The sequence below is a fragment of the Octopus sinensis genome, linkage group LG2 (genome assembly GCF_006345805.1).
Source record: "Octopus sinensis linkage group LG2, ASM634580v1, whole genome shotgun sequence".
In the NCBI taxonomy this organism is placed as follows: Eukaryota; Metazoa; Mollusca; class Cephalopoda; order Octopoda; family Octopodidae; genus Octopus; species Octopus sinensis.
The window spans coordinates 1,929,518-2,073,696 of NC_042998.1; the positions used below are offsets into that span (position 1 = coordinate 1,929,518).

The 144,179-nt window shown below is 36.3% G+C and overlaps 4 protein-coding genes across 7 annotated transcripts in view; 3 read left to right on the forward strand and 1 right to left on the reverse strand.

Moving 5' to 3' along the window:
• The first annotated feature begins 20,308 nt into the window (after positions 1-20,308).
• LOC115232370 (transcription factor E4F1) lies at positions 20,309-59,433 on the forward strand. 2 transcript variants are annotated; one of them, XM_029802222.2, is made up of 15 exons: positions 20,309-20,463; positions 25,903-26,151; positions 27,661-27,757; positions 30,973-31,234; positions 36,807-36,933; positions 38,102-38,180; positions 39,098-39,266; positions 41,304-41,450; positions 42,027-42,185; positions 42,964-43,058; positions 44,937-45,130; positions 51,482-51,699; positions 53,153-53,351; positions 54,979-55,121; positions 58,517-59,433. In XM_029802222.2, exons 1-15 carry the CDS (start codon positions 20,406-20,408, stop codon positions 59,240-59,242), a joined length of 2,922 nt encoding a protein of 973 aa, XP_029658082.1. In that variant the 5' UTR covers positions 20,309-20,405; the 3' UTR covers positions 59,243-59,433. The 2 variants fall into 2 exon arrangements, with proteins under 2 accessions (XP_029658082.1, XP_036367107.1); XM_036511214.1 differs by having other exon boundaries at positions 55,063-55,121.
• Positions 59,434-61,680: 2,247 nt separating this feature from the next.
• LOC115232670 (protein MMS22-like) lies at positions 61,681-70,372 on the reverse strand. Its single transcript, XM_029802689.2, has 3 exons — positions 69,238-70,372; positions 67,233-67,601; positions 61,681-64,350 (listed from the first exon to the last, which is right to left on the reverse strand). The coding sequence occupies exons 1-3, from the start codon at positions 70,330-70,332 to the stop codon at positions 62,050-62,052; spliced, it is 3,765 nt and encodes a 1,254-aa protein (XP_029658549.1). The 5' UTR covers positions 70,333-70,372; the 3' UTR covers positions 61,681-62,049.
• Positions 70,373-75,807: 5,435 nt separating this feature from the next.
• On the forward strand, positions 75,808-114,573 carry LOC115229015 (eukaryotic translation initiation factor 3 subunit J-A). 3 transcript variants are annotated; one of them, XR_003883290.2, is made up of 10 exons: positions 75,808-75,927; positions 76,129-76,202; positions 84,495-84,552; positions 87,556-87,644; positions 89,489-89,597; positions 111,864-111,964; positions 112,903-112,960; positions 113,236-113,309; positions 113,602-113,671; positions 113,935-114,573. XR_003883290.2 is itself a non-coding variant. In XM_029799446.2 (9 exons), exons 1-9 carry the CDS (start codon positions 75,909-75,911, stop codon positions 114,040-114,042), a joined length of 690 nt encoding a protein of 229 aa, XP_029655306.1. In that variant the 5' UTR covers positions 75,808-75,908; the 3' UTR covers positions 114,043-114,573. The 3 variants fall into 3 exon arrangements, 2 of the variants coding, with proteins under 2 accessions (XP_029655306.1, XP_036367120.1); XM_029799446.2 differs by lacking the exon at positions 113,602-113,671; XM_036511227.1 differs by lacking the exon at positions 113,935-114,573 and having other exon boundaries at positions 113,602-113,672.
• An 8,003-nt stretch (positions 114,574-122,576) lies between these two features.
• LOC115232433 (epoxide hydrolase 4) overlaps positions 122,577-144,179 on the forward strand; it is a 29,302-nt gene continuing 7,699 nt past the window's right edge. The window contains exons 1-2 of the mRNA XM_029802305.2: positions 122,577-122,956; positions 141,302-141,426. Coding sequence (XP_029658165.1) covers positions 122,741-122,956; positions 141,302-141,426 — 341 coding nt within the window. The 5' untranslated portion in view covers positions 122,577-122,740. The remainder of the gene's footprint in view (positions 122,957-141,301; positions 141,427-144,179) is intronic.

Genomic DNA, 144,179 nt, shown 5'->3' on the forward strand with positions numbered 1-144,179 from the left:
TGCACAGAGAGAAAGGTTGAGTTTTGTAATCCCAGAAATTTTATGACAAAATTTATCAATCTGAGAGGGAGAGAGAGAATTTAAAATTAGTCTTCAAAAAGTTATCAAGGTTGGCGGTACAATTTATTTCCAAAGATCTATCAGCTATAAATAAGAGCTTCCAAAAGACGAAAAACATTAAGAAGTTCTTTCTCTTCCTCTATTGTCTGGAGCTGTTTTTCTTGTTTTCTTCACATACACACAGACACACACACACAGACACACACACACACACACACACACACACACACACACACACACACACACACACACACATTAAGTAATATATTTCTGGTTGTGACATATGATTGGTCAGAAGGAACTTTACCTTTTGACGTACAGATTAAAATTTTTTTTTGTAACTAAACACTTTCAAACTTCAGACACTGGTAGAATGTGTCATATAAAACATCTTTTACTCTTAGCATTTTAGAGAAAAACTTATATTTACGAAGTTGTTTCGCGTTAAAGTTGTCCTGTTTCGATAATTTCAACCAATCAATGACGTGTATTCAACTGAATAAAATTACTACTGTTTTTTGTCAACAAGAACTTCCGGCGGTGTATATTTTTTTTGACACTGTTATTTATGACAACCCTAACCCTAACCCTAAAACCCTAACCCTAGCATCCTAACCCTAAAACCTTGAAACCAATACAAACGCACGAACGATGTCATAAATAACTGACAAACGAAAAATACAGCGCCGATAGTTGCTGTTGACAAACAACGACAGTAATTTTATTCGGCTGAATACACGTCATTGATTGGTTGAAATTACCGAAATACGAGAACTTTAATGTGAAATAACTTCGTAAATATAAGTTTTTCTAAAAAATGCTGAGAGTAAAAGATGTTTTATAAGACACATTCTACCAGTGTCCGGAGTTTGAAAGTGTTTAGTTACAAAAAATTATTTTTTAAATCTATACGTCAAAAGGTAAAGATCCCATTCATTTGTTTCAAAAAATAAACTTTCAATAAACATATTTAATTGCAAATAGATATTGATCTCTTTAAATGGTACAACCCATGAAGTAGTTATACGTTTTACTGATTCCTTTGAGTGTGTGACTGGTCACTAAATATTTATGATTCATTCAGGAATGTTTTTCTTTTCTTTATTTACTTCATTATTTACTTAAGCTTGCATCAACACGCAGAGCACATCAATACTTGGTTAGTATTTATAAGCTTAAGATTTGTTAACTATGATGAGCTGTAGTATGGCAGAAACACACTAAACGCTTGGCAGTATTTACTTTCATAGTTTCTATGTTCTCAGTTCAAAACCCATCGTACTCAACTTCGTCTTTTATTCCTGTTGAGTCGATAAAATAAGTACCAATCACGTACTCAATGGAAGAGAAGAATATTTCTCCATTATAACTTCATGGTTTGCACCAAAAAATATATATATATATTTATTTATTTGCTACTAAATATGTTTAGTACTAGCTGTTCCACCTTTGATGAATCGCAATGAACATCTAACTGTACAAAGTCATCAAAAACAGTAAGGTATATAAAAATAATATTCTTAAAAGGTCATATTTAAAATGGAAGTTGTTTAAACTTAAGTCAGCTTATGATCAAAGACATTTAAGTTATTGTTAAATGACGATCAAATAAATCAGGATTACACATTCGTATGTGTTTGACAGTAATATAGTATTTCTTTTCTGGGTCAACGAGTACTGAATTGTAAATATGTACTTTTACAGTTTTCAAAAACTACGTTTTTCTTGCTACTGTTTAGTCCAGATCACTTCTCCGGCTAAACATGATCAATAGTATTTCATGGTGATTGTCCCCTATTTTTGTTTATCAAGGGCTACATAATCCAATGCGGTCTTTCCTTACTAAGACGGAAGAGTGTTATTTGAAGAAGATCTGACCGTTATTTTTTCTACGTAGAAGCTCCTACGTTAACAAAAATGAAAGTTTTAAAATTTAACGATGAACATGGAATCAGAGCAGCATGAAAGATATTTTGGATCGGTGCCTGCTGAGAAGATGAGTTGCCAATGAAAGAAGACAGACCAAATGTTAATAAGAAATACAATCTTTGTTACGAACAAAGCACATTTGGAAGAAAAGCTCAGCAAATTAATATTGGATCATAAAATTATGGACATTGCGATATTACGAAAATGGTAATCTTAGAAGTAAGATTGGCAACCAATACTGAACTTTTAAAGGAAACGAATTAGATTAACTTTACAAACAAAAACTAAAACTATTGATCAAGAACTGGCTGAATTTCGACAAAATAAAAATGGCTTCAGTGCTGAAACGGACGAAATGTTTTGCAGTATTTGGTTTCGTCCTTCTTTCTCAGTTCAAATCCGACCGTGGTCACCTTCACAGTTTCTTCTTCCAAGGTTAGGGCATCACTCAATTAATGTAGACCATGCATCTGCATATATATATATATATATATATATATATATATATACTAGCAGAGATACCCGGCGTTGCCCGGTTACATTCACTTGGAGAATTTGACTTTTCTGTTATATCTTCTGTAATAAACTGGAATATCTATGCTTCGAATTTCATCAAAATTGCAGATGAGAGTTATTTCACTCTTTATACACCCTAAAAATTGTAATCGTGCCACATGTATCCCATAATACTGATTTTTATGCGCATATTCTAAAATTCCAGTCTTATTGAACTTGTTAAAAAGATTTTGCTCCTGAAAAATGAAGGTCATGGAGCTCTAAAATGTGAGAGTTAAGGCCCCTATTGGGGGTGGGCATCTTAATGTCAACCAGAGAAGTTGAATTGTTGAAAATCTTTTTAACTTGGGTCTTATATCTATTGTTTGAATTTCTTTGAAATAGGAAATATATGTTCACTGGGTTTGTAAAAGAGAGCAAAGCTACAGGAAACCAAAAGACGAATGATCACAATAAGCAGTCAGTTACCCTACCATAGTCGTTACCACTCCCAATGTAGGATTCCTCACCATCCAGGTGACAGGCACAGCCGTAAGATGCATTACGAATCTATAGCAATTGGAAGGGCGTGACCCAACTGAAATCAACATTAACAACTGTTTGACGTGAGGGCTAAGGAGAAATTAAAGTGTCACCTCTGGAGTTTGCAAATGACCACTATGCTGATACGTAACTGGACAGAATAAATTTAAAATCTATAAATGTCTTTGAATAACCAGTCACTCATCTGGGAAGGCCATGAAATCAATGTTACCATCTGGGGACTATGTATGACCAAGTGATAATAAAAAGACTGAAAAGAGGTCTGCAATCAAATAACTTTACTCAACACTTTGCAACTGAATCCGTGGAGGCAAAGATGCCTCTCATTTACTTGACAATTTATGCACCGCATTGCAGAAATCACAATGTAAGTGTATGTCAAAGTAAACTGTTACACTGTTGTACCATTGAATTAGAAATAATGCCCAACTTTTATGCTCGAGTAACCCTACAGCTTCCAAGAGCACAACTGTATTTGTTTTTGCTTAGATAAAATGACAAAATTGTTGGTGTTAAGTCCCCATGGAGGGGTCTTTCTAACTTTGTAAGAAGATGAAATTTTATAAATATTACTTCATTTGTGTCTAATATCTATGGTTAAAATTTTATCAACAGCAAAAATATATGAATTGTCATGGGGGTTATGGCCCTTATGCATAAAATATAATTTCCAAATTTCATAAAGATCCATTCAGTACCTTTGACCTAGTTTTGGATTATAAAAGAAATTACTAAAATTTGGGAGTTAAGGCTCCCATTAGGGTGTTATATATATATATATAGATAGATAGATAGATAGATAGATAGATAGATAGATAGATAGATAGATAGATAGATAGATAGATGGATAGATAGATAGATAGATAGATATATAGACAGACAGACAGACAGACAGACAGACAGATAGATAGATAGATAGATAGATAGATAGATAGATAGATAGATAGATAGATAGATAGATAGATAGAAACACACACACGCACACATACAAAGATAAATTGATAGATACAACTGAGTGGGCAAACAAAAATATGAGACACAGCCTGGTGCTTTTTTATGTTGATAAGCCTAGTACTTATTCTATTAGTTTGTTCTTGTGAAACCAGTAAGTTATGTGGATGTAAATAAATGAACAGCAGTTGTGAAGCAGTGATGAGGGCGAAACACAGAGACAAAGACACACACATACACTTACATATATACATACATATATATACGATTGATTTGTTACAGTTCCTGTCTACGAAATCCATATATATTGTTGTTGGCATCCTTTTTGTCTCGGGAGACAATGGAGTTGCGCATAAAATAATCTAGTCCGGCTTTTACAATTCATGTCCTAATACATCTCCTGCTGTGGTTGTGTTGTCCTATCCTGGACAAACACTCCCTCTGGCAGGTGCCGCAAATGTAGCGAAAACTTTGCTTGGCTGGTTGTAATGTCATAGTTTCTTGTTGACGTCTTTTCTTGTCTTTCCATTTCTCCTCTCCCTCTATGTCACTCCTTTGTGTTCCCTCTTTTGCGGTACGTCGCCAATCTCCACGGTTGCTGGCAACTGCTTCCCAGTTGGTAATATTGATGTTGCAGGCATTCATGTCCCTTTTGCAAACATCCTTGTATCGATAAGAACGGTCTTCCCACAGACCTAGTGCCCCTAGCAAGCTCTCCGTTGAGTATGTCCTTGGGGATTCTGCCATCTTCCATACGGCTAACATGTCCAAGCCATCTCATACGTCTTTGTGTGAGGAGTGCAAACATGCTTGGTATTCCTGCTTGCTTGAGGACATCTTTGTTGGGGACATGATTCTGCAATTTGATGCGAAGGATTTTCCGGAGGCAGCGCAGGTGAAAGATATTTAGGTGAAGCTCTTGGCGTGTGTATGGCGTTCAAGTCTCACTTCCATACAGTAGAGTGCTAAGTACACATACTTGGTAAATCTTCATTTTTGTGGTCTTGGTCAGCTTATTGTTGTCCCATGCGCGTTTGGTGAGTTGGGCCATCACAGCAGCTGCCTTGCCAATGCGTATATTGAGCTCAGCATCAAGGGATAAGTTGTAGGTGACGGTAGAGCCAAGATAGGTAAACTTCTCCACCTCCTGTACTCTGTGGTCTCCAATATGTATGTTTGGGATGTCCGATGTAGCCTGACCCATGATGTTGGTCTTCTTGCGGCTGATAACTAAGCCAAAGTTGCCAAATGCTTTCTCAAAACAGTCGATGAGCCTTCGTAGGGATTCTTCTGTGTGTGATACCAGAGCGGCATCATCATCAAATAGCATCTCCTTGATCAGGATGCTTCTGATTTTGATTTTGGCACGCAGATGCGAAAGATTGAACAGTTTCCCATATCATGAAACTCTTAATATAAATATCTGTATATTCGTATGGAATAATAACTCATGTGCTACATCTGAATTTTCTTGTCTGAATGTTTTAAGACAAATATCCGAAATTTTTATCGTATACCACATTTTATTAATACTTAGCTCATATACGGAGACAAAAATGTTGTACTATATACTGCAGGTTATCTCCATTAAAATTCTCGTATTATGTACATTATATATATATAATATATACACTGGCAAAAATAAATTTAAGACCGATGATAAAAGTTCTATTTCTTACAAAATATTCTGTTACTAGTCCTTTGCCGATCTTTATATTGACCAGTCTCCGAGTATATATTCCACGCTTGCACGCAAGCCGGTTTACTGCACTTTAGTTGCTTGCTGATGTTCGAAAAGGAAACTTTTTTGCTGTAAAATACGATTTTTGCTCTCGTGACTGGACTAAGGCTACATTGTTTTCCCATTATTAATAAATTGTATAATAACATTAAATTATAACTTTATATGGTGCATTTAGGCTTGTTGTGTGACCACCCATTTTGGCCAAAAAAATTGCATACATATTACATGGTATTAAACTAATTTTGCCGGTAAATTTGAAACGTTTATATTACGTTCTGAGTTCAAATTCCGCCGAGGTCGACTTTGCCTTTCATCCTTTCGGGGTCGATAAATTAAGTACCAGTTACGCACTGGGGTCGATGTAATCGACTTAATCCGTTTGTCTGTCCTTGTTTGTCCCCTCTATGTTTAGCCCCTTGTGGGCAGTAAAGAAATATATATTAATTTAGCATTAGAATTCTTCAAGTTGTATAAAAATTGTTTGCATCATTCGAAAGAGAAATAAATTTTGCATAAGATGTAAAAGATATAAATAATTTGTATGGTGTTAGTAACAAAATATTTTGTAAGAAATAAAACTTTTATCGTCGGTCTTAAATATATTTTTGCCAGTGTATATATCTCAGGTCATCCCATAAGTTCTGTCCGAATTTTGGATAAAGAATCCAAGTGATCAAATGTTATATTTAATTCAATGTACTTTCCCTGATTATCTATGACTTACTTCCATCGATTTACAAGCTTTTTAATCCCATCAATGTAAAACTCTTTTGGTTTCAAAGCGAAGAACTCTGAAATGTCAGGTTCGACCTCCTCCTGGCTTGCGAAAGTTGTGTCCCCCAAATAATTCTGTAAACTATGATACAAATGGTAGTCTGAAGGAACATGGTCGGGAGAATAAGGTGGATGAAGAAATTTTTCCCTATCGACCTCTTCGATCTTCTGTGATGTGATCTTTGCAGTGTGGGGTTGCGCATTGTCCTGATGAAACATCACTCGTTTTCGACTCACTAAAGAGGCTCTTTTTTCCTTCAAACCTTGGTTCAAACGCTCTAATTGCTGACAGTAGACTTGAGCATTGATTGTTGCATTAGGTGGTAACAATATAAAGTGAATTACACCTTTGCAATCGCACCAGATAGAGAGAAGAACCTTTTTCCCATGAAGTTCCCTTCTCGGTTGTGGTTGAGCATTTTCCCTTTTACCAAGCCACTGTTTACGACGTTTAACATTTCGATAGAAAATCCATTTTTCATCACAAGTCTATCGAAAAAGGATGGAATGAGTTTGCGAGAATGGAGAGAAGAGCAGATGCCAACTCGGGATTTGCGGTTGCTTTCGGACAATACATAAGGAACCTATTTTCCAAGTTTAGGAATCTTTCCACGTTGTTGAAGATGACGATGAACTGTTGTATGGTTTGAACTAAGCATTATTGCCAATTCTTCAACTGGTAATGACGGATTTTCTTCAAGTAATGCCTCAAGGAGCTTGTCAAACTCAACTGGACATCCTGTTCGATATTCATCTTCAATTTTGCAGACGATCTCCTGCAAGTTCTTTCATTCAAGCACTTTCCCATAAACTGAGTGTATGTTTCAAGTCACTTCGGCTGCAGAGTTACCTTTATTGTACTCATAAAGAATTATATGTGCCTTAAATGCTCCTTGGATACTTCCATGTTGAAAGGGTTTTAATCAAAGCAATTTTAGGATGTCCACGAAGTCTGGGTTTATGGAATAAAATCATAACATAAACAAATAAATATAAGAAATAATAATTTTCATTTTTTATTTTTGTTTAAATTAAATTTTTTTTAAAATACTTTACTTTTCTAAATTTGTTATTTTTTCCACAGATGATCGAATGATGGCTCTGTCTAAAGAAGAAAGAATCCCAGATCGAATGATGAATCTGTCTAAAGAAGAAAGAATCGAGTTAGTATTATTAGGTGGACGAGGGGGATGGTCTTATCGCAAAATGGCGGAAGAATTTAATCTTCGACACCCTTGTAGGCAACCTATTTATTTTACTGCCGTCAGGAAATTGATCAAGAAATTTAAAGATACAGGCAGTGTTTTGGATAAACCCCGTTCCGGGCGACCAAAGTCTTCAGATGAAACTAAAGAGGCTGTCGAGGCTAAAGTTTCTGCTAGCCCAAAGAAATCACTTCGTCGGACATCCACGGTGTTAGGTGTTCCAAAACCAACCATCCACAAAATGCTGGTTGAGGAAAAGTTTCATCGATACAACCTACAGATATTGCATTACTTAAATGAAGACGATCCTGATAGACGAATGTAGACGTGCGAATGGTTTTCAGATAAATTGGATGAAAATATCAATTTTACGAAAAACTTTGTGTTGTTCAGTGACAAAGCTACGTTTTATGTAAATGGTGAGGTCAACAGACAGAATCTTCTATACTGGTCTCGAGATAATCCACATTGGATGGATCTATCAAAACAGCAAGGCAGCAAAAAGGTGATGGTGTGGTGTGGTTTTTGGAAAGCTCATGTTCTAGGACCCTTCTTCATTGAACGTGTAACGGATGAGACTTATGCAAATATATTGAGAGACAAATTAATATCTTAAATTGAGTGCCTAGGCGAGGGCCTTCCGAATTGGTTTCAGCAGGATGGGGCCCCTACCCATTTTGCCACAACTGTTAGAAATTGGCTTAATGACACTTTTCCTCAATAGATTGGAAGAAGGGGTCATATGGAATGGTCCCCTCATTCACCAGACCTTTCTCCCCTTGATTTCTTTTTCTGGGGTATGTTGAAAGAGAAAGTTTACTCAATAAAGATTACAGATTTAAAACACATGAGAGAACGCATTACCAGTCAGTGTGCTGAAATTGATGGCAATGTAGACTTATTTAATCAAGTTCACCTGAATGTTGCAAGGCTCATCAAGTTATGCATTGAAAATGATGGAAATCACTTTGAAAATATTATTTATTAACATTATTAAATAAAATTGTTTTGTTTTAAAAGTATGTGTTAATCCCCATGTACGCAGACTTTGTGGACACCGTCTATTATTTTGTAAAACAATATTTAATTAGTTTAAACGTACACAAATGCATAAAAATAATTTTTAACTGAATTAGACATTTGTAAATACTATTAAATTTCATTCAAATCTTAAAAAAAAAAGGTAAAATTGGACAGAACTGACTGGATGACTTGCTATATATAATCTATGATATTCTAGTAGGTTTCAAGTTTATAACACCTTGATATCTCATGTTATCTCATTTTATATGCCTAAGACGTTTATTTTATATTCTGGTTTTTATATATTTCTATACATTATATTTGTATCTATAATTTATTTTAAGCCGAAACATAAGACGATCCTTGTACGAACCAAAGAACAAGAAAGTCATCAGGAACTTTTATCTTCCACCGATGTTTGTAATTGATGGTGACATGTGCGAGGATTTTGCGATTATCTCATATTTTTCAGAGAAATTGGAAGCCCCGAATGTAAGCCACCACTTTATGCATAATTCAATATTTATAGTTCTCTATTTCTAATAGAAATTCTGTCCTCAATATTTATAGATCTCTATTTCTAAATGTAATTCTCTTTCTTCTCGTTCAGTTTATAACTATAACACGCATTCTTGTCTGTCTCTTGACAAAGCTTTCTTTCTCCAGCGTTCACCACTTCACCTCGTTAGGGTTAAACAGCGCTTACCGAAGGTTTTCACTGTCCTGTTTTTGTTAGCAGCTTTGACGTTCCACGTATCTCAAATTTTATTTTAATTTGCTTTGGGGGAGCAATTGCTTTGACGAAGACGCATCTTGTTGCAATGTGGAGGAGGTAAAACTGCCAACAACTGAGGAAGGGTTGTTTTTTTTATGCTGCCTTCGCGCTATAGTTCTCTATATATATAATTAAAATTCTTTCTTTCCTCTCCTTCAGAAGCCAAGCCAAGCCTTTTATGATAGTGACAGCAATGGCATAGCGTCGACTGTGGGCGTGTGGCTGAGTACAGTTTGCCTCAATGCCGCCTAGGGCAAGCTCATGACACTCCTTAGACCCTAAGTAAGGCATGTGTAAAATTTGAACGAAATTGGTTGTGTAGTTCTCAAGTTTTAGGGAAACACACAGACAGACAGACACACATTCTCAGTTTTATATATATATATATATATATATATATATATATATATGCAGACCTGGGCAGGATTTGGGTGAGGAAAGATTAATTGATCCCTATGCGTACAAGTTTACCCTCTCTACGGTATTAATATTTACGCATAGAGAAGGCCACCGATTTGAGCCGACAGCTTGGCAGCAGCGTTGTCCAACTGTCAGAATACAAAGAACCGGAACAGATACAGCAAGGCAACTTACCCCACCTTTTAGCTGTTCCGCCAATTCACTGCCTTAAATTGGAACTTATTTATCGACCTCGAAAGAAATATTGACGTTGGTAGGATTGAAACTCGGGTTGCAGAGTGTCGTAACAAAATACGCAAGGTACTCTATCCAACATTCTAACAGTTCTACCAATTCGCTGCCAATTTTTTTTCTTTCAATGTTTAAGGAAATAAGTCAGTCTCGGGAAAACTGCAGACCGCGGGATTTTCTGAATGGCACACCAACGAAAAATTATTTTGAATTTTTTTAGTAATGCGGCCGCCTAATGATGAGCCACGACTCATGCGGCCCGCTTCTTGGAAAAAGTTGCCCATGCCAGAAACAAGTAATTGTCGATTCAATAGATCATGCCACCCTCTTTAAATTTAAGAGTTTATGCCATCATATGAAATTATTTAAATTTGAATTAGCAGTCAATAGAGGAATGTTTTGCTTGATTAGGAAAAATTCCTTTTCTATTAACCGCATTTCGTTCGAGATGCTAAATAAACTGTAGGTTAATACAGTAAAAAAGATTGCTCACACTATATATTTTGTGTTTTATTGACCGTCACATATCGATCAGTATATTTTCCGACTGTTCTTAGGTACCATATTTAAGCATATATACAGGATAGATGTGTTTGTAAGAACCAGTAAGAACCCTTGAAATCATAATAGCTAAAATAAATGCTCAAGTACTGAAATCCGATCTAAGAAAAATGTCTGTAGATTGAAATGTAATAATTGAAGTCCAACTGACCAACGCAAGCCAAAACGATGATGGCTGATGAATTACCAGAAAGTTTAGTCCAGTGTTTCTCAACCATTTTTTGCTTGTGGACAACTTTGATTCCTGCTTTACTCTGATTCCAGATCAGAAGGCTGCGTGTTCGAATCACGAGGGGGTTACCATTCGGTGTTTTAAAAAAATCATATCATATTTTTATAACTAAATGCTACTTAGAATTGTATTTAAAAATAATTAAAATATTCTGCGTAATGTAGAAATATAACTAATTTATTGCACATAGATTTTAACAGCAAAATTTTATGTAGACCCCGGTTGAGAATTACTGGTTTAGACAGTTTAAATCAAATCAGATGTCTTGGCACTGCACTATCCAAGACATCTGAATTCCGCAAATTGAATGAAACTGGACAGAAATTGGTATTATAAGTAAGTTGTAACTTATGGTATCAATTGTGCCAAAGCAACAATTCTAGCGTTGACAGGAGGCCTTAAATTTGGAGTAAATGTGTAATCTATAACATATGTGTTTGAATGGTACCTTATTTCATCGATATCTGAAGAATAAAAGGAAAAGCTGACCTAGATAGGATTTGAACTCAGAGGCAACTAAACATAGTAACATATTTTGAGCGATGTTCTATCATTTCTTCCAATTCATGACTAAATGTTGTTGCTGTAATTGATATTGTTATAGTTGTTACTGCTGTTAATATTGTTGTCGTTGTAGATCATTTCAGTCCAGCTGTATTATCGATTAGATTTATGGTCAAAACAATTCCACACGTAACCACTACATCATATTCTTTTTTTCAGATATACTGTCTCTAGGTTAACGATATTCTATGTACCTATTTATTCTCAGAACAGCATAATGTGATTCGAGGGAAATTTGATTGCTATTTCTAGCATATTTGAGTAACCTCATAGAACAGTCATGGGTAACCAGCAGTTCGTGAGACTTTCTGAATGGCACGCCAAAACGAAAAAAATTACTTGAATTTTTTTTTTATATATCAGAGCGACTCTTGATGACAAGCCGTGTCTCCTGCGACCCCCTTCTCTACCGTAGAAGCTTTCTCATTGGCTTGTTCCTGCACTGTATAGTTAATTGGTTGATTTTCATAATTAAGTTCAAATTTTACCAAGGCGCTGAAATAATCAACATATCCATCCTCCCTCCAATTCCTATATTAATCAGCGCTTACCATGTGACATTACTCAATGATTCATGAAAATATTGCTCGATAAATTGCTACGCTTCAGTTGCTAAGATAGCAATAATTTATTTTCTGTAACAATAAAATCCAATGACATTTTATTTTTTGCGTGTGAAAGGACATAGACAAATGAATAAAATAGTGTATTAACGGTCCATATTTTATCGACCACTAGTGGCATAAAAGATAAATTGGTCGAAACTGTTTTGATATAAGATATTAGAGGAGGGTGCAAATAAAACGACTTTGATTTTATTACTTTCTTCATAAAAAATGAAATGAATTCAATACATCGGAAAAACATTGTCTCTTTCGTTGAGGTGGTGAAATCACTTGCGTGTCTCAACGACTTTCAGCTTTGTCATCTATCATCTTGCTATGAACTGGATACATCATCACCGATGTTATCTTGGGTCATTGAGTGTTTTGAGTCATTCAGAGATAGTTGTTGAGGCGACTCAGTCGAGCTTAATTATGTCCCGGCTTGTGTCTAGGTAGCGCTTCAATGGCTCGCATTTCTTGATTTCCGGTTCTACTTCCTCCAACACGTAGAAACGCTCTACCCCCACCTCACCCCTCACCTTCTCTATCTGTCCTTAACAAACATCGGAATGGTTTCCGTTGAGCCAGATCTACTGACCATACGCTCTTGAGTCACTTGCCAGTAGTCCATCACTTTGAAGAAGTTTGTCGAAAACAATGTTGATCCCCACATCATCAAAGCCTTTAGCCGTATCTAGCATGCCACTCTCCCAATGAGCTCATCCTGTCTCTCATCTCTTGAGCCAGTAACTCCCTATCAAACACGGATTGTGTTGATAGGGCTGTGTGGACCGTGCGATGTGAGGTGGCGAGAATAGCTCTTTAGTACCACATCGCATGGCCGATACAATAGAGAGGAATTGAATGGTACAAATGAATGCCAGATGGAAAGAGAGACACAACCGCGTAAGAATGATTGAGAGAACATTTATTGATATGTTAACATGCGTGTCTGTGCGTGCGTCATGTATACAGAATAATAGACAGGCCGTCATGAGAACAAAATGTGTGTGTATAGGCATAGATGTATGCGCATGTTAAGTACATATAACGATGGTAATGAAGAAGAAACAGTGAAAAAGTCTATAGCCATCGAAGTGAGGAGTAAGTTCATTGAAATAAGAAAGATAAGAATACCAATTCGTAGTCAATACTACACGGTAGTTGAAATACTGTATCAGGAAGTCGCGGCCATGATGCTTAGCCGGTTACAGGTACATGATGTCGTGGCTGTGATGCAGCTGCCTGGGTCTCTTGTACAAGAATTCATACAGGTTGTATATTCGTTGTTGATCCGCAGTGAAGTAATTCACGAACAGTGAAATGCTAAAACCTGGGTGGATTGCCCTGCTGAGCTGTGTACGAAGAGAGATGATGGTGACGAAGACAGAGGTTGCCGTAATGCTGATGAACGAAGTTGGTAAGTCTCAACGTATGGTGGTGTTTGGCTGGCGCTGTCGCTGGAACTGACAGTGTCTTGTGGTCAGTGGCTTGACCTTAAGGACTTTCAAGGATTGTAGAAATTCAACTAAAATAGTTACAATCGTGAGTTGAAATTAGACTGTAGAATCCTAAAACAAACAAAAGATTAATCTTTGATTTAGGAACAAGACCACAGCTTTTGTGGGAAAAAGGGCTATAGTTGAGCAAATCAACCCCATTACTCTCCCAGTGCTTCAATCTATCGACCTCGCAACGCAAAATTGACCTCAGCGAGATTTGAACTCAGATCATAACAATCGTCGGTATTTCACATTCGTACAAGGCCAAAGGCATAAGACTTTCTGAAAATTGATTTGTAGCAGTGATTCGATATCTTACCGCTTGATATTTGGTCAGACACCACGAATGAACCACTTTAGTTTCATCTGATCAATCCATAAATCGACCAATCAGTGTGAGGCTGTGGCGTGATATGGTTTTCTCGATTATTTTAGAATAAAACCACTTGTCCCCAATAAAAACCGTTTTTGATGTTTTTCTAATCGCTGAATGTTGAAGGTAGTTAAGTATTTCTCGTACCTCCACTCCTGCCCGCTAAGCAGCCAACGAACCTTGCCACGGAGATTTGTGCAGTTGACTTCGTATATTTTTAGACTGACCGCATGTTGTTACACGGGTAGGTTTCTATCGCCAGCACCAAATATCGTTGTGTCCAGCAATAAATATTTCAATTAAATGTACGCAAGTTTGCTTCAGTCATTATTCATGCAACCAACGAAATATATCTTCATTGACCAGCTCAATATGGGTGACGGTGAGCAACGAGCAACAGATTCCTTTTTTTTTTATTTTATATAGTTATGCACTCTTTACTCTTTTACTCTTTTACTTGTTTCAGTCATTTGACTGCGGCCATGCTGGAGCACGGCCTTTAGTCGAGCAACTCGACCCCGGGACTTATTCTGTTGTAAGCCCAGTACTTATTCCATCGATCACTTTTGCTGAACCGCTAAGTAACGGGGACATAAACACACCAGCATCGGTTGTCAAGCAATGCTAGGGGGACAAACACAGACACACACACACACACACACGCATACATATATACATATATACGACAGGCTTCTTTCAGTTTCCGCCTACCAAATCCACTCACAAGGCTTTGGTCGGCCCGAGGCTATAGTAGAAGACACTTGCCCAAGATGCCACGCAGGGGGACTGAACCCAGAACCATGTGGCTGGTAAACAAGCTACTTACCACACAGCCACTCCTGCGCCATGCACTATGCATAAAAGTTCAATGGTTTTAAATTTTGGCACAAAGTCAGCAATTTCGGACGGGCGGACAAGTCGATCGATCCCAATAATCAAATGGTACTTATTTTATCGACTTCGAAACAATGAAAGGCGAAGTCGACCTCGACAGAATTTTAATTCAGAACGTGAAAATGGATGAAATGACGCAATACATATTCTCCCGGCGAGCGAGCGATTGTGCCAGCTTGCCGCCTTTTTATAAGAGGAAATTAAGATACTGCTATGCACATGCTTTACCTATGAACAATAGTGATGTATGCGGCGTGAAATACACTCTGTCATGGAATATCATGAAAAGTAAATTTTTAAAAATTGAAAAAACAGTCGTTGGCTGGATACGTATTTCATATCCAACCAACGACTCTACTCTGATGCGTCTTGATACTCGTATGATTAGGGAGTTCCACCTCAGACTGTTTGGCCATATTGCTCAAATTTTCGAGATAGATCCTGAAGATCTGCCTGGGTTGACGGCTCTTATTAGTCGATTGGTCACGGGAGACGAGGAGGTGTCTCATGGAGATGAGGACTGACTAGGACACTACTCGACGGGTCGTCCGGGAGGACCGGGGATATACCGAACAACAAATAGTGAATGCAGCAACCTGCTGCAACGGTACCTGCCCCCACATCTGACCTGAAAAAACAGCAAATCGTTGAAAAGAATGACGCTTTACAAAATTAACTAAACCTGTATTTCTATGGTGCCTTTCAACGACTGTACAAGTTCTAGTTTGTTATCAAAAAAGATTTGGTCCTGAGTCTGAATCCATTTTGGGGCTTTGAACCAGCATGATATTGGTGAACTATCTCTCTCTATATAAACGGCAGTTTGTCTGTCTGTGTGTCTGTCAGGTTGTACCCTCACCCTGACTACGGCTTTCAACCGATTCTGATGAAACTTGACACACACATAGCCCAATGTCATAATTCAAAACTAACGCAGCGAAAATTTTGAAAAGTTCCCCCAGTTCTGAAAAATAATCGATAAATTCGACATGGGGTTGAGAACCTAAGCTTTTTATATGCAACACATTTTGTGTTGTAGTTTTCGCAACTTGCAATCGATTTTCACCAAACTCATGGTGAAGCTTAATGTTACCCTAAGAAACTTAATTCTGACGTTAGTTTTCCATGCAATACCTTACCATCATAAAAAATCGATAAAATCATGCCATTTTGGGATATCGCGTTCAAATTCAAGATGACATATTTTCGACAATATCTTTCACAAATTGGCAGGAATTTTTTTTTTAATTCACAGCGAGTATCATGTCTGCTCCAAGGAGCTATATGACCCTTTTTATTCCAATAAGATACTTTATTACTGGAAAAAATCGGTTAATTAAATCATATGTGGCACACATAGCAAACCGATTTGTGTATTAAACACAAACCACAGACTGTCTAGGTGACGCAACTAGACCTTTTTAACTCACTTTGCACCACTGTCGACACTCCTGCTAGCCTCCGGGACGCTGTCTTCCACGACCTACAATACCATTTACGCGACCTAAAATGGCTGGCAGGCAGAGCTATTCTCGCACCCAAAAATACAACCGTCAACTCCATCAATATCCAGCTACTTGAAGCTATTCCTGGTGATGTCCACATCTACAAATCTATTGATAGGACAGCAGACCCCGCCGAGCTTGCCGATTATCCTGTTGAATTCCTGAATTCACTTGAACCGCCAGGCCTGCCACCACACATCCTGAAGTTAAAAGTCGGTGCGCCCATTATGCTCATCAGGAATTTGGTTCCACCTAAACAGTGCAACGGCACACATCTGGTTGTGAAACATTTGGCACCACATTTAATAACGGCCACAATACTTACCGGTTGTGGGAAGGGAGAGGACGTCTTCATTCCACGCATGCACCTTCAACCGCGGGCGCTGACCTATCAATCCACTTCAGGCGTTCTCAGTTTCCTGTTAAACTCTGCTTCGCAATGTCCATCAATAAATCCCAAGGCCAAACGCTACAAGTCGCTGGGTTACATTTGGGCGAACAGTGCTTCGCCCACGGTCAACTCTACGTGGGCTGTTCACGCGTTGGGAGGCGTAATGATGTTTTCATGTTTTCGCCCAAAGGGACAGCTAGGAACATCGTATACACAGAAGTATTCGAGTGAAGAGAAGACATTGCAACCTACACATGCGCCTTCGTTCCCTAGAGGGAAAGGACTAGATTGGGATTAGTCGTTGCCTACTAGGGGCTCTTACATACCCGGGCAACGCCGGGCTATGCTGCTAGTGTTTATATAAAAATAAAAACAAAATCCTATTTAGAACCAAGTTATTCTAAATTCACACCAAAATATGCCATAACGCATTCCACTGCATTATTTGGGTGTTAAATGACAGTTAGTTATTTTTTTTTTTCACGCAAAGAAGGTTATTCTTCCATTTCAAAAAGTAAAAGAATACAGATTTCTAATATAAGCACAATACCTCGTTGAAGTTGTTGTTGTTGTTGTTTTGCTGGGGTTTTTTTGTGAGGAGTGGCTATAGTCTAGTCCAGGAGTGGGCAACCTTTTCGAGAGTGTGTGCCAAAATTGGCAAAATCTCTCACACGAAATTCTTCCACGTGCCAGCCAAATTTTTTTGAGAACATATTAGGCTACTTGATATCTCTTAAGAAAGTGTATGTTAAGAACTTTTTATTTTATAAATGATAAAAAAGAAACCATCACAGAGTAGTAAAACACAGAATATAATGATGGAAAATGTATTTATTCACCTTCAAGGTTACATCTAAACAACAATGAACCTTCGACACTTTCAAAAGAAAACATCAGATAAAATATCAGTTCGGCAGAAAACTTGCAGACAACCTTTGCTACTTTCAAAAGAAAACATCGGTCAGATGAAGTATCAGCTTGGCAGAAAACTTGCTGACTCCTTTCGATATACATGTGTATACAATATTCACAGTGGGACTTCTGCTGCTGTATCACTGATGATAGCCATTTTATATCGGGTTTATAGTTCGTAACTTTCAGAGATATGCATGCACTACTAGTTTCATCCGTCAGGTTACATCTGTAACCTACACTCTATCAGTGAAATTTGTCTCCCCTTCATTATATATACGTATATTCGAACGTAGCAGATAACAGCTATTTTGGACCCCATTGTGTCCACTATTCTGATTGGCTGGTATTGGCGCAATTTGTCTCTTACTCTGTCGCGCTTAACAAATCAGTAGCCCTAAATAGAATCTGGTGAGACAATCTGTTCTCGATTCCGTTTAACCCTACAGCTCCTTATAAAACTCACCTTCTCCTCGTCTCGATGTCTTTGGTTCCAGACCTTTTAAGGTCTAGCCACTGACCACACGCACATACAGCCAGTTCCAGCGACAACACCTGTCCAACAGCATTACAACAACCTCCGTCTTCGTCGCTACAACCTTCTTCTTAACGACCTCAACATCATTTCTACGTACACAGCTCAACAAGCAACTCGCACAGGTTACAATACTGCAGTGTTTGTGAATTATTTCACCATGGATCAACAGCGAATATACAACCTGCGAGAACTCCTGTACTAAGTAACCCAGGCAGTAGCATTACAGCGATACTTCGTACGACATGTACTGCAACTCCGGCTCCGCATCATGGCCGCAACTTCTTTATACAGTATTTCAACTACCGTCTACAATTGATTACGAACTGGTACTCTCATCCCTTGTGTCTATGAACATTCGTCTAACTTCTCATTATAGACTTTTTCACTATAACTTCATTGCTATCCTTATATGTACTTAACATACACGCATACATCCATGCCTATACATACACACCGGAGGCTGAAGCCAAAACATTGGTCGGGTCTGGGAGGAGATCATTGTTCCTTCTCGAGCTATGCCTGGCTCATAAGGGCCGGTTTCCCGGTTTCCTTGGCGTATAGGTTCCCCACCTGGACGGGACGCCGGTCCGTCGCTGGTGAGCTGCAAGATGCAGGAGGAAAGAGTGAGAGATTGTTGTGGCGAAGGAGTCAGCAGAAGCTCGCCATTATCTTCTGCCGGAGCCGCATGGAGCTTAGGTGTTTCGCTCAAAAACACACACATCACCCGGTCTCAGATACGAAACCACGATCCCTCGACCGCGAATCCGCTGCTCTAAACACTAGGCCATGTGCCTCCACAAGGAGAAGATCATTAAATAAAGGTAGGCCTAATTTGTAATGCAAAGTATGTCTGAGCAATAAAAGTCGTTATATACTATTGAGAGAAAGTCTTTAAATGGAGGGCTACTAGAGAGGTTTCACACGCCAGAAACAAGTTATTGGCGTGCCATATTCGGCACGCGTGCCAGGGGTTGCCCACTCCTGGTCTAGTCTATTAAACCGACCTCAGTAGCTGGCTAGTATTTCATTTTATTGATCTCGCCAGGCAAAGTTAACTCCGGTGATATTTGAATTCAGATTGCCACAAACGATGCTTCAACAAACCTAAAAAGCTCACTTGCACACGAAACCACACATTTATGGAGAAAAGAAGTTGGACTTCTGATACTGATTTTTCTTTTTCCTTTACTGTACACACAAATTCAATGTTTTACGTGAGGAAATTAAGATACTGCGGTGCACATGCTTTACCTAAGAGCAATAGTGATGAATGCCAAGTGAAATACACTCCATCATGTAATATGAAGAAAATTAAATTCAAGGAAAGCAAAAAAAGCATACCGTTGAAAAATACCCTTTGCACAATTAACCCGCATTTCTAGTGAGCCTTTCAACGACTCTACAAGTTTTAACTTATCAAAAAGGGGGGGGGGGTCTCAATACAATCTTTATATATAAAAGTGAGGTTGTGTGTCTGTCTCCTACGATTTAGATTCCTAACTACTCCCACATTTTGCGGTGCAGTGTAACCAAAACCGGGTATCTTATAGTCGTGACACATATCGAGCCCTTCTGGGTATTAGCGCGCGTCTATGATGAGTCTACGATTAAAAAAAAAATTACCATCATCTTTTTCCATTTTAATGCATTTTTTCGCTATTATATAAGGGAAGTAACTCTCTAAAAATGCTTATATAGTTATTTCCCTTACAAACCCGAGCAACGCCGGGCGATACTGCTGGTGAAATATAGATAAGTAAATTTTTATTTAGATTTTCTCCATTTACTTTATGATTAAAATGTATTGCAATATGCATTTTATAAGGCTCTTTTATGTTTCGTTTTTAGTCCTCCGTTGCATAATCATTGTTTAGCTTTTAACTTTATAATTGTATTAATTATAATTTATTGATATATAATTTTTTAAAAATTAATATATATTTTTAATGCATAATTAACGTATACAACGTTAAATGCTTTTGCTAAATATTTTTCTCGCTACAAAACTATTACCAGTATCTATGAAGTATATCACGACTAAAAAAAAAAAAGTCTTTTCTCACAATTGCTCGCAGTGATGCACAATTGAATTCGTTAATTTCCGAAAACAAGCGGAATTTGCCGATCGACTCCTTTGTCGATTGTCGCAAAAACGCCATGACTGAAAGTTGCGACAAAGCTCGGATTTCCTCTACGGCACCTTCACCTCTCAATCGTAAGTCCTGCGAATGCTTTCGGAGCGAAATCCCAGCCGAAGCTTTGCAAATTTCATCCAATATATTCTCTTCTGCCATTAAAATAAATACCAATATTAAATCTTGTAATTTTTCAGTGCAAAAACCTCTCTGCTAATCATTTGTGTATATTTCTTCTTCTACACAAATTGCATTCCTTATATACACATATACACATATATACACTCACTCACACATATACACGCGTGTTTTCTATAGAAACCGATGCATAATTAAACTAATTTCTGTTAATTTCTTCCCATAAATCCTTCTTTTCGTTCTCAGTAAATCTCGATCGCATTTTCCTGCCTTTTTAACCGTTTCTGTGTCCAGCAAACATTTAATCTTTTCTACTTTTACTCTCCATTTATTATTATTATTGTTTAGCTTTCAACTGTTTATCTTTCTTATATATTTGTATACTTGCAATATTCCTTTCCGTTCAGGGCAGTCCCGATGCCGCCCGTCTCGAACCTCTCCACACTAAATCCATCTTCGTCGTAATTCCAGTGTTTCACTTTCCTTTAGGTTCCGAGTTCGAATCTTGCTCAACCAACTTTATCTTTCGTTCGCCTGGAATTGACGAAATATATCTAGAACTGTACTTATATATACACAACCCCTCTGCCATAAATATATAGAAATCATTGTTTTTATTATTAAAAGCTATGATCTGCCTCTATTCGCAGGTTTTGAGGGGGGAAACCTACTTAAAATGGTTTTTATTAATTGTTTCCTTTCACCAAAATGATGTCGAAGACACACAAAGAGTCATTAATAAATCAACTGTGTCTTAAAACTTTTTTCATAATTACTAAAACGATCGTTTAGCTTTAAATGATTCCTATTTACCTATTTACTACCGAGTTTCTTCGGATGGAGAATTGCAATATCATAGAAAGAAGCTTGAGTTTTGCATCTTTTCACGAGCAATAAAATCGCTCACTCCAAGGTTTTAGCATCTTTAGAAAATTAACAAGGAAATGTAAATTTAAAACATTTGTACTGTTCCTTGTTACTTTTATTATATTGAGGCCAAATGCCTCGCATTACAAGATTTCAGCGATGTTCAAACTATTTTTCCGTGTTCGATGTTCGTTTGTATTTCGCCAGTCCACTCGAACCGGATTTAGAGAAGGTGGTTGTTTAGACCTGGACCAACCGTCGTCAAGATGACTTGTAGTAAAGGGTGCCCCAATTGTGACCATCCTGTCTTATATTTAAGCAATATATCTAATACTACGTCATTTTTTTAGGCGGTAGGGTGGGATTTGAGGGCGATTTGGCTGCTATTTACACTAAGGGCTGCTCATGTAGAAGAAAATATTAACTATTTGTAGTTAAAATATGAATTCAAATTCTGAAGTTATTGATTTTGTGTAAGGGACCCTTTAACGTATGTCACCGGTGTCATTCAGTGGGGATTTACCTTGCCAGTGGCAGGCAAAGCTTATCCACAGTCCGAGCACCTCATAGACTTTATATTTTGAGCCGAATCAGCGTGTGCCTTTATGCATGCACACATGTATGCGTATATGTACGCATCAGTAAAGTTAAACAAGTATGCCACCAAGCACCTGCTTTGCCCTTGTAGCAACTGATGATGATAGCAGCGCTACGCCACTCATATGGACATGCCTACCTGATTGAGCATGCGAGTGACTAGCATGTGTCCTAGTTTACCACACAAGATGTATTACAGAACGGATATGGAAAAAATATGATTAAAAAACGGTTACTGGGATTTCAAATGAGATGTAAAATTACATAGCTAAAAAATAGGTAACCCAACTTTCTCAGTGAATTAAATGTTAAGAAATCTGTACTTAATATTGTCTGCTCCACATATAATTTTCAGGCCATAGTAGCAGAAGATACATGCAATAGTAGAAAGAAATCTGATTTGCATAAGGTTTCTATGTAAACAGAGTGATTCATTTCTAATATATTGCTGTGATTTAGTTTATTAATGAAGAGGGAAGTAGAAAGTGTAGGGTTTACTAATGTTCTGTGATGAATGAATCAGAAGTATGTGGTGTTCTGATTGGCAAAACATTGTGTCAGAGCAATTATGAAATAAGAAGATAGAGAAAGCAACTCTCACAAACTGTGCAAACTATATACAGAGGGGGATGCTGTTGAAAAGGTGACAAGTTCAATAAGAAATTTAGTCTTCAGATAGGTGTCCACCAAGGTTTGTTTTTTTAGCCTTCTTTTGTGTATCATAGAACCCAATTCTCATAGCCAAATCAGAAGAAATATTAGCAGGAAGGTCCAACCATGGAAAAGCCTAGAAACAAGATGTCTAAAAGTAAACCTTGGACAGTAGAGTTATTTAGCACATAATTCTACGACCACCTGGGAAATAGCCATATTTTACATGCTGACAGGGTATAAGTAAGAATTCTATACTGTGTAAACCAATCTGTGTACATAAGATGCAGTGGGATCACAGACTGACATGTGGAGAAGGATTTCGTAGGTAGATGGAAACGGTTAGCAATAAGAGTACACAGGAAATAAATTCTTTCAAATGTTTGGAAGACTCCTTTGAAATTGTTAACAGGTTCTGTTACTTAGGTAACCCAGCCAAGATTTTTTTTCTCCAAATGAAGGGAAGATTGTATGATGCTTGTGTATTAAGTATGGTATGACATGGCAGTAAAACTTGGGAATTACATATAGAGGATGTATGAAGACTGGAAAGAAATGAAGTGAGCATGCTCCACTGGATTTGTAATGTTAGTGGGGCTGAATAACAGAAAACAAATGAGCTGAGAGAAGAACTTGGTATCAGAGGATTTAGCTTTGTATGTGAAGAAGACAGTGCTGGACCAGGTGAAGGATGATATTTGGGTAAAGTAGTACCAAGTGATCCAAGTAGGAGAAATCTGTTAGAGACATGGGATTGAAAGTAAAGACTGGTTTCCAGGTTAAACCTTAGTCGTTGATCAGGGACCACATATGGCAAAAGACTGCAAATCTGTGTACCCTTTGCAAAGATAAGTCTATTTTCAAATAAGCATTATTTCTGAATAACAACAGCAAAAGAGCATCCACCTGAACACTTGAGGTAATGGTCAAATCTCCTTAATATTACACTGTGCTGTTTTGAACAAGAAAGGATGCACTGTATAATATACTCATAAATACATAGTGCTCAAAAGAACTGGATGGCTATGACTGGAACACTTTTGATCAAAGAGCTACGAAGTCAGTGCTGACTTGGAGTTAAATAACAAATAACTGGCTTGTTTCAGAAACTCTTTTTTACATGATTGTTTTTTTGTGGGAAATGAAGCCTGCTTTCTTTAATGTCAGATTATTTCTTTTTAAAGCATATAGATGTTACTTCCTATAGCTCTTGTTACATGGATTTACTCCGGGTTGGTGTCAAGCTTAACATTTGACAATTATTATGTTTAGACTATAGTTGAAGAAAATTTTGTTACAATGTGGAATCAAACTGAGTTACAAACTATTAGGAGCTTACTTTTGTTCCATGCTACAACGATTACAACAATTTATGATAACGTAATTATGTAATTCCATTGTATATGGTTCTTGCCTCACATAATAATCTACAAAATAATTTTCATACATTCTTTATACTATTTCTCAAATCAGCCAAATTATAATTCCAGCATAATTTGGTATCTCTTCTCTGTTCCTCTCTCACAAAGAGATTCCAGATTATGTCTCCTTTTCACTTTAGTGTCTCTGGTTAGGCCAAATCTAACATGCAGTCAATTATTTCCACTCAGTCTATGTCCACTCTAAGCTCTTCAACAAATTTTCTGCTGTGTCACTAGCCCTTTTGATACCAAATTGTCTGGGGCTGTCTCTAGCCTACAACATGGAATCAAACTGTGTTGCAAATTATTAGGAGCCATCCTTTTCTTTTAAAGTGACCTTAATTAAAACCTATCAAAATTTCATGTTAATTTATGTTCCAAGTACCAACTTAATAACAACAAAAGTTATTTTACTAAATTCTTCATTATTTTCAAAGATAAAACAAAGGCAGCATATTTTTTAAAAATATGGTAAGAGAAGGGTTACATTGATGCTATTCAAATAGTCTTAAATATTATAGAATTTAGATGGGAAATTATATGTATTTGAGGAATAATGAATTTGTGGATTTCTTTCCCCTTAGTCACACACATCACTCACTGTAGGAATCAAATGTAAAATACTCAACATACATAACAAAAATTTCCTTGTAGAAAAGATTATATAGGAATAGAAAAGGAACATGCAATCGAGTCTTCTATGTAAAATGTTGTGGTTTTATAATTACATCATCTGATTTACTCAAAATTGTTTCTAAAAAATCTTAATATGACATCAATACAAGTAAACTCAGTTTAAGATTTATAGTTGAACATACCTTTTCCAAGACCATAACTGGAATAAAAGGACTCTTATTGGGTGGGGAGTGGAATTATTGTCAAGAGCTTGTTTGTTGTGTGCTTATATTTACTCAAAAGTTGTCTCCATAAGCAATTCCTATATAAAATTCTTCTTTGCTGTGGTAGAATACATTTAGGATATAATGTATAACTGTATAAATTACACAGCTTTTGAAAATGATCAAATCAAACTACATAGGTAGCCTATACCCTAAAAACTTATAGTACCTTAAGTAGAAGAAATTAAAAACTGAAACTAGAGGAAACGTATCTATCAATGTAGTATTTTGAAGTGATTGAGGAAAATACCATTTTAGTATTAAATCAGTGTGGCCTAAAACTGTTGCATAAAATCCCTGCTTATATAATTATAATGATTAGGAACATGGTCAGTTTTGTTGCTAAATGGGTCTAGTTACTTGAATTCACCTCAGTACAAGTCAATTCCTTCCCATAACATTTCAATCATTGGGGGCACCTGGGTTTTTTTTTACCAATCCTTTTCACTCTTCTTGGTCCTGGACTTTCTTAATACATTTAACTAATTCTGTTTAGATTTAAATCTTGTAACTTCTATTTAAGTGTTTCATTGTGTTTGGCAACCCTAGTGGTACCCACTAAGATTATCGTTCTCAAGATAAGGGTTCTGTTGGACTTCAAGGAGTTTATTCATCTTGGACAAATTTTGTTTTTTAATCCTACTTGGTACCTACTCACCTTTCCTATGAGCCAGCCCAGCTGAGTGTCAGTTTCATCAATCACTTGACTACAAGTACGTAGTCCTAGATTACATTGTTGCTAGTATCAGGTTTCCATCAACCTTTTGACAGATTTGGTCCAGAGTAGCATCTTTATCATTGTTCTTATGATAACGGTATGTACAATAGAAAAACATTATTTGTTTTGCGTATTTTTACAAGATCATGTGAAAATTTTCATTTTATTTAGACCTAGATTACAATTTATATTCAAGATTCTAAAAATGTATTATTTTACTGTTTTCAGTTGACTTAGCCAGTGACAGTGAAGATGTCCATTACTGTAAGAGATGTAAGCAGGAGTTTACAAGTCTCCATTTCTACCTTGAACACAAGATTCAGCATGACAATTTTAAGGTGATATATGCAAGATCTACGTATGACCGTCGTGTGATCGTTCCAAAACTAGTCCCAAAAGAAAGCAAGGTCAGTAATCAACCATCTACGAACCAAAACATTGATGGTAAAGAAAATCAACAGAAACTTCCCAGAAGAGGTAAGACACAGCTTATGGCCTATAAACTCTCTCTTATCCCTTTGAAAGATTGATTGGGTGCCTTTTGGCAAATGTATTGATTGTTTTTAAAGCTGGATATATTTCTTAGTGCAAACCCTTCAACTGTGGTATCAGCACATCAGCTAATTATTACTCAGCTAGGTGAGAGCACAAATGTATGTGGTCTGTCCAGAAACATAATGTACCTGCTTTGGTAGAAGTAGTAGGACTTTCGGCCATATGATCAGTAGTCCAGTTCTGTAGTCTTGCAGCCATTTTGCCGCACTGACAGTTATGTCTCGTTTTGTTGAATATCATTGAACTGACATCGTCTGGAAATTCTCTCTTTACTTATTTCATTTTAAACAAGCCAACATGAGGGCCTTCATATAAATTCTTAATTTGCTAGAAATAACAGCCAAATCTTTCTTGAATTATACACCCTCTGTTTTAAAGAGAGAAAGTGACATTATCTAATATTGCCCTAGATACCTTAAATAAGCCCTGGAGGGTCACTACTTTAATGCCTTTCATCATGAATCTGCCCAATGAAAGTTGACTTCAGTCTAAACAACAACAGCATTTCAGACATACTCTATGCGGTTCTAATCACATTATGTTATGTGAATTACCAGTTTCATAATGACTTGTAAAAACTAGTATTATACATGGTAGAAATAACTCAGAGAAAGAAAAGGATAGCAGTAATGCATACTCATAACATCATCATCCTTTAACGTCTGTTTTCCATGCTGGCATAGGTCAGACAGTTTGACCAGAGCTGGGAAGCTGCACCAGGTCCCACCAGTCTGATTTGGCTTGGTTTCTATGGCTGGATGCCCTTCCTAAAGCCAGCCACTTTACAGTGTGTGCTGAGTGCTTTTAATATGCCACCGGCAGAAGCACTTTTACATGGCATTGGCATGAATGCTTATTACGTGACACCGGCTTGAATGCTTATTGCATAGCACTGGCACAGGCCTTTTGCAGGCTGATCCTCTTCACCAGGAGATGCAGCCTCAACACTTCCACTGTGGAGGACATGTCTTATCATCAACATCATCATCATATAATGTCTGTTTTTCATGTATCTCTTGTTGTCCATCTGTTATACTTTCATTTTCCTACTGTTTTGGAGCAACGGGAGGGGGGGAGATCTTGTCTTGTGAGTATTTGGTGACTTCACTAGTGCTAATGCCATGAAAAACGCACCCAATACACTCTAAAGTCGTTCGTGTTTGGAAGGGTATCCAGCTGTAGAAACTATGCGAAAACAGACATTGGAGTTTGGCAAAGTCCTCTGGCTTGTTGGTTCATGTCAAATCATCCGACCCATGCCAGCATGGAAAAAGGGACGTTAAATGATTATATATATATATATATATATATATAACACTTGCTGTCAATTTGTTAAACAATCTTGCATTCTGAAATTTCTATTGATGTTAATATATGTTCTCTGAACTAAGGCTTTTCTTTTTCTGTCAATATTCTAATAATTCATTGTAGGTGGTCGAGGACGACAAAAGGTCCCAGATGTTGATGAAAAGTTAATAACAGAGAAAACTACATATACGTGTGACAAGTGTGATAAAACATTTCATAGGTATGTGTTATAATTTTTATGGTGTGAAAGTTTTTATCTTGCAATGTCAGCAAAAATTTAGTTTGTATTATACTACTTTAAAATAACTTTTTTTTCATTTTAACACCCATTATATAATTTTATATATTAGTACTTCTTTTGCTATTTAATGATTATTTAATATGTGTTATTTTCTACTGTAAGAGAATAATTAAACAACAGGTGTGGGTTTAAAATAACTAATGCCTCTCTATCATTGACCAGTTGATTGATATATATATATATATATATATATATATATATATATATATATATATATATATATATACACACATGCACACATTTATCTTCTCAGCCCATTTTCCCGGGATGGAATAGAGTCTTATCAGAAGTAACTGTCATTATACTTTCCAGCTGGGTTCCCAAGCATGACCACCTGAGATAAGGAATATTATACAACCATCTCTTTCTTGATCTCCTGCCATTTGGTTCAGCTTGAAGAAACCATCTTGCAATTCTTTCTTCCAATGTACATGCATATGTGTGTGTGTGTGTGTGTGTGTGTGTGTGTGTGTGTGTGTGTGTGTGTGTGTGTATCATCATCATCATCATTTAACATGTGTTTTCCATGCTGGCTTTTGTTGGACGGTTTGATGACAGAAGCTGCTCAGGCTGCAATTGTTTTGGTATGGTTTCTACTGCTTGATGCCTTTCTTAACACCAACCACTTTTCAATTTGTGCTGGGTACTTCTTATTTGGCACTGGCTTGGGTGCTGTTCAAAAAAGAAGAATTAAAACCTTCCATCCAGATTCCATGTTCTAATTACTATTCTTTTATTTGTTTCAGTCGTTTGACTGTGGCCATGCGAGAGCACCGCCTTTAGTCAAACAAATCTTTGTAAACCTGGTACTTATTCTATCGGTCTCTTTTGCCAAACCGCTAAGTTACAGTGATGCAAACACATCAACATTGGTTGTCAAGTGATGGTGGTGCGACAAACACAGACACAAAGACACACAAACATATATATATATCATAAAATCACCCACTACACTCTCGGAGTGGTTGGCGTTAGGAAGGGCATCCAGCTGTGGAAACACTGCCAGATCTGACTGGCCTGGTGCAGCCTTCGGGCTCCCCAGACCCCAGTTGAACCGTCCAACCCATGCTAGCATGGAAAGCGGACGTTAAATGATGATGATAAAACAGGCTTCTTTCAGTTTCCATCTACCAGATTTACTCACAAGGCTTTGGTCAGCCCGAGGGTATAGTAGAAGGTGCCATACAGTGGGACTCAACCCGGAACCACGTGGTTGGGAAGCAAGCTACTTACCACACAGCCACACCTGCACCTACCTTAATAACGACAAGATTATTTTTCTAAAGTCCTCATTATTTTCAAAATTAGCTGAAACCAAGACAGCATATCTCAATAGAAATTTGGTAATAAAGCAGTTAACACTGTCCTTCTGTAATTACTAATAAACACTAAAATAATAAGTTTGCTTCAGTATACAAATAGTATACTTTGTTACTGATACCTGCCACTGAACTGTGACCATGCTGGGACACTGTGTTTCAGGGGTTTAATTGACCTTATTCATATCACTACACTATGTGTATCAATCCTTATATATCAAATAACTAAGTCCACTGTAAGGGATGTAAATTAGCAGTCTCAATACCACAAGGTATTTTTGCAGTGCATCACTTTAACTCATTGCGCATCAATTTGCCAAAATGCATGTATACACATATGTACATCTATCCTTGCACATACACACAGATTATCATAGTTTTAAAAGAAAAGGAAAGGACGGTTAAAATATTAATGTAACAAAATGCATTATTGGAAAGGATTAAACAAACAGCATTTTTTACAGCATGGGTGGTGGTGGTGGTGGTAGCAGTTAGTAGTAGTGGTCAGTGAGAGTCATGATAGTAGTGGTTATGGTATATATATATATGATCGTTGCCAGAGCGGCTAACTGGCTTCCGTGCCGGTGGCACGTAAAAGGCACCATTCGAGCGAGATCGTTCCCAGCATCGCCTTACTGGCACCTGTGCCGGTGGCATGCGTAAAAAGATTCGAGTGAGGCCGTTGCCAGTACCGCCTGACTGGCCCCTGTGCTGGTGGCACGTAAAAAGCACCCACTACACTCTCAGAGTGGTTGGCATTAGGAAGGGCATCCAGCTGTAGAAACTCTGCCAGATCAGACTGGATCCTGGTGCAGCCATCTGGTTCGCCAGTCCTCAGCCAAATCGTCCAACCCATGCTAGCATGGAAAACGGACGCTAAACGATGATGATGTATGTATGTATAGGTCTTTATTCAAGAAAAGACTTTCTTCAGTAAAAATTTTTTTTTCTTTTGTAGGGCTATTTTACCCAAGTGGGCACCAGTTTTGCCTATTATTGATTGATGATTCTAGATTTTATTCATTTGTTTATGTACTAATGTCCTTGGTTGGTTTGTTTTACCATTTTAGTACATTTTATTTCCAAAAGTCCAATCGTCTCTATGGGGACTTCATTCTTTCCAATATTGGGGATATAATTAATAGTTTAAAGAAAGCAGAGAATATACATAGAATAATCATTTTTTAATCATAGTACAGTCAATTAATAAGTGCTTATTTTTTCGCCTATGTCACGTTTCGGCCAATTTTTATTGTGCATATTTGCACCTTTAAAGTGCATTATGGTCTTATAAAACAATGGCCTCCCCCAGGCATATTAGCTGCTATTTTTTGCTTCTTTTGACAGAATTCTCTTGTTCATTTATTTTACACCCATTTTTCTTTGTTGGCATAGGGTTAATTGAATACTTGTTTGAGTATTTTATGCCTGGACCACATGCAAGTATGGAAAAGTGAACATTAACATGATGATGATGCTCTTTTTGTCAAATAAGGGATTTTTTTTTATCCTATTAGACTTTAGAAAGGCAGGACTATTGGATGTAATGTTTTCCATTGCCAGGAATGTAAACACTTGATTTTTTAGGTTATGGCAAAGCAGTAACTTCACACACATACTCAAACACACATGCACACAGTTTCTGTTTCCCAATTCCACTGACAAGGCATTGGTCAAACTAAGTCTATAGTAGAAGACACTTGCCCTAGGTACCGTGTTGTTAGACTGAACCTGAACTCACATGATTGTGAAGCAAACTTTGTATTCTGTGAGTATGTATGAGTTGTCATCAAATTTTGTGTGTTTATCTTACAGAGAAGCTGCTCTACGTCGTCATGTCAAATACGACCACACAAACAGTGATGATAACGAAGAGGAGGAAGAAGAGGTGGCGGAAGTGGAGGATGGAGAAAAAGACAAGCAAACTGAAAAAGAAGACGTAGAAAACAAGGATGAGAATCCAGAGAAAGTTGCTGTTGAAGATGTTGAACTCGATTATAAATCTGCAGAAATACCTGCTGAGGGTAAACCAACTCGACCATACACCTGCCAAATTTGCCAACGCAGCTTCAAAAAGGTAAACAATAAATTTATAATATATAATATAAAAAAAAAATAAATGCGCCCTTTTAAAGCCTAGCCAGGCTCATGGGCCCAGTTTCTGTGGCGTATGTGTTCTCCAGCTGGATGGGACGCCAGTCCATCGCAGCGTTACTCATTTTTGCCAGCTGAGTGGACTGGAGCAAAGTGAAATGAAGTGTTTTGCTCAAGAACACAATGCATCACCCGGTCCAGGAATCAAAACCACAATCTTATGATCATGATGCTGACACCCTAACCACAAAGCCATGCACCTCCACAATATATAATATAGCTTACTATTATATTGTTGTGCCTAGTTTCCAAGTTCATTCTCTTGGTGTGGCTGTGTGGTTAATAAGCTTGCTTCCCAATAATGTGTTTTTGAGTTTAGTCCTATTTATTGCACAATACCTTATGCAAATCTTCTACTTTAGCTCTGGACCGACCAATGCCTTATGAGTTGATCTGACAGATGGAAACTCAAAGAAGCCTGTTGTGTGTGTGTTAGGAAGGGCATCCTGCTGTCAAAATCCTGCCAAAACAGTCACAGAAGTCTGATGCAAGCTTCTTCCTGGTCAGTTCCTGTCAAACCGTTCCATCCATGCCAGCATGGAAGGCAGATGTTAAATGATGATGATGATATATATTCTTTTATTCTTTTACGCATTTCAGTCATTTAACTGTGGCCATGCTGGAGCACAGCCTTAAAAGGTTTTAGTCGAAGAAATCAATCCTAGGGCTTATTCTATTAACAACCTCTTTTACCAAACCACTAAGTTACAGGGAGAGAAACACACCACTATCAGTTTTTCAAGTGATGATGGGAGTACAAACACACACACACACACACATATATATATATATACATATACACACAGACATGATAGGCTTCTTTCAGTTTCTGTCTACCAAATCCACTCACAAGGCTTTGGTCAGCCCAAGGCTATAGTAGAAAACACTTGCATAAGGTACCACAGAGTGAGGCTGAACCTAGAACCATGTGGTTGGGAAGCAAGCTTCTTACCACATAGCCACGCCTGTGTCTATATATATTATTATTATTATTGTTCAACCGTGGTCGAGACAATGGAATTTACTATGTTACGCCAGACTTCACGGTCCATCATAGCATTACGGAGGTCCTGTTGCTGGATGCCTGTATCCCTGGAGATTACATCAGGGTAGGAGAGTGTGTGCCCTCTGGTGTTGCGAGTAGATGGCTTCCAGAGGAGAAGAGTAGAAATTACTTCTTTTTCAGCTCTGCAACAATGTCCAGCAAACTGGACTCTCCTACCTTTCACAAGAGATGACACAGGTGGTAATTTCCCATATATTTGCATTTTGGTTGGATGGCGCTTCCACGAGAGATTTTGAGCTCTCATAAGGAGGCGAGTGTAGGTTCCATCCAATCGCCTCTCAAGCTTCTTTGATAACGTCCAGGTTTCTGAGCCATATAGTAGAATTGGTTCGACTGTGGCTTTGAATATTTCAAGTTTGAAGTCTCTACTTAGATTTGATGACCAGATCTTATGCATGTCATTACAGGCTGACCAGGCCATACCCTTTCTAGTTAGAAAATCTTTTTCAGATGATGATATGCATGACCCAAGATATTTGCAATCAGCAGAAACCATATTTAAGGGCGCATTGTTGAGAGTGTGGATGATGCAATCACTGTTGGACAGGCACTTGTTTATGCATTCAGTTTTGGCCTCATTGAGGTAAAGACCTACACAATTTGAGGCTTGTTCAAGAGATTGTAAAAGAGACTGGGCATTGGAGAGAGAATCACTGATAAGAGCGATGTCGTCAGCAAAGTCAGTGTCTGTCAAGTACTCAGCTGGGTGTCTGGAACTTCTTCTTGGTTTTATTTCAAAGCCCTTGCCAGAGATGGTATCAACTGACATACGTAGCACATAATCAACAACAATGATATATAGTGAAGGCGGTGAGTTGGCAGAAACGTTAGCATACCAGCGAAATGCTTAGTGGTATTTCATCTATTGTTATGTTCTGAGTTCAAATTCCGCCAAGGTCGACTTTGCCTTTCATCCTTTTAGGGTCAGTTAAATTAAGTATCAGTTACGCACTGGGTCGATGTAATCCACTTAATCCCTTTATCTGTCCTGTTTGTCCCCTCTATGTTTAGCTCCCCCTGTGGGCAATAAAGAAATATATATATGTGTGTGTGTGTGTGTATATATATATATATATATATATATATATATATTGATAAAACGGTAAGATAACAAAAGAAAGAAAGAGACCTCAATATTATGTAAATAGAGGAAATTTATCTATACAATATGTTACATTACTCGGTAGTCAAATAAAACTCTGAGTTTCAGATGCCGAAGTGGAAATCCACAACACCATCTCTTCAGTTATCTGGCTATTAGATAACCGAAGAGATGGTGTTGTGGATTTCCACTTCGGCATCTGAAACTCAGAGTTTTATCTTGACTACCGAGTAATGTAACATATTGTATAGATATATATATATATATATATAGAGTAGGCAAATGGTCTAATGGCTGAGGTGCTTCACTCTGGACCACAAGATCATGGTTTTGATCCCTGGACTGGGCAGTGCATTTTCTTCTTGAGCAAAACCCTTCATTTCATGTTGTTCTGTGAACACTTTGACATCTAACTTGTAGCATGTCATGCAATGTTAATTTTATGAAGGGAACAAGCTAATGCTTAGCTTGAACATTTGCTCACAATAAACAAATTATTTGTTGCATGTTGTTCAGTAAGAAGTTGCAGAACCCTTATCTGTTATTTGTGACAGGAAAGTCCTTAATGTGTGTGTGTGTGTCCCCTTGTCTTAATATCATGATGATTTTAAATGAGTATCAGTGTCATACAAGCAATGTTGTTAGTTTCCTGTCTTCCATAAAAAAACATGTCAGGCCTAGAGAAAACATGTGAGGTTTTGGTGACATTGAGGGCAGAAATCTGCCTCAAAAGCTCTACTTACCCCATGCAAGCATAGGAAAGTGGATGTTAAAACGATCACAGTGGTAGTGGCTGCTGTTACCATCAATAAATCAACTTGCTGTTTTGTTAAAGAAAAAGCATTTAGTATGATGGAATGTTCTGCTATTGAATTTATATTATATGACAAACATTTAGTTGTTTTACTTGTAATTCAAACTCAAGCTTGTGTAGTGTTACACACTCAATAATAGCTGCGAGTCCGTTTAAGTATATTTTGTGAAGGAAAGATTGTCATCGTTATTATCATCATTGCTTTAGTTCCCACTTTTTCATGCTGATATGGATTAAATGAAACTTATGGAGACAATTTTTCTATCTTCAGATGCTCACTTGTTTCCAAGTAAGGTACAATTTCTTCTCGTCCTTCAAACAGCTCAATGGCTTGGCATGTTTTTTTTTTTTATGGTAGACTATAAACAAAGACACCTTTGTAAAAACAGTGACATTGTTTTTATACCATGCATAAACATCAAGACAAAGAGAAGACACAAACACACACACACTTTCTTGAAGTTATTGAGATCATGTCGGTATCATGTAGGCAACTGACAATGGAAGTTCTCGAGTTATGTTCAATATGTTTTCTTTCGGATGTTAAATGTCTCTACTTATTGTGACTGCCCTGTTGAATTTATTTTGCTCACTAAATACAGATCTTGGGTTATTTGGCTCCTTGGTTTATGGTATTCAGACTAGATGTAATTTTTTTATAGGAATATACTGTTATATAGATAGTTATAATTTGTGGTTGGAAGCTATTATTCAGCTTTTATGAACTATACACATGTATGAAGGGTTTCCTACAGTTTCTGTCTCCTGATCCCATTCACAAAACATTGGCCAGCTTTAGGCAATAGTAGAAGACAGCACCACCTAGTGGGAACAGACCTGGAACCCCATGGTTGCAGAGTGAGCTGCTTAAGCCCTCAGTCATGCCTGTATCTTGAAATGATGCAGTTGTGAATGATATATTCCTTTTATTTTAATCTTAAAATCTAAGACTTTTATAGGATAATCAAATTGAGGTTTTTCCGACACTTTCCATATCCAGCTGGTATCAAAACATATGAGAATGCATGGTTTCTACCTCCACATTTATTCTTTTGAAGAATGTGCCACAAGTCTGGGAGGTTGCAAAGAGGCCATGGGCACTGCCCCTTCCTGCAGACTGAGTGAGTGGGGGGAGGGGAACCATCGAGTTGCAGGAATGGCTGTGTGGTAAGAAGTTTGCTTTCTGGTGACATGGTTCTAGGTTAGAAGTTGAGGTCAGTGCAGTGAGTGATGAAGAAGAGCTGAAATGCAGCTTGATAGGAAATACTGGTATTGACATGGGGTCAAGAGTTCAAAGAGACAGAGATAGGAGTGGCTCCATTTTTTCTTTCTTTTCTTTTTTTTTTGTGCAGTGGAGATCATAAGACAAAATGATTTATGAAAAGCAAATAAATATTTCTTCAGTTGAAAGTTTTTTCAGAAGCTTCATGTTATTTAGATTTAATGTCAAAAACATTAAGACTAACCCAATATATCCTATATTATTTGCACTACTCTCACCAGCCGTCACCCATTTGTATGAATAGTTATATTTTGCCATGGCTGGACATATTTTCCTGAATGCATAATAGTGGCACTCATTCACAACTATTACGCAATCTTAAGGCAAGGAACACTAACACACACACACACACACATATAATATAGACATGTGTGTCATCATCATCATCATCATCATATGTCCGTTGTTCATGCTGGCATGGGTTGGACGATTTGACCAGAGCTGGCAAGCTGGGGAACTGCACCAGACTCCAGCCTGATTTGGCATGGTTTCTACGGTTAGATACCCTTCCTAATGCCAACCACTTTACAGAGCGTGCTGGGCGCTTTTACTTTCGTGTGTGTGTGTGTGTATAGATAGATAGATTCAATCTAAACTGTCCGACAAACTCTGAGTAGCAGTTTATTGTGATATTTTTGTTGCTTTAATAACAATAAAGTGTGTGTATATATATATATAATATATTAATAAATAAAACATATGCATATATATATATACATATATGTACGTACCTACCTCTACATGTATATATACACGCATATATGAGTACAGGACACCAAAAAAACGTTGTCCTGTACTCATATATGCGTGTATATATACATGTAGAGGTAGGTATGTACATATATGTATATATATATGCATATGTTTTATTTATTAATATATTATATGACGGAACGCACACATCCCTTTCTAAGTAAGATTGTTCTTGATATACATACATACATACATACATACACACACACATACACATACGATGGGCTTCTTGCTTTTATCTACCAAATCCACTCACAAGGCTTTGAGCCTAAGGCTATAGTAGAAAACACTTGTGCAAGGTACCACACAGTGCAACTGAACCCAGAACCCCATGTTTGGGAAGCAAACTTTTTGACTTTCTCAACCACATAGCTCTGCCTACACCTGTACATATTTCAAAATATTCTATTAAAACGTGGATGACTTTTAACTTCTTTTTTTTTTATCAAATAATAATGGTGATACTTTATATTTTCAGATTATTGTTTTGAGAACACACATGTTAACACATTCTGACAAGAGAGAGCATCATTGCTTTTTTGAAGGTTGCACTTATGCTTTCAAGACCAAAGGATCCCTTATACGTCATATGAGGAGACATACAGGTCATTATGCAACAGTTAATTTTTCCTTTCCTCTAGCTACATCTATGACTAAAATAATTGGGTCTTTGACGATTGAAACCATCACAAACCTGCATGGCTATGTGGTGAAGACGAAAGTTCGCTTTACAAGACCCTGTGGTTCCGGATTGGATTCCACTGTGCAGCACCTTGAGAAGATGCATAGCATTGTGGACGAGTATCTTCTGCTACAGCCTCATGTCAATCAAAAGCCTTGTTAGTAGATTTGGCAGACAGAAACTGAAGAAGCCCATCATGTGTGTGTGTTCGCTTTGACATTGCATGATGGTTGTAAATGAGTCTCACTGTCAACAAGCAGTGTTGTTCATTTCCAGTCTTCCATGAAAAATATGCCTGGCCATGAGAAAATATGACTTCACTTGGAAACAGGTGAGGTTCAGAAACAGGATGGGCGTCCCACCATAGAAAATCTGCCTCAATAAATTCTGTCTGACCCATTGAAGTATGGGAAAGTGGATGTTAACTGATGACAATGATGGTATAATTTTATATTATATTGAGGCACAGGCATAGCTGTGTGGTTAAGATATTCACTTTTGAAACCATGTGGCTTTTGGGTCATTCCCACTGCCATAGCACCTTGGGCAAGTGTCTTCTGTTATAGTCCGAAACCAGCCAATGTCTTGTGAGGGAATCTGTGAGACAGAAACTGAGAGAAGACTGCCGTGTGTGTGTGTGCACATGTTTATATGTCTGTGAATGTTTGCCAAAATGAATACTGAACTCCGGCTACAAGTGATGACATCACAGTTTGTGGTTGGGCTGCAACTGATGATGTTTGTTGACATTTCCTATCAATATTTCATCCGTTAGCTCTGAACTTTTGAATTCCTTCAGAGCAAAAGTGTCCCTCAAGAAATTGGGCAAGAAGAGCATCCAGCCATGAAAACCCTATCTCAACTTTCCTCCCATCTACACCAAGCTAACAAGGAAAAGCAAAACGTTTGAATGAATGATTACATTAAATCTTGAAATTTACAGGGAAAATGAGTTGAAGATTTGGCATAATTCAAGGAATGAGGGTGACAAAAGGATTGGGAACAAATTAAGTTATTTATGCAAGAAATTATTGTTACCAAGAATTAATCACTCACAGTGCCATTCAAACTTAATATTTATTTTTTTTCAGGAGAACGGCCTTACACTTGTAATATGTGCAAGCGAAGCTTTACTGAATCTGGTGCTCTCAGCAGGCATCTGAAATCAAGGTCTGACTTGTTTTTATCTATATGTCATTACTATAAGAGAAATTAACAGTCATTCTTAAACAGTTACAGTGGTGAATATTGGCAGAATGGCTGGGGCATTAAACAAAATGCTTTGTGTATTTGTCCCTGCACTGACATTCTAAGTTCAAATCTTGTGTAGGTCAGCTTAATATTCCACAGATAATTTGTACCTTTAATGTAATCATCACAATGTATACATCTCAGGGTAGATAACAAAGCTGGCTCTTTAAATTACAGGTACAATCCATATGTTATAAACACGATTGTCTCATATAGGAATACCTCATTAAGGAATTGTAATAAATTGCTGGTATTTCTATGCCCATGTCATGAGATGTTTAAAGTATCAGGAAATTTCCAGTGATGTATGAAATCTGTTTTTTGTACAAAGAAAAAAGAGCATAAAAGAAGCATTTGTGGAAGAGATTTTTAGTCACATTGTATGACAATGTATATAGTAATTTTTCTTTTTGTGTACAATTACAAATATTTTCTGGCATGCAAGTCAAATTTTTCAGACCAAAACTTATAGCCAAAAATAGATAAGTTGACTTAGCAGACCAAAAATTCCATTTATATTGCACCAAAATTTGGAAAGATAGTGACGATGTTTGACTGTTTATACTACATGTTTATGTTATATACTACATCAACTTGTATGCTGAAAGAATATGGTATTATGAGAGATTCTGTTTGGCATTGTCAGATTTCTACCGTTTAGTTAGAGTAATATTTTTAAATGTTAAGAGGAAAAATAAATTTTAATATTTTTTATCAAATTAACTGCCACGTTACATTGGCAAATAAACTTTACTACATGTTGCTACATGTTCCTCATTCAGAGATTTAGAACTAATAATTTTATTAATGTTTTTTTTTTATTAAATTTCAAACAGAACTCCATGTACAGCTAAGAGGGATTCTGATTTACCATGTTATGGTCAACGCTGGAACTTTATTGCAAATTTTCCATCTACAATGGGAAAAATTCAAAATACAAATGAAAATACAAATTTACAAACTCCTGATATAACTAATTCTGAGGAAGAAGCTTTTGTTGAACAGGTCTGTATGGCTCAAATATTTATGGCTCTAATTTTGTATTGCAGTCAAAATTTCGATTGTAATAAATGTCAATAATTTTTAATCGTTAATTCTGTTCTGGTGTTTATACATTTATTTCCATATCAACGTTAGATTGAATTTATCTTCTATCAAAGCAGTGATGTGCCTTTTGCTATTACTTCCTCTACATAGCTTCTATTATATGCAATACTAATACATATGACACATTGCTCCTGTATAATTCATCATCACATTGTCACTTTTTTTATCTATTTTACCATTTTCCAGGTCTAACAAAACAAATGCTAACATGACATTCATTTTGTTGGACATTCTATGCAATATGTTGTCATTCATATCAAGCTTACCTCATCTTGTTTGTAAAGCTCAGCATCCTGAGTTCTGACCCCAGCACTATTTACAATCTTTCTTTTCCATAAGTTCCTTCTACTGTCTGTATATTGGCACTTAACATATTAACTGATACTTTTAATATCCTGTCATTTTCTCTGTTCACTTCTGTGAGGTCTCACAGGGCAGATTATTAGTGAAGTCTCCTCTCACAACCCCTTTCTTAGATTAAGAAAATATTTGATGGAGATATCGATATCCTTCAAATATTTCCCTTAACATAAGATTGCTATAAATTGTTTTGTATAAAACCCTAGGCTGCCCTGATTGGGCAACCTATGATCAAAGGCATTCCATCCATTCTTTTTTAAGCCATCTAATTTGAGGAAGATCTGTTTGCTATCACTATCAGGTCAAGCAACTGCATAGAGGCTCCCTCATTGACTTGATTTTACTTTTATTAATTCAAATTGATGAGGCATTGTGATAAAAGCGTAAAGGTAAACCAACCTATTTCCTTCATGGGAATATACACTATAGGCGCAAGAGTGGCTGTGTGATAAATAGATTGCTAACCAACCACATGGTTCCGGGTTCAGTCCCACTGCGTGGCATCTTGGGCAAGTGTCTTCTGCTATAGCCCCGGGCCGACCAATGCCTTGTGAGTGGATTTGGTAGATGGAAACTGAAAGAAGCCTGTCGTATATATGTATATATATATATGTGTGTGTGTGTGTTTGTGTGTCTGTGTTTGTCCCCCTAGCATTGCTTGACAACCGATGCTGGTGTGTTTACGTCCCCGCCACTTAGCGGTTCGGCAAAAGAGACCGATAGAATAAGTACTGGGCTTACAAAGAATAAGTCCCGGGGTCGATTTACTCGACTAAAAGGCGGTGCTCCAGCATGGCCACAGTCAAATGACTGAAACAAGTAAAAGAGTAAAGAGAGTAAAGAGTATTGTTCTTCTTGAATGATGGAGCTTGTATGTACATGTTTGTTTCAGAGCTGCTGAAAATGCAGCTTCTCAGCTTGTTCAAAAGAATCATCATCATCATCATCATCGTTTAACGTCCACTTTCCCTGCTAGCATGGGTTGGATGATTTGACTGAGGGCTGGCGAACCAGATGGCTGCACCAGGCTCCAATCTTGATCTGGCAGAGTTTCTACAGCTGGATGCCCTTCCTAACGCCAACCACTCCAAGAGTGTAGTGGGTGCTTTTTACGTGCCACCGGCATGGGGGCCAGTCTGGCAGTACTAGCAACGACCTCGCTCGAATGTTTTTACACGTGCCAGTAAGGTGACGCTGGTAATGATCATGCTCGAATGGTGCCTTTTTATGTGCCACTGGTACGGAAGCCGGTTAGCCACTCTGTCAGCGATCACACTCATATGGTGCACTTTGCACCCTGCTTGCACAGATGCCAGTCATCGAATAACATTTTTAAAATTTAGTTGAAGTAACTGAATATGTAGTTCACTACTTTATTTCTGTTTTCTTGTCAATTTGTTAACAATGCAAAAGAAAAGATATACTAGTTATGTTTTGGATATTATGATCATTTGTTTTTTTATTATTATTATTTGGATGGCAAGTGAGATAAGAAATGTAAATGAGGATTTTCACATCTATTAATGCTATGATTGTCCTAATTGGAATATTATTTTGCAATTTTTGACCCATTAGTCTCAGACTGATACTGTATTGCCTATGGATGATTCTGTCTGTGAAGCTGGTGACTCAGAAACTACCACAGAAACATCTCAAGATAATGATAAATTATCTCCAGTAATGGTAGAAAAGATTGATCTTCTTAAAACAACTCAGTGTTGGGTAAGTTTGTTGAATTTTTTTGTAAATTTTTTCTAAGTTTTTCTAAGTTCCCTCTTTGAGGTAACTTAAAACATTATCACTGAATTTGAAAATTAACTACATATTTCCTCCTAGATAGGGAAGGGATTTTTTTTTTTTATAAACCTTTTTAAATACCATGTGGTTATACATATATATATATATATATATATATATATATATATATATAGAGAGAGAGAGAGAGAGGCACTGTTTTGGTTGTATGCTTAAGAAGTTTACTTCCCAGTCACATGGTTTCAGGTTCAGTCCTACTGTGTGGGACCTTGGGCAACTGTCTTCTGCTATAGCTGATTAAAGCTTTACGAATGGATTTGGTAGACAGAGTCTGGAAGAAGTCCTCCATCTCTCTCTCAGGGTGGTTGGCGTTAGCCATAAAAACTCCACCAAATTTGAAGAGCCTAAAAACGCTATGGCCATTGTCTCTTCTTGATACTAATTTATAAAATAAAAATTTACATAGAAACTCTGAGAATTAGTAATCTCCAATGAAGTTAGTACCAATTTGTATTTTACTTCATGCTTCTTTTTTTTCTGAAGGTATGTTGTGAAGATTTCTCCTGTGTTAATTCACTTCGGGTACATTTACGGACTCATCTTGCAGACATGCCATTCCGATGTGGTCTTTGTCATTTTGTTGCTGAGAAGCGCCAAGAACTGGGTCGACACATGCTTTCCCAGCATAAAATTGAACTGAAGGTTTTTTTGTTTTTTTCTTTGTTTTCTTATTCTTAATGAAACTCAACAATTTTTACATAGAATTCCTATTTTTTAATTTAGATTTATGATTGTATCAGCTTTAAATACTTTACAGAATAATTAATCCGATATATCCAGGTAAATTGTTTGACTAAGTATAACAAGTTACTACCACAGACTTTATTATAGTCATTATATTACAGTAACCTCCCAATTAAGTACATGCCTGCTTAAGTACGTACTCATTGAAGTACACATCCCAGATAAGTACATGCAAAGTCTTTAAGAACCTCAGGTTCAAGTTTATCAATGATTTATTCTACGGCAATGCTTCTCCTTTCCTTTGCTTGACACAAAGAAAACTGACAGGAAAGATGACAAACAGGATCTGAAGCCATGTGCATGCATGAGCCTTTCTCTGATTAGCTGCATGCACACTTTCCTGCAACTGATTTGCTACTGCTGTTGCTATGGACACACAAGCAGTTAGGTTCAAGTTGTGTACTTAAAAAGGGAGGACGCTACACTCTGCTTGTTGTGACACTAGAGACAGTAATTTTATTGTTTGCATCTCCATAGCAAGAAATGTTTCTATTAGAAAGTGAATCCAGGATAGAAACATGGCAACACAAAAGCAGAACTAGAGTTTAATTGCAAAATTTATTTTTCTTTGTCTGGAAAGTCAATTATTTTGTTTCTGTAGTGTAGGCTTTTAATTTTACCCTTTTATTTTCGTTTATGCTATTTTTTTCATCAGTAAATAAATGTATATTCATAGGGTCCAGAAGAATCTCTAACGTCTTGTTCAGCTATTCTTGATAATGAGGGTCCTGTACAAGAAAAGGAAGAGTCTAGCATAAGTGTAATATGTCGGTAAGTCTCTTACATTAAAGTTTTGAATGAGTTTTTCCATTCTTAGCATCCTTATTCTCTTCATTTCTATAATTCTTATCATTGCAGTTGAAGGATGGAGTTTGCTTTTTTTTTTTTTTTGTTATATTTTTGTTACTGTGAATACTACTTTTTGCTCGTTTAGAAAAGTGAGGATAAAAGTTGGATTAATTAGGACAAGTAAGAAACAGTTTTTCTAAATGATATAACATAACGTCATTAACTTATTATATTGATGAATTTCATTTTAAATAATTATAATTCATTATTAATTATTTTGATTTCTTGTTTTGTGCATGTGGATGATAATTGTTCCAACTTCCATAAAGCACATATTTATAAATCTTTGAGAATACATTTGAAATCTAAATTCATTTCTATAAGATTTGTAAGAAGCTTACTCCCCAATCACATGGTTCCAGGTTCAGTTTCACTGCATGGCACCTTGGGCAATTGTCTTCTACTATAGTTTGGGGCCAACCAAAGCCTTGTGAGTGGATTTAGTAGATGGAAACTGAAGGAAGCCTGTTGCATATATATGTATATATATCTATGTGTGTCTTTGTTTGTCTCCCTCCCATCACTGCTTGACAACCGGTGTTGATGTGTTTATGTCCCCATAACTTAGTGGTTCAGCAAAAGAGACTAATAGAATAAATACTTGGCTTACAAAGAATAAGTCCTGGGGTCAATTTGTTCATCCAAAACCCTTCAAGGCAGTGCTCCAGCATGGCCTCAGTCAAATGACTGAAACTAGTAAAAGAATCTCCTCACGTTTGCTTTCCATGCTGGCATGGATTGGATGGTTCCACAGGATCCAACAGGCTGGAGGACCACATCTGTCTTGATATGTTTTTTACAGCTGGCTCCTCTTGCTAATGCCAATCACTTTACAGAGTATACCAGGTGCTTTTATTCTTGGCACTAAGAACCCCTTCAACTGAGAAGGAAAATAGAAGGGAAGGTGGCTTTAAACAAGGTACTGAAAGGTTGAAGTATGATGGAACAGTTTTAATGTTGTGGAGAAGATTCAGTTGCACCACATTTTGTATGGGTGGAGTAGTACCGGCAGAGAGATAAATATAGGGGTAACAAAATGCCAGAGCCTCACCCTCAATGTAACATATCCGAGAAGAGTGCATGGAGACGGAAAGATCAAGGAAGATGGGTAAAGACTGCAAGGGTGTGTATAAGGGAAGAGTGAGTACGTGTCCGGTTAAGTACACACTCATTAAAGTACACATCCTAGATAAGTACATGCAAAATCTTCAAGAACCTCAGGTTCAAGTTTATTAATGATTTATTCTACTGTAATGCTGTTACGAATAGAAATAGGGGGGGGGGGTCAGTGATAACAATGAGGGATGAATATCAATAGAAAATGACCCTGCGGCAAGTGAGTAATACTTGCAATATAAAATGAGGTTGATTAATTGGTATAACTTTGATTGTGTAGTTGGCAGTGCAGTACCATAATTTTATAACCGTTGCATATTGTATATGATTCTTAATATTAACCCTTTCGTTACCAAACCGGCTCCAGGTACAAATGTCTTGTTTTCAAAAGTTTTGAACTAAAATCTTCCACCAAACCTTTGTCACAATTTATGTTCCTAACACTAGCTGAATGATAACCAAGTTATTTTACTAAACCCTTTGTTATATTTAAAGTAATTGAAAGAAGCACAGAGCATCTCAACAGAAATACAGTAACGAAAGGGTTAAGGAATGTTTTTCCTGTGTAAACAAGTTGTCATATATTGATATGCTTGTGTTTTATTCGACATATACAACATAGCTTTTTTTCTTAAATGGTTCTTTTATTTAATAATTCAATCTAAATATTATTTACTATTCTAGAAATGCGCGAATAGCTGTCAACCAACTGCTGAAGCTGAAAAAGGAATTAGAGCCAAATGCTGCAGATGAGGAGGAGGCAAAGGTATTTGCACCTGCCGAAATTCAAGGTGGTCGACCAGTATATAAATGTCATGTCTGTATGCGTTCATTCCGTGGAAGTGCATATTTGCGATTTCATCTTAGAAGCCACACAGGTACAGTTTTTATTCCAGAGGCTTCTTAGCCACTTTTCTCTATAAAGCAGATTTATAAGTAAATTACTTAGGACTATTTGAAGCATTGAGAAATTTGAAATTAAGTCTTTTTAAGAAGGTGGTGTAGTGGTTCGTTATTGTGACCATCCGTCATTTTGTTTGTTGTTTTCCATCTAATAGGTACCTGATATATTAATAGCTATTATTTATAGCCTCGTTTGCAATTAAGCAGACACTTAAAAAGACTTATTTTCAAATTTGAAAGTACTCATCATCATCATCATCATCATTGTTTAACGTCCGCTTTCCATGCTAGCATGGGTTGGACGATTTGACTGATGACTGCTGAACCAGATGGCTGCACCAGGCTCCAATCTTGATCTGGCAGAGTTTCTACAACTGGATGCCCTTCCTAACACCAACCACTCCAAGAGTGTAGTGGGTGCTTTTACATGCCACCAGCACGGGGCCAGTCTGGCAGTACTGGCAACGACCACACTCGCATATTTAGTTCACGTACCAGTAAGGTGACGCTGGTGACGATCACGCTCAAATGGTGCTTTTTACGTGCCCACCGTTACTGAAGCCAGACAACTGCTCTGGCAGTGATCCCGCTCGGATGGAGCTATTAGTGCTCCACTGGCATGGGTGCTAGTCATCGAATTTGGTTCAATTTTGATTTTAATTTACTTTAATACATTCCTGAACTTTTCATAACTCCATTTGGCAGACATCCATAAATGTATAAAAGATAATGCAGTAAGTTATTGATCGTATGCAGCATACAACCCATTAAGTGTGTATAGGATTCATGAAAAAATTTAACACTGTTGGCAACTTAAATGGAAATGTGGAAGATGAAGTGAATAAGCTAAATAAGAAAAAAAGATTTGGCATCGTAGATGTTATTGAAGTAGACTGTATATTCTTAGTAAAACATGTAAAGGTATTTAGCAAATATAGGTTTTTATACTTCAACTTTGACATCCTGACACTGGCCAGTGAGTGCGATACAGAAAAAATGGAAACTTCCAGAGAAAATTGTGTAGATCTGAAAAATTCAGTGAAAATGTTTAGAAAGGCTATTTGACCAGATAAAAATCTTATGTCAAATCTTAATATGTTTATATATATATACATGTATGTATGTAATATAATTTTTCTGAATCTTCAGATTTTAATATGCTAGACCACTAGTTTTAAATTGATCATCATCATCATCATCATCGTTTAGCGTCCGTTTTCCATGCTAGCATGGGTTGGACGGTTCTACTGGGGTCTGAAGCCAGAAGCCTTCATCAGGCCCAGTCAAATCTGGCAGTGTTTCTACGGCTGGATGCCCTTCCTAACGCCAACCACTCCGTGAGTGTAGTGGGTGCTTTTTATGTGCCACCCGCACTGGTGCCAGACAGAGCTGGCAAATGGCCACGAACGGATGGTGCTTTTTATGTGCCACCGGCACGAGGGCCAGGCGAGGCTGGCAATGGACGCGAAACGGGGCGGTGCTGGCAACGGTCACGAAACGGAAAGTAACACATCTGCAATTTCCATTGATCGATTTCGATTCTGATCCTCACTTGCCTCAACGGGTCTTCACAAGTAGAGTTTCGACATGCCACCGGCACTGGTAACACATTCGCAATTTCCATTGATCGATTTCGATTCTGATCCTCACTTGCCTCAACACGTCTTCACAAGTAGAGTTTTGTGTCCCAAGAAGGGAAGGTATGCATACGTAGGCTGGCTCCATCCCATGTAGAAGGCCACGGGTTATGGACTCACTTGTCCTGCCGGGTCTTCTCGCGCACAGCACACTTCCAGAGGTCTCGGTCTCTAGTCATTTCCTCAGTGAGACCTAAAGTTCGAAGGTCGTGCTTCACCACCTCGTCCCAGGTTTTCCTGGGTCTGCCTCTTCCACAGGTTCCCTCAACCGCTAGGGTGTGGCACTTTTTCACACAACTATCTTCATCCATTCTCGCCACATGACCATACCAGTGCAAACGTCTCTCTTGCACACCACAACTGATGCTTCTTAGGTCCAGCTTTTCTCTCAAGGTACTTACACTCAGCCGAGTGTGAGTACCGACATTACACATCCATCGGAGCATACTGGCTTCATTTCTTGCGAGCTTACGCATATCCTCAGCAGTCACGGCCCATGTTTCACTGCCATGTAGCATGGCTGTTCGTACACACGCATCATACAGTCTGCCTTTCACTCTGTGCGAGAGGCCTTTTGTCACCAGCAGAGGTAAGAGCTCTCTGAACTTTGCCCAAGCTATTCTTACTCTAGCAGTTACACTTTCAGCACACCCGCCCCCGCTGCTGACTTGGTCACCTAGGTAACGGAAACTATCAACTATTTCTAGTTTTTCTCCCTGGAAAGTGACGGAAGTTGGTCTCAGAGCATTTTCAGTGTTTATTGTTCCTGAGCATCTGCCACATACAAAAACCATCTTCCTAGTTAGCCTTCCTTTGACATTGCTGCATCTCTTATGTGTCCATAGCTTACACTTGGTGCATCTTATAGAGTTTCTACCTACACCTTTTCTACAGATCGAGCAGGGCCATCTACCTGAAGGTGTTTGTGATTTGTCTACCTTCCTACTGATTACGACTTTGGTTTTAGCTAGATTGACTCTGAGGCCCTTCGATTCTAATCCTTGTTTCCACACCTGAAACTTCTCCTCCAGTTCTGATAGCGACTCAGCAATTAGAGCAAGGTCATCAGCATAGAGGAGCTCCCAAGGGCATCCTGTCTTGAATTCCTCCGTTATTGCCTGGAGGACTATGATAAATAGGAGGGGGCTGAGTACTGAGCCTTGGTGGACCCCTACCTCTACCCGGAATTCTTCACTGTACTCATTTCCAACCCTCACCCTACTAGCAGCGTCCCTATACATGGCCCGCACAGCTCTCACTAACCATTCATCTATCCCTAGTTTCCTCATTGCCCACCAGATAAGGGATCGGGGGACCCTGTCGAAGGCTTTCTCCATGTCAACAAAAGCCAGGTACAGGGGCTTATCTTTGGCTAGGTATTTCTCTTGCAGCTGCCTTACCAGGAATATAGCATCAGTAGTACTTTCCCCTGGCACAAACCCAAACTGCATCTCATCTAAACTAACTCTCTCTCTAATTAGTTGGGCTATGACCCTCTCCGTAACCTTCATCACCTGATCCAACAGCTTGATACCTCTGTAGTTATTTGTATCTAGGGCATCACCTTTACCTTTGTAGCAGTTGACTATTATACTGCTACACCAGTCATTGGGTATGACCCCTTTGTGTATCACCTGATTAACTATACGGGTGACTAGGCTATAGCCAACACTACCAGACATTTTGAGCATCTCTGCAGTGATTCCTGATGGGCCTGGGGCTTTTCCTGTCTTCATGCTTCTAATTGCCTTAGCTACCACGGAACTATCAACTCGGATAGCTGGTCCCTCTGTTGGGTCAACATTCGGCAGACTCTCTTTATCCCATTCATTTTCTTCATTCAGCAACCTTTCATAGTGGCATCTCCAAACTTCTCTCTTTGCATCCTCATTTAGCGCAAGTGAACCATCTTCCATGCGAACACACTTCTCTCCTACCACATCACAATTCTCTCTCACACACTGTCTTGCAACGCGAAACACCTCCAGTCTTTCATCCTCACGGCGCAGAACATTGGCAAATTTTTTCTTATCTGCTTCCCCTCTGGCTAAATAAACCTGTCTCCTAGCTTCTCTTTTGGCAGTCTGATACATTTCCCTGCTACCCCCATTTTTCCAGACCTTCCAAGCCTGTCTCTTTTCTCTAATAGCCCTGTCTACAATATTGTTCCACCACCACGTTATTCTAGGTCGAGAGGGGACTTTGCACCAGCCACAGATCTGGTCAGTGGCTCTCAGCAGGTTGTCCCTTAGAAACGTCCAGCTGTCTTCTACCCCCTGTGATGCTCTATCCCCTTCTACTTCGTCAGAGGCTTCAAGTAATATGTCCCTAAATCTCTGTCCATTTGCAGGATCTTTAAGCTTCCAGATCCTTCTTCTCCATATTTGTCGTCTTCTGGTTGTCCTCCTAGTCCTGATCCTAAAGTCACTAACTACCAGTCTATGTTGTGGGGTACATTCTTCACCTGGGAAGGTTTTGGCATTTATAAGCAGCCATCTCTCCCTTTGCCTTGCAAGGATGTAGTCAATTTGGCTGGTATGTTGGCCCGATCGGTAAGTGACTAGGTGGCTGGTAGGTTTCCTGAAGTTAGTGTTGCAAATCATAAGATTATTTACATCGCAGAACTCCAGCAGCCTGGTTCCCTCCTCGTTGCGGGAGCCATAGCCATAGCCTCCATGTACGCCATGGAAGCCCCCAGCATGTCGTCCAACGTGACCATTGAAGTCACCAGCCACAAAGATAAGGTCTCTGTCATTTATCAACGAGGTAGTCTGCAGTAGAGTGTCATAGAATCGGTCTTTCTGTCCATTGGGTAGCCCCGACTGAGGAGCATAGGCTGATATAATGGTTGCTAAACTATGATGAAGCACTAATCTAATCTTAAGTATTCTGTCACATACTCTGATTACCTCAATTACTTTATCTACCCATTTCTCAGTGATAAGTATACCCACGCCACCAACCCCGTCAGTGTTCCCTGCCCAGAAAATCTTGTACCTGCATTCCTTGCCTGTGAGGAACCTAGCTGATCCTCCTCTCCACCTTATTTCTTGCATGCAACATATATCCACACATCTCCGTTCAAGCATCTCGACTATCTCACCAGACCTACCTTTCAGAGTGCCAACGTTGAGGGTGCCAACCCTGAGGGTGTGGGAGGCATGGGCTCTAGAGACCCTGGGACGGTGGACAGTAGCTTCATGTACCTGAAAAGAAAGCTCGCATTTGGCAGAATTCATGTGCAAGTAATGAAGTGGTAAAGTAGCCTTCAGTACAACCTGCATAACACTAGCCTTTCATATTTTGCACTGTATGAACATTACCTTACATAGGTCGAGACTAGGGGTAGGGAGGGGTAGGGATGGTGAGAGCATTTGCAGTCTTCATGGGAAGCAACCCCGGAATGGCAAAGAATAGGAACTTCCGGCATGTGTGGTGGGGGTGGGAGGGCGGGTGCACCGTAGCTGAGTAAAGAGGTTCTGTTAATCGTATGAGCTAGCAAATGGGTTTGTATGAACTGGGAGACAAGACTAAATGAAAAATAGAGTGGCTATGAGGGAGACAAGACTAAACGAAATAGCTGAAAGAATGAGAAACAATACAATGAGATGGAAATTGAAGAATAGTGAAAGAATAAAGATAAGTGCAAGATAGAAGGTAGTCGTAGCGAGGTTGGACGATTCACTTAACTTTTAGCCATTCATGATCTGTGCGTATTCTTCTTTAGATATTTTGAAGTGAGTGGGGTTAACGATAAATGCGATCGCTCTTTTATATATGGCGATGATGGTTTTGGGAAGGGGGGGGGGGCATAGAGAACCATGGTGATGATGGTTATGGGAAGGGGGGACATAGAGAGAGAGAGATAGGGTTAGTTAGAGAGAGAGGTCAAGGGACACGTGACAATAAGCGGTGTGAGGGAATTTGACTGGGGACGGCATTGTCGATAAATCAAAATGTTGATATTAATCAAATTAATATTCTATTTTTCACCCTTATTATTTTAAATTTATATAACTTTTACCTTGTTATTTTAATCCTGTCAGACCTCGGTTTCAACATTTTCTTAGCAAATAAAATAATTTGCTAGGCGAAATTTCTCATCAGTGACCATGCCATAACACTAACATATAATTAAGAGACGAATAACACGTGTCTCATCATTATATATTATAATTTTTCAAATTCACTGCGCAAGTGCAGTTTCAGTCAGCAGTAAATGAATAAATGCCGAACTAATCTTTACGTAAACTATAGAGTAGTGAGTTTTTTTAGAAACTTCACTACCAGTGGCCCAGCATGTATAAAAAGTCAACAGACAACCAGCAAACTGCAGCCTACTTTCCAAATGGCATCCCTAACAAAAAGATATCTTAGGTGTTCACCTGATGAGCTATGTCTCATGCCAGCCTTCTTCTCAAAAAAAAAACATTAACTGTGTCTGATTTAGATGGATATTTACACATCTTCCATTTGTATGGATGTAGAGGCATCAATGCCTACACACATGATGCAGACACAAGATTAACCTTTCATTTGTTAAAATAAATTGAAAGATAATTCAAATTCATATGTATGATTGCACTTGTCTAAAATCTCTGCTAATTTCTGAAGTCCTTTCTTTATGCTGTTTGATTTGTATTCGTTCAGGTGAGAGACCTTTATGTTGTTTGATTTGTCTTCCTTCAGGTGAGAGACCTTTCAAGTGTAACGAATGTGGCAAAGCGTTCACTACGAAAGACATGTTAAACAAACACGTTAGCACTCACTCTGAGGAACGTAACTTTAAATGTGGAGAATGTGGCAAGTTATTCAAGCGAATTTCCCATGTACAAGAACATCTCAAAATCCACAGCACGATGCGTCCTTATACATGTTCTGTGTGTGATAAATCTTTCAAAACATCTGTAAGTATATTTTCTCCTTTTTTTTTTTAGTACTTGATAAACACATAAAAGGATTTGAATGAACAGATGCAATGCAAATAAATGAATTTTTCAAAAGCTAAACTTTACATAAAACATTCTTATAAAAAGTTATTAGTAATATTAAAATGCTTATGTATTGGAAAAAGCTTTCATGAGTTAAAAGCAGAATATGTGTAGTTATATATATGAAGAAAATTTTAATATTTTTATTAAAATTTAGGAAACAGTTCATTGTTATAATTAGTATAAAATCTTGTCAAAAATAGCTGTAAAATTATATGATTGTCTGATTGGAAAAATTTGCACTAGAAGCTATATTGTTTGTGATTTATTCAATATTGCTAGGTTACATTGAAACTATGCTCTAGGGAAATAAACAGTATTAATTTCTGAAAGGCATCGGATCATTTAGCCCTAGGTCAGCCCTCATTGAAGGGACCTCGATCAAGAGCTCTTCGGTCACAACCATTCTTCCATTTTTATTTTCAGATATAATATATACATTATGTAAGGTATATTTCACTTTTATAGGACATTAGTGTGCTCTGAGAGGGATTCAGTTGTTATTTCTACCTCATAAGGGGCTCCATCAGTGGGTCATATGTATTGGATTTGCAAGTTGCATGGTAAACTTAATTTGATTCCCAGTTTAAATCTGCCACTTGGCTCATAGATGCCTTGAGCAGAATTCACTCAGTTGTAAGGATTCAGATTAGGTATCTGACCAAGCTCTTTGCACCAGTCTTGGAGGTCCTGCGAAGGGTCACAGAAGCTGCTCATTTTCATTTGGCTGGACCTTAGAGAAAGGAGTAATGGATTCATAGAAACTGTTGAGGGCCTCTTTCCCTTTTTTCTTCTTTTCTCTTTTACTTGTTTCAGTCATTTGACTGTGGCCATGCTGGAGCACCACCTTTAGTCGAGCAAATTGACTACTAAGTTACGGGAACGTAAACACACCATCATCGGTTGTCAAGAGCTGTTGTGGGGACAAACACACACACATATGCATATATGTGACAGGCTTCTTTCAGTTTCCATCTACCAAATCCACTCGCAAGGCTTTGGTTGGCCCGAGGCTATAGTAGAAGACACTTGCCCAAAGTGCCATGCAATGGGACTGAACCTGGAACCGTGTGGTTGGTAAGTGAGCTACTTACCACACAGCCACTCCTGCGCCTGACTAAATACTTAGTAATTAGATCCTTTTTACATTCTGAATTCAATTCCCACTGAAGCCATTACCTTTCATCCTTCTGATTTTGATCCAAGTACTGGGATCGATCACATCAACTACATCCCTTCTTCCAAATTTATTATTTTGTGGCCAAACTCAGAAATAAATATTTTCTAATTTAATGTTACTTGTTGCCATCAATTTGATACTAGATACAATTTTTATTCCTACTTTAATATTATTTCTATATTTCAACAGAATGCATTGAAAGTACATCTTCGAATCCATACTGATGTTCTTCCTTATGAGTGTCAGTTCTGTCAGCGCCACTTCCGTGAGAAAGGCTCTTTACAAAGACATGTGCGAATGCACACTGGGGAACGTCCATTTCAGTGTAAATTCTGCAATCGAAGTTTTGCTGAGCATGGTACTCTGAACCGACATCTCAAAGCCAAAGGTAAATTTTCTACCATCTCATCCTTATAGATTACACTGTGTAACAAAAAAATTTTTTGGTCTTGGCCAGTGAGTGTTTTTTGCAATTTTCTTCTATCTAGAAATCAAAGGAAATGGCTATTATTCCCTTCAAACTATGCTTTTGTGACCTTGACATCAATGTTTTGAAACTGGCCTATTTTCCATTACATTTCAAACAGATTCAGCGCTGAGTTGCTGAAGCAGAAATATCATTATAGCAAACATTCTGCTCAATAACCACAGATTTGCTTGTCAGTTGCTTGACCTTAAGCACTTGAGCATGTGCCTTAGTGGCTGACAATACATGCTTCTCTGATCATGAGTAAGAGTAGTGGAGGAGCATCATAGCCATGTGTTGAGAGGAATTCTTTAGTGTTTGAATAAATGTATCAAAACCAAAGTTTCAAAGAAATATTAGCTATTTTTCATACTTTCCAGGTGTAAGCAAATAGGAAAAAGCAGTTGCTACCAAAGGATGAAATACATGTTACAGTGTTATTATTATTATTATTAACAACATTATGAAGGTAGCAAGCTGGTGCAATTGTTAGCATTCCAGGTGAAATGCTTAGCAGTATTTTAACTGCTATTATGTTGTGAGTTCAAATTCCGCCGAGGTCGACTTTGCCTTTCATCCTTTCGGGGTTGATAAATTAAGTACCAGTTACGCACTGGGGTTGATGTAATCAACTTAACCCCTTTGTCTGTCCTTGTTTGTCCCCTTTGTGTGTAGCCCCTTGTGAGTAGTAAAGAAATAGGTATTTTAACTGCCGCTATGTTCTGAGTTCAAATTCCACCTAGGTCAACTTAGCCTTTCATCCTTTCGGGGTCAGTTAAATAAGTACCAGTTACGCACTGGGGTTGATGTAATCAACTTAATCCCTTCCCCCAAATTTGAGGCCTTGTGCTTCCAGTAGAAAGAATTATTATGTTAATAAATACTGTCTCTGGATTTACATGTCCAACATTTCAGACAATGTCATCTAATTTCACCTGAGACTCACCTGACTGAAGTTAAATTTTGTAGTTCAAAAACAGTTTTTTTTCTTCAGATTCTGAAGTATGCAGAAATCACTGCAAGTGAGAAGTACTGAGCATCTTATCCGATTAATACATATTTATTAATGGAATTAAATTAGCCCTTTAGCATTTCCAGCTCAAGTATTCTGCCTATTTTATGTTCAGATCAACCAGACCCAGCCTCTTGCACATCTCCTATGATGTCATTCAAAAAAAATATTATTGCAGCATTGGAATTTTAAAGCTGTGAGACGATGTATGTCAAATTCAAAACAATGTGAATGAATACACATTATATTTGACATTTGAATGCTAAAGTGTTAAACTATTACTGACATCATAAGAATTTTTATAAACTTTCAAGCAAACCTGAATTCTTTTTGGAATAATAGTTCTTGGAACACATAACATACAGCTATAAAGTTACCATTTAAACATTGAGCTGGAAAACTCTTTTAGATAGAAAAAGTTGAAGGCTACTTTCAAATTTTCTATCCAGAAGGATTTTATAATCCAATAACTTTCAATAAATCTAATTTTTATTTGTAACTAATTCAGCATTTAACTCTTAATTTTTTAACTCACAGTTCCTTGTATTCGGTTAGCCAAATACAAAGATGTTACGGATGGTACTTATCCAACAGTATTAGCAGAATTTTCATCTGTTGTAGCTGATACTCAGCAGTATATTGTATCCGAGAGGGAAGAAAAGAACGATTCTGAACTGGAGGTAAGGTTTGCAAGGGATGCATTTCATTGTTCTATTGTGAAACCTTGAATTTATACCCAACATCATCTCATAATCATCATTTTAACATCCACTTTTCCATGCTTGTATGGGTCAAACAGTCTACCGAGGCAGATTATTTTTACAGCTGGATGCCCTTCTTGTTACCATCCTGTTTAGAAGGTAATATTTTACCGTGGCCAGACATGTCCTTGCAGAATATTGGAAATGAATGTCTCTACCTGTATGACAGTGACAAGCATTTTACAACTATCACACAATGTCAAGACAAGGAGACACAAGCATGCATGCACACAGGCGCACGGGGACACACACACATCTCTTTTAGTTTCCATGTACCAAATCCACTAACAAGGTTTTGGCTGGCCAAGGGCTATAGTAGAACTTATTTGCCCACCATGTGGTTGGGAAGCACACTTGTTACCATACGGCCATGCTGGTGCCTCAGTATTATAAATACATACACAACAATGGATATGAAGTTAAAGTACTGGACTATTGACCACATGGTTAATAAGTTTAGATCTTTTTGTATACTTTTCTGCTTGTTTCAGTTCACTTGACTGGACAAAATCAGGCCCTAATCCTGCTTCAGCTCAGTAAAGTTTTCAACTGCATCTGGCATGCTAATCTCCTCTCAAAACTTCCCACTTATATACCCCAGCTATCTCTCATGTGATGGACTAATTTCATTTTGTCCAGTCGTAGCCAGGGCTGATAGAATTCTTTCTGATCTCCACAAATACTTGAATGTTCGCAGCATTTGATTCCCCCTCCTTCTTTCTTCCTTTTACACATCAGTTACCTACTTGGTGTCACCTCCAACAGCACCCACTCTCACACCTGACATTACCTTGTATCCTTCACTGAATCTGCAAACAGATACCTTATGAGAGTAGGCTGACCAAAATACTCTAATGGAGGGTGACTAAATGTGATTTATTTTTCAACATAGTCCCCCTCGTGGTCCATCAATACTGCAGTGCTAGGATCCCATTCGTGAAGATGCTTTCATCCTGTTGGTCAAAAAAGTTATCAACATCAGATATGTCATCATCACTGTGATGCTGGTTTCCAGCTAAGAGTTTGTTTCGTATTGGGAAACAGCTGATAGTCAGATGGAGTCAAATCAAGAGAATAAGGAGGGTGGTCAACCAGATCGAAGCCACAGTCATGTACAGCAGCCATTGAAACCAAGGACTTGTGTGCTGAAGCATTGTCATGATGAACAAGGCCTCTTTTATCGGTTTTCCTGGGCATAGTAGTCTCCATTGATAGAATGGTCCTTTTTGAAGGTAGCTTTCACTGGATGGAATGTCACTTAGGGTCAAAGTGATGAAGCCAACACTCATCCTGGGTGAGGAAATGTTCAAGGAAACCAACTGGATGTGCCTCAAACAATGTCAGATTTCCTCATGATGTGATCAGCTTGGTGCACTTTTGACTTGGTGTCAGAAGCTGTGGCACCTGCCGAGCAGAAACATTCATTATTTCAAGTTCATTGTGCAGAATATTCTCAACTCTTATGGAATATGCTAGTGGTATTGGCTATTTGATTTATAGTCAATCGCCTGTCATCCTTCACCATGTGGTGAATATGATCAATGTTTTTCTCAGTGGTGACAGTTGCAGGATGCTCAGACCTTTTGTCATCTTCAAGGGTCTCCGTTCCCCTCCTAAATTCAGCTGCCCACTTTTGCACTGTTGATAACATTGAAGCATCATCCCTTAATGTAGCAACCATGCCAGCATGAATGTCCTTGGGGCTAAACCGTTTTTCTGCAGGTATTAGATAACAGCACAATGCTAAATTTTGTTCATTTTCAAAAGAAGTCGCTACTAATTACCTTTGAAGTCTTTTTTTGAACAGTCAAGATGTCAGTTTACCTGAATCACTCCTCCATACTCTGCCTATTTTTTCAGCTCACCCTCATAAAAACATCTTCCAATAGAGATTGTGTGCCAATTTTGTTTTCTTCAACAGCAAAAGAACACATTCTGAATGCCAAGCCTCACTGAGGGGGTCTCCCTTGGCAAATGCATGTCCTTAACATAGCAAAGAATGTGCTGCAAAAGACTAACCATTTCAGTCCAAAACCAAAAATTACTTCATCTCTTAACAACTACTAACCTCCTACAAAACACAGGTGAAATCCTTATTGGGTCCTGCTCTTGCATGCAGTACAGTCCTGCTAAAACACAGATATTCTATACTTCATCCAGACTGGCATGATGTCACACAGGGACACATTCCAGACCTTCATTCACAGCTGTTCTGTCTTCTCTCTCTTTCTTTTATAGCACTCCTACAAAGGCCCCTATTCCTTTGACCCAGCTGGTCTCGTATGACCTTCACTTTAGCTCTTTCACCTCATTTGTCCCGTCTCCTTTCATTGCCTATTTTATGTCCCACCCTCAGTCCCTCTCTCCCACCACATTAACTCTAAACAATTCCCACCTTGCACTTCTCTTTCCTGCAACCAACAACTTGCAAAAGTTTAAAGAACATCATCAATGGCATCAGCCTGACCAGTTTTTGAAAACCTACTCAGCTCCTTCTTTTTAACCTGACAAACATATAAAAAAATGTACATAAAATTCGTCTTGTGACAGTCAAAAGAAAGAATTATTTTATGTATTAACACTTGCATGTATGATTGCCTTTATGTCCATAAAATTTCAAGAGCCAGGTATCTGCAAGATAGGAAGTAGGGACTATTTGGTAGGCATTTAATGTGGCAAGGCTTATATTTTACATTCAGATTCATTTGAGAGAAGTGATATTGACACATCAATCATATGAAAGTGAAAAGATTTATCTTCATCATCATCATTTAGCGTCCGCTTTCCATGCTAGCATGTGTTGGACGGTTCAACTGGGGTCTGTGAAGCCAGAAGGCTGCATCAGGCCCAGTCTGATCTGGCAGTGTTTCTATGGCTGGATGCCCTTCCAAACGCCAACCACTCCGTGAGTGTAGTGGGTGCTTTTTACGTGCCACCCGCACAGGTGCCAGACGGAGCTGGCAAACAGCTACGAACGGATGGTGCTTTTACGTGCCACCGGCACAGGGGCCAGGCGAGGCTGGCAACGGCCACGAACGGATGGTGCTTTTATGTGCCACCGGCACAGGGGCCAGGTGAGGCTGGCAACGGCCACGAACGGATGGTGCTACGTGCCACCGGCACGGGGACCAGGCAAGGCTGGCAACGGACACGAACGGATGGTGCTTTTACAATTAGATCAAAAGTATGAAGAGGAGAAAGACTGCTTAAAATAAATGCTGTTCTGCCTGAATTATTAACAGGATAAATTATTTGAAGCAAAACAAAATGTAATTTGAAACTGTATTGACTTCTTTGTTTTTCTTTTTTTCTAGACTGCTGAATATGTAGTGCTGCATACAAATTTATCATCAGATGAAATTATTCAGAATGTAGAAATCAGTGCCAATGCGCATGATGTGCAGCACTCAATGTTGGAAGCCACAGGGTCTGAGGAAACTGCATCGTACATAGTAGTGAGCACAGGTTCGCAAGAAAACAACCTGGACATGCTTGACATCCAAGCTGTGGAGAGTTTAATTCTGCCTGCTGAAGAGCAGGTTGTCCAGCAGTCGGACATTGAAGTGAGTGTTGTTAACGAGGAGAACGAACAGATTGTTGAGACGAACGGTGACTGCAGTGGAGAGCATCACGTCAGCGATATTGTCAATAACAACGATAGCATTGTAGATAACAATGAGAACATTGATCAGAGCAATGACATTAATACGGTTGAGGATTTACAAACGGTAACACTAGTTCAACAGGCCATTCCTACTGAGAACAATGAAATCCATGCTATTGCAGTGGCCCCACAAGAGGAAAACACTGTATGTGTTTCAACATCAGACACCATTCACCAGGCTGTTATAACGGTTGACATGGTAGATTCCTGTGGTCAGGAACAAACTCTAGACATATCTACTGATATGATGGCTACTTGCAGCCACGAACAATCCCTCGACATAGCTGCCGATATGATGGATCCTTGTAACCAGGAACAATCTCTTGACATATCTTCTATCCAAGAAGTGAGTGCCATGGATGTGGATGAAAGCTGACATTAAAAATATTATTGTGTGTATATGTGACTGTTAATGCTGGAAGATTCGTCTGACTTCCTGCAGAACTGTTATGAGATCTTTCTATTCACTTGTATGAAAGAAAGAAAGAAAAGCAAAAAGAAGTCTGGGCAAATATATTTTTATCAGGAAAAAAACTAAATATGAAGAGTATATTCTTCCCGTGTCATCAAAAAATCTTGACAGTATTAAAAATGATACAAAAGGAATGATACTCCAGTAAAAATGGGAAACTTAAATGGTTAACTCATAATATGAAACCAAACAATAAAAGAATCTTTTATAAAATATCTTTGATTTTTCTTGAATTTCTACAAAATTGATCATCATTTTAACAGCCATTTCTCCATGCCTGCATTGACCAGTTTATTGAGGCAGATTTTTTATGATGGATGCCCTTCCTGTTGCCAACCCTTACTCGTTTCTAAGCAAGGTAATATTTTTCTGTAGTCAGACATGTTTTCCCTCAATATTGGAAATGAATGTCATTCATTTACATGACATGTCAAGATGAGAAAAAAAAAACATGGGTACACATACACACGGTGGGCTTCTTTCAGTTTCTTATTTCTTTATTGCCCACAAGGCAATATTGCTAAACATAGAGGGGACAAACAAGGACAGACAAACGGATTAAGTCAATTACATTGACTCCAGTGTGTAACTGGTACTTAATTTATCGGCCCTGAAAGGATGAAAGGCAAAGTCAACCTCAGCAGAATTTGAACTCAGAAAGTAACAGCAGACGAAATACCGCTAAGCATTTCGCCCGGCATGCTAACGTTTCTGCCTACCAAATCCACTCACAGCTGGATGCCCTTCCTAACACCAACCCCTCAGTAGAGTGGATTTAGTGCTTTTTACATACAGCTGAATGCCTTTCCAAATGCCAACCACTTCACAGTGTGGATGGCATACTTTTTAAGTGGCACCTGCACTGACCGGATCGCCAAGTACCTTGCAAGACAAAAAACAATCTTTTGAGAGGGGAGGGGATCTTGTGTCAGATGAAAGGTTATAGTGAGGCAGAAACAGGTGTCTTGCTATAGAAGAGGTACAAGGTTACCCAGCCGGAGAGAAAGAGATGAGGAATGATGACAGAAAAAGACGTGCTTCCACAAAGGAGAAACATGATTACCCAAACTGAGGGAAGTGCTGGAGAAGGAGAGAGAGAGAGAGTGTGGGAAAGTTCTGGGCATACTCCCAAGGGACAGGAATCCGAATGGAAACGGGACATTTGAGTAAAGGAAGAGAGATATAGATGGTGGCAAGTGCCAAGACACACCCTTGAGGTTTGAACGTCATAATATATAAGTGGCAAGGTATTGCTAAGGAAGTGCGATTAGAGAGTGCAGAGGGTCCAGTGGCGAAAACTTGGGTGTATATAGAGTGGTGGGGGTGGGTTACTGGATAGCAATCATACAGAGAAACAGTTCCAGGAATTGAACCCATGACTTTATGATCAAGAGCTTAACCACTAGGCCATCTTTTTCTACTGGTCACTTTGCTGAACCACTAAGTTACAGAGATGCAAAGACACCAACACTGGTCATTGGGGAACAAAGACAAAGAAACATAGATATATATACATATATATATGATGGGCTTCTTTCAGTTTCTATCTACAAAGTCCACTCAGAAGGCTTTGGTCAGCCTGAGGCTATAGTAGAAGACACTTTATTTGGTGCCTGGAGGGGGGCTGGACCCTGAGAACCATGTGGTTAGGAAGCAAGCTTCTTACCACACATCCATGCCTGTATGTATGTGTTGTCTCCTACCACTGCTTGACAACCAGAGTTGGTTTGTTTACATCCCCAGTTCAACCAAAGAGACCGGTAGAATAACTACCTAACTTAAATATAAATACTAGGGTCAACTTGTTCGACCAAGAGTTTCAAGGCGGAGTTTTCTACAGCCAGATGCCCCTCATTAACAACCCTCACTTTCTGTGTGAGGTAATATTTTCCCACTCCACTGAACAACAATGATCCCAGATTTGTTTACATGGAAGACTGGAAACAAAGGATGCCATCAGTGAGCCATTGTTTACAACCAGCAAAATACATGAAAAGGGAAATTACAAACTCAAACACACACAGACATATACACACACAATGGGCTTCTTTCTGTTACCATGTACCTCTCTCTCTTTTACTCTTTTACCAAATCCACTCAAAAAGCTGTGGACTGACCCTAAAATTGTGGTTGGGAAGTCGACTTTTTAATCACACAGCCATCCCTGTGCCTCAAATATAAACCAGCTGTGAAGATAAGCATCAAATGTCTGAAACTGAATGGAAGTGGGAAAATCAAAATTTCAAAATAATTTAAGATATATCAGATTATTTTGTTAGTTATGAAAAACAAAAGGACAAGAAAAATCAATATCAGACTTTTATTTCATTGATTAGTTTGAAAAGCATTCAGAAACACACACACATACATACACACATATATTAAAGTGTCTCTTCAAGTTACTACTTGAGCATTTCTTGCAAAGTTATCTCTTATCACTGTCATAACATTAACATTCAATCATTAAATTATCTCTAGCTTCAGTTGTCAGCTTCATATGTACACCAGCATGATTGGGAGGAAACCTCTACATGGTTGCTTGATCTGCCAAAAATAGCAGCAACATTTTGTCTCTGTCTTAAAAAAGGAAGGACAATAGTGTCTGCAATACACTACCCAAATTTAAAGAAAATTTTCCACAAAATCAAAATGTTACCAGCACAATTTGAATATATATATTTTTTATAAAACTACAAATATAGAAGGTGTTTTTATAAAGACACCGTTTCTTGTGTCTTGTCTGTTTTATTTAAGTACGTTAACCAATGTTGACGAAGGTGATTATCAGTGCCTGTACCTCGCTTCAGTTCAAGTTTTTCCAGAAGTAATAACAAAACTGGTCTATTTTCTTGTAAAAGGTCCGGATAAAATAAGAACAACTTATTCCAGAGTTGACTGAGACTAGCAGGAAAATTGGCAAAATAGTCAGTCAAAAACTGATTAAGTATTTCTAATAATTCTTTACAAGGTACTTCTGTTGAATACTGGTAACACGCTTTCAGGAGAAGGTTTAACACCTGTGTTGTACTTTGTCTAAGTTGAGGAGTTTTTGTGAGTAAATAGCATTCCAGAAGTGGTCGAAGCAGTAACAGTGTGTCTTTAGCGACATCTTCCGTCGATTCTGTCATATCAATAACTTCTCCAATAAACTGAACACCAATAGTTGTAGATTCAGGAAGTTTTAAGCCCTCGGCTTTCAGGACATTTTCCTGTAAAGTTGCCCAAATAAAATTTCGAAAGTTTCTCATGTTACAAATGCTATTTGTAACCAGTCTATCTGTAAGTAAATGTACCAAAGGATGAGGTTTTAGTTGAAATGTGAAATTAGTTTGTTCTCCACCACTACGTTTCAATGGAAACCTTGGCAAATATTGCAGAACTATGTCTTTAAGTCTTCGTTGGACATATGGGGCATATCGGCTGCTGATTTTACTCAAACCCGAAACAAATAAATGAAGCGTGTCATGTACAACTGACTTTATGATTGGGTTGAGAGGCTTGGAAGGGTTAAATAAAGAATGGGGGAAGAGCAAGCAATCAATGACCTGCTGCAAAGAAGGAACATTAAACAACAAAGGGGCACAGAACTTTACAAGGTTCCCTATTGTAGAATATATATGCTTTACAACCGACATATTCGAGGGATTATCAAGAAGTGGTTGTATACTAATACTGATATCTTCAAAAAATAGCTTAATATCCTCTTTCAATTTCATTTTGTCTTCCCAGCTGACAGTAATTTCATGAGCCTTTGCAAACATTTTGAAAAGTTCTATCAAAACTTCACATTCACTTGTAAGATCTGTCTTATTTACTACAGAACAGATTCTTTTAATGATAGGCAAATCTAACACATATTTGGTCACAACTTCAAGTTGTCTTGAGGGAACAGGTCCTAACAATAAACAACATCTAAGCCAGCTATGGATTAGTTTAATCTGGAGTGAGCCTTTAAGAAACTGATCTTCACTAGTTTCTAGATTTTCAGTGACAGATGGTTCTGCCAAAACATGTCCAAGGAAACGGCAAGTAACCGACACATTGATAGATATATCACAAACAAATTTGGAGAAGACTGAGGAAAAACTGGGACTCCAGTCAGGGAGTGTAAGTGAAAGGCAGAGGAACTGAGCTGCAAGGTCAGCAATTTCGGGCAGTGCTTTCGGAGATTTGGCTTCACTCTCAACAAATGGGAAAGCAGTTACCCACATACTTTGTGCCATCTGTTCATGGTGGTCGTTTGGTATGAATATATCTCCTTCAGTTTCTTGTTGGGTTTTGACCAAGGAAAGCAGCTTTGACAGAACTGCACTAAACAAAACAACCATGCTACATATTTCAAAATTATGGCAAACTGTTAAAATGAGATTGATGTCTTTTGAAATGAGTTTATATTCAGATAAAGTGAATTCAGGACTAGAATCAATTAAGTCTTGTAAACAATCTATATAAACTTTAAGGACATCCCACAGATCTCTTCGCTTGTGCACATCGATGGAATCTGATGCAAATTTACTACTTATGTAATTCAGCAATGGTATTATTCTGTCAATTGCAGCACTACAGTCATGATTCCAGTGCATGAAAATGGACATTCCTGCATAAATTCCCTTTATTATAACACATTGGCGCTTGGTATCAGCTAATCGAAAGTCAATCATGTTGTAAAAATCGAACAGAGATCGCAGTAGCTGCTCATCGTGTGTGCATAATGTTAAGCTGAGAAACAGCTTGGTGAAATGTGTAAGACCAGGTTCTGTCAGTTCTTGCATTCCTCGTTGATGGAACTTTGATAAGAGTCGTCCTTTAAAATTCCGCCAGGCTGAATTGTTCCCATCATTAACAAATGCTTTGAGTTGTTGACATGTTAGGTAAAGAAATAGGTGGAAACTATTTCCTTTAGAAAGAGTAGCTAAATCAAAGTCTTTATTATTTAGCTCCAAGCATTCTTCAAATAATTCACGAGCAGTTTTAACTTTGATGACCATGCCAGATAATCCAGATGTATTAACCTGTAAGAAGTAAAAATGTGATCTTACAAAGACATTGTACAAGTATAGATACAAAACATAAATGTTGATATGGTCAAATACAAATTCTTAGTCTAAGGTAAAATGGAATTAATCAGATAGATCATCATCATCATCATCTGCATCATCGTTTAACGTCTGCTTTCCATGCGAGCATAGGTTGGACGATTTTGACTGAGGGCTGGCGAACCAGATGGCTGCACCAGGCTCCAATCTTGATCTGGCAGAGTTTCTACAGCTGGATGCCCTTCCTAACGCCAACCACTCCGAGAGTGTAGTGGGTACTTTTTACGTGCCACCGGCATGTAAAGATCTATTAAGAAAGCATCAACTTTATAACTGGTCAAAATCTTTGATGACAAACATTTATAGACAAAGTTGTTTTTTTTTCTATATATATATAATTACTATTTAGTAAGAAGGGCAGCACCATTGTGCACACATTTTGGTACTAGTCTACAGAAGAAATTTATAAGTACTCAAAAGGATCATTGGTTAAAATAAATGTAGTGTAATAATAAATAATTACATTTATTATACATTCAGTGTGCAACATCAGGTTTTTGCTGTTAGAGGGAACAAAGTGCCCATAATTTCACATAGTGGCAAGATCAATGCAGGGTAGTGGAAGAAAGATTTATAGATGAAGAGGAAAATCCTAAGGGATGCATAACTGGAGTAGAAGGAATAAGGAAAGTGTTTGATGCAGAAGTTTTCAAGGGAAACAAGAGATAAAAAAAAAAGTGGAGGAAGAGGCTGAACAAGAAAGTCCACTTAGCTTGTAACTTTTAAGCAGAGGTTGGCAAAGTGGTCAGTATTGACCCCTGGGGTGGTGGGGTATCTATGTATCTGTTCAAGGGGTTGATAAACACCTGAAACAATTTTGAGCATTATTGCCCTTCATGAATTTTGTTAAATCTCTTAAAATATTTCTCATTAAATGATTAAAAAAAATGGAAGAATTATTCTCTTTCAATCAAGAAATTTTTATTAATTATACTTTCTAATTTATTCTAGAAATTTACATGATGGGCTGATAAGTGATCAACAATTCTATGAAGGGATCAAAGATATAAAATATTTGTTGACCCTGGATTGAAGGAACAGAAGCCATTATAGTAGGGGGAGTACCATCCTGATGAATGAATCACCAACTGGATGGGACTCATTTAAAACAGGGTGTGGTATAATATATTCAGCAGCATTTCTATGTAAAGTACGTCAGCAGTTTTTTTATTGTTTTGCAGTGTTGAAGAGGGTTAGCAACTTATGAAAACTGAAGTAATTTCTGTCTCTGAAGAGGAAGCCTGGTTTTCGTGATATCATATATGTAATGTTGCCATGCGAGAGGTGCAACCCCTGCTCTTGCCGGTTCTTGTTAAGCTGTCTGAATCATGCCAGCATGGAAAACTGATGCTGAATGATGCTGATGATGTACATATGTAAGATTGCCACAAGAGATTATCAGAGATTGTGAGGCTAGCATGTGCAGGGACTTCATGAGTTGTTCATGGATACTAAGATAGTACGAAATAAACTGATTCATCATCATCATCATTTAACGTCCGCTTTCCATGCTGGCATGGGTTGGACGATTCAACTGGGGTCTGGGAAGCCAGGGGCTGCACCAGGCTCCAGTCTGATCCGGCAGAGTTTCTACAGCTGGATGCCCTTCCTAACGCCAACCACTCCGTGAGTGTAGTGGGTGCTTTTTACGTGCCACCGGCACAGGTGCCAGACGAGGCTGGCAAACAGCCATGATCGGATGGTGCTTTTTACATGCCACCGGCATGGGGACCATGATATTCATGATAAAATCTATATGCAGTGTTGAGAGTCCCATGTTCTCAGTAAAGGAGGTCTTTGTAGTTCCTGCAGCATGATGATGTCCAAGTTGAATGTAGCTGGAGTATGAGTAGCAAAAGATTAAGACACCGGGAAGAGTAGTAACATTAAGTCTGTATGTATTTGCAAGTGTTCTCTCTTCACAAATCTATGGCTTGTGCCTCTGATAGCAATCATTGTTATTATCTGTAGTAAGGCAGAAAGCTAGCAAAATCATTATCAATCCAGACAAAGTGCTTTGTGACATTTCTTCCACCTTTACATTCTGTGTTCTAATTCCAGTGAGATCAACTTTGCTCTTCATCCTTTCGAGGTCAATAAAATGAGTACCAGTTGAGTACTGAGGTCAATGTAATCTACCAGTCTCCTACCCCCAAAATTTCAGGCTTTCTGCCTACAACAGAAAGGATTATTATTATTATTATTATTATTATTAAAGCAGCAAGCTGGCGGTGTTGTTAGCACACTGGATGAAATGCTTAGCAGTATTTCACCCACTGCTACATTCTGAGTTCAAATTCCGCCGAGGGTGACTTTGCCTTTCATCCTTTCGGGGTTGATAAATTAAGTGCCAGTGAAACACTGGGGGGAATCGATGAAAATGACTTATCCCCTCCCCCAAAATTTCAGGCCTTGTGCCTGTAGTAGAAAAGATTATCATCATTATCATCAGTAGTAGTAGTAGTAGTAGTATGAAAAAAATCCCAGTAAAATTGAGTACTGGAGTTGATCTAATAGATGTGCCCCTTCCCTCAAAATAGAAAGAATAATTAGAAGGTGATGAGCTGGCAGAATTATTAGCATACCTCTCAAAATGCTTGACAGCATTTCTTCCAGTTTTACTTTCAGAGTTCAAATACTGCCAAGATCGACTTGGCCTTTTATCCTTTCAGGTTCAATAAAATAAGGTAATAAAGTACCAATCAAGTACTGGGGTTGATCTAATTGACTGACCCTTTCCCCTTCAAACTGCTGGCCTTGTGCCCAAATTAGAAAGAATTATTATTATAGTACTTTACCTTAAAGGTGTTGTTTAGTTTACGAAAAAAGTAATTCCAAAGAACATTTAGAAATGTCAAATCTGCTTTCCACAATCGACAGATTTGTACGGAGCATAACATATAACATTGGAGCTCTTCCTCAGAAACTTGACCAGCGAGTAAACCTTTCATTTGGCTGACAATTTCCTCATAATTGCTTTCAACATATCTCTGTCCAGTATCAAGTTTACCAAAATTGTTGAGTTTATAGAGTGGTGCCAAATGGAAAATCATCCAGATGCAGAACCCAGGAATGTTTTTCAGCTCGTTTTTAGAGTAAAAGTTGGGAATAGTTCCTGCAGTTTTATCACCAGTTGCACTTGAAATCAATTTATGTCCATTTATAACCTAGAAAATATAAAGAAAATGAATTTAAAGTAAAATCAGTCAAAGTTCTTTACACTTCTTAAATACAATATACATGTAGAGATGGAAAAACAAGGAACATTGTGTGCAATAAATCTATTCATTAATTGTCCTTATATGATATACAAATTACATTCACAATACTGCTGTTAAATAAGCTTAATCCTTTATTGATTAAGGGATAAATATGTGGTTAAGAAGTTTATTTTCCAACCACATGGTTTTGGGTGCAAGTCCCACGACACCTTGAGCAAACATCTACTATAACCTCAGACTGACCAAAGCTTCATGAGTAGATTTAATAGATGGAAACTGAAAGAAGCCCATTGTGTGTGTGTGTGTGTGTGTGCATAAATGTATGTATGTATATGTCTATGTATGTCTGTATCACCTTGCTTTGATACTGCATGACAGCTGTAAATGAGAGCCACTATCAATCATTTTGCCTGATATTGGGAAAAAATTAGCTTACTTAGAAAAAGTAAGGGTTGGTAACAAGGACATTCAACTGTAGAAAATTGACCTCAACAAACTCTGTCCAATCTCTTCAAGTATGGAAAAGTGGACATTAAAATAATGATGACTAATGATTTACACAAGAGTTCAGAGATATTGCTTCTGTTGTCATAGTTAATCTTCAAATCAAGGATGTCATTTTCCAGCAGGTTTATATGACAGAGCATTCTCTTGTTACACACCAGTATATTAGAACACTATTCCGAATCAAATTGTATTCAGATTGTGTAGCTTCTTTTTAACTCCGGTACAAGATTTATTGGCATGATGTAGTCAAACATTTTTTCAAAAAAATAAATAAAAGCACAAGCAGAGCAGAATATTTTATTGTGACTGATTCTCAGACTGGTTTGAAGAATAAGTCCATTATTCACCATACTTTGATATGATTTATAAATTTTCCTATCACCACGATGCTCTCTCTCTCTCTCTCTCTCTAGTTTCCCACTTACCCCAGGCTTTTCATAATCATGATCACAGTCAATCTCAGATACTCACACAAGCCTCAAATTTACTAAAAAATATTAAACATTCCTTCACTGATGCCAGCGAGTAGATTATTGTCATGCTGAGGCCCCACCCTCAAGATAAGTAAAAAAATAAAACGTAGTACATATATTTGTTAGAAAGAGATGATTTTTTCCATCCTTGTCCAGTACAGTGATAAATGTCTCTCTTTTTCTTGGCAGTACAAGTCGTATGATATTTCTAAGTATTTGAGATGACGTTACATGTTATCCGTTGTTCTTTAGGGGGTAGTATCTTTTATAGAAATAACATAAAAGCAGAATCCAAAGCTAGAAATACGATGGATATAGACTATAAAAATGCAAGGATTCGGTTTCAAATTTTGGTACAAGGCCAATAATTTCGGTGGAGGGGGTAAATCGATTACATCGATCCCAGTGTTCGACTGGTACTTATTTTATCGACCCCGAAAGCATAAAAGGCAAAGTGGACCTCAGCGGAATTTGAACTTAGATCGTAAAACCAGACGAAATACTGCTAAGCATTTTGTCCGGCACCGTAACGATTCTGCCACCTTAAATTCATATATTGTTATATATCACATGAAATAGTTGAAATTTAAAAAATACATTACCTCGTATAATGAGTACCAAAACGCTCGTCCACCTCGAGATCTTTGCCGATGTTTGAGCACCTGAATTAACATCGTCCACATCTCTTTGACACAGGTACACGTAAACGGGGATACTTTGGTGTAGTCAGAAAATGCAAGATTAGAAAAACGCTGGCAAGCAATTGCCGACAAGTCCCATAAGATAAAATTCACAATTCTTTGAAATGCATCTGGTTCGATTTCATCCGTAGGTACCAAATGAGACCCACAATGTAACATTTCTGATGTGATTTCAAAATTGTGATCAGGACACAAATCAACAATACGGAAGACTAGTTCCATGGTGGACCAATATATATCCAGATGCATATGCAAAGTGTGATAAAATCCTGAACCACCTTTGCTTCCATGGCGACAGGTACTGTTTTGGAGGAAGTGCCTTGGTAATTCGGAGATGGGTCCAATGTGTTGCAACGATAACTGAATGTTATGAAATAATTGTTGAAGAAAAACATGGTTATTAGTTTCCTCGGGAATGTTACAATCACTCGACGGGTCATTTCTCAGACTCGAAGGAACATATTTCTGTAAATAATAATTGATGTAATCCAAAAAAGTTTTAATTTGCTCTCGTTGACTTAACAGTTCTCTACTTTGGTGGGAATTGACTTCTCCCATTCTGAGAGTGTCTCTCTCGGCGTTGTTGACAACATGATTGATTGACTGTCTAAACAATAAAAACAAACGTTCAGGGTGGAAATCTAATGCGGTTCTAACGGAATATTTAAAACCAAACAACCAGATCCAGTTAGAACATGTGTTTCTGTCAACAGGTGGGTTCACCTCGTTCATACAAACGTCATCGTCGTCGTCTAAAAACCCAACAGGTTTCTGCTGAGTTTGCAGCTGTGGAGATGTTGAAGCACTGACCTGGGTGTGTTGGAAGAAATCTTTCAGGGTACCTTTGCTAAGATAACTCTCAGGATGAAAATCGTCCAGACAGTTCGGGTTGACTTCGCCATTACAAACAAACATAACAAGCGGACGAATAGGTAAGGTGGTGATGGTGGTTGTAGAAACCCGATGAGTTCCGAATGAACCATTGCTCTGAGGCATGGCGCGCCTTTCACAACAAATCCAAATTTCCCGCTTTCTTTTAGTACCGGAGAGTTATTTCCCCTTTCGGTCGAACTGGAAAAAATATTTCCTTCCATTCTCGCACTTTAACATTTTCTCCTCTCTTCCCTCATTAAATCTATGTGCATCTATCATTTTTTATGTTTTTATTCGTTTCAGTCATTAGATTGCAGCCATGCTGGGACACCGTCTCGAAGAATTTGTGGTCGAATAAATCGACCCCAGTACTAATGCCTAGTATTTATACTATCGGTTTTTTTTTGCCGAACCGCTAAGTTACGGCTGCGTAAACACAACAATACCCGTTGTCAAATGGTGGCGGGGGACAAACACAAAGACACACACACCACACATACATATATATACATATATATATATATATATATATATATATATATATATATATATATATATATATATACATACATACACGACGAGCTTTATTCAGTTTCCGTCTACCAATTCCACTCACAAGGCTTTGGTTGCCCCCAGGCTATAGTACAAGAGACTTGCCAAAGGTGCCTTGCAATGGGATTGAACCTGGAACCATGTGGTTGGGATGCAAGCCTCTTACAACACAGTCACGCCTATAAATATATATTTCGTTTCACTTAGCTCGCTAACGCTCCAATTAAATGGATTTTCATCACAAATTTCCTTCGCCAATATAAAAAAAATATATATTTAATTCCAAACTAACATGTAAATTGTATATTTAGGGTTTTTTTCTGTGTGAATTTATGATATATGAACAGATTAAGACACTACTTAAATACAGGGGTCCCGATGCATCTATGTAACGATATGTTTTTACAGTGCACACTCGTTAGGGTTAGGGTTACGTAGAGGCGTCGGGACCTTTGTATTTAAGTAGTATCCAGATTAAAATCAATTACTCTTTTAGGATGAATGTTGCAGTTGAGCTGACATGCTTAAAGAAATTAAAAGCAAGACGCAAGACATTTAGTCGAACTAACCCCAGCTTATACCTGCTTAACCCAACAGAAATTGTGCCAAAAGATTTTATATACATGTGTATTTATTTATTTAACATATCAAAACGTTCCCAGAAAGTAAGGCTTGCGAACGTTGCAGGAATAGATATCACAGCAAGTTATACACTTTACTCTTCGTCTGTTCTTGAAAGTTATAGGCGGTGCTCCAGCATGACTTCAGTCCTACGACTGAAACCATTAAAGGAAAAGCTAACTATATAAATTGTTCTTGCTACTTACAAAAGTCGCTTGCGTAGAGTAGATTTACAATTAGGTGCACAGAATATAAAAAGCTAAACATCTGCAGCTCAAGAATTGATATTTAAACTAGTGAACTTCCCACCGGCACTGAGTATGTCAACAACTTGACCAAATGCAACTCTCTGTTGGTACTTAATTCCTAGGAATATATAGTTCTGTACAGCACCCAAAAACAGTTTCTGAAATTTTAATCGATTGCTTCTTTTCATCCGAATTTCCTCCATCTTCTATTCCCGGGTGAGTCGTGGGGGTAGAGTCCTCAGACATTTCTTCTATTATGTCCTATCAGAAGCACCTGTCATTAGACTTTGCAGCTGGATTCCATGTTTTAACACTGTACGTCTACACGAAATGTACGTTGCTTTCCCTAACTCTCTGGCATTTAAACCAACCATATCTAGACAAAATATCCCTGTTTTATGTTCAGATCAGTCAGATCCAGCCTCTCACACCTATCCAACAATGCCATTCTAAAAATATAGTCACTCATTGAAATCTCAAATAATGCATAGTTAATTCAAAATAGTGTGAATAAGCATTTCATTTGACAGAGTAATTTGAATGCCAAAGGGTTGAAGACCATATTCGATCCCATACTACAGCTATACTTTCCCAAAATGCCAATTAATTGTTATTATTAGTTATCCCCTGAAGGCGGTGACCTGGCGGAATCGTTAGCACGCCGGACAAAATGCTTAACCGCATTTCGTCCGCCTTTACGTTCTAACTTCAAATTCTGCCAAGGTCAACTTTGCCTTTCATCTTTTCGGGGTCGATAAAATAAGTATCCATTGAGCACTGGGGTCGATGTAATCGACTAAACCCTCTCCCAAACTTCAGGTCCTGTGTCTACTGTAGAAAAGATTATTAGTTATCGTCCCCCACCACCACCTTTTTTTTTTTTTAAACTTCTAAGCACGGATGCTTTGTCTATTCTTTGTATTGGTAATCTTAGTTAAGCGAAGTTTTACATCTCACTATATTACACATGTGAGCCTCTACCATATTTGTGTAGAAAACAGGTCATCCCCACCACCCCTTAAAGAATTTTCCCTCGGCCATATTGCAATGCATCTTTCCTTAATCATGTCTGTTTTCTTTTCGTCTAATTTTTACATTCTGCAATGTATTTTTCCATTCCATTTGCTCTCAGATTTACAAAGAACGGACCAATTGAAGCACTTGGTGCTAGAGTGATTTTTTTTTTTTTTTTTTCGAAAATAGATATTTAACGGCATACCTGAAGAATGCTCCTCCCCCCCCCACCATTCCTACCACGACTTTGTTTTCTCATAACTTTCAGAGAAATAGATATTTCTTTTAATGAAATTTTTCGGGGTCGATTCGTTCGACTTAAATTCTCCAAACAGTACCCCAGCACAACCGCAGTCTAATGACTTGAAACAAGTAAAAAAAAAAAAAAAATTATTATCTTTTAGATGGGTTAGATCAGGGGTTCTCAACCTTTTTTTTTTCTTTTTATCTAATGGGTCCCCTTTGATTGCTCTTTTATTCTGTTGGACCCCCGTTGCCGTTCTATGTTTAAAAACTAGTTTTATAGAATATTATTATTTTTTTCCACACATTAATTTGTGTAGGTTCAACTATATAAATATTAGAGAAAAATCTAACTGTTTCTTGCAATACATACCAATACCTATGTCAACTGGAAAATTTTTTCAGGGACCCTTAAAATACTATTGTGAATCCTCAATTTACTATTTTGTTGTGTGGACCCTCGGGGGCCATATGAACCCCAGTTGAGAACCACCGGTGTAGATTATATCGGAATTTGATGTGAAGAAGTTGGTGGCCACGCGCACACACCATATATATCTGTATGTATGTATACAAAATGAAACTTGAAATTAAAAAAAATATTATGTCTGTGCGCCCACCAATTTCGCCCCTCCCCATTAAATTTCGATTTAAGGTATCTGTAAAAAATTTCATTAAAAAAAATTCATTCTGAAAATTATGAGAAAACAAAGTCGGGGGGAGGGTTACACACTCGTATAAGGTGTGCTGCACTTAACAGCACTTCAACACACATTCTAAAACCACACATTTATGAGGTTTGACATACGATATTTATCTTTTATTTTCTCTTGATACTTACCAACACTTAATTCGAGACAATCTCAAATATGTAAGCAATGTATGTCAAATTTTAATTAAAATCAAGGCAATTGATTTCCTTGAAAAGCAAAAGGAATATAGTGTTCTGATCTTTACTCAATTCGCTAACCATTTACTTTTATAGGAATTATACAAGATCATTTTTGAGCGAATGAGGTATTGTAAGCCTAATGAAACCATATATACACCATTTTCCATAAATATTTGTACATTTTCCAGACATGGATCTTTTCTTTTCCCCGCTGAATTTTTGTTCAGGGTTTGTTTGTCACAGAAATAACAGCCGAAGCAAATCTTCCTCAATTCGCATTGCATGTTGTCTCATGTACATTATATCAGAGGTTAAAAGTCAAGATAATTTAGACTGGAACGCTTTTGATCATAGGTTTTGCTCGATCAGTTCTGTCCTGGGGCTAAACAAATACTTGCCTATTGTTTTGCGATATTTCTAAACCAACTTCGGTTTTGTATCCTAATTGAAAGTAATACACATATATATCTTTTATGATGAATTTGTTAGATCACAGACCCGCCCGAACAAAATATCAAGGCATCTGTTATACACAGTAGCCTACTAGAAATAAAACCATGTCTACTGTTGTCTGGTGAGGAAATTTGCGCGAGCAAAGATCATTTTTGACCCACCAAACGTAGTCTCGTTATAACCGTTCTAGGAAAGAACAAACAAGTCTTTATGAGATCGCTCAAATTGCTAGAAATAGCAGCACAATCTTCGAATCACATCACAATGTCTCGGGGAAAATAAAAGATTACAATGGATAATGAAGTCCAAGGCGCAGGTAAAGAATATGCGAAACCCTAACCACCAGGTGTGCGTATTCTTTACCTTCACCGAAGTCCTGAATATAGTATCTGAAAATAAAATGGGACAGTTGCATTGAAGACTTTTGACTCTATATCTGATCTCGAACTAAAAGACCTTTTTATCTAAATGATATCTCAAGCATATTGCTAAGTTACTAGAAGGGGTATTTTTCCCTCCCATTTCTCTGTTCTGTAAAAAAAATCTGAAAATTTCTAATTTTTTCGATTGTTACTCCCACCTCAGTTTGGTAGCCACCTTTTCCCTTTCCTCATGAGGAAAGGCAAATGGTAAGCGAACAAATGAGTGCCAAATACACAGAATTTAAACTTTTCCAAATATTCGCTAGCAAGATTCTACTTTTGATTTTGTAAAAATTGGTTGTTGGCATTACTTTAAGAAAGACTTAATGTAAAAAAATAAAACGAAAATAACTTAAAATCTGAGAAAGTAGTAATGGTCTGTGGTGGTAAAACGAAAAAAGTTCCTGTGTTGTAAAGGAGTGGTAAGCTGACCTTTCGAAGAAACATCAGAATTTACCTTTCACGATACAAGAACTTAATGAATTTATAAACGCTCAAATAATTAAATACGTTTGTAAATTAGGTATAAAAAACTATTTTGAGTTGACAAATTATCTTTAACGATTATTAGAGTAGAATGTATGGCGACATCCTGCTGTTAAGAGTGGGCGAAATGGGACAGACACACTTAAACGAATTTATACCATATAGTTTGTAATTTGAAAGGTTCGTTATAAAGAGAGGCAAGTGTAAAAGAAGTGAATATCATAAATAAATAAAGGATGAAATAACGTGTTGAAATTAGAGCGAATGGCTTCTGGTCCGACGTTGAGTCACGTAGGCAGAGACATTGGGACCAGTTTCGAGCACTGCTTATGTCACTTGGCGCCAAACTTTTTTGCGGGATGCGTCACGTTGCAACGAGAATTCAAAACCGTAAACCATAGCAACAGAAAATTATAAAATTATTTTAAAAGGTATAATAAATTTATGAGGTGAATAAATGTGACAGTAAGTTTCTTAATAATACAATATAAGAAAAAAATTAATTTGTTTTAGAAAAATATTAACTGACATACGCATATAAAACACATGCGTATAATCTCCAAGTAGGGACTTATTTTTGAAAAGAAACTAACGAAGGCTCTATCATCCTTTTTTTGTTCAATAAAAATTGTAAAAATATTTAATAGAAAACCTAAACATTATATTTATGTGTTGAGAGTGTGTTCTTTTTTAATTAGAAAACCGCCGCATGTTGGCGATTTCTGCTGAGCTGCGAGAGTATAATCAGTAGCGGCAACGTTTTGCAAGATGTCGGACGCAGACTGGGGTAAGTCGGACCCGAAGCTTTCGGTCAAAACCCGGGCATTCCGAGGGTTTAGAGCCCTCATTATGCTCATATCATCTCATTACTTTTCACCTCCGTCTCTCTATACTCCACAAAACCGCTTGTTATTGTCGTTTAATCTCGAATTTCTTTGTCTGCCTCCCATCGTGGGGCACTTCAATATTGTTGGTTCTCTTTTGACAGAAAAGGAAGATTTTGATTTCCAACACGTTGTCAGCGACAAATGGGAAGGAGAAGACGAAGACGACGACGTCAAAGTGAGTTCCCAAAACTTATTCCTAAAAAACCATTTCAATCAAAAGAAAAGAAAAAAAATCAAAAAAACCTTTTTTTTCTTTTTTTTTCTTTTTTTTTCAAAATGGCTGACATTAAGTTTTTGTTTTAATTTTCGATTTTAATTAAGTTTTTAATTGGAATTTCCTTCTCATCCCCACTTATAATCATCGTTTGCTTCGAGACGATTCCCCTCCACATTCACTATTAAAACATCCAAGATGTTTATATAAGAATCGAAGATGCCTCGTGGACGTTTTCAGTCGCCGTAAAAAATCTCCCCAATTCGTCGATTCTCGCTTTTATTTTGGCATCAAAAACTGATTCCAGAAGGAGTTTTTCTAAAATTCCTTCGAAAGGCCTCTTGAATTAAGATATCTAACAGCCTAAACCAGATTTGAAAGGCAACACATTTAAACAGCTGTGAGATGTTAAACTTTATTCGAGTCGGGAAAAGGTAAGAATCGGGGTCGGAGAGAAGAAGACATGTGAGTTCTTCTCTGGCTTTTAATCAGTTTTCTCCAACTCGTTTCAGACCAGAACGATCATCGATCCACTATCCTTGTCCAGATTAACCTCTCACTTAACATATTTAACGAACTATATATATATATTATATCCCCCAAACAGCACTTTTTCATATTTTATGGATGGTTATATCCGTATAATGAGGTTGTAATCCTGTTGCTGGTCGCAGGATGGAATAAACTTTGCCATCAACACGTTTACCTGCTTCGAGCACGATTGCCAAAACAACCGATTCTACACCATATTGTGGACTTTGTATATCATATATATATATATATATCGCTACAGTTCGATATCTAATTATGACGATCTTTGCTTTTAGGTGGGTGACTTGATTAAATTGAATACATTAAATAGTAGATAGAAACCTATTAACGCTTCTTTTGTTTCGCGGCAGCTGTTCTAATAATACAATTGTACGATTTATTTTCTCATTAATCTAATTAATGCCGGTTTTAGTTGTCACGTGTAAAACTTTCAAGCTGAAATATGTTTAAAAAAAACGGTCTTATTGGAAAATTTGGTAACTATTTTGTACCTTACTGTTTCTTTTCTTTGTCATAACTCGCTTTAAAATAAAACAATTACCAGCTAATTAACTGTATTCCTTCATTGATTGAATCTTCTAGAGTGGTGTGTCCCGTTCGAACAATCTAGCTTCGTTGATGTAAAATTCTTCTGCTTTCTACGACTTAAGAAACCGAGATACTCTGTTGATTTAGTGATTTAAACAATGGTTATAGATTTCAGGAAGTTAAATAGTACAACTAAATCGCCAAAATATAGAGCCTTCATTCTCCGATGTCTCTCTCGATTGTGTGTGTGAAATCTTCAGATATTTCGTTCTTAGCCTCAAACGTAAGAACTGGAAGTCGTCACCATCTGTCATACCACTTATTTTGTGCATTACTTTTTAACCGGCATTTAATGTATTTATTTATATATATATATATATATAATTTGTAAATCATTTGCTCTGTACAGAATGGGTTCGATGTGACGGTCACAGAATGTTGCGCATATTTTGTAGTCTTTTTTTTTTATGATCTGCAAACGTTGGTAGTTGCGACCATGCTGTACGTCTGTCTCGGTTCTTTATATCTCACAGATTACACCAAGTATTTTCGTCAGATATTTAAAACGTAGTATAACCTTTTTTATAAAAAAAATTGTTCCATAATTTTAAAGTATTTGATTTTGTAATAAATCCGGGATGTGAATCTATACGACTCTGATACAAAATATAATTTTACTCTTTTTACATGAGATAGTCGTTACATGTCTGTAAGAAGCTTGAAATGAGTTCCATATTCTTGTCTTACCATTCGTTCCCATCATCTGGGATATTCACGTTGGTGATATTTATCTAATTAAATTCATCATCTCTAAATCTCTCTACTTTGGTAACATTACCTTTTCTGCTAATTTCTACAGGGTGACCGATGAGGGAGCCTATGTGGTTGCTTTGTCTGCTAGAAATAGCGGCAAAATTTTCCTCATAACCTGCCATCTTAAAAGGCAACTGTCAGATAATAGCAGTCCTGGTTAATACTATGACTTTAATAGCTGTGATGGTCATGACTGGAATGTCCTTTGATCATCGTTTGCTTGATGCAAAAAGAAGTAAGTTTAGATTTTTAGGAGATTAATTTGAAACTACCTGAAATAGTATGTGTATATATATACTGGACATAATAAACTACAAAGTATTACTATCCACTCTACCACATTTGAAACATACCTGTTATATAACACTTTATCGTGATTTGAATGTATGTGAAGGTAGTTAGAATGCTCAAACGTATTTCTGCCAATATGCTGAGCACTGATATTGATCATAATTATTGATCAATGAGCGTAGAAGCAAGGTAAATGCAGTAAAAATGGGGGGGGGCTCAAAAACTGAACCTCCTTATAATACTCCTGGGAGTACATCATAGTATGAAATTCATTGTCATTGCTCTGATTTGGTCGCCAATGCCATGTATTCAGTTCAAAATGCAGTGAAACTAGGGGGGTTAGTTGCGGCCCTTTAAAAAATAGACCCCTTGGGACATTCTTTGGGATTAGGGGAGTTGCTGGTTTGAGTTTCGCTGTCCTTGCACCAATGGTCTAGGAGGAATTAGCAAACATAAAAATGTAACAGAAACATCACTCAAATTTATAATAGGATATATATTTAGCTTTCCAACCACATGGTTCTGTGTTCAATCTCACTATCTGATTCCCAAACCAAGCCTTGTGAATGGATTTGGTAGATGGAAACTGAAAGAAGCCCATTGTGTGTGTGCATATTAGTCTCCATGCTTAGACATCCCGTGATAGTTAGAAATGAATGTGTCTGTCATGCAATTGGTATCCTTCATTCCCAATCTTCTGAGAAAGACTTGTCTGGTCATATTACCTTATGTGGAGACAGGTGAAGGTTGGAAACAGGACAGGCATCCAGCTGTCAAAATTCTGTCTGACACATGCAAGCATGGGAAAATGGACATTAAAATGAATATATGTATAATGTATATATATATATATATATATATTACGGAGATGTACTCGCATAGCAAGTAATTTGATCTGAGATCGTGTGCTGAAACGAAAACAATTGCAGCGTGGAAGGTGTTTATAAGCCATTTATGAAACACACAAAAGCCGTTCGATTCACTTCAACATTTAGGTTTAATTTGTCAAAATATTTTCGTCGCTAAAATCCGCGACCTGTTCACTGACAAGAATCCGTGCTGCATCTATATATATATATACAGTGTGTAAAATGGAAAGTTTTATGGTTTTGAGAAATGCAAAATATTTGAATTGCAATATCTTATTGTTCACATTCCGGCAGCTTTGACCATTCAGACTCTTCTGTCAAATGTAATGCTTATTAATTCACATTGTTTTGAATTAATCATGCATTATCTTGTAGCTTCAGGTGTTTGATGTGAGTGTTTATTTTTAGAATGACATAAAGGGTAGGTGTGAACAATCAGATTTGGCCAGTTTGAACACAAAGCATGTAGACTATTTTGGCTGGTTTAAATGCTAAAGGGTTAGGGAGCAAAATTAGAAATATTGAATTTCTAAATATCTCAGAGAGACATGAGTAGTGGTGGAGCGATATAGCGGTTGTATACTTTCGACATAACGTGACAGTCCTGCAAAGGGAATTACACCACCGCTATTTAGCCCTAGGAAGCATCGACACTTCCTGTGTCCTTATATATATTTACGAAGGGGAGACAAGCACCCTCAACAGCTAGGCCTGCATCTAGAGACATGCATGTTTCTGGGTCTTGCCCGTCATCAGTCTAGAGTAGCTGAAGATACCTGTCTAGACTTCGTAAATACATATATTTTCTCATTGTGTTCAACGTTTTTTTGGTGTCCTGTACCCATATATGCATGTATATATACATGTAGAGGTAGGTACGTACATGTTTTATTTATTATATATATATATTTTTTTTTTTTTCAGTGATGTTTATTCACTGATCACCAAAATTAGAATATATATATATATATGTGTGTGTGTGTATATATATATATATATATATATATATCAATGGAATTTGTATCCTTGTGGTCCCAGTGCCAGTGGTACATAAGAAAACCATCCGAGCGTGGCCGTTCGCCAGCCTCGTCTGGCACCTGTGTCGGTGGCACATAAAAACACCATCCGAGCGTGGCCGTCTGCCAGCCTCGCCTGGCACCTGTGTCGGTGGCACATAAAATCACCCACTACACTCTCGGAGTGGTTGGCGTTAGGAAGGGCATCCAGCTGTAGAAACACTGCCAGATCTGACTGGTCTGGTGCAGCCTTCGAGCTTGCCAGACCCCAGTTGAACCGTCCAACGCATGCTAGCATGGAAAGCAGACGTTAAACGATGATGATGATGATGATATACGAAGTCTAGACAGGTATCTTCAGCTAGCAGGCCTCTGCTACTCTAGACTGATGACGGGCAAGACCCAGAAACATGCATGTCTCTAGATGCAGGCCTAGCTGTTGAGGGTGCTTGTCTCCCCTTCGTAAATATATAAGGACACAGGAAATGTGTCAAGGCCAACAGGAAGCGTCGATGCTTCCTAGGGCTAAATAGTGGTTAGAGAACAGTTGATTGAATATTATTCATGTAAACAAGTGAGAGAGCTGGAATGTTTACTTCTTGTTAGGCCCATTTTAATTCTGATAATCATGATCAGAAGCAACCTAAGACTAACATCATCATCATCGTTTAACGTCTGCTTTCCATGCTAGCATGGGTTGGACGATTTTGACTGAGGGATGGCTGCACCAGGCTCCAATCTTGATCTGGCAGAGTTTCTACAGCTGGATGCCCTTCCTAACGCCAACCACTCCGAGAGTATGACAATGTGTCCTTTTAAGACAGTAAATTGAGAGAAATTTTGATTAGTTAAATTGTTTCATCGAGAATAAAAATTTGAAAAGGTTATTTCTAGTTAGGACAAAATCTGCACGTTTCGTATGTGATATACCAACTGACTGCAGTATTCCTTTAATTTCAATCGTGTCTAAAATAAGGTCAGCCAAAAGAGACCTGTGATGACATTCCATAAAAGTGTTGCAGGCAATACATTACTTTTTATTTTTTAAACAAATTCTTTTGTGTGTTTACATTATAATTGCCTTTTGAGAAAAAATAGGAAATATTTAAAATTAAAATAAATTTCATTTTTGAATTCATTAACTAAAATGAAACTTATGATAAAAAAGAACTTACATGTAAGCTAGTAGTAGTATGGTAAGTGTTACTGATGAAAGGTAACTTTTAAAGGTAAAATGTTTTTGAAGGCAACTCTAAATTGTTTTTAAGATAGCATAAAGCTAATTTTGAAGTCTATTTGGAGGCCGTGAGTTAAACGTTACTGACTGTTGTAACATATGGCAGTACGAGATTAGCCTTAAAATCAAAAGAGTGTTTTTAAAGCCAGATAATGAAAAATATTCATAGCTTAAGTTGAACTATATTTCATTCAGCATTGTGTTTATTTATAGGCTATAAAATCAAATAATCATTTTGAAGATAAATATCTCATATGATAGAACTGAATTAGTCTTAAAATCAAATGAATGCTTTTAACAACAATATAAAATGTTGCTAGCTTTTATACTTCTAGCAATTATTTCATGAAGAAAGTGTGAAGCATGATCTCCAAATGTTGGGCTTCACAGAGGCAATGGCAAGTGGCTGAGCCCTTTGGTGATACGCTATGCTTTAGAAAACCCGTCAAGCCAAGTGAAACCATAGTCATGGCCAATGCCAGTGGCACATAAAAAGCACCCTTCAAATGTTGGACTTCACAAATGGGATTAAGTGACTGAGACCTTTGGCAATACGCCATGCTTGAGAAGATTTGTCAATCCAATTGAAATCAAAGTTGTGGCACATAAAAAGCACCCACTACACTCTTGGAGTGGTTGGCATTAGGAAATGTAGAAACCATGCCAAATCAGATAGGAACCTGGTGCAGCTCCAGCTTACCAGTTTCAGTCAAAGCGTCTCACAAATGCCAGTATGAAAAGCTGACGCGAAAGGATGGTGATATTCACATTCTGTATATTAACCATTTTGGAATTACAAAGTAATTTACCTGTAAGAAAGATGTTTTTAATGCAAAAATATTTGATATCTGTTAGGATTTAAGAAGGTAAGACTTGCCAAAGACTGCAGTTAGTAAATAAAATATGATGGGTGAAACATGTATAAAATGGAGTGACTGAATGATTTACAAGAGATGGATATCATCATCATCATCGTTTAACGTCTGTTTTCCGCACTAGCACGGGTTGGACGGTTCGACCGGGGTCTGGGAAGCCAGGGGCTGCACCAGGCTCCAGTCTGATCTGGCAGTGTTTCTACAGCTGGATGCCCTTCCTAACGCCAACCACTCCGCGAGTGTAGTGGGTGCTTTTTACGTGCCACCTGCACAGGTGCCAGGGGAGTCTGGCATCGGCCATGATTGGTTGGTGCTTTTAACGTGCCGGCGGCGCTGGCATCGGCCACGTTTGGATGGTGCTTTTTATGTGCCACGGGCACAGGTATCACAACTACTATTTCCATTGATATTTATTTTGATGTTCATGTACTTGACTCAACAGGTTTCAAGCACAGCGGGATGTTCTGGAATCCAAGGTACTTTGAAAGGGCAGGGGCTACGCGGAACTGGTGCAGGAAGCAGCCCGGGTCTTTGCAGTCACAGCATATCTCCAGAGATCTCGGTCCTTCGCCATTGCCTCAGTGAGGCCCAACGCTCTGAGGTCATGCTTCCTGGGTCTACCTCTCCCCCTGATACCTTCAGCTGTTTGGGAGTGGCACTTCTTCACACATCTCTCCTCATCCATCCGTAGTACATGACCATACCATTGCAAGCGGCGCTCTTGCACACCACATCTGATGCTTCTTATGTCCAGCATTTCTCTCAGGGTGCTTACCCTCTGTCATGCGCGCACACTGACAGTACACATCCAGCGGATCATGCTAGCTTCATTCCTTTCAAGTCTACGCATGTCCTCTGCAGTCACAACCCATGAAGCACGGCAGTTCGCACACATGCGTCATACAATCTACCTTTCACTTTGAGTGAGAGACCCTTTGTCGCCAGTAGGGGTAGGAGCTGTCTGAACTTTGCCCAGGCTATTCGTATTCTAGTGGTGACACTCTGAGCATCCACCTCCACTACTAACTTGGTCACCCAGGTAGCGGAAACTATCAACTACTTCTAGTTTCTTCCCCTGGAGTGTGATGGAATCTGTTTTCTGAGTGTCTGTGGTGTCTATTGTCCCTGTGCATCTGCCGCACATGAAAGCTATCTTATCAGTTAATTTCCCTTTGATGTTGCTGCACCTCTTATGCGTCCATAGCTTACACTGGGTGCATCTTATGGAGTTTCTACCTACACCTTTCCTACAGATCGAGCAGGGCCACCTGCCCGAGGCGGGGTGTGCTGAGTTCGCCTTTCTGCTTACTATAACTTTGGTCTTTGCTACATTTACTCTAAGGCCCTTTGATTCTAACCCTTGCTTCCACACCCGAAATTTCTTTTCTAGTTCCGGTAGTGATTCTGCTATGAGAGCCAGGTCATCAGCATAGAGGAGCTCCCAGGGGCAACCTGTTTTGAATTCCTCTGTTATTGCCTGGAGGACTATGATGAATAAAAGGGGACTGAGGGCTGAGCCTTGGTGTACACCTACTTCTACCTGGAATTCTTCACTATATTCGTTGCCAATCCTAATTTTGCTGACAGCCTCTCTGTATAGGGCTTGTACAGCCCTTATTAGCCATTCGTCAATCTCCAGTTTCCGCATCGACCACCAGATAAGGGATCGGGGGACCCTGTCAAAGGCTTTCTCCAAGCCCACAAAAGCTATGTAGTGGGGTTTATCTTTAGCTAGGTACTTCATGACAATATAATTGTTTGCATATTGGTATAATTAACCATAAGATTCTGGGATAGTTTTTGTATCTAGGAATTGTTTAACATTTTATGTACTAACTGAGGTACTTATGTCATTATAGGGAATCAGTAATAAAAAAAAAATGAAAGTTGTTGGTCAATGTCTTGTGTATTTACAAAATTGAAATGGCATGTTCTCGTGAAGAAATGAAAAGAAAATCTAATTAAATCTTAATTTTATGATCAGCTCTTAATGAAAGATGCTTTCAAATTATGAACATACTTTTGTTTTAAATATCCCTTGAATATTTTTTTTTTTTAATCTGTTTTCATAGGATAATTGGGAGGATGATGATGAAAAGAAAGATGTAAAACCTGAGGAAACGGCAACTAGTAAGTTGATTTCTTGCTTATAGACTTTTATAATGAATTTAATATTTATAGGAATATATATACTTTCAATGTTTGTAGATATCAGTGTTCATATATACTTTATTAACCCATTCGTTCCCTTATCTCTTATTATAAAAGGCAGATTTTATCTGCCTCCCTTTGGGAGTTATACAAATCTACAATATAGGATTTCTTCAATTACAATTTACCTAGCAGTTTTAAGAGTACAATGCATCGCGTCATGCCAGGTCCAGTTTTTAAAATTTAAACTCCAGTTAAGCAAAATTTACAGAAAACTCACATTCTGGTGTGTGTGTCAAATGCTTTTCTTAGTCTGGTTTACACCACACGCAAACGCACACAAACAGTGTGCTACGAATAAAGTGAAACTAATTCAGTGTGTTGACAGGTAGACAATAGAATGCGATGACGACTATGACGCTGATAGATACATGAGTAAAATGTATGGGAAGCTAACACATAAGAGTGAGTGAAAATGTTCTTGGAAGAGAGTAAATAGCCAGAGAGTAATAAAGTAAACATACACTCATACATACATACATACATACATACATACACACACACACACACACACACACACACACACACATACATACATACACACATACATACATACACACACATACATACACACATATACATACATACAAATACATACATACACACACACACACATACACACACACACAGTATTGAAGCTTGAGAACAATCAGATACATCTGCAACACATCTGTTGAAAATATTATTGTTCACACACATACATATACATATATACATACAGAGAGACAGACAGATAGACACACACACACACACACACACATGATCCAGCATGGTCACAACCTCAAGGCTGAAACGTATAAAACAATAACAGAATATAAATGTGTGCATGTGTGTGAGAGAGAGAGTGTGTGTGTATATGTATGTATGTATATATATATATAATAATGCGGTTTTTTCAACAGCTTGAACTAAATGTCAGAGGGGAATGGGATAAACTACTTATATTAACTTGCTATAAAAGCAAGTAGTAATTTTATCTTGTCCTTATTCATAGTGCAAGTTTTGAAGAGTGAATTTCGATTTTAACAGCTATTTTTTTCAAAGCTATATTGGAAGTAACAAAGGAGCATATTTGGCATATTTTGCTTTATGAGTTCAATAAAGACAACAACGCAACGGAAAGTACAAGAAATATTAATGCAGTATATGGGGATTGGACAATAGCGTAAGGCAGTGTCAATGGTGGTTCCAGAAATTCCGAGCCATAAACTACAGCCTAGAAGACGAGCCTCATCCTGAAAGATCTGTAGAACTCGACAAGGACATCCTGAAAACCCTGGTGGAACAAAATCTCATCGTAACTGTTGAGGAACTAGCAGAGAAGCTTGGATTTGGTCATTCAACCATTCATTGAGACCTGTGTGCTATCGGAAAAGTCAGCAAATTGGGTCAATGGGTTCCTCACGAACTTTCCGAGTCTAATTGCATGCAGAGAGTGAATGTATGCTTTTCTTTGCTGTCACATCTCACCACTACTGCGCTATGTATATCTATATATATAAAACTGTAGTTGTGTGAGTGTCTGTCCCCTTCGATTTAGATTCCTAACTACTCCCACATTTTGCGGTGCAGTTTAACCAAATTCGGGTAGCTTATAGTCGTGATTCATATCGAGCCCGTCTGACTATTAGCGCGCGTCAACGATGAGTCTACGATTTTAAAAATAATTTAACATCATTTTTTATTCCATTTTAATGCATAATTTTTCGTGTGTCGATGGCGGCGGAGTTGGCGTCCACGCTCACACCTGCACCTGTGGGGAAGGGAGTGTAAGGAAATCAACGTCGTAATGCGTTGTCAAGGAGACCAGCGTTCTTTTAGAACAACGACTTCATGGCTTGAAGACACCAAAACAGAAATGGCTAAGAAAGCGTCTACATGAGTCTACGATTTAAAAAAAAATTTACCATCGTTTTTTTTCCATTTTAATGCATTTTTTCGCTATTATATAAGGGAAGTAACTCTCTAAAAATGTCTACGATGAGTCAACGATTTAAAAAAAATTTACCATCATATTTTTTCCATTTTTAATGCATTTTTGCTATTTTTTGGCTATAACTCTCTAAAAATGCTTATATAGTTATTTCCCTTACAAACCCGAGCAACGCCGGGCGATACTGCTAGTTCTAAAATAATCATGGATTTCATAAAACAACTCTTCTATTAATGTGATTTTTGGAATACAATTTAACAAAAATTTCTTAACCAAATCTGTTACATAATTTTTGTCTCAAAGTGAATCTAATTGCAGGTAAATACTGGTAAACTCAACAAAACATAAAATAATTTTATTTAACCATCAGTCTGGAAATGGGTTATTAGCTAACATCCAGTGAGAATACAACCAAAGTTTTAATCTAGGACTTCTGCAAATTATTGGATTTGTCTCACCGAATTGTGTCACTTTTCGCAATAGAAACATGGGATTCACAATGACACATGTGGGTTTTATGTTTGCCATATGTTTTTTTTTAGATTTTTCTGTTTTCTTTCAAAATCATTTCAGAAAGTCAAAATGGAAGGGGGGGGGGAAATCTCCAAAAATTTGTAGCATTCAGCTATCATGTAAAATGTTGGAGAGCGTAAGCAATTGTTTACATAGGGTAATCATATTTTAATGAATGTACTAACAAGATTCACATTGAAATTCACATTAAAATATGAATAGGGTAATTTTGGGTGGTTACAGGTGTTTTGATAACAGAAGCCAAATTTTTTTTCAGGCATCTACAGGTGGGTTAATATAGAACTAAACTGTTAGAGGTATTAACATGAATTTGTTATTGGAATTGATAAGACTCACTGTGTAATATTTCCTCAATATATATATATATTAATCCACTCATAGTTCAATGTACATTTTTGTTTTGTTTTCTTTCACTTACACTCTAATTGTCTCTGTATTTTTATTTTTCTTCTGAGGTGTTAGAGCTTTTCAAATAAAGAAAAAACGACCCATAGCTGAAATCATAGCTGAAAAAGAAGCTCAACAAGAAAAATTGAAAGATGAAGTAAGTCACTCTCTGTGTGCTTGTGTGTGTGTGTCTGTGTTTTTCTTCTTCAAAGGGTATCAATCTGTAATATTTCAATTTAATATTTTTTTAGCCTACTTGCTTCTCTGTATTTCGTAGAGCACATTTTAGTTTTAAACAAATCTATTTTTAACCTTTTTCATGTGATAACACAAATTGGTGATAACCAAAAGACTTCCCAATGTTCCAATATTAACATTTCTATACAATTTTCAGTAATAAATATGGAATAAATTCCAATTTTCTTTGATCATCTCTCTGTAACATTTTGCATCATTTACATATTTTGCTGCCAGGCTAATGGAGTAGTGTAAGGACAAATAAAATGAATGGTATTATGAGAAGTAAAATGAATATGAGTGGAAGGATGAAGTTATCACAAGACCAGTTGCAAGCTGGAGAAAAGAGACTGAGACAATCAGAATTAGTGGGGTAGAGTGAGGAGTGGCAGGTGCCATTAGATTAAGATATTAGTCATCCTCTCTTTTATAAACATAGCTGTGTGGTTTTGGAGCCAGTCTCAATACTCAACATCTACCATAGCCTCAAGCTAACCAAAGCCTTGCAGTTGGATTTTGTTGACAGAAACAGGAAGAAGCTTATTAGATATGTCTCTGTCTTGACATTTTGTGCCAGTTGTAAGCAATATGTCCAGTCACTGTGCTGTTTGTAATGGAAGGTGTGTGGGAGAAATATTACCTTACCTGGAAACAGAAACATCATCCAGTTTTGAAATGTCCATGAAATTTGTTTGACCTTTGTAAACCTGGATAAATGGATGTTAAAACAATGATATTATATACATGCACACTCATCTTGAAACTCTGCTTTTCTGCTTCATAAATTGTGTAGCTTCTTGGGTAAGTATTTTCTGCCATAGCATCATGTTGACTAATGCCTTGTAAATGAAATAGAGTTGCTGGAAAGGCTGCAGAAGTCCAAAATATATGTGTGTATATGAGCAGCAGTAGTTCTATATGCAAAAGACCAGTGAAATGCAGTACTTTACTTGAAAATGTGAAGATTGGTATTGAGAGAGGCATCTTATCCTTCTGCTTAAACTTTGTTATGCTTCTCTATTCTTACAGTGTAAGTTTTGACCTTAAGAACACGATAGGTTTTTGCTATATATCTATTAATGTGCATAAAAATACTCATTTTTAACTATACCATTAACCAGGTGGTATGGTCAAAAACAAGCTATGTATAGTTTCATCTAGAAAATGTTCCCCTCAATTCTTCTCATCAGCCTTTTTTATATTGGCTGATTTTCCTGCCATTGGAAATGCTGCAAAGAAAAGTATTTTTAAAAAAAATCTCTTTCATTTCATACTCTTGTTTGGGTTCACATTATATCCTTTTGTAATTTCATAATTACTATTATTGAAAACTAAAATTGTTAACCTTTGTTTCATCTACAAACAGTAAAACATTTTCTCTTTATATTTTGAATATACTGAAAGTGAAAAGTCTTCAAATTTGTCTTCAGAATTTGTAGTCTCTGTTAATGAACAGGGAACAAAGGGCTCCAAAATACTAAAAACAAGTGATTGTAAGCAGCTTTTTAATTGGACAGTGCAAGAAAGTTTTTTATGGTAAATATATAAATTAAAATATAAAGCTTTATCAGGAAGTATATAATTCCAAGATACTGTAATTGTCTGTCAAAAAGCCTATGTATTGTTACCTAGTGGCAAGGATATTATAGCTTAACACAAGCTCTCCTGATAGGATTTCATGGGTTGAAGTTGAATTTTAAAATTTTATCTTTTTTTATTAGATTTTTAAAAAAAACTTTTTAATTTTTTTTATTTTCGTTTAAGGAATCCAGAAGTGAAGAAGTTGAATCGCCAGTAGATCCAAATGCTGAAAAACTTCGACGGAGGCAGCTTCAAGAAGAATCTGACCTTAAATTAGCAAAAGAGGCTTTTGGTATGTATTTCAACTTCTTTCTCAACAAATACTGGAGTTTGACTTTGACATATATTTCCTTGTTAGATGTCATCATTGTTTAGGGATAGTAAATACTTGATACTTCCTGACCATTCTGTGTCTGCATCAGTGGAGTATTCTCTGTTGCACACTACTTTTGTTTTGTTAATTCTGAGTTTTTCTCTCTTCTGTTATGGACTCTGCCTTTCTTAAGCACTAACATTACACATCCAACTCAACTCGTTTCTTTGTTACCTTTGTATTTTATCTGCATTCCATACCTACATTTTGCTATCATTCAACGTCATACCTTGTACACAAATATCACAAAAATCCACCCTTTACTCAAAGAATCTTGTTGCCTACAGTAGCAGTGGCTCCTTAAACTTTGAACCCACTATTTTTGCTATTATGCTTTCAGAGCACTCACCACCATTGCTAATAATGGTACCTAAGTAGCAAAAGCTGTTAGGTACATAAAGGAAGCTGACCAAGCATGGCCATTTCCCAGGTAGCAAAGAAGTTGCCTTCTCTGCTAACTAAAACTTTTGATTTGCTTGGTTGAAATAAAGGTCTTTTGGCTTCTAAGCTTTGTTTCTGTGTTAGGAATTTCTTCTATCTTCAAAAAATTCAGGTATGAGAACCAATACATCAGTTCACTTTAACAAACAGTATTAGATTCCTCTATTATGGTTTGGAGTAGGAAAATAAATAGAATTGTGCTGAGACCTGAATCCTTCTGTGCTGCTTCTACCTGCTTGCTGAATTCTTTGTTTGCATTGTTTCTTATTAGAAATCATTTTGTCCATTTTCCTTGCTTGCATGAATTGAACAAATCTTTTCCATCTTGTTTGTTATGTTTTTTTTTTAGAGGGTTCATTCTTCAAGATCAAATCAGTTTCCTCCATTTCTACCCATATTTCCTCGGTTTTTGTCTTCCACAGCTGCCTTCCTCTTGGATATCTTGGCACTTTCCCCAAACTGTTATCTATATGTTTTATATGTGCCTATTCCAATGAAGCCTCTTCTTGCACACTACATCCAATTCCTCTTAAATCCACTTTTTCTCTCCAGCCTTCATATATCCTCACCATTCAATACTTGTTTCACAACTGTGCTTGTGTATGTTATACACAAACATACAGTTTCCCTTCACCGTAAGATTAAAATCCTTGTTAGTAGTTGCAGTAACTTCCTGAACTTTTTCCCCATCTTTTTTTGGCATTCACTCATGCTCAGGTCATCCAGGTAACAAAATTCTAGTTTTTGTTTTTTTATTATTATTACTATTGTCTAGCCAACAAAGTCCCCTAACTTTGACAGCATACATATATTTTCTTATTTGTTATGCCGTAATGTTTAGGGATAGTAAATGCACATGCTAGTAATCTACTGGTCATCTTCTAGTTGTTACTGGTGACTATTCAGTGTGCTACAGTTTATTGATACATGGTAATATGACCGTGTACTGACTGCTATTGATCATTGCCTTGTAGAATTTATTGTAACACCTCCATCACCTTTGTTGCATTATTTTATTTTTGGTGTGAGGAAGGGGCATCCAGCCCTACAAAACTATGTCTAAGCAGATAGAGAGCTTGGCAGTCTTGAGAGTTGCCAGCTGCAGTCAACCAATGCCAGCATGAAAATGGACTTATGTTGATTTATGTGAACTTAAAAGTTCAGTTTATTACAATAGACAGGGTGTGTAAAACTATGTTAGATACTCAGTGAATCAATCTTTCATCAAAGATGATTGTAGGATCCATGGAATGCATTTTTTGTGCTAGCTAACATTTTACTTTTTCTAAATGAATATTCCTTTATTTTCATTTCTTTATACTGAGAGTCTGGTAAATATTTTTGGTATTATATCCCTTTAATTTTCGTTTTAGTTTGAAGAAATTACTATTGCTTTCATATTTGTGTTGTTTATTAAAAAAGATTTGTTTGAAATCAAAATCTCTAAAATATTGCTGTTTCTAAAAGAAAAACACAGAGCTATATAATTGTAAAAAATCATTTGTATTCAAGGACATTTTAATAGAATATTTTGGGGTTCACATATAAATTCCTTGTCTTTAAATCATACATATATTTTCATATTTTGGCTGAATGTTTTGAGATAATAAATGCATATTTCTTTAATGGTTTCATATGATATTTCATATATCTAGTGTGTTTGTCTCCTCAACCATAATTTTATTTAGATATTCAGAGAGGAGTATTTTTAAAAACCTATTCCTGCCTAATCTCATTTCTGTGTGTCCTGGCATCATTTCTTAAAAGTTTGGGATATTTACAATATTGTATCAAATGCTTCATTTGTGTGCATAAGTTTCTTTATTTTCAGTTTCTTTGATTTTCACTACCATTGCTTAAAGTGTCTTCTAGTGTAAAATTGAAATTATTTTCTTTCTATATTTTTAAAATGCTGAGAGATAAAAAAGGTTTGAATTTAAGTCCAGTTTGTGTCAGTCATTTAGTGTGTTGAGAGAAACCCTGACCTTGAGAGCATACAAATATTTTGTTATGTCGTATAGTTTAGGGATATTAAATGCACTTACTAGTAATCTACTGGGTATATTCTAGTTGTTACTGGTGACTACTCGGTGCTACATGTTTGTCGCCACATGGTAGTATTACCATGTATTGATCATTTTATTGTAAACGCTCTCTACTCTCAGATTATAGATTTTATATTGTGTAATATTTCTTTGTAAACTTGAAAATTCAGTTCATCACGATACAGAGTAGATGATTTTAAATATTCAGGAGTGGCTGTGTGGTAAATAGCTTGTTTACCAACTACATGGTTCCAGGTTCAGTCCCACTGCATGACACTTTGGGCAAGTGTCTTCTACCATAGCCTCGGCCCTTCCAAAGTGTTGTGAGTGGATTTGGTAGACGGAAACTGAAAAGAAGACTGTCATATATATGCATATGTCTGTGTGTCTGTCTCTTCCCCCCTATTCCCAACATCGCTTAACAACCAATGCTGGTGTGTTTACGTCCCTGTAACTTAGCGCTTCAGCAAAAGAGACCGATAGAATAGGTACTAGGCTTAGGGAGAATAAGTCCTAGTCGATTTGCTCGACTAAAGGTGGTGCTCCAGCATGGCCATGGTTAAATGACTGGAGCAAATAAAAGAATGAGTTAATCATTGTGATCCATGATTCATTGTCTTATTTAGTCTTTTTTTTTTTTTTTTTTTTTTTTTTTGCAAATGACTATTCCCTATTTTCATTTATTCTTCCTGCAGAGGGTCCAGTAAATATTGTAGAATAGAAGAAATAAATTCCTTTTGCTGAACCACCTATCATAGATAATGAATAATGTGAAATGATTTAGTGCTCGTGTGGAACTTAAATTGTCATTCATTAGAATAACAGATTTTGCTCTTATTAAAGTTTAAACCTTTTTACTAACATTGAAATTTGGTGGGGGGAAGAGCCCTAACCTTGACAGCATACATATATTTTCTTATTTGTTATGCCGTAATGTTTAGGGATAGTAAATGCATATGCTAGTAATCTACTGGTCATCTTCTAGTTGTTACTGGTGACTACTCGGTGCTACATGCTTGTCACTTCATAGTAATATTATTATGTCATCACGTGACCGACCAGTCCATCAGATGTAGTTACACATCGCTGGTCACAATGCGTTCGCATTGTTTTAGCCTTCGAATGACGCCACCCCGCTGGCTAAGCGAGCAGGCCAACTGACGAAAGAGTGGTGAAAGAGTACAGCAGGGATCACCACCCCTGCCGGAGCCTCGTGGAGCTTTTTAGGTGTTTTCGCTCAATAAACACAACGCCCGGTCTGGGAGTCACGACCGCGAGTCCGCTGCCCTAACCACTAGGCCATTGCGCCTCCACATATTACTATGTACTGACATGTATTTTATCATTTTCTTGTAACTCACTCCTCATCCACGGTTTATTCTAGCTTTTATATTGGGTGATTTGTTTTATTTAGCCTGGAAAATGTCTTTGTCAATGAATATCCCTTATTTTCATTTTTTATTCATGCTGATGGAGAGTCTAGTGAATATTTTTGTATTCCTTGTACTGAACATATCATTATTTCTTTATCATTAGATAATAAATGAAAGGAAACAATGAAAATTGTCAGAAATGTATTTAAAAGACTTTTGCCCTTTGTTTTTCTAACAAATATTACAATTTGGAAAAGAAGCCCTAACTTTGACAGCATACATATATTTTCTTATTTGTTTGCCGTAATGTTTAGGGATAGTAAATGCACATGCTAGTAATCTGTTGGTCATCTTCTATTGTTACTGGTATACATATTGTGGTACATGTGCTTTTATTCTGTTCTCAGCAGGTAATATTATGACCATCTGTATTAGTTATAATGTTACCTGCAACAGATGCCTATCCTGTCATCAACACTTGTATGTTTCCAAATATAATGTTCCTCTTTGAACATGTTTTCATGGAGAACTGGATACAAATGGTGTCGTTTACATGAAAATGAAACTTAATCACAACTATCATACAATCTTGAGACATGAAGCCTGCATACATACATACACACACACACAACATACATATATATACACACACACACATACACTCACATTCTTTCCACTTGGTGTCAGTTATAAAGTTTGTTGAAAGAAGCCCTGACTTTGAGAGCATACAAAAATTTTGTTATGTTGTATTGTTAAGTGCTATTAAAAATGCACTTGCTAGTAATCTACTGGATATATTCTTGTTGTTATTGGTTACTATTCAATGTGCTACATGTTAAGTTCATCACAATACAGACTGAGTGAAATGAAATTAGATACTCCATGGATTAATTTTTTGAAAATCTCCATGTGATCCATGATTCGTGTCTTCTTAAGTCTGTAGAATATTTTTAGCTTCAAGGAATATCTCTTATTTTCATTCCTCATACTGAAAGAGGGTCTTGTAAATGTTTTTACAGAACACATCATTAGATAATTAAAAACACGAAGTAATTTAGTGTGGAATTATAATTTAGTGATAGTTCATTTGCATTGCTATTTGGTGGGAATATATTCGAAAGAATTTGCTGTTATCAAAGGTTTTAAACTGATTTTCAAACAAAAATTGAAATTTGGAAGGAAAAGAAAACCCTAACTATGTCCCATACTTATATTTTCTTATTTGTTATGCCGTGTGGTCAGGGACAGTAAATGCACATGCTAGTAATCTACTGGCTATGATTTAATTGTTACTGGTATACACTAACTGTGCTACATGTATGTTTATTCTGTTGCCATCAGTATTGGTTTATTATTGAATCTTCATTATTTTTCATTGTCGTTTTTTGTTTGCTTTTCTATGTTATCATGCTTCCAGTAGGTGTTTTTGGGGCAGTGTTTTGTGGTGCTAACCCCTGTAGTTGCTGTCTAAAAGCTTTATATTGCATGAATTTATCATACTCATCCACGTTTTAACATCTTTTCCATGCCTGCATGGATTAGATACAGTTCATCATTTCTACAAGAGATGCCTGTCCAGTAATCAACACATGCCTGTTTCCAAATATATTTCTCTCTCAGTTTATTATAGTTTTTATATTGGGTAATTTCTCTTTGTAATATTTAAGTTCATCACATTAGAGACTGAGTATAATGAAATTAGATACTCTATGGATTAATTTTTTGAAAAGCATCGTGTGATCCATGATTAACCATATTTAGTCTAGGATATTTTTAGCTTCAATAAATATCTCTTATTATACTGATAGAGGGTCTTGTAAATATTTTTGAATAGAAGAAATAGATTTCTTCTACAGAACACATTAGATAATAAAAAATATGAAGTAATTTAGTGTGGAATTATAATTTAGTGATAATTCATTTGCATTGCTATTTGGTAGGAATATACTTGGAAGAATTTGCTGTTATCAAAGGTTTTAAACTGTTTTTCCAACAAATATTGAAATTTGGAAGGAAAAGAAAACCCTAACTATGTCCCATACTTATATTTTCTTATTTGTTATGCCGTGTGGTCAGGGACAGTAAATGCACATGCTAGTAATCTACTGGCTATGATTTAATTGTTACTGGTATACACTAACTGTGCTACATGTTTGTTTATTCTGTTGCCATCAGTATTGGTTTATTATTGAATCTTCATTATTTTTCATTGTCGTTTTTTGTTTGCTTTTCTATGTTATCATGCTTCCAATATGTGTTTTTGGGGCAGTGTTTTGTGGTGCTAACCCCTGTAGTTGCTGTCTAAAAGCTTTATATTGCATGAATTTATCATACTCATCCACGTTTTAACTTTTTTTCCATGCCTGCATGGATTAGATAAAGTTCATCATAGCAGAATATAATTGAAACTCATGAAGCGTGTATTTTGGTCAGAAATATAGTAACGAAAGGGCTTGTAGCGAACTTAGTGAGCGAATATCTTCTCTTGTACTTTCGGGGTACAAGAAAGCAATCACTAGCCGTTGCTTTAATAATCCAGAATTCTACCAGTCAGAAACAACAAGACGCAGACGTAAAATATATATATATACTACTTTATTCTCTTTCTTGGTAACAATAACAATAAGTGGTTATCTGATGTCCTTGGTTCGGGGCGCGCAAGGCTGAAAGTTAATCGATTGTAATATTTACAATATTCAGCCGCTAAAACCAGAACGGGTTCAAGATGGCGTCGAACAGGGAGACGATGTTGGTCTGCAACAATCTGGTTAAAGGCCTTTTGGTAAGGACTGCTAGAAGCAAGTTCGAACGGAGAGAAAATATGCGTGACCGCCTCCTTCAGTCGCAGCTGTCCCAAGTCCCCGCTGACTGCTGCCAGTGGTCAAACGTTCTACGACCCCCTTGCCTCGGCTAACTGCTACGTAGGCAAAAGGGTTCTTCTTCCGGTGCTTCGCGCATGCGCGAGAGGGCCCTTCCTCTCTCTGCCTTGGTAAAGGCACCAACACGCGCGAAATACAAATGGATGGTGCGCTAGCGCGCCGTTGTAATATCACTTGCAGGCTAAAGAAGTGGCTACTGATTTCACTTGAGTATTAATTCTTAGTCCTATGATAACTGTGAATGAAAGAACAAACTCTCTTTCATCATTAAGATATCCTTGAATGCTTCATCCGCAATATGAAGCCATCGAATGTTAATCTGCAACTAAAATTGTCAATCATTAGAATAAGAGATTTTGCTCTTAAGTTTTCAACTTTTTCTGACAAATATTGAAATTTGGTGGGGGAGAAAAACCCCTAACTTTTGACAGCATGCATATATTTTCTTATTTGTTATGCCGTAATGTTTAGGGATAGTAAATGCACATGCATCTACTGGTTATATTCTAATTGTTACTGGTACATATACTGTGCTACATGTGTTGTTTTACTTTATTCTATTGTCAGCAAGTAATATTATGACCATCTGCATTGGTTTATTCTAGAATCTCTCTTTTTTGTTCATCATTTTTATGTCTTTTCCATGTTGTCATGATTTCAATGGAAATTTTTTCAGCAGTTTTTTCTGGTACTAACCCTTGTAGTTGCTGTCAGGAAGCTTTTTATTGCATGAATTTGTCCTATTTTGCAGACCCATGTTTGCATGGGTCCTGCAAAATTACATTGGCACAAATTTTCTACAGCTTCACCGATTTCCAAATAGATATTTTTCTATCTCATAGTACATACAAGAATGGCTTTCATTTCTTTAATGGTGTCATACCACTTTCTATTGGGCTGCTGTATTTTTCATGCATCTGTTTGGGAAAACTGCTCTTCAAAATCTTATCTCATTTTTGTGAGGGTCTTGGCAGCATATAAGTCAGTTATAAAATTTGTTGAAAAATCCCTGACTTTGAGAGCATAAGGATATTGTGTTGTATAGTTTAGAGATAAGTGTAAGAGGTTGGGTCTGGCAAGTTTGAATATAGAAGAGCTAGAATATTTGAACTAGATGTCTAATGCTAAATTACATACATACACACATACTAAACCACGTACTAACTGTTACTTTCTCAGATGCAGCATGGAATTTTGTCAGTGAACAGGTCGTGCTCTCAGAGCGACGAAAATATTTTGGCAAATTAAATTTAAATGTTGAAGTGAATCTAACGGTTTTTGTGTGTTTCTTATAAACACCTTCCATGCTGCAATTGTTTTAAAAGATCATTTTGAAATAATAATTTCACCTACTAAACATTTAGATGATAAATGATATGAAATAATTTAGAAATAGTGTAGATCTGAAGTGTATACTGATATTCATCTGCATTGCCTTTCATTGGAAATGTACTTAAAAGATTTTGCTAAGTTTTAAACTGTTTTTCTAACAGAAGTTGAAGTTGGGGAGAAGCCCTGACAATGAACCATACATATATTTATATATATATGTTGTGCCGTGCGTTCAGGGACAGTAAGTGCACATGCTAGTAATCGACTGGCTATGATCTAATTGTTACTGGTATACACTAACTGTGCTACATGTATGTTTATTCTGTTGCCATCAGTATTGGTTTATTATTGAATCTTCATTATTTTTCATTGTCGTCTTTTGTTTGCTTTTCTATGTTATCATGCTTCCAGTAGGTGTTTTTGGGGCAGTGTTTTGTGGTGCTAACCCCTGTAGTTGCTGTCTAAAGGCTTTATATTGCATGAATTTATCATACTCATCCACGTTTTAACATCTTTTCCATGCCTGCATGGATTAGATACAGTTCATCATTTCTACAAGAGATGCCTGTCCAGTAATCAACACATGCCTGTTTCCAAATATATTTCTCTCTCAGTTTATTATAGTTTTTATATTGGGTAATTTCTCTTTGTAATATTTAAGTTCATCACATTAGAGACTGAGTATAATGAAATTAGATAGTCTAGGATATTTTTAGCTTCAATAAATATCTCTTATTATACTGATAGAGGGTCTTGTAAATATTTTTGAATAGAAGAAATAGATTTCTTCTACAGAACACATTAGATAATAAAAAATATGATGTAATTTAGTGTGGAATTATAATTTAGTGATAATTCATTTGCATTGCTATTTGGTAGGAATATACTTGGAAGAATTTGCTGTTATCAAAGGTTTTAAACTGTTTTTCCAACAAATATTGAAATTTGGAAGGAAAAGAAAACCCTAACTATGTCCCATGCTTATATTTTCTTATTTGTTATGCCGTGTGGTCAGGGACAGTAAATGCACATGCTAGTAATCTACTGGCTATGATTTAATTGTTACTGGTATACACTAACTGTGCTACATGTTTGTTTATTCTGTTGCCATCAGTATTGGTTTATTATTGAATGTTCATTATTTTTCATTGTCGTTTTTTGTTTGCTTTTCTATGTTATCATGCTTCCAATATGTGCTTTTGGGGCAGTGTTTTGTGGTGCTAACCCCTGTAGTTGCTGTCTAAAAGCTTTATATTGCATGAATTTATCATACTCGTCCACGTTTTAACTTTTTTTCCATGCCTGCATGGATTAGATAAAGTTCATCATAGCAGAATATAATTGAAATTCATGAGGGGTGTATTTTGGTCAGAAATATAGTAATGAAAGGGCTAAAGAAGTGGCTACTGATTTCACTTGAGTATTAATTCTTAGTCCTATGATAACTGTGAATGAAAGAACAAACTCTCTTTCATCATTAAGATATCCTTGAATGCTTCATCCGCAATATGAAGCCATCGAATGTTAATCTGCAACTAAAATTGTCAATCATTAGAATAAGAGATTTTGCTCTTAAGTTTTCAACTTTTTCTGACAAATATTGAAATTTGGTGGGGGAGAAAAACCCCTAACTTTTGACAGCATGCATATATTTTCTTATTTGTTATGCCGTAATGTTTAGGGATAGTAAATGCACATGCATCTACTGGTTATATTCTAATTGTTACTGGTACATATACTGTGCTACATGTGTTGTTTTACTTTATTCTATTGTCAGCAAGTAATATTATGACCATCTGCATTGGTTTATTCTAGAATCTCTTTTTTTGTTCATCATTTTTATGTCTTTTCCATGTTGTCATGATTTCAATGGAAATTTTTTCAGCAGTTTTTTCTGGTACTAACCCTTGTAGTTGCTGTCAGGAAGCTTTTTATTGCATGAATTTGTCCTATTTTGCAGACCCATGTTTGCATGGGTCCTGCAAAATTACATTGGCACAAATTTTCTACAGCTTCACCGATTTCCAAATAGATATTTTTCTATCTCATAGTACATACAAGAATGGCTTTCATTTCTTTAATGGTGTCATACCACTTTCTATTGGGCTGCTGTATTTTTCATGCATCTGTTTGGGAAAACTGCTCTTCAAAATCTTATCTCATTTTTGTGAGGGTCTTGGCAGCATATAAGTCAGTTATAAAATTTGTTGAAAAATCCCTGACTTTGAGAGCATAAGGATATTGTGTTGTATAGTTTAGAGATAAGTGTAAGAGGTTGGGTCTGGCAAGTTTGAATATAGAAGAGCTAGAATATTTGAACTAGATGTCTAATGCTAAATTACATACATACACACATACTAAACCACGTACTAACTGTTACTTTCTCAGATGCAGCATGGAATTTTGTCAGTGAACAGGTCGTGCTCTCAGAGCGACGAAAATATTTGGCAAATTAAATTTAAATGTTGAAGTGAATCTAACGGTTTTTGTGTGTTTCTTATAAACACCTTCCATGCTGCAATTGTTTTAAAAGATCATTTTGAAATAATAATTTCACCTACTAAACATTTAGATGATAAATGATATGAAATAATTTAGAAATAGTGTAGATCTGAAGTGTATACTGATATTCATCTGCATTGCCTTTCATTGGAAATGTACTTAAAAGATTTTGCTAAGTTTTAAACTGTTTTTCTAACAGAAGTTGAAGTTGGGGAGAAGCCCTGACAATGAACCATACATATATTTATATATATATGTTGTGCCGTGCGTTCAGGGACAGTAAGTGCACATGCTAGTAATCGACTGGCTATGATCTAATTGTTACTGGTATACACTAACTGTGCTACATGTATGTTTATTCTGTTGCCATCAGTATTGGTTTATTATTGAATCTTCATTATTTTTCATTGTCGTCTTTTGTTTGCTTTTCTATGTTATCATGCTTCCAGTAGGTGTTTTTGGGGCAGTGTTTTGTGGTGCTAACCCCTGTAGTTGCTGTCTAAAGGCTTTATATTGCATGAATTTATCATACTCATCCACGTTTTAACATCTTTTCCATGCCTGCATGGATTAGATACAGTTCATCATTTCTACAAGAGATGCCTGTCCAGTAATCAACACATGCCTGTTTCCAAATATATTTCTCTCTCAGTTTATTATAGTTTTATATTGGGTAATTTCTCTTTGTAATATTTAAGTTCATCACATTAGAGACTGAGTATAATGAAATTAGATACTCTATGGATAATTTTTTGAAAAGCATCATGTGATCCATGATTAACCATATTTAGTCTAGGATATTTTTAGCTTCAATAAATATCTCTTATTATACTGATAGAGGGTCTTGTAAATATTTTTGAATAGAAGAAATAGATTTCTTCTACAGAACACATCATTAGATAATAAAAAATATGATGTAATTTAGTGTGGAATTATAATTTAGTGATAATTCATTTGCATTGCTATTTGGTAGGAATATACTTGGAAGAATTTGCTGTTATCAAAGGTTTTAAACTGTTTTTCCAACAAATATTGAAATTTGGAAGGAAAAGAAAACCCTAACTATGTCCCATGCTTATATTTTCTTATTTGTTATGCCGTGTGGTCAGGGACAGTAAATGCACATGCTAGTAATCTACTGGCTATGATTTAATTGTTACTGGTATACACTAACTGTGCTACATGTTTGTTTATTCTGTTGCCATCAGTATTGGTTTATTATTGAATCTTCATTATTTTTCATTGTCGTTTTTTGTTTGCTTTTCTATGTTATCATGCTTCCAATATGTGCTTTTGGGCAGTGTTTTGTGGTGCTAACCCCTGTAGTTGCTGTCTAAAAGCTTTATATTGCATGAATTTATCATACTCGTCCACGTTTTAACTTTTTTTCCATGCCTGCATGGATTAGATAAAGTTCATCATAGCAGAATATAATTGAAATTCATGAGGGGTGTATTTTGGTCAGAAATATAGTAATGAAAGGGCTAAAGAAGTGGCTACTGATTTCACTTGAGTATTAATTCTTAGTCCTATGATAACTGTGAATGAAAGAACAAACTCTCTTTCATCATTAAGATATCCTTGAATGCTTCATCCGCAATATGAAGCCATCGAATGTTAATCTGGAACTAAAATTGTCAATCATTAGAATAAGAGATTTTGCTCTTAAGTTTTCAACTTTTTCTGACAAATATTGAAATTTGGTGGGGGAGAAAAACCCCTAACTTTTGACAGCATGCATATATTTTCTTATTTGTTATGCCGTAATGTTTAGGGATAGTAAATGCACATGCATCTACTGGTTATATTCTAATTGTTACTGGTACATATACTGTGCTACATGTGTTGTTTTACTTTATTCTATTGTCAGCAAGTAATATTATGACCATCTGCATTGGTTTATTCTAGAATCTCTCTTTTTTGTTCATCATTTTTATGTCTTTTCCATGTTGTCATGATTTCAATGGAAATTTTTTCAGCAGTTTTTTCTGGTACTAACCCTTGTAGTTGCTGTCAGGAAGCTTTTTATTGCATGAATTTGTCCTATTTTGCAGACCCATGTTTGCATGGGTCCTGCAAAATTACATTGGCACAAATTTTCTACAGCTTCACCGATTTCCAAATAGATATTTTTCTATCTCATAGTACATACAAGAATGGCTTTCATTTCTTTAATGGTGTCATACCACTTTCTATTGGGCTGCTGTATTTTTCATGCATCTGTTTGGGAAAACTGCTCTTCAAAATCTTCTCTCATTTTTGTGAGGGTTTTGGCAGCATATAAGTCAGTTATAAAATTTGTTGAAAAATCCCTGACTTTGAGAGCATAAGGATATTGTGTTGTATAGTTTAGAGATAAGTGTAAGAGGTTGGGTCTGGCAAGTTTGAATATAAAAGAGCTAGAATATTTGAACTAGATGTCTAATGCTAAATTACATACATACACACATACATACCACGTACTAACTGTTACTTTCTCAGATGCAGCATGGAATTTTGTCAGTGAACAGGTCGTGCTCTCAGAGCGACGAAAATATTTTGGCAAATTAAATTTAAATGTTGAAGTGAATCTAACGGTTTTGTGTGTTTCTTATAAACACCTTCCATGCTGCAATTGTTTTAAAAGATCATTTTGAAATAATAATTTCACCTACTAAACATTTAGATGATAAATGATATGAAATAATTTAGAAATAGTGTAGATCTGAAGTGTAAACTGATATTCATCTGCATTGCCTTTCATTGGAAATGTACTTAAAAGATTTTGCTAAGTTTTAAACTGTTTTTCTAACAGAAGTTGAAGTTGGGGAGAAGCCCTGACAATGAACCATACATATATTTATATATATGTTGTGCCGTGCGTTCAGGGACAGTAAGTGCACATGCTAGTAATCGACTGGCTATGATCTAATTGTTACTGGTATACACTAACTGTGCTACATGTATGTTTATTCTGTTGCCATCAGTATTGGTTTATTATTGAATCTTCATTATTTTTCATTGTCGTCTTTTGTTTGCTTTTCTATGTTATCATGCTTCCAGTAGGTGTTTTTGGGGCAGTGTTTTGTGGTGCTAACCCCTGTAGTTGCTGTCTAAAAGCTTTATATTGCATGAATTTATCATACTCATCCACGTTTTAACATCTTTTCCATGCCTGCATGGATTAGATACAGTTCATCATTTCTACAAGAGATGCCTGTCCAGTAATCAACACATGCCTGTTTCCAAATATATTTCTCTCTCAGTTTATTATAGTTTTTATATTGGGTAATTTCTCTTTGTAATATTTAAGTTCATCACATTAGAGACTGAGTATAATGAAATTAGATACTCTATGGATTAATTTTTTGAAAAGCATCATGTGATCCATGATTAACCATATTTAGTCTAGGATATTTTTAGCTTCAATAAATATCTCTTATTATACTGATAGAGGGTCTTGTAAATATTTTTGAATAGAAGAAATAGATTTCTTCTACAGAACACATCATTAGATAATAAAAATATGATGTAATTTAGTGTGGAATTAATATAATTTAGTGATAATTCATTTGCATTGCTATTTGGTAGGAATATACTTGGAAGAATTTGCTGTTATCAAAGGTTTTAAACTGTTTTTCCAACAAATATTGAAATTTGGAAGGAAAAGAAAACCCTAACTATGTCCCATGCTTATATTTTCTTATTTGTTATGCCGTGTGGTCAGGGACAGTAAATGCACATGCTAGTAATCTACTGGCTATGATTTAATTGTTACTGGTATACACTAACTGTGCTACATGTTTGTTTATTCTGTTGCCATCAGTATTGGTTTATTATTGAATCTTCATTATTTTTCATTGTCGTTTTTTGTTTGCTTTTCTATGTTATCATGCTTCCAATATGTGCTTTTGGGGCAGTGTTTTGTGGTGCTAACCCCTGTAGTTGCTGTCTAAAAGCTTTATATTGCATGAATTTATCATACTCATCCACGTTTTAACTTTTTTTCCATGCCTGCATGGATTAGATAAAGTTCATCATAGCAGAATATAATTGAAACTCATGAGGGGTGTATTTTGGTCAGAAATATAGTAACGAAAGGGCTTGTAACGAACTTAGTGAGCGAATATCTTCTCTTGTACTTTCGGGGTACAAGAAAGCAATCACTAGCCGTTGCTTTAATAATCCAGAATTCTACCAGTCAGAAACAACAAGACGCAGATGTAAAATATATATATATACTACTTTATTCTCTTTCTTGGTAACAATAACGATAAGTGGTTATCTGATGTCCTTGGTTCGGGGCGCGCAAGGCTGAAAGTTAATCGATTGTAATATTTACAATATTCAGCCGCTAAAACCAGAACGGGTTCAAGATGGCGTCGAACAGGGAGACGATGTTGGTCTGCAACAATCTGGTTAAAGGCCTTTTGGTAAGGACTGCTAGAAGCAAGTTCGAACGGAGAGAAAATATGCGTGACCGCCTCCTTCAGTCGCAGCTGTCCCAAGTCCCCGCTGACTGCTGCCAGTGGTCAAACGTTCTACGACCCCCTTGCCTCGGCTAACTGCTACGTAGGCAAAAGGGTTCTTCTTCCAGTGCTTCGCGCATGCGCGAGAGGGCCCTTCCTCTCTCTGCCTTGGTAAAGGCACCAACACGCGCGAAATACAAATGGACGGTGCGCGAGCGCGCGCCGTTATAGGATCACTACAGGCTAAAGAAGTGGCTACTGATTTCACTTGAGTATTAATTCTTAGTCCTATGATAACTGTGAATGAAAGAACAAACTCTCTTTCATCATTAAGATATCCTTGAATGCTTCATCCGCAATATGAAGCCATCGAATGTTAATCTGGAACTAAAATTGTCAATCATTAGAATAAGAGATTTTGCTCTTAAGTTTTCAACTTTTTCTGACAAATATTGAAATTTGGTGGGGGAGAAAAACCCCTAACTTTTGACAGCATGCATATATTTTCTTATTTGTTATGCCGTAATGTTTAGGGATAGTAAATGCACATGCATCTACTGGTTATATTCTAATTGTTACTGGTACATATACTGTGCTACATGTGTTGTTTTACTTTATTCTATTGTCAGCAAGTAATATTATGACCATCTGCATTGGTTTATTCTAGAATCTCTCTTTTTTGTTCATCATTTTTATGTCTTTTCCATGTTGTCATGATTTCAATGGAAATTTTTTCAGCAGTTTTTTCTGGTACTAACCCTTGTAGTTGCTGTCAGGAAGCTTTTTATTGCATGAATTTGTCCTATTTTGCAGACCCATGTTTGCATGGGTCCTGCAAAATTACATTGGCACAAATTTTCTACAGCTTCACCGATTTCCAAATAGATATTTTTCTATCTCATAGTACATACAAGAATGGCTTTCATTTCTTTAATGGTGTCATACCACTTTCTATTGGGCTGCTGTATTTTTCATGCATCTGTTTGGGAAAACTGCTCTTCAAAATCTTCTCTCATTTTTGTGAGGGTTTTGGCAGCATATAAGTCAGTTATAAAATTTGTTGAAAAAACCCTGACTTTGAGAGCATAAGGATATTGTGTTGTATAGTTTAGAGATAAGTGTAAGAGGTTGGGTCTGGCAAGTTTGAATATAAAAGAGCTAGAATATTTGAACTAGATGTCTAATGCTAAATTACATACATACACACATACATACCACGTACTAACTGTTACTTTCTCAGATGCAGCATGGAATTTTGTCAGTGAACAGGTCGTGCTCTCAGAGCGACGAAAATATTTTGGCAAATTAAATTTAAATGTTGAAGTGAATCTAACGGTTTTTGTGTGTTTCTTATAAACACCTTCCATGCTGCAATTGTTTTAAAAGATCATTTTGAAATAATAATTTCACCTACTAAACATTTAGATGATAAATGATATGAAATAATTTAGAAATAGTGTAGATCTGAAGTGTAAACTGATATTCATCTGCATTGCCTTTCATTGGAAATGTACTTAAAAGATTTTGCTAAGTTTTAAACTGTTTTTCTAACAGAAGTTGAAGTTGGGGAGAAGCCCTGACAATGAACCATACATATATTTATATATATATGTTGTGCCGTGCGTTCAGGGACAGTAAGTGCACATGCTAGTAATCGACTGGCTATGATCTAATTGTTACTGGTATACACTAACTGTGCTACATGTATGTTTATTCTGTTGCCATCAGTATTGGTTTATTATTGAATCTTCATTATTTTTCATTGTCGTCTTTTGTTTGCTTTTCTATGTTATCATGCTTCCAGTAGGTGTTTTTGGGGCAGTGTTTTGTGGTGCTAACCCCTGTAGTTGCTGTCTAAAAGCTTTATATTGCATGAATTTATCATACTCGTCCACGTTTTAACATCTTTTCCATGCCTGCATGGATTAGATAAAGTTCATTGTGGCAGATTTTCTACAAGGCAGGCCTGTCCAGTAATCGACACTTGCCTGTTTCCAAATATATTGCTCTTTGGCTGGACGTGTGTCAGTACATGAAAACATATGCACAAAGTTGTAAGGATATCTATGCATATAAAGCTGAGAAAGTATGTATCACTAAAACTCTAGAACTACTCAGCCGATTTCATTTAAATTTTACACATACACTGCATAGGGTCTATAGAGTGTCATGGGCTAAAATAATTTTCCACCTTCTTGCCTAATGCGAGTCTCGAGCAATCTTTTAGCCTGTTTCAGTATTATGAGTCAAAAGTGAAACAATAACATCTCTATTGTAATGTGAGATACTAGTTTCATATCATATACATAGTGAAACTATTATCTCACATTACATATATACATACATACTTGCATACGTATACATATGTGTGTGTACATATGTATATATATATATATATACACACACACACATATATAAAATATATGAAATATTACTATCTAAAACACCATACAGTAGGCATTTATCTTCCTAGTCCTATGCAAAATTAGGCATTTGCCCCATGACCGTTATGAAGGACTAAGCACAATCTCTTTGTAAAATATTTTTTTTAATAATAGGGTTCATATCTTGAATGTACACAGTATTTTCCAGAAAACATTTATTGGTCATATGTTGGAATTGGGTGTTTCACCTACATTGTTTATACAAGAAAGGCTTTCATTTCTTCAATGGCTTCATACCTTTTTCTGTTGCAGTGCTGTCTCTTCTAATTATCTTCTATGTTTGACTCTTCAACCATAATTTCCTGTTATTGTTCAAAGAGAGAAATATTTTTTAAAATTTACTTCTGCGTTCTCTTTTTTTGTGTGTCCTGGTATCATTTATTAAAACTCTGGAATATTTATATCCTATCAGCTGCTTCCTTTGTTTGCATAAATTACTTTACTTTCACTTTCATTACCATTACTTCAAGTCTCCTCTACAGTAAAAGAATATTTTCTCTCTCTGTTTTCAACATGCTGAAAGAAAAATACAATCAAGGAAAGAAACCCTGACCTTGAGAGCATACAAATATTTTGTTATGTCGTATAGTTTAGGGATACTAAATGCACTTGCTAGTAATCTACTGGGTATATTCTAGTTGTTACTACTCACTGTGCTACATGTTAGTATTACTATGTACTGATACATGTTGATTGTTTTCTTGTGGATTTTATTGCTTCTTTATTATAGTTTTTATATTGACTAATTTCTTTTTGTAAACTTTAAATTTTTGATTTTGTTACAATACGTAGGGTGTGTAACAACAAACTAGATACTCAATGGAAAATCTTTTGAAGATGGTACTGGCATCCATGGGCCGTCTTGTGTTAGCTAATATTTTCTATTTAACTCGTAGAATATTTTCTCTAAATGAATACTTCTTTCTTTTCATTTCTTGTTTATCCTGTGAGAGAGTCTTATAAATATATTTGATATTATGTCCTTTTAATTTTCATTTTAGTTTAAAGAAGTGGCTACTGATTTCACTAGAATATTCTTAGTCCTATGATAACTGTGAATGAAAAAACAAACTCTCTTTCATCATTAAGATATCCTTGAATGCTTCATCCGCAATATGAAGCCATCGAATGTTAATCTGGAACTAAAATTGTCAATCATTAGAATAAGAGATTTTGCTCTTAAGTTTTCAACTTTTTCTGACAAATATTGAAATTTGGTGGGGGAGAAAAACCCCTAACTTTTGACAGCATGCATATATTTTCTTATTTGTTATGCCGTAATGTTTAGGGATAGTAAATGCACATGCATCTACTGGTTATATTCTAATTGTTACTGGTACATATACTGTGCTACATGTGTTGTTTTATTTTATTCTATTGTCAGCAAGTAATATTATGACCATCTGCATTGGTTTATTCTAGAATCTCTTTTTTTGTTCATCATTTTTATGTCTTTTCCATGTTGTCATGATTTCAATGGAAATTTTTTCAGCAGTTTTTTCTGGTACTAACCCTTGTAGTTGCTGTCAGGAAGCTTTTTATTGCATGAATTTGTCCTATTTTGCAGACCCATGTTTGCATGGGTCCTGCAAAATTACATTGGCACAAATTTTCTACAGCTTCACCGATTTCCAAATAGATATTTTTCTATCTCATAGTACATACAAGAATGGCTTTCATTTCTTTAATGGTGTCATACCACTTTCTATTGGGCTGCTGTATTTTTCATGCATCTGTTTGGGAAAACTGCTCTTCAAAATCTTCTCTCATTTTTGTGAGGGTTTTGGCAGCATATAAGTCAGTTATAAAATTTGTTGAAAAATCCCTGACTTTGAGAGCATAAGGATATTGTGTTGTATAGTTTAGAGATAAGTGTAAGAGGTTGGGTCTGGCAAGTTTGAATATAAAAGAGCTAGAATATTTGAACTAGATGTCTAATGCTAAATTACATACATACACACATACATACCACGTACTAACTGTTACTTTCTCAGATGCAGCATGGAATTTTGTCAGTGAACAGGTCGTGCTCTCAGAGCGACGAAAATATTTTGGCAAATTAAATTTAAATGTTGAAGTGAATCTAACGGTTTTGTGTGTTTCTTATAAACACCTTCCATGCTGCAATTGTTTTAAAAGATCATTTTGAAATAATAATTTCACCTACTAAACATTTAGATGATAAATGATATGAAATAATTTAGAAATAGTGTAGATCTGAAGTGTAAACTGATATTCATCTGCATTGCCTTTCATTGGAAATGTACTTAAAAGATTTTGCTAAGTTTTAAACTGTTTTTCTAACAGAAGTTGAAGTTGGGGAGAAGCCCTGACAATGAACCATACATATATTTATATATATATGTTGTGCCGTGCGTTCAGGGACAGTAAGTGCACATGCTAGTAATCGACTGGCTATGATCTAATTGTTACTGGTATACACTAACTGTGCTACATGTATGTTTATTCTGTTGCCAACAACTAATAATATGCCTGTCTCTCATAATCATCGTTTAATGTCTATGTTCCTTGCTGGCATTGTCTGGAGAGTTCAGCAGGGTCTGATGGATCCAAAGATGGTATCATCCACCAGTGCCTGCTTGGGCTTGGATGTCCTTCTCAACACTAACCCTGTTACAATGTATACTGGGTGCTTTCCCACACCACAAGCAACCATGCAGCTCACAAGAGTACAAAACTTGGGCAAGAGCAGGTCTTTGTTGTAGAGGAGCTCCAATTGCTCCTCATTGAAGGGAGAGTGAGAATGAATCAGTATTTACGACAAAGCGATAGATATTGGTGATGCGGTATCCAGGTGGTACTTAGTAGGGTGAGGTGAGTGGCGATAGAGAAACTAGGTGTTTGTGTAGGGTAGCAGTTTGCAAGAGTTTGTTGGGGACAATATCTGCAAAAAATTACTTTTTAAAATCAATGTCTGCCTTATCTCGTTTTTGTGGGGGTCCTTGCATCAGTCCTCAACACTCAGAAATTTATTTACAATTTAATTTTCACGGCCAGTGTTTCAAATGTCATCTAGCATAAAATTTAAGACATTTTCCTTCAATATTTTCAACATGCCGAAAAAGAAAACATTCAAATTTACCTTAAACCCAAATCGAGTCAAATGTAGCAGAAGTCATTCACTATGAATGTGTGAGGCAGAAAAAAATTACTCAAACTGTCAAATGTTTATGTGCCAAATTGTAAAATGATGCTTGAATTGTCAATAATGAGAAATTTCCATGAAGATTTAAAAGGTTGAGCCTAGTTATGAGATTCATTGTGATGGCTTCAATGGTTAACTTATTTGAATTTTGAAAGAGATCCTGACTTTGACAGCATACACTTATTTTCTTATTTGTTCTGCCGTAGTGCTCAGGGATATTAAATGTACGTGTTAGTAATCCACTAACTTAGTTATTTACTGGTGATTACTAACTGTGCAACAATTACCTTTTAGTAGGTTTCATTATATTATCTTGAGAATATTTTTATATGATCCATATATCTTGTTTCATATGGTGCAAATTTTTCATTTTTTACATAAAAATATTTGTTAGACTAAATGTTTGGGTGTTTAAGCTTTTGTGATCCTTTATAGTATAAAAGCAAAGTAAGTTGATTTGGCATAAATCTGTTTATTAAACCATTAGCATTTAGATTTCTTTGTCAAATGTAATGCTTATTTATTCAATTGTTCTGAATTAATCGTGCATTATCTCTTGGCTGTGAGATTTTGACAGTGTGATTATTATTAGAATGACATTGCAGGGTCGGTGTGAGTGATTAAATCTGGTTGGTTTTAATAATTGTGGTGGATATGGCCAGATTAAATGCTAAAGGGTTGAAGTAATTTCACGAAACTGAAAACAATTGAGATGATATTTCTGCAGCCATAATACATTGTTTTGTCAATAACAGTTACAGTAATTGACTGCAACAAAATGTTTGATTTCTTCTTTAAAATATTTGAAACATGGTACATTTCTCTCAAAAAACATCAAAATACGTTCGGATTATGTAAATATGAAAATTTGTATTTCACTATTAGTGCTTGCATTGGGTCTTTTTGGAAGAATAGTAAAAATGTAGCTTGAAATTTAACGTGATATTTTAACATTTTATGCATCCAAAGGGTAACATTTGCAACCCTTCATTAAAGGGCAAACCATTTGTCAGCTGACAGCATCCTACCTTTTTTTTTTTTTGAGCATGTGAAACAATTTAACTTTTCATAAAGGCATTACTGGACTTGTTGACAAGAAGCCTTTCATTGAATTACATAGGAAGTTGCATATCTCTCATTTTTACGTTTTTTAACAATTTCCCCAAGCACAAGTTGCCTTTTGATTAAAAGTGCAAACTACATTTTGATTTAAAAGCAATTATGAATATATATATAATATATCTAGCTAACACTTAATATTTTCATGTTCATTTTTCCATGAGTTTAGACATGCCTGAAGTCTAGCAAATGGCCATTCATCTCAAATCTGCCATCATCTCAAGTAATACCCAACATTGTAAGATTTTACACCACAATTTTTTTCTCATATCCTTCCTGGTTTTTCTATGTCATAGATTTAACACTTGTGCAAGTTTTAATAAATTTTTGAAGCATATAAGCAATTTTGCCATAATTTAAAGTATTTTGTTGGGGAGAGCTGTTGTTGCTAACTGTTTTTTAGTTCATTCAACTAAACGTCATTTCTCTGTTTTAGGTTTAGTAGAGGGAGCTGGTATTGACCAAATGAGTCCAGAATCAGAAGAAGATTTTATAAAATTTGAAGAAGCATTAAAAGAAAAGATAACAACATTTGAGGTAATATTTTCTATGGTTGTTCTTTTCCTTATATGCATAGACTTTAAAATAAGGTTAAGTAATGTTCTATTAACTGCAGTTTGATGTATAAGCAAAAAGTCTAGTTATGTTAAAACTAGACAGTAAGGTATGTTGAGATATACTTGATGCAATCAGTATCAGTTGTATTTCTAAAATACACCGTTATGTCTCAGTTAAATTTTAAAATAATTGCATGCTTGATTTGGGTCTTTGAAACACCTTATAATGTTTTTATTTTGTGGTGTTTAAAAAAAAGGTACTTTCATGGAATTTTTGTGTGAAAAATAAAGTTAAATCCAGTGCAATGACAGTATTGAAGAATTGTGTACATAAACAGATCCATGCTCACGAAAATTAAATTGAGAGTAGGTGCACCGTGAAGGTTACAATGACATTTTAAATTAAAGAAAAATTCAACCACAAATTTAACACTAAATAAATACACTGATACACAACAAGTGTTTGATCTAGTGAAATCACTAAGAAAATAACAAGATTTACTTCAATAATCTTATATAAATATGAATAGATAAATTTTATTGAACCAGTAAAAATTTTGTAGAGATTGATAACAAAAGTTTTAAGTTCAGCACTTTAAAGTCCTGTTAACAGTGACTTTCTCAAAACAAAGCCGACGTATTGTAAACCACTGAAGAAGCAGTTATCTCATTGTTTTTAATGCCCTTCTTCCCACATTGGCATAAGTTCTACTATAGTATATCATAATGCTAATTGACTGAGTCTGATTTGCCTACTCCCTTCCATTGGGCAGGTCAACATGTCCTAGTTTTTCCTAAATTTTTCATTTAACATTCTTGGCATATAAGCTGTTGACTAGTCAAAGTTGAAGCTGGTATTTAAAGTTAAGACAAATCAGTTAAATCTCACCTAATTCTTTTCTCTTTCTCTCTCTCCAGAAATCACCACACTATACAGCATTTTTAGACAAGCTATTTACAGACCTTATTATTAATGGTAATTATAAACAATTCATTATATTTTTCTCTTAGTGATCACAGATGTGTGCATAAAGCTATTTTTATATTGTGCTAAATTTTTGAACTCTTGTTCAGTATTTAAAAGTTAACTTTTGATGATAGAAGTTGCATGCAACTGGACTTTTTTACCTTATTTTATTTCGTCATGTTTCAGTGTCACTAAAGCTGTGTTGTTTTTAAATATTAGATTTTAGTAGATTTGATTGTAAAATATTTTTTTAATTTTTAATTTAAAATTTTTCTTGCCATTAGTTGAATCTGAGGAAATTAGAAAAATTAATGCATCACTTAGCAGTATGTACCATGAAAAACTGAAACAACAGAAGGTAAATATTCGAATTTTGAATTCAATATGATTTAACTAGACTTTAGCCAACTAAAGCAGCAATGATATTTTTAGATGTGTTAGAATTGTAGCATTAGTCTTCAAGTCACTTTGCACATTAGTACCATAATTCTAACTCCTCTAAAAATGTAGTAACGAGAGCTGTAAAGTAAATGACTTAAATACAATGATTACTGCTTAAAACTTGCTGTTATTTGCTTTATAAATAGTGTTTTGCATAAACATTTAAAAAAAGTTTCATCAACGCTTTTACATCTGATTTTTTCATGCTGGCATGTGTTGGATGAGATTTCTTGTGGCAGTACTATAGGTGCCCTTTCTGACGCCAACCCTTGTGTTCAAGTAAGGGACTTTATTCTACATCTTTGTATGTCAAATGATAAATGTATCTGACTTGTTTATAGCAGGTATGGGCAACATTACCACAAGCAGTGTCATTGCAGACACTAACATACTTACATGTATGTGTGTGTATAACCACACAGCCATGCATTTGCCTGTTATGTTATTTTCAAAATAGTAATCCCAGTTTGTCTAATAGTATTTTTTCTATATTTTTTGAAGCAGCATTTTATTTTACTGTTTTTTTTTCCTCCTCTTTTTAGGAAATTGAGAAAAAGAAGAAAAAGAAAACTAAAGCATCTATAAAGTTTGGTAAAGAAAATGACTTAGATGATATACGCTATGATGATTTTGCAGAAGACTTTATGTAAGAAATATCTGATGTGTGGCTGCCCCTGGTCTGCTGGCTGTGGCTATAGATTGCTACTTAATAATTAATTTGATACTGTCAGCATGATAGAAAGTTTAAAACGGTGGTGGTGGTGCTTGTGGTGGTGTCTGACTTTTGTATTCTTCCACATTGGCGTCACCTTCACCGCTGTTTGATGGAGCATGCAAACTGGAACAATAAATGAAATTGTACATTTAAATAGGTGGGTTAAATAAATCACGATGCTTTTACATGGTGGATGACATCTCAATGGCACTTAACTCATTGGTCTATCTGCCTTGGATGACTTCTCTACTGACTTTGGAACCATTTGTAAAAGAAAGAAATCAATTTACTATTATGTAGAGAATCTTAAAGAAGACCGGCTTAATGGTGCCATTGCTGACAAACATTATCTCAATTCCAGCTCTCTTAATTTCTTCCTCTTTCTTTTCCCCCTCCTCCTCCTCCTATCTCTATTATAAAAATTATTTATAATATAAATATTCTATTAATAAATATTCTCTACGTATGTTTGTTTGTTTACTTCATCAAATGTTTTGTTATGTTTGTAACAGTTTTTAATTATCTTTGCTTATCGGAGAATATTTACCCAACAAAAGTCACTATTTATTTAAAATTGCTATTTTAAAACGATTGTTGACTTTCTAGATGGTCATGGATTCAAACCGTACAGCTCGGTACATCACCTGTTACTAGCAAACCATTGCTTTGACTTAACCTAAACAATACAACAATATCATATAACAGTGATAGTCATTTCTTTTGTTCTGTAGTTTTGATGGCCTTTAGTCCCATAATTTTCAGCACTGCAAAAAGGGTCAGTTTTTGAAGTTGGGTAATTAATTGTTTCTTCCTCCATGATCTCTGTAAGATTTCAACTCTGCACCTCTCAGATTCAACCTAAAGTGAAGTGCTGAAAAGAATTGTGAACTTTTGGTCATTAAGCTAACATACTATCAACTCAGCAAATTGCTTCTCAAAGATGCCAAATATCTGAGATTGTAACTAATTCAAAACCTGAATTTTCTTAATAATTTGATAAATTATAAGTATTAGCAATAATGTTTTAATAAAAATCTAACATCAAAAAGTGATTACCGAAAACTTTTATTGAACACTCATTCCAAGTAGTCTATTACTATGAAAAATTAGTCATCTCCAATTACTGTTAGCTGATAATTTTTAAAGTTGATTTAGAGAGATGTATAGCATTTCTTTACATCTGGTTTTCCAACTTCTAGAAAACTAGAAATGTTTAAGTGATGACAGGGATTTATTCATAAACCCTGTTCAGGCTTGAGTTTTTAAAATGATATATGAAATAATCCCTGCAAAAATAAAATATTTCCCAATTTTACTGTCAAAGGATTTGACATTGTCTCAATTTGAAGAAAATTGTGAATTTGTTCAAAATATTTTTGGTTTGGTTTTGTTCAACTTTGGTTATTCAGAAATCTGAAATTAAAACATTTGCTCTTGCTATTGCTACAGAAACCCTTAGATGGGTTTTATTATTTCTTATTAAGAATGTTGTGTTGAATTGTTTTCTTTATACATGCACAGGTGTGGATGTGTGGTTAGGAAGTTCATTTCCCAACCACAAATTTTGGGGGTTCAAACCCATTGTGCAGTGTCTTAGTGGATTTGGAAGGCAGAAACTGAAAGAAGCCTGTTGTGTGTATATATCAATATATTCTTTTATTGTTGGATTGTGTGTTCGTTTCTCTTTTTGTCATACTCTTTTACTTGTTTCAGTCATTTGACTATGGCCATGCTGGAGCACCGCCTTTAGTCGAGCAATTCGACCCTGGGACTTATTCTTTGTAAGCCCAGTACTTATTCTATCGGTCTCTTTTGCCGAACCGCAAAGTGACGGGGATGTCAAGCAATGCTAGGGGGACATATATATACGACAGGCTTCTTTCAGTTTCCGTCTACCAAATCCACTCACAAGGCATTGGTTGGCCCGGGACTATAGCAGAAGACACTTGCCCAAGATGCCATGCAGTGGGACTGAACTCGGAACCATGTGGTTGGTTAGCAAGCTACTTACCACACAGCCACTCCTGCACCTATTTGATTTTATTTTTGATTTTCTATATAAATGAAGATATTTCCTTCATCTGGCTGCTTTTCTCTCTACAAAACGGAAAGTTACATTGTGGAACAGTCTTTTTAACAAGTTTATTTATTTATCACCTGATAAGATACATCTGCACCACCGGATGCTCCTGGACCAGTTGTTGAGTGTTCCAACCCAAGAGGAATCGATGCTGGATATGTTGAAACAATTGTCGTGATTAATAATAAATTCTCATATATTCCCATCCTCTGTCTTTCATTTGTTATATATATATATATATGTGTATATATTTCGTGTCGACAATATCTTTTTTCTCCTTACCTTGACATTGCAATACTTGTGAATGAGTGTTGGTGTCCTGCAAACAGTGTCATTTGTTCGAATCATCTCTGAAAACAAGCCTGGAAGTGTGTCAGCTGGCAACAAGGTTACTCAAATTAATTACCAATCATATTTAACCTCGCTCAATTGTTCTTATCCCTTATTTTAGTAGAATCTAAATAAATAAAAAAAAGTATGGAAGGTGGGTGTTGCCACTGTTCTTTCCCTCATCCCTCCATTCTTTCAGAGTAGAAAATATTTTAAAAATTCAAAAGGTTTAACACTGTTTCAGTTGCTATAGAATTATAGTGAAGGCGCATGACTTAGTGGTTAGGGTATTCAGCTCACGAGTTCAATTCCTGAGGACACTTTATTTCACATTGTTCCAGTTCATTCAGCTGGCAAAAATGAATAGGTAGTACCTGTATTTCAAAGGGCCAGCCTTGTCGCACTGAATCTCCCTGAGAACTACATTAAGGGTACACGTGTCTGTGGAGTGCTCTGTTGATCGAATCAACTGGAACCCTCGTCGTAACCGACGGAGTGCTTGTTATAGACAGAAACGTTAGCACACAAAGCTAAATGCTTTGCGGTATTTCGTCTGCTGCTACGTTCTGAGTTCAAATTCCCCCAAGGTCGACTTTGCCTTTCATCCTTTCGGGGTGATAAATTAAGTACCAGTTATGCACTGGGGTCGGTATAATCGACTTAATCCGTTTGTCCTCTCTGTGTTTAGCCCCTTGTGGGTAGTAAAGAAACAAGTATTTCGTCTGCCGTTACGTTCTGAGTTCAAATTTCACCGAGGTCGACTTTTGCCTGTCATCCTTTCGGGGTCGTTAAATTAAGTACCAGTTATGCACTAGGGTCGCTATAATCGACTTAATCCCTTTGTCCTTGTTTGTCCACTCTGTTTAGCTTCTTGTGGGCTATAAAAAAAATAAGAATTATAGACATCATGTTGCAGGTCTGCAAATTCAAAGTCTCTTATATACAATAGTTACCACTTTCTGTTTATTGAGGGTTAGTCCTGAACTGAAGAGGTTTTACATTTAGAGAAAATGTCCTCAAACTTTTCTACATTGCATGTTTTAATCTCATTTCACAATTGTAACGATAGAATTATTTCCCTTGTATTGAGGAATGACCGTTCAATGTGATAATTACAAATAAATAAAATTAGCTTTGGTATATAACTCGCATAAAGATTTGATGTACTGAATACCGCACGCGAGAAATCCTGAGATGATTAAAATTTACCTTTCGTGTGGAAAAACAAAACGAAAACTAGCGACACTGAAAAGAGGACGAGAGAGAATTTCAAGAAATAAGGAATTGTTCCCTGGAATGGCTTTCCTTGTATATATTTGGTGTCGAGGGACAATTATGTAAGATGTTTCACGTACAACATTCAATGAATGCATCAGCTTCAAGTGATCCAACTTAAAGCCAATGGCCCATTTAAGTTGTTTTTCCATTTTATTTCTGTAATTTAGGTGCAGGAGTGGCTGTGTGGTAAAGAGCTTGCTTAGCAGCCACATGGTTCCGGGTTCAGTCCCGCTCAGTGACACCTTAAGTAAGTGTCTTCTATTATAACCAGGTCGACCAAAGTGTTGTGAGTGGATTTGGTAAACGGAAACTGAAAGAAGCCCGTATATATTTCTGTTTGTTCCCCCACCACCACCATCGCTTGACAACCGATGTTGGTGTGTTTACGTCCTCGTAACTTGTAGGTTCAGCAAAAGAAACCGATAGAAAAAATACTAGGCTTACAAAGAATAAGTCCTGGGGTCGATTTGTTAGACTAAAGGTGGTGCTCCAGCATGACCGCAGTCAAATGAATAAAAGAAAGAACTTAAGCATACATCTATCACTTTTAGATTATATTATAATGTATTAATAAATTGCAGCGTGGAAGGTGTTTATAAGCCATTTAAGAAACACACAAAAACCGTTAGATTCACTTCAACATTTTAATTTCATTTGTCAAAATATTTTCGTCGTTTTGGGACCGCGACCTGTTCACTGACAAAACTCCGTGCTGCACGAAAATATTTTGACAAATTAAATTTAAATGTTTAAGTGAATCTAACGGTTTTTGTGTGTTTCTTAAATGGCTTATAAACACCTTCCACGCTGCAATTGTTTTCGTTCCAGCACATGATTTCAGATCAGGTCACTTGCTATGCAAGTACATCTCCGTAATATCAATATATTATTTTATATAAAATGAAGTAGACAGGATTATAGTAGATTATCCACAGCGTAGAAGATTTGCCAGATAAAAATAAAACTGAGGTTAACAAGTCGAGGTATTGGGGATAAGTTACGGTAGAAAAAAAATTAATTGATGTAATCTCATGGCTGAATTAGATGTGGTAATAAAATTATTTTCTGAAAATACAAAGCTTTCAATCAAAGCCGTTTCATCAACTGTGAGTTCTATTAATAATGTTTACAGCACCCCATAACTTTAATCACGGAAGAGAGATGCTTTAATACATGCGATCTTTCATTTTTTTTCTTTTTCTTTTTCTTTCATTTTCAATCGAAACACGTTAGAAATAGCAACCAAATCTTTTGAAAACGAAAAGTGTTTTATAAACTTGATAGAAATGGCTGAGAAATATCCTTCAAATCATTACATGAGAAATGACCTGAGGTTAAACAAGAGTAATAATAAGTATTTGCTACTTCTATCATCACTAAACAAACACTTGCTCACTCCTTTCGAAATGTACAACAGGATGACCCAGTCCCCGAAAGCACAACCACATAAGTTGGGTTTTCTCCGTTTTGACGGGGATTTTTCCCAATTTTTTTTCCACTACGGCCTTGTGGGGGAGGGGAATTCAAGGTTTATAAATAACTGCTTTTCTTCGGAGCTTTAATTTTTTCATTCACGAAGTCGCAAAATGAATACGAGACGAGAGAAAAAAAAATTACAATATATTTCAAAATGTTTCGTTGTGCTGACAAAATATAGTCTGTATCGAGATGGGGTCTGTTTGAGGAGAAAATAAGAAGTGTGGTAGGGACCCCAATCCCCCAACCCCAGGTAAAAGGTGCGTCTTCTACCGCTAGAGATAATATGGTGCGGGAATGAAATAACCAAACCGAGAACTGAAACCAAAATGAAAGTCTGTCTCGCTGGGAACTGGAACAAACAGAAAATTTACCGAAGACGAAATTGTTAATTTAGCCCTGTGGTTCTCAAACGTTTTGTGCCACTGCCCCTTTATAGTCACATAATGCCCTCAGCGTCCACACCCCTATTTTTATGTATAAATAAATATTTCATATTTAACTACTTTATCTATCTCTCTATCCGCTCAGTCGAAGTCAACTCTCGGTTACTCGATGAATCCGTGTTCTCCAGCCAGTTCTATCCTGGGTCGCTTCTTTCAGATTGGATATGGCCATTCCTATGTCACTTTTAATGGTGTCAAGCCAGCAGGTTCTTGGTCGGCCTCTTCCTCTCTTGCCACTTGACCATTCCGAGCATGATGTCCTTCTCCAGGGATTTTCTCTAATTATATATGTAGTGGATGCGTGGATGTATTAATAAATACATAAGTGCTTTGTAATAAATTAAAGATTTATTATCACTACATCAATTTGTAAGCAATGTTACACATCGCTTGTACAAAATGCATATTAAATAGTGGTTGCAAATAATACATATTAAAGGAATGCATAATACAGGATACACATTAAAGCAGAATATGTTTGATGGTGTGTGTGTGTGCGTGTGTGTAAATCATGCATGACAGAGTCACCTTTCTGATTATTCTTTCGTCGTCCTCATAAATGCGTGGCGTTCTCTTAAACGTTGGTTCGGGTTCTCTCTAGATACCTATTTCTCCGTTCTATTTATAACATCTCAAATAGCCAGAAAAATAGATATACCGCAAGAGTGTTATTGCGTACAGTAGGTCGCTGGTCGTCCTGTTAAACTTCGCCTGACCTGCTCGGGTCAGAGGTCGAAGGGAGACGATCCATCATTTTTTGTCAGAACAAAGAGATTCTGATTTCGCGCCTTTTTGTGCATTGGTATTTTACGACCAATGATTCTTGGGTCTGATTTCGAATCCAAGCTTTGAGAAGGAAGTGCTAATTCTTACATATATACTACGAATCATTTGATATTAATATATCATATAAATTGTATAAAATACTATAATAATAATATAAATTCAGTGTTCCCCAATCCACTGCCTCCCCTCCCAATACCTCCTTTTTCTCTACCGCACCAGCTGGACCCTCTCAACGCCCACCAGGAGGGCGGTAACGTCCACTTTGAGAACCTATGATTTAGCATAATGACTTCAAATTTAGGCACAAAGCCAGCAATTTTAATCTGTCGGGGTAAGCCGATCACCCTCAATTGAGTGCTACTTATGTTGTCCCCGATGGAACTGGAACCCAGAACATGAAGAGCAAAGACTGAAAATGCCGCTTAGTATTTTAAGCCGATTCGCTACCGATTCTACCAGCTCGCCACTTCTTACAGATTAGCATAACATCTATAATAATATATTGCTTTACTGCCCACAAGGGGCTAAACACAGAGGGGACAAACAAGGACAGATTACATCTACCCCAGTGCGTAACTGGTACTTAATTTATCGACCTCGAAAGGATGAAAGGCAAAGTCAACTTCGGCTGAATTTGAACTCAGAACGTAACGGCAGACGAAATACGGCTACGCATTTCGCCCGGCGTGCTAACGCTTCTGCCAAGTCGCTGCCTCTGCCAAAACGAATTTGTGTCTGTTAATGTGTCATACTTTGACCCCGATTCTCTTACTATTCTGTGACACTTCTACTCCTCTTGCTGGGGTGAGAGTAAGAGTAGGCATAAAGACGGAGAGGGTGGTAGGAGGTTGACAGTTGAGATGGTAATGGGGTGAGAGTAATAGTATGAGCTGTAGTTGTGATAGGGGCGGAGATGACGGTGGTGGTGGTGGCGGTCAAGCATGATGGTGATAGTAAGAGATGTGGAAGATAGTGGTGATGGTGGTGGTGTCTGAGTGGTGTGTGTATGGCAGTTGTGGCGGTGATAGTTGAAGGCAATCAACAGAAAGAGAGAAAGAAAGAAGTTAAACAGAAAAAATTGTACAGTTCTATATTTAAGAGATGAGGAATTATGTACGGGTCATGTGGCGTAGTGGTTAAGAATGCAGGCTACTAACGCCAAGTTCCGATTTCGATTCCAGGCTGCGACCTGAATAATAATAACAACAACATTGAAAAGTACCTTAGGAAAGGGAACCCAGGTTCCAAATTTCCCCAAGACACCTGATGAAGGTTGGAGGGTATATCAGCCGAAACGCTGTGTTAACAACAAACAAGATGAAGACAAATATCTGTCAATTGTAAATAATGTAAAAAATTGTACTGACCCCCGAATGGGAAGACAAAAGATGTTGTTTATCACGAAGCTTTGCAATAAGTCGACATATATCATTGTTTTGACGAAAACTGTCCATTGTTTGGAAAATATTGGTCAAGTTTAATAAAATTTAATATGTACTCAATGCATGAAGTGTCATTGTTGGGTTCAGGGCCCAATGAAGAGCCCGATGGGGTGGCTTTTAAGCTAGTAAATAATATATCATATTTACTCGTGTATAATGAGATCTCAAGTATAATGCAACCGTCCGTTTTTTGTACCCCAGAAAAATCAATAATATACTTTATCCTCTTATCTGAGGTGTTTTTCGCACTTCAGTTTAATGTCAAACCCACCCTTGATGTTGGGTATTACATTTTTTTACACTATACCAAATAAATACCGTAAATTTTGAAAAGAAATAATGTCTTTATATAATGGTGCAATAATATGTCTCTATTCAGATTCACTGATTCTCAACGGGGATCCAGATAAGATTTTGTTGTTACAGTTAATTAAATAGAATAATATAGAATATTTCAACTTCTTTTTTTTTATTCAATTCTTAATGATATTTAATTATAAAATTATAATTATAATGGCTATGAAGGTCTCTCTAAGTAAAATAGCAATCAATCGGGTCAATAGACAAAGAACGGTTGACAAGTGGTTTAGATAAATGTAAGGGAAGTTATTCCTAATAAATACAACTCGTTTCGGTTAGTCTATCAAGTCATTGGTGTAGGTATAAAGTCACGGTGCCTAGAGGAGTGTGGGTCATTTATTTAAGAGGAGCCGTCGTTGATATCTGCACGACGGACTTTGATCTTCTTATAGTTAGAAGCCACTGTGGTTTTGTTCTTCACATCAATTAGTTAAAATGTCGATTATTTATGAAATATCCCGGGCTGCGATTATTCTTCCTTTAATTTTCTTTTATACATGTGTTGCAATAGGGCAATTGTTACTGTCTTTCATCAAGAACCCTTTCAGTATTCTTGGTATATTCGACTTCAGGCGGGGTCCAATCTTTAAAGCTCCTCCGCCTAAATGGAATGATGAAGAACTCGGGACCCACGGGTTTCTCTCACTCAGTGTAAGTTACACTTTTACTTTTTTCAACTCGTGATACGCTGCTTTCTTGTTAAATTTAGACAATTTTATATGTTCATTAAAACAGTGTGTGGAATATTTTTTGCTAAAGAAAGATTTTGAATGAAAACTAAAACGTGATGCCTGTTAGTGCGCCGTGAGAAGAACGATCGGGTGTTTTGCGAAATTCTGACGAACCTTTTTTTTTTTTACACTATTTACTAAACTGGCTCCTTCTGCAAATCCCATCGATTTCTAGTTTTATTTAGTAGGTTTGTAGTGTTTATCAGTTGTCAGAGTTGTGTCCCCGACTCCTTCCATCCAGCAATGATTGCGATCCACACTTCTTTTTCCAGTTCTAACATGCTTTCGCTTAACTGCCAAGACATAATGGCACACCTACACAATTGTGCTCCCTACCTCGATTTTCTTTCCTTATAACTTTCAGGAAAATGGATATTTTGAATGAACTTTTCTATAAATACGTTCCAGATGGTCTCGATTACAATTATATTGGAATTTAGTAAGAAAAAAAAAATTAAAAGAAAGTGTTGTCTCGCATACATAAACTCTGGTGCACTGACTTGTTTTTCTTCCCAACTTTGACCCTCCATAAATCCCAAATTTTATTTTGGTATTTATGAGAGCAACTGTCTTCGAAGTCTCATATTGTCGTTCAGTGCTCGAAATGAGGAGTTGATAGACAGCCGACAACTGATGAAGGGTCGTTCTTTATGTTACTTGTCCTGTTTTCCATTTGTTTCTCTCATTGTTTGCGTATTGAACTCATACTGTTGGTGACGTCCTGTACCCATATATGCATGTGTATATATATATATATATATATATATATATATATATATATATATATATATATATATAGATTGATATATATATATATTTGTATGTATATATATATGTATATATATGTACACACACACACACACATATATATTTGTATGTATATATATAAACATATATATATATATATGTATGTATTTCTATGTATATATATGTGTGTGCGTTTGTACCCCCGTCATCGCTTGACAACCGATGTTGCTGTGTTTACGTCCCTGTAACTTAGCCATTTGGCAAACACACCGATAGAATAAGTACTAGGTTTACAATAAATAAATCCTGGGGTCGATTTCTTTGACTAAAGGTGGTGCTCCAGCATGGCCACAGTCACATTACCCAAACAAGTAAAACAATTAAAAACTATACCATTTTAATTCTGAGCAATGCTTGGTATCTCTGCTAGCTTAAAATAAAATAAGAAATCTAAAATTTTTTTTTGCTAAGAATAAGATTAATATTTATAAAAATGGGGGAATCTAGAAAATTGTAAGTTGTTGTTATGAAATGAATCCTCTCCTTTGAAAGAAACCTCATTCAGTTTTACCATAAATTTCGTGCATCGTTTATTTCCAGTCTACTACAAATGTGGGAAATTCTGTCTGTGGTTGTGTTTGTGGAGTTGTTAGCTAACTCCTCCTACATGGTTTTAACGATTTTGATGAAACTTGACTTGTGAGTAGAAATCATGTCTGGAAACCTCATGGCATACTCAGATTGTTGAAAAAAAATATATAGATAATAGGGTCCTTATATACCTAATATTTTATTTTAAAAACTAAGGGAAATAACCCATTCATTTTCCTAAATTATTTGGTAAAAATTAAATTGAGTATGCTTATTTCTTAATATTTTAACTGTTAGTTATTTTTGCAATTTATCCAGTACAACCCTTAAACAAGTAAATAGTATTTACCTAAACAATAGATCCACTTATTTCAGTTAGTGACTTATTCATAAATATACCAACACTAGTGCCCCAGAGGGTAATATTCTCTGGGAACGCACAAAAGCCCTTTTCAGAGTTATTTACTTAGAATTGTTATTATCTCATATCTGATTAGCCTGTTATTACGTAACATTCTTCATGATTTTAGTATACATACCTTATTAGTATTTCCTCCTATGTTCTATATACTCTGGGAATGCATTAAAGCTCTTTTCGGGGCTACTTTATTTGAATTCTTACTATCAGGTAACTAATTTCATACCTTCCCCTCTACAGCCACTTTTTTTTTGCTTTTTTCTCTCACTTTTGACATTTTGCAAAACTCGTTCCTTTTTCTCTATGATACAATGATAAAATAAATTTATTTTAAGCTGCTCATGGTGGCCAGAGATTCTAAAATAGCAGTTGAACCATATTTCACATTTCTTAAATTTTATACACCAGAGGAAATTTTGTGTCTCTTCACAATTTCCCCCAGGAGTGCTCTACTTCTCTTTCATCTTACTACACTCTAGATTCTCATCCCTCAATGATGAGCAGCTGCTTCAGCTCTCTTATTTCATCAATCTCTTTTCAGATTCCAACACCCACAGCTTCACTTGGCTTTCTGTTGTACTTTTAATTGCTCAGTTGATACAGAAACTAACACATACCGAAGAACTCTCAACAGTTCATCTCATCTTCAATCACTGCTGAAACAGCATCATTCTTTTCTTTACCTGAAAATCCAAACTCTCTATTCTCAAACATTACAATGTTCTTTTCAACAACTTTTAGCATTGCATCATATAATCCCACTACACAAGAACCTCTACATAGTCATTCAACTGCTAAAAGTAGCACCCAAATAAACACACTTGACCTCTTAAACGAACAATATATTGAACAATGTAGTCATATATATATACAAAGGCTGTAGTTAGTACTGGAGTATTTTGCTCATGGGCCTATTCGATCAGGGCTGATGTGGAGATAACAACTACATGATTATTAATGTAAGATTGTTGGTTAGAATTCTGTTAACCTTTTCATTACCAACCTGGCTGAAACCGGTTCTGGCTCTGAGTATAAATGTCTTGTTTTCATAAGTTTCAAATTAAAATCTTCCACCAAACCTTAGTCACAATTTATGTTCCTAACACTAGCTGAATGATAACTAAGTTATTTTACTAAATTCTTTGTTATATTTAAAGTAATTGAAAGAAACACAGAGCATCTCAAAATAAATACAGTAACGAAAGGGTTAATATACTGATTACATCTGGGATGCCACATGCTGTGACACCTTCTCCAGCAACAACTTGGTGTATTCAGCTATCAGCCCAGGCTCCACTGCTTGTCAGGCTGAGAAAAGCAAACTGTCATGGTATCAGTCACTCTCTGACAGGCGTATGGTTGAACCTGTGGCAGTGGAGACCTCTGGTGTTCTTGGCTCCTAGACCACACCCCTGCTCACTGCTATTAGTAATCCACAAGTGAGTCAGGATAGCTGTTCCACACATTTCCCTCACCATCCTCCAGGGAAATGCCTTTTCCATTTTGTCTGCTAGGACCATGAGGTGGTCTGACTTACAAGAAATTTTATTGTTCCACTCAATGTGAAAATATAAAAAGTAATGTTAAAATATTTTTTTTAAATTGAAATAAAAAAAAAAGGAAAATGAAATCTGCAACAAGAAAGAGAACTGTTTACCAATTATCTGTGGCACATAATTTGCTTTTAGAACACTTTCCACTCCAACCAGGCACACACTGTTAAATTAGTGACAGACGCAATCTTCTATGACACTGGGTCCCAAATTCTTTTTGTTGTGGAGTCCAATGAGTGAAACAAAGTTTGTTTTAGAGAGATAATTTATCTATCTACCTATCTATCTATCTATCTCCCTACCTACCTACCTACCTACGTATCTATCTATCTATCTATCTATCTATCTCTCTATCTATCTGTCTATCTATCTATCTATCTATCTATCTATCTATCTATCTATCTATCTATCTATCTATCTATCTATCAATCAATCTATGTATCTATCTATCTATCTATCTATCTATCTATCTACCTATCTATATGTGTATATATATATATAAATTTAAATTTAAAATGAGGATGAGAAATTAGATATTAATTAAATTAACATCGATTAATTAAATTAACATCGATTTCACACCAGTGGTCTAGCATATAAAATAACTGAAGGTTCAGTAAAATTGTATTAAATACATATAAGAGGGAAACCACTATGTGGACACCCTTATGCTAGAAATAGATCCGCTATGGTCTTATCACTAAGAAATGTTCTCAAGAAAAATTTAGCAAAACAACCAAAACGTAATCGAGTAAATTTTTCTTGAGAACATTTCTTAGTGATAAGACCATAGCGGATCTATTTCTAGCATAAGGGTGTCCACATAGTGGTTTCCCTCTAATATGTATATATATATATATATATATATATATATATATATATATACACATATATATACACACACACACACATATATATAAAAAATGCTACTTCTCTTTAAAATTGTGTATACCATTCTTTTTATCAAGTTTTATTAATAATTCATCTTGTGAACTTTTAGAACCTTTTGTTCCTCAGAACATCATCATCATCAACATCATCATCATGATTTAGCATTCATTTTCTATGCTGACACAGGTTGGACAGTTTTACTGGAGCTGGTGAAGCAGAGGACTGCATCAAGTTCTACCGTCTGCTTTTGCATGGCCCCTACAACCTGATGCCCTTTCTAGTGCCAACCACTTTACAGAGTGTGCTGGGTGCTTTTTACATGGCACCAGCACCTGCAAGTTCACCAAGTGACTTGCAAGACAAGACCCCTCGAGTGAATGGGGAACATAAGTACTGAAGGAGATGGTTTTATGTCAGGTGATGAGTGGTTAAAGTATGATAGGGGGACAGAAACAGGTGTCATGCTGTAAAGGTAATAGGTGGTTATCCTTGTTGGAAAAGATAGATAGATAGATAGATAGATAGATAGATAGATAGGTAGGTATGTAAGTAGGTAGGGAGGGAGGTAGGTTTATGTTGGGTGGTAGGTGGGTGGCTGGGTCTTAGGTAGGTAGATATATATATACACATATATATATATACACATATATATATATATATACATACATATATATATATAGGGGGAGAGTTCACCAAAAAAAAAAAAGACGAAGATAGGTGGTGTAGAAAACAAACAGATGTATTAGTATATACATATGTGTGTGTGTGTGTGTATGTGGAGACGCAATGGCCCAGTGGTTAGGGCAGCGGACTTGGGGTCGTAGGATCATGGTTTTGATTCCCAGACCTGGCATTGTGAGTGTTTATTGAGCGAAAACGCCTAAAGCTCCGTGAGGCTCTGGCAGGGAGTGGTGGCGATCCCTGCCATACTCTTTGGCCACAACTTCTCTTTTTTCTGTTGGCCTGCCTGCTTAGCCAGCGGGGTGGCGTCATTTGAAGGCTAAAACAATGCGAAGCGCATTGTGACCAGCGATGTGTAGCAACATCTGGTAGCCTGGTCAGTCACGTGATCAAGTGATATATATATATATATATATATATATATATATATATATATATATATATATAGAGAGAGAGAGAGAGAGAGAGAGAGAGAGAGAGAGAGAGGATAGTAGTGAAGTTACAGAGGAGTGAATACAAGTGAAGTGGTACAGGAGATTAGATAGGGTGAGAGAGAGCTGGTAAGTTGATAAGAGTGCAAAAGCTGAGTTGGAGGGGAAAGGAATACAGTGGAGGGAGGAGGTTAGGAAGATGTATTATGGGGGAGAGATTTGTCGAACATTGCTCAAAGGCATCATTCTATTCCTATGCTTTGCTAAACACCATGATACAATTACGATTTGAAATAATTTATGCTGGTCATTCAGTCTGCAGACATCTGGAAGAAATTATGAATTGTTACCATTTTGGTTGTGTTCCTAGGTAAATGCAATTCCTGCAAGAATGCATTCTAAGAATAAATTATTATAGTAGATTGTAACCTGTCAATTTACTTCAGTTCTATAGTTTAATCCTTTGTTAATCTCAAATAAAGAAATATTTCTACTGCCCACTAGCATGTTCTACAATGTGTCCTAAATTCTCTCTATTATACAAAGATTTCAGCTATAGCATCTCTTTCTAGATAATGTATATACTATAAATGTATTATTAAAAACGTATTGTATTATTAAAAACGACCAGGAAAAATTACTCAGGGATACCTGCCACATGTAAACTTAATAGTAAAGTGTATACTAACTTACCTGATATAGTGATACAAGATATTAAGATATTTTAATTACCAAAATTAATCATTTATATAATGATTGTTCTCATCACTAAGGACATGGGTTTAATTAAAACGTCTTGTGTCAAGAATATTAGCATCCATTTTACTCTTATATTTTCATGCAGCAGGCATCTCCTGGATAATTTTCCAGTCATTCTAATAAGTTATAGCAACATGAAAGTGTTCACTCATGAAGAAATTCTATCCCTTTGGTCAGTCTTACCATGAATTGTATGTCTTAGAATTTATTGCTGATGAAATCTGTTAAGACTGGAACATATCCAGAGTTGTCTCTGTATTACTAACAAACAGACATCTCTCTGCATCTGTTACTAACTGTTATAGTAATTTTCAAGATTGTCACTTCTTTTTCTTTCCCTTTTTTGTAGAATTAGTTGCTTAGATACATATTGTTCTTATCACTAAATTTGTAATTTTAAGTTATTAAAATCTCTCACCTTACTACATCAAATACGCTAGTATCTGTTTTACCATTGAGAGCAATGAACAAATGTGGCCCATCCTGAGGGAATACAACTCACCAATCCAGTGCATTACTTTGATTTAGTTCTCTATTCATCAACTAAAAATCTAGACCCACTAGAAACAAATCTTGCTTATATAAAATAATTGAAGTCTGTTATTCTTAAGAACTTTTGTCAAAAGTTAATACTAAAGTTGTTACTTGTTATGAAATATTAAATTTGCCTTACACTTTAATGCTCATACATCTGGAATAAGAATGGAGCCCTTATGACACATACATGTATACTGTAGACCACATTTACCAAAAAATGCTATTCTAATCTTACTAGCAATTCTGCAATACTTTTCAAATAGTCAAGTTGTCCTGTATTTGTCTTCTGAACTGCTACTCTGCTAAACACACCCATTCTTACAATCCATCTAAATCCATTTGGTTGCAATTCTTGTCTCTCTTTACCCTCTCCTTCCATCTTCCTCCTAGTTCTCCACCTTCTTCTCACCTCTCTGCTTTTGTGATAATACACTTCTACCCAATATTTTCTTCTCAGAACTGCATTCAATCATCTCTCGAATAACCTGTCTTTCAACTGTTTAATCCTTTAGCATTTAAACCAGCCACATCCAGCCTCTCACATCCAGCCTACAATGCCATTTTAAAAATATACAATCACATTATCAAAATTTCAAAGCTATGAGATAATACAGGATTAATTCAAAGCAAAGTGGGTAAATAAGCATTATATTGGACAGAGTGATCTGAATGCAAAAGGGCTGAACTGAGCATTTACCAAAGTGAACTTTGACTGATGCAAGAGGCACTAGTATAGCTGGAGGAGCGGGGCAGTAAGGGCAATCCACCCCAGGCAGCACTTTTGGGTCTACTGTAGGCAATATGTGTTTTTTATGGGGTCCGGGGGTGGAAAAATAATAATAATAATAATAATAATAATAATAAAGCTGAAGTGAAAAAGAAGTATATAGTTTGTGTGATTAATTACAAAGAAAGAAAAATGGAAAATGACCATCCCCAAATATAACAATTTTAAAAACACTTAGGAGTTAAAAAAAAACAGTTTAAGAGAAGGAAGAGACTTTTCCAGTTTTTACAGGTGGCACACACTGTTGCTACGCTAGTAGCAACGGGACTTCTAAAGGCTTTGATCTTTTGAAAATGTTCACTAACCAGCAGGCATTGTGAGTGTAAAATGGTACATGATGGTCACTTGTATCTTACTAGCATTTGTTTCCTCAACTCTTTGATAAAATACAAGTTTTGTGTTGTAGTTGACCATTCTCATTAGTCATGAGCACTGCCTCTCCTTATTAGAGCTAACTTCATGGTTTTTCACCTATAGCGAACCCCTTGTATTCTTTTTAATAGGCATTAAGCATGAGTTTTTTTGTTTTTTTGTTTATCATCCTTTTCTAATTAGTATTATTTTAAAAACTATTAAGGTAATGAGCTGGCAGAACCATGCTAAACAAATTACTTAGCAGCATTTCATCCATCTGTGCATTCTGAGTTCAAATTCCACTGTGGTCAATTTTGCCTTTCATCCTTTCAAATAAGATAAAATGAATACTGGTCAAGTACTGGAGTCGATATAATTGTCTTACCCCTCCACTCAAAAATTGCTGGCCCTGTGCCAAAATTTGAAACCATTTAAAAACTTTTCTTCATGAAAACTTACTGAAAAACAGTTTATTGTTTTTAGCTTATTTGAATTTATTTTAAAATGAACATGTTCTCACCTGTTGAAATGTTGCTTTTTTATATTTTTAAATCCAAATAGAAGAAGGTGAGAAACTACATTATTTATAAAGTAAACAGTTTGTATGTCGGCTTGGTTACTGGTACTTTAAAATATAATAAATGGAACCTTCTTTTTGTTTACTTGGAAAAGATTAGTCACAAAGAAGAAAAAAACTTATCAATCCTAGTTGACTTCATATTAACAAAATAGATAAGCTTCAATATTCTTGGCTTTATACTCAGGTTTTTGTTTTAAAAAAAGAAATGTATATATATATATGCTTCAGTGTTTTGCTTTACAGTCAAGTTATTCCTTTTATTATTTTTTTTTGTAGTTATTTAATCTTTTTAACCCCTCTAATATAAATAAATGCTTTGAATTACTGCTGTCAGATATAGTTTATGTTTACTTAAAAGAAACTAAAGCACTTTGCCCCTTTCAACAGACCACATTACAGTCTTTTCTTATGAACTGAACCATTTAATTTTCAGAAAAGAGTAATTCTGAGATGCCATCTCCATAATAAGCAAACTGTGTTAGGTTATTAGCTCATCATCATTTTTCATTTAATATCCATTTTCTATGCCGGCATGGGTTGAATGGTTTGCTTGGAGCTGGTACGGTCAAGGGCTGCACCAGGCTCCATTGTCTGTTCTGGTGTGGTCTCTATGGCTGGATGCCCTTTCTAATGCCATCCACTCTACAGAGTGTACTGGGTGCTTTTTATGTGATACCAGCACTAATGCTTTTCTGAAGTACCAGCACCTGTATCAGTCCTGCTGTGGTGGACAGGTCTTCTTGAATACAGTAATTCATGGACTATTATTTGTGCTGAAGTGTATAATCATTGATGGAGGAACATAAAATTGTCTAGAAACTAAACCCTATTATTTTATGTTGTTACATTTCTATACATTTACTTATCATTTATAAGTTTGTTCACTTTCACATTAGCAAGTTATGACTAGACTATACTTGCCAATGATGACAAAATAAGAACTTGTTCATACTTCTAAACTTTTGGAAAATATTCAGATTTGACAAATATTTTTCACTATGTATTTGGTATTTCAGATTTTAATGTTATATTATTATCATATGTATAGATTCGTTCTTAATAGGTTCCAGCAGACTTGGATAAGAATTTGATTCACTGCTGGATTTCATCTTTGGAAAACAACTTCTCTCTTTAGATCAGCAGTTCTCAATCATTTTTTACCTATGGACCCTTTGATTCTTATTTTGCTCAGTTAGACCCTTATAGCTATTTGAAGTTTAAAAAATCCTGTAATATTTTTAGATTTAAATATCATTATATATCATATAAAAAAAATTGTTAAAATATTTTGTGTAATGTAGAAATGTAACCAGTTTATTGTACATAAATTTTAGCAATAAAATCCTATGTAGACCTCCAAGGGTCATTTGGATCCCAGTTGAGAACCTCAGCTTTAGATGATCACCATGCTCTAAAAATGCTGTAACCTTACCTCTTATTTGTCAGTCGCAAAATGAATGTACCAAGTTACATTTATCTTTGGAACAATTAGTTGTATTCACATGATTTAGGTTAACTTGTATTTTTAAGTACTCAAGCACAAAATTTCTGAAACCATAGACATTAGTGAGGCAGTAACATAGTTAGTTATGTACTTTATGAACTTACAAATTTTTATGAAAATATCTTTTTATATAATCTTATCTGTGAGGTTAAGAATTTCCCTTCACAACCTTGTGGCTTGGGACTCAATCCTAGTGTGTGGCACCTTGAGCAAGTGTCTCTTTCTATAGACTTGGGTTGACCGATACCTTGTGAATAAAATTTGGTTGTTGAAAAACTATACTAAAGCACATTGTGTGTGTGCGATGTTTATGTTTGTTGGTATATCAAACTGTGTCTCTTTTTCAAATATGTAATTTTATGATTTGATAAGTTAAGTAATGGAGTCAGTACTGTTGACAGAAACCTTTGACAGCAGTACCCCCCCCCTGCATGGTCACAATCTAATGACTTAGACTACTAAAGTGGATTGTATATGTATCCTAGTTGACAGTAGTATAATAAATAAGGTAATTAAGGAGATAAAGACAGGGAAAACTGGTCTATCAAGAATTGCTGCTGAGATGCTTAAAATATCTGGCAGAATAGTATAAATGTATGGTTGTCTGATTGTTTATATGGGATGGTATTACCCCAAATGACTTGTATAGCAGCATTATAGTCAGCTGCTACAAGAGTAAAGGAAATACCTTAGATTGAAGTAATTAGAAAAGATCAAATTGCTAGACAGGTCATGGAAGTTACGGAGAGAGTTAGTTAGTGTCCAATGAATTAGGAACAAAATTAGACTAAATGAAATGCAGTTTGATTTTCTGTCTTCTTTCCAGCTATTCTCAGCCATCCTTATATAATGTGGGGTAGGCTTGTATCTCTAGACACCTGGGTTTGTCCTTCCAGCACATTCTAGCCTCTCAACATCTGACATGGAACCATTGCTTCTTCTTACCCTCTTAAATATTAACTCCCTCATTTTGCCATGGAATCTAGTACAGAGAAGACAACAGAGTAATGTTGCTAGTAGGAGAGGTTGGAGAGGTGAAAAGGGAGAGTGAAGTATAGTATCAGAATAAAACAGGGGACATCAAGCTCAGAGAAGTTAAGGGAAGATAGTATGAGTGAAAGTATTTGTGAAAATGACAGGAGAAATGAACAAGTAATAGAAAGAAAAACTCCCAAAAAGAAAAAAATCCTCTTTTAGTAAAATACAGAAATTACCATGGTCTGACAATTTTAAGAAAGAAAGAAGGAAGGACAGCCAGCCAGCCGGACAAATAGATGAATAGATAGATAGGCAGATAAACAGATAGACAGATAGAGAGAAAGACAGACAGACAGATAGATAGATAGATGGATAGATAGGACTTGTTGCTAGTTTTTTTAAGAAGGAGATACATGGCCTGATGGGAGCTGGTGAGGATGATGTGCTGGTGTATCTCAGGCAACATAGTTGTGGTCTAGTACAGAGAGACAGTTTTTTTAAGAAGGAGATACGTGGCCCGATGGGGGCTGGTGAATTTTTGAAGGGGACGCGTCACCTGGTGGAGGCTGTTTCTCTGTACCTGACCACAACTATGTTGCTTGAGATAACAGCAGCACATTTGTAACAGAGGTTTTTTTTACCTTTTCCCTCCTTTTCTTTTTCTCTTCTTATTTGGTCTCTCTGTTGGGTTCACATTAAGGAGACTCTCTTTCTCCCATGCATTCTCTACATGTAATAATATACCTTCTTAGTTATACTCCCACACCTCATTGTTTTCAGAATCTCTTAATGCAAGCATACCATTATCTATCTGTACACACTTCTCTCCCACAACATCTTAATTTTCTTAGATCAGCCTTTGCCACTTTGCCCATGTTTCCCTTTGTCTTCCAACTGACTGGGTAACCCCCCCCCTCCCCGGACTTAGCTGCTAATGTCATATATCATAAACTGACAGTTATTCAAGGAGAGATTTTTCTTTCATTCACTTCATACCATAAAGCCAAAGTTAAGCTCCAGCTTCCAAATTCCTTCCACTGAGTTTAGAAGATCTTCATCTTTTATTATATATTTTTTGTTGTTCTCCCTCATCTTTCTACTGCATATATTACTTCCTTACACAAGTCCTTTGCTCCCTATGGAGCACAAGTTATCAATGACTTTTCCCCCCTGTTTTTGACTCTGGGCTGTCAGGCAAGGAATGGCCTTACTCTCTCTCAGATCTTATTGGTTCTGAATTATCATAAATGCTGCTGTAATTGCTATTTTCTAGATAGATAGGGGTTTTGATCCTATGCAAGGGCTTTTTTACCTTTAGGAAAGGTAGTCCTTATTAGTCTCACCCCTATCCTTTGACCTCTCCAAGATGAGAAGCCCTATGGGGAGCTTGTGCTCCACAGGCATAGCTCTTACAGTCACTGAGGTGCATAAGTCATTGAGGTTCTGCAACAAAGACTGGACTGTATATATATTGGAGATATGATATTTGTATAGAAGTAGAACTGGAATTTACATAAATATATTTATGTACACAAAGAGACTGATAGAATAAATACCAGACTTTAAAAACAAATACTGGGGTTGATTTGTTCGGCTTAAAATTCTTCAAGGTGGTGCCCCAGCAGGGCCATAGTCTAGTGACTGAAACAAGTAAAAAATAATAGATATTAATCCATTAAATTTCTAATAGTAAATTTGTTATCTAACCAAAAAGGTCAGTGAGCTTGTAACATCTTGATAAGTTATAAAATAGTAATGAGAGCAAATGTTGAAAATACCAATGACCGATGAGGAAAAATTACTTTTCTTACTAGTAAAATACAACCGTCTGAATGACTTTTTCATAGCTTATGCAATGTAGACATGGCTGTGCAATAAAATAGTAATTTAATAATGAAATTATTGTATACAGTGCTCTGGTGCACCACAACTTGTCAAAAGTGCATATAAAGCACATGCAGTAATGTACAAATGTCTGGAAAGTGAACAGTGTATGAGTCAGATACATGCTTGCGTGTATATGGAGGAGAGAAAGTCAGGTGTAGTGTTGGCGAATCTCAGGAAGCATGGAAGTTTTGAAGGATGCAGTGCTCCGACAACTAACAACTGATGCTGGCAGTTTGTTCCATGCTTCAGCAACTCTTAGTGTGAAAAAATGTTTCCAAAAGTCATGGGAGCTGTGCTGTTTTCTGACTTTGTAAACATGTCCACAGATGTTCTCAATCTCATAATTTGGGTCCTGTCTCATTGTGTGGCATCTTGGGTGTGTATCTCCTACAATAACTCTGGGTTTATCAAAGCCTCGTGAGTGGATATGGTTGACAGAAGCTGAAAGAAGCCCATCATGTGTATGTGTGTGTGTGTGAGTGTGTTATTGTATCCTAACCTTGAACTCATGTGATTGTTATAAGCAAGTGTCGCCATCACAGAATCGGTGTGCTTTATTTCCAATCTTCTTAGAAAGCAGGTCTGGTTATAAGGAAACATTACCTTACTTGGAAACAGGTGAGGGTTGGTGACAAGGAAATCTATCTCAACAAATTCCAACCAGCGCATGCTGGCTTGGAAAAATGAACATCAGAAATGATGATGATGACAATGATGGTGATGATATATTAGCACATCTTTTTTGTATAGGGTACCACTTTGTCTAATATGGATAAAGGTGAATTTGATTGTTATTGCTTATCCCTAGGTTGGCTCTGATTGGACAGACTAATGATGAAAATAATCCAGGCTGTGTTTTTGTACATCCTTGTCGTTTGTTTGTTCCTTCTCAAGCCATGCCTGGCTCATAAGGGCCAGTTTCCTGGCATATAGGTTCCCCACCTGGATGGGATGCCGGTCCATTGCAGGTGAGCTGCAAGATGCAGGAGGAAAGAGTGAGAGAAAGTTGTGGCAAAAGAGTCAGCAGAAGTCCGCCATTACCTTCGGCCGGAGCCACGCGGAGCTTAGGTATTTCGCTCATAAATACACACATCACCCGTGATCCCTCGACTGTGAGTCCGCTGCTCTAACCACTAGGCCATGTGCCTCCACGTATTTTTGTACATCAAGAACTACTCATTGAATTCATTCTTTGAAATGGTTTTGTCTAATTTAAAGACTTGAGTGCCATTTCTAGCAGATCAAGTGACTATCTAGAAACACTATTGTGGAACATCAGTGCCAGCTGATATACACAGACATAACCCTTACAAGAGAGAGAACATACTTTTAGGTCATACTATACTAGGCAAACAAAACAGTACCTTTGTCTACTAAAAAACCTCTCTCTCTCTCTCTCTCTCTCTCTCTCTCTCTCACTCTCTGACTCTGTGTGTGTGTGTGTGTATTAAGTTGTGGGAGGGATACCTGGCAGTGTTACAGTTATATATATACAAATACCATCTCAGAATGGATATCATTCTTGTAAAATGATAGTGAAACTTTTCAAATGGTTGATAAGATTTACTTATTGCTAACCATACTTGAACATGATATAAATTTCGAGTGCTTCTATTTTTTGCTTCTAACTCTACTGTTAAATCTAGAGGTCAGTGTTCTAGATTCTGAACCTTGTCAACTTGTAGATAATAGTAAGAGCTCAATTTCTTTTTTTTCTGTCTACGTTTGATAAAAATTCCGTTGTTGATAGTTTGAACTCACATTTTTGTGACAACTCTTCTTGCATTCTACTAATTTTCGGTTTATGTTTGCTGTAACTTTACTTATCTGATAACTTGAACAAATACTATAGACATTCAAATACAGGACAACATGAAAGTACATATGTAGAGCTTTCTCTCAAAAAGTGTCCCTAGAAAAGAAAAAGGGTCATGTTATATTTAAAGTCCTTAAAAAGTAATTTTTTGTCCCTCAAAAGCAAACCTTCATTTATTTAGAAGCATATGCAGTAACTGACAAAGATGAATGTATTCTGTTCTTTCATGATTTCGACAGAGCCCAACGCAGTTTGCTGCTCTCTTCACCCTTTTGATACCACCCCACCAAAAACCGCCTCTGGCTCTGGAGTACAAATGTCATGCTTTCATAAATTTTGAATTAAAACCTTCCACCAAACCTTAGTCACAATTTATGCTCCTAACACTAGCTTAATGAGAAAGAAACACAGAGCATCTCAAAATAAATACAGTAACGAAAGGGTTAAGGAATATTAGTTGATCTTGTTTATCACCCAAGGTAATGGCAAAAAGTGCAAGATTATCTGCAAAATCTATTAGTTCCATGTATTTTCTCTATTAATACTTAAAGTGTAATCAAGAGTAATGATAAACAGGAAGGGCACGAAAGTATTACCTTGAAGAACTCATGAAGTTACATCAAACATCTCAAACTCATTATCAGAGGTGAGGATTTTGTATCTCTGTAAAGTACTTTAATTGTGTCAGTTATCTTTCGAAGGTTTGCTCAGTGAATTGAACAGAAATCCTTTCTAAAATTTACAAATATTAATACCACCTTTGGACAGCAAAGAGTTATTTGCAACTAGTAGGACTTGCGGAAATTCCATGGTATAAGTCAGCATATTTGAAAACATCATGTTTGTATATTAAACATAAGCAAGGAATTAAAATTTTTTTATCCTGCCAGTTGATGAAAACAATACTTTTTAATATTTCGTTCCAATTTTGTCACCCTTTTCAAGCCTAGCCAGGCTCATGGGCCCGGTTTCCCGGTTTCTGTGGCGTATGTGTTCCCCACTAGTTGGACGGGATGCCAGTCCATCGCAGCATTACTCAAGAAGCAGGAAGAGAGAGTGAGAGAAAGTTGTGGCGAAAGAGTACAATAGGGGTCGCCACCACACCCTGCCAGAGCCTCGTGGAACTTTTAGGTGTTTTCGCTCAATAAACACACACAACACCCGGTCTGGGAATCGAAACCACGATCCTCCGACCACGAGTCTGTTGCCCTAACCACTGGGCCATTGCACCCCCACACTTTTTAATATAATTGAAACAAATTTCAAAAGTATTGCTTATTTACCTCTTTGAAATATCTTTGACGGATATGATGTGCTTTACAGTTTCAGGAAATAAAAGATGAATTCACAAAATAAAACATATTCATTCAGATCAATTAAATGTTTATTATTTAAATCTTTATTACATATTTTTACAAAGTAAATAAATAAATACAAGCTATAGATACAAACATTCTACATCACAAATGGAACTATATATTTCTTTACTACCCACAACCGGCTAAACAGAGGGGACAAACAAGGACAGACAAAGGTATTAAGTCGATTACATCGACCCCAGTGCGTAACTGGTACTTAATTTATCAACCCCGAAAGGATGAAAGGCAAAGTCGACCTTGGCGGAATTTGAACTCAGAACGTAACGGCAGACAAAATAACTATATGAACTGTATGTGACATACATATAGAAACAGATATATAAAAAGAACTGATTTAAATGTGTATGAAATAGGAATTGTAAGGGATCACAGAAAACACTTTACAAACTGTGGACTTAATGTTTTACCTCTGCCACCAACTTTGCATAGAATTAACTAACAAAAGGCATTAAGCCTTTTCCATTATTGGAACCTTTTTAGGACTCTATTCTTACTTTTGTTGCAATACTTTAAAACAAATTAATTTACATAAGAAAGAAGCTAATTAACTCTATCAGTTATTAATTGTTAACATTGCTATTTATCTATTCATTCGCACACACACACACATGTTCATTTATCTATTGTTGTTGTTGTTGTTATTAAGGTGGCCAGCTGGTAGAATTGTTCGCTGGCTGCACGAAATGCTTAGCAGTATTTTGCCCATCACTACATTCTGAGTTCAAATTCTGCCGAGGTTGACTTTGCCTTGAATCCTTTCAGGGTTGATAATTAATTACCAGTTGAACACTGGGGTTGATGTAATTAACTCATCTCTACCTCCAAATGGCTGTCTTTGTGGCAAAATTTGAAATCATCATCATTATTACTACTACTACTACTACTACTACTACTACCACTACTATTAATATTATTATTATTATTATTATCATTTATTATTATTATTATCATTTATTATTATTATTATTATTATCATTTATTATTATTATTATTATTATCATTTATTATTATTCTTCTTCTTCTTATTATTATTATTATCATTTATTATTATTATTATTATTATTATTATTATTATTATCATTTATTATTATCATTTATTATTATTATTATCATTTATTATCATTATTATTATTATTATCATTTATTATTATCATTTATTATTATTATTATTATTATTATTATCATTTATTATTATTATTATTATTATTATCATTTATTATTATTATTATTATTATCATTTATTATTATTCTTCTTCTTATTATTATTATTATTATCATTTATTATTATTATTATTATTATTATTATTATTATTATTATTATCATTTATTATTATCATTTATTATTATTATTATCATTTATTATCATTATTATTATTATTATCATTTATTATTATCATTTATTATTATTATTATTATTATTATTATCATTTATTATTATTATTATTATTATTATCATTTATTATTATTATTATTATTATCATTTATTATTATTATTATTATTATCATTTATTATTATTATTATTATCATTTATTATTATTATTATTATTATTATTATCATTTATTATTATCATTTATTATTATCATTTATTATTATTATTATTATTATCATTTATTATTATCATTTATTATTATTATTACTATCATTTATTATTATCATTTATTATTATCATTTATTATTATTATTATTATTATAATTTATTATTATCATTTATTATTATTATTATTATTATTATAATTTATTATTATCATTTATTATTATTATTATTATTATAATTTATTATTATCATTTATTATTATTATTATTATTATAATTTATTATTATCATTTATTATTATTATTATCATTTATTATTATTATTATTATCATTTATTATTATTATTATTATTATTATTATCATTTATTATTATTATTATTATTATCATTTATTATTATTATTATTATCATTTATTATTATTATTATTATTATCATTTATTATTATTATTATTATCATTTATTATTGTCATTTATTATTATTATTACTATCATTTATTATTATCATTTATTATTATTATTATTATTATTATTATTATTATTATTATTATTATCATTTATTATCATTCATTATCATTATTATTATTATTATTATTATTATTATTATTATCATTTATTATCATTATTATTATTATCATTTATTATTATCATTTATTATTATTATTATTATTATTATTATTATTATTTTTATTATCATTTATTATTATTATTATTATTATTATCATTTATTATTATTATTATTATCATTTATTATTATTATTATTATTATTATTATTATTATTATTATTATTATTATTATTATTATCATCATTATTATTATTATTTTTATCTGTTTTGCAGAATGTTAATGTCCACTATGTTAGTATTGGAGATAAAAATAAGCCCCTGATGCTTTTCGTCCATGGTTTCCCAGAATGTTGGTATTCCTGGCGCTTTCAAATAGTTGAGTTCTGTAAAAATTACAGGTAAGATTCTAACTTACTTCACCTGTAATTATAAAACTTTGATTTAAACACATCATCAGATTTGTTTCACATCCTTGCTATTAAAAAATAGAAATTAAATTAAAATTTCATGATACTTATATACCATTTTTTATATATTTTGTACTAGACTTGAACTAATAAATTTCCCTTTCAACAAGCATCAGTTTTCTCAGTTTTCATGTTATCATTTGTTTGTTCATTTTTACACCTGTTTTCCCAAGTTTAACAAATACATTTTGTGACATGTTGTGGTATTGTTTTACATCCAGAAGCCCTTCATGTTTCTAATCTTTACTTGATTTTCATGTATTATAATTTTTATTCCACTTGCCTTTCAAAGTACCAAGCTGCAAGACAATTTGTTTGCAAGGAATCCTAATGTTTTCTGCCCAATGCTTGTTTGTCATTATTTACATTTATACAGAATGTAAATTATATGCACACACATGCAACGGCTTCCATACAGTTTCCATCTACCAATTTCACATTGACAAGGCATTGGTTGTCCCAATGTACAATACAGTGTGATAGAACTTATGTTTTATAGAAAGAAAGGAATCTCTGTACTCAAACAGCCTAGCCTACAACAAGTTTGTAAACTTTTCTAAATAAGGTACAGGAGTGGCTGTGTGGTAAGTAGCTTGTTTACCAACCACATGGTTCCGGGTTCAGTCCCACTGCGTGACACCTTGGGCAAGTGTCTTCTACTATAGCCCCGGGCCGACCAAAGCCTTGTGAGTGGATTTGGTAGATGGAAACTGAAAGAAGCCTGTCGTATATATGTATATATATATATATATATATGCATGTGTGTGTTTGTGTGTCTGTGTTTGTCCCCCTAGCATTGCTTGACAACCAATGCTGGTGTGTTTATGTCCCCGTTACTTAGCGGTTTGGCAAAAGAGACCGATAGAATAAGTACTGGGCTTACAAAAGAATAAGTCCCGGGGTCGAGTTGCTCAATTAAAGGTGGTGCTCCAGCATGGCCGCAGTCAAATGACTGAAACAAGTAAAAGAGTAAAGAGTAAGATTAATGTTGAAAGCTATAAAGTATGAACTACCAATAAAAAAACCAAACTAGTTTGAATGTGTAATGCATAGCAAAATCAGTAAAAGTTCTTTGGGCATGCTTACTGTTGACACAGTTTCTTCTTTTATGCTGTTGACATTCCTGGCTATTTTTCTTATTATTTATGTTGTCTCTCTCTAGTGTAGGGACAATGGTGTTATCAGTTTAATGTCTTTTTTTTACTACACTTTCGTCAACAGCTAGCATACAACAAGTTGTCTCAACTTATTGTATGTAAATAATTATCAATTTACAAATCCTCAACATTTAAGGTCTCTGTCTCACTGCCATACAGCCTTGCAGTTCATACCCATGTATCATACAAACTACTTTTCACTTTGAGAGAGATATCCTTTACGACACCAACAGAGATAAAAGCTCCCTGAACATTCTCTAGCACATTCTTACCATCACTGTTATACCCTTTGGAACATCCGTTAATATTGCTTATTAGATTACCTTGATAACAGAAGCAATTAACTATTTCTAGGAAACCATCCACACATTGAAGAAGAACATTTTCCTGTCTTCTTTTACTGTTTATTACTTCAGTGCATCTGCTTCACACAAAGTCTGTTTTCTCTGTAAGCCTGCCTGCAATTCCACTATATCTCTTGTATATTCACAGTTTATAAAGTCCTCACTCTAAGGAATTGTTAGCTATATCCTTTCTGTATATCAAGCAAGGACAAGGCCTCATGATTCTAGGTTTTGCCTCCACTTCTAGTATCTTCTCTCTCATTCAACTACTGTTTTAGCTGTAAGAACTGGGTCATCAGCATATAGGCATTCTCACTGTGAATTCATATGAAAGTCCTGTGTATAATAAATTGAAAGGGACTCAGAATTGAGCCTTGAGGAATCCCTACATGTATACAAATTTCATTGCTGTACCCATTGTTGACTGTTATCTTCTTGATTCCACCTCTATACATTGTTTGTGTGGCTCTTACAAACCATTCATCTACTCCTAGCTACCTCAGTGACCACCAAACCACAGAGCAAGATAGCTTGAGAATGCCTTTCTCAGGCTGATGAATACTTGGCCATTGTCATATGCCTGCCACACATTGATGACACTACAATGAAAGTCTTCCCAATTCTCATTGGTATTCCTGAATGACCAAGAGCCTTTCCTTCCTTTATATTCTTAATTGCTTTTTGTATCAGGATTTTGTCAACTGGAATGACAGATCTCTGTTGGCATTACTCTAGAAAAATTCTCTTCCTCTCAAGCATTATCCACAGCCTCCACAGCCTTTCATAATAACATCTCTGTGTTTTTTACTTCTTAATGCCAGTGAGACCAAATGTGCCATTATCATTCCATGAACACTTTTCCCTTATGACGTCTTGATTCTCTGCCTTGCAGTCTGAACAACATCTTGCTTCTGATCTTCATTGGTAAACCTATTAAATTCTGCTTCTCTCCTTGCTAACTTCATCTGACATCAAGTTTCTTTTTTTTACTTCCTCTCTTTCCAAGCTTATCTCTTATGTCTTACGTGTGTGTGTGTGTGTGTGTTTGTATGTGTCTGTCTGTCTGTCTGTGTCTGTGTGTATATGTACCTCTGAATCTGTCTTCACATCAGTTTAAAAAATAAAGGTTGATAAAATAAGTACCCTTTAAGGCAGTGCCCCAGTATCTAGCATGCCCACCCAC

Coding starts and splice junctions, on each gene's coding strand:
- LOC115232370 (XM_029802222.2), top strand. CDS start 20,406: ATGACTGAAAGTTGCGACAAAGCTCGGATTTCCTCTACGGCACCTTCA. Junction 20,464..25,902: donor GGCACCTTCACCTCTCAATC/GTAAGTCCTGCG, acceptor TACTGTTTTCAG/TTGACTTAGCCAGTGACAGT. Junction 41,451..42,026: donor TTAAAACAACTCAGTGTTGG/GTAAGTTTGTTG, acceptor TTTTTTCTGAAG/GTATGTTGTGAAGATTTCTC.
- LOC115232670 (XM_029802689.2), bottom strand. CDS start 70,332: ATGCCTCAGAGCAATGGTTCATTCGGAACTCATCGGGTTTCTACAACC. Junction 67,602..69,237: donor TTTGGTACTCATTATACGAG/GTAATGTATTTT, acceptor TATATTTTCTAG/GTTATAAATGGACATAAATT. Junction 64,351..67,232: donor AACTAAACAACACCTTTAAG/GTAAAGTACTAT, acceptor TACTTCTTACAG/GTTAATACATCTGGATTATC.
- LOC115229015 (XM_029799446.2), top strand. Junction 87,645..89,488: donor AAGAAAAATTGAAAGATGAA/GTAAGTCACTCT, acceptor TTTTCGTTTAAG/GAATCCAGAAGTGAAGAAGT. Junction 111,965..112,902: donor AAAAGATAACAACATTTGAG/GTAATATTTTCT, acceptor CTCTCTCTCCAG/AAATCACCACACTATACAGC.